The sequence below is a fragment of the Neofelis nebulosa genome, chromosome 10 (assembly GCF_028018385.1).
Source record: "Neofelis nebulosa isolate mNeoNeb1 chromosome 10, mNeoNeb1.pri, whole genome shotgun sequence".
Taxonomy (NCBI): domain Eukaryota; kingdom Metazoa; phylum Chordata; class Mammalia; order Carnivora; family Felidae; genus Neofelis; species Neofelis nebulosa.
In genome coordinates, this window is record NC_080791.1 from 64976987 (window position 1) to 65087590 (window position 110604).

General features: G+C 42.8%; 1 protein-coding gene across 6 annotated transcripts; it reads right to left on the reverse strand.

Annotated features, from left to right (window-relative positions):
- Positions 1-569: 569 nt before the first annotated feature.
- Positions 570-67916, reverse strand: RIC3 (RIC3 acetylcholine receptor chaperone). 6 transcript variants are annotated; one of them, XM_058688140.1, is made up of 7 exons: positions 67195-67916; positions 36339-36565; positions 34975-35050; positions 32871-32964; positions 20891-21039; positions 5139-5212; positions 4738-4894 (listed from the first exon to the last, which is right to left on the reverse strand). In XM_058688140.1, exons 1-7 carry the CDS (start codon positions 67316-67318, stop codon positions 4862-4864), a joined length of 777 nt encoding a protein of 258 aa, XP_058544123.1. In that variant the 5' UTR covers positions 67319-67916; the 3' UTR covers positions 4738-4861. The 6 variants fall into 6 exon arrangements, with proteins under 6 accessions (XP_058544121.1, XP_058544119.1, XP_058544120.1 ...); XM_058688139.1 differs by having other exon boundaries at positions 4738-4933; XM_058688141.1 differs by lacking the exon at positions 5139-5212 and adding an exon at positions 20149-20236 and having other exon boundaries at positions 4816-4933.
- Positions 67917-110604: the final 42688 nt, after the last annotated feature.

Genomic DNA, 110604 nt, shown 5'->3' on the forward strand with positions numbered 1-110604 from the left:
GATAAGTTTAATTTTCGGACCAAGTTGAGAGGCAAGTTGGTCTTATAGAGAGCACTATTGCACTTAGTAGCTAGGTGATTCTGAGCAAAGCACGTTTTTCTAGGTGGTTTTCTCGTCTACAGCTGAGGAGGTTGGACTGTCCAAGCCTTCAGTAAGAGGGTGAATTAAAGTTGATCCCTGCTTTCATCACTACCTTTTCTGGCTCATCACTGTGCCTTTTTTCTTTCCTAAGAAACATGTCACACCCCTTTCTTCTCTTCTGTTTTCCTGTCCCTCTCCTTTTCCCCCCATCAAGGTCCAGGCAGAGCTACAGATAAGGCCAAGATCCAGAGTTTCTGAGAGACTAATTCTGAGGGGCTTAGAAAGGGAAGCCCGACTCTGGCCTCATGAAGGCCAGAGTTACAAAGAGGACTTGGTCAGGATGGGTGGCACTTCTCTTGCTGGGAATATACATTTAGCCAGTTTTCATAATGCCTAGAATGTGTATGTCTGTTTGCACAAGATTGTCTTTTCCTATTCTGGAGTGGTCAGACATTTTTGTTCAAAATTATCTGGAGTTTTAGACAAACTTGCAAAACTGTGCTTTTATTAAGTGACTTTTTGAATAAACTCTTTGGTATTCTTGAGCAAATGTATTTATTTACTGGTATGTGCAATGACAAAGTTGGTATTTTCCCATGTTGACATTATATATGTTGTAGAACTTAGTGTTTGTCTAAGTACAGACCATATATCAACAAATTAAACTTGAACTGTTTCAACATGACTGTGCATTTTTTTCTTTGTAGAAAAGGAGAAAAAAACCTTTCTTACCTAAAGTTTTTTCCTACACCATTCATTTCCTTCTGTCCTAAGAGCCTCGGGGGTGGGTGGGAAGGCATCATGGCTTGGTTGGAAACACTATCATGTGGGTTGAAGCTGTCCTGTCTCTGGCTGTGCTCTTCAAATTTAAGGATGGTGAGAACCACACACACATACACACAGGCTGGGAAAGGCTGGAAGAATAGTTAAGGATAGAAGTTAACTTAGGTTAGCACAGTCCTCTGCAAGAATGGGCTGTTTGGTTCCTGAGTGTCACCCTGAGGGCCTGGCCCTTAGGAACAAAAACAGGGTTGGTTTATTTTTTACCCTAGATTTGGAGTTTTTATGTGGCTAAGATAATTTTGGCCTATATCTCCTTGGCTCTGCCTCTGTGGAAAACAACAGTACAGGTTCTTACTAAAAAGGGAAGAGGTTTTTGTTGTTTAGTGGTTAGGTTAAAAACAAGTCTTTTAAATACATCCAGGATGGGCCTGGTTTACACCTATTGTGTTGGCATAATTATAATTAAAGTCCCCTTTCCCCAAAGCGTCTTAGTTTGTACCATGAGTCATTGATCACCCAAGTCCTAGAAGGTACAGAGAGTGTGGTTCTAGGCCATCTCTTCTAAAGGTCAACTATGCCTCCATTCTTCAACACACCTTCCTTCCTGGGTGTAGTTTCTGGAGTGTGTATACTGCCAGTCTTAGAGCTAGCAAGGTGCTTTCTTTTGCTCTTATTGGACAGGAAAGAGCATCTCCTGGCTGGATCACCCACCTGATTTAACCAAGCATGGTCCCAGGTGACGCAGTGGCTTCCTAGGCCAACTGTCCTCCATGCTCTGCCACAGTGCTCAAAGGTCACTGAAAACTAGTACCTGGGGGCTCATCCAAGTTCACAGCCCAGACCAGTTCTGAAAAATGAAGACAATGGTGAGAGCGAGAGCAGGCATGACAATGAAAACCAGTGCTAGGATTTGGTCATCCTGAGTTGTATGTACACATAATTGTCATCCCTGAAGGATAAAATAATTCTGGAAAATCCAAAAGACTAAACAACTGGTGAATAATCAAAATTTCTAAAATATAAATATGTTAATATTTATTATTGCTGTTTAAGCCAACCAAGAGCTAGGGCAGCAAGAACCATCATGAGCTCTTAGTACTTCTGGGAGGAACTATTCCCATAAGCCAATTTCCCCCAAAGATTAACATTCAAAATTCAACAGTTGGTTAGGCAACACCTTACATACCATCCTCAAAAATACCTGAACATCCATACACTTTCACACCAGGTTTGTCTAACACTGCCCTTTCTGCCAAGAATGTTCTCTTCCTTGGCCACCTGAAGTTCTCAGCACGCCTCAAGATCCAACTCGCCCGTCAAGTGTCTTGGAAGTACTTTGGCCAAAATGATCTTTATGTTTCTATAGATTTGGGTCCATGTCTCAATTACAGCATAAAGCCTTGTACAAGAAAAGTAAATTATCTACCACTTATTGAGTGGTTATGTATGAGATAGGAGGGCTAATGCTGTTTTATATGCACTGAGGAGTTCATGTTTAATCCTCCTAACTACCCTATGAGACCTGGACTTGTACTCCCCTGCACTAGATAGGAGAAAACCAAGAAAACCAAGGGTTAAGGACCCAACAAGACTCTACGGACAGAATAGGCATGGATGGAATCATGACCGACATTTCTCTGCTTGCAGAATTCACCATCTTGAGCCCTTTTATAGTTAATAGTTTACTGAAAATAATAAATTAGACAAGGCTCCCACACCAAATTTTGTTTCTCAAAGTTAGGAATTGAGCCCCTGCTCCCACTGCCTACCCCTGGGCAGTGTCTAAATGAACACATGAATGAACAAGCTAGAAACAAACACATCTTAATAATGGAAACATATATACTAAGGCAAAAAAGAAATCAGAACCAGGGACCCAGGACTCCTCATAAATCAACCCCTCACAGTGAATAAAAGGAAATAATGGAAAACAATTTATCAAAACAGTTCAGAGCACCTACATTATTTTTTACCTTAAGCATTACATCTAGATCATTTATAGTACATTTTAAACTACATTCTTTTAAAGTGAATCAAATATTCTACACAGAGATAGATGCAATATACTTCCTACAGACTCAGTCTTCAATGACTTCTCTAACAAAAATGTTAATTTCATCAACGAGAAATGCCTAGTGGTAGCTGACATATTAATATGATCCCATACCTTTTGACAGTCTATAGGCTTAGATGTGTGATTTTAACTATTTTCCTGGCATCTTAGACAACTAGGAACAATGGAACTCCAAAAGCTCTATCTATCCTCACATAATTTAATTTTCACGTCTTCTGCATTTTGTGATTGGGAATGTTCTTGGGAATGTGTCTTTAAACTCAGGTCTTACATGTAAACTGAATTCACTCATCTTTACTAGCCAGGATACCTGGGTGCCATTTTATCTCCAGAAGACACATGGCAGATGGCACCTTAGAGATGAGGTCTTTAGTTTGGTCAAAATCCTTTCAGTCATAACCTACCTCCTACTTTCCCGACCCTTCTCAAAAGACACAGATACCTGAATAGAGAACAAATAGTCTCTTCCCCTGGCCTATATAGCTATAGGGGCTATATGTCCCTGCTATATTGGTTCTCTGCAAAAGACACACGCTGCAACTTCCCTTTTGGGCTGGCACTTTTGTCTACAAGCTCAGTCCTCATTTCTGTTTCAATTCATGTGGTTGCAGAGGGCACAATGTTTAGAAATACCTTCCAGGCAAGGACTGCTATAAGTACATGGATTCTTTCCCTATCCCTGGCTCTCTGGCCACCTGAGCATCTCATGGAGGACCAGCATTCTCACACGGCTTTCTTGTAGCCTTAACAGCCTCAAACCTTGGATCTGGAGGGCAAGGCCTAAAAAGTCTCTATTTAAACCTTCTTCTGGCCACTGAGGGCCAGAGGTATAAAGGTGCTTCTGGGTTGGCAGTTCTGTGAACACAACAGGGATAAAGGAAGCTAGAGATCCAGGCAATACTGAAGCAAAACAGTCCCCCAACAGGTCTCCGGGCTCATTCACAAATCACTGGGGTCTTCTGCTACTCTGAAGAAAAGCAGGTATCTGAGGCAGCAACAGTGCTCCTAAAAAGGCCCTTGCTGTGGCAAACGGGCATCAGCTCACACAGCAGAGTCCTACCCTGCTCTGGCCCCATCATACTCAGAAAAAATGTTCTCTTCTTGAACCCAGGAGACCACTAACCTGCTCAAGGCCCACAGAATAAGACATCTTGGACTCTGAAATCTTCACTTTTGCAACCATAAGTCCTCATCATGTGTAAACTGATGTTCGTTCACAGGTAAACCATCTGCTACTCCTAGCACGAGGAGTTAGATCCCTGTCCCTGAGTGTACACTAGATCAAACATAATTACTCAGTGGATCGACTCTCTGGTGGAAGAAAGGCATAAAGAGTGAAGCTGTATTATGTTCATACTAATTGCTACCGTGTTTTACAAGGTGACAGGTGTCTGAGCACCAGGAAGGATACATGATATCCATGGTAGTGGCCTGATTAGCTAGGATATTTAAACACAGAATGAAGTATAGGGCACAGGGCCAAGGATGAAATCGGAGAAGGGAGAGAAAGGTCACCTTGGGACTAGACTAATGGATACTTCCCCAAACCAGCTGTTTTCAACTCCAAACCCTGGGGGTTCCGCTTCCTCAATGTACCATCTGTATGTGCTTTATCAGTGCTCATGTCCAACCCTTTATCCCCGAAGTCTTGGGGCCATACTTCTTTGGTGGCTTCCTCTTGTTCAGTGTAATTGTCTGCACTGAATCCAGCATTCTCTGCCAAGACGGCAGGATCCTCCTCTTCATGAAAACAGCAGGAACATGTTTCTGGCTTTGGGTCACATGAGGTAACAGAATTATCTTCCTGGACTCTGGGGTCAGTGGGCACTCCCCACCCCAAATGGTCTGATTCTTCACCTTCTAGCAATTCCATTCTTTCAGCTATTTCTTCAGCAGACGGTTCCTTGGGGTCAGGGTAATCCACTAAGATGGTTTCTTGCCTACGCTTGATGCAATCTGAAAGGTCATAAATTGGGTAAGTTTCTTCAGGGTAACCTAGAGAAAAAAGCAGCAAAAAGTCTTACTTTGTGTTGAAGAGACATTCTTTGTATTAGGCCCAAAGAGGCTTCTTAGGCAGCAGCTATCCTGTCCCAACAAATCCATTCAAGAAATCTCTAAGAGGACTCTAACAGTTCTAAAGTTTCACTTGAGTAAATTCTTAGCAATCTGGCAGACTACCCGTGTTCTTTGAAATACAAACCAATTCAGAAGAAAAACTCTTCTTAAGTGCAGGGTGCTTAGGGCGGAGCGGAAGTCTCACACCACCAACTTCTGCTGTAGTGATGAAGATTAAACAAACATGAGCCTTCGGTTAAAAACAAACAAAAAGTACCAAACACCAGAGAGCCTAGCTCAAGGCTAATGTTTATAATTTCTATTTGGAACCATTTCCAAATCTTCCTGGGTGGGGAGAGGAGAAGAAAAGGAACACTAAGCTCTTCGAAAAAATAAACCACGAAGGCTTCCACTAATCAAAAGAACTGAAATGGCTTGCAAGTGTCAGAGAGAGAGAGAGAGAGAGAGAGCGCGCACACTCCAGCAAGACATGCCCAAGATCCCGAAGGACAGGAACTGGGTTTTCACAAGACACAATCCCCGTTGTTGGCTTCTTGGTCTTCACAAAATAGAACAAAAGAGACAACAAACCGGTAAGCAAAATAAGTAGTACTGGTACTGAATTCCAGCTATGATAATGAGAAAAGACAAAATGTTGCCAAATTAAAGAACGAAATGAAATAAATCTGTGTCAGGCAAGCTGCTCCAGAGCAGCAGATGGGCCTCGCTGGAGCTCATATGCCAGAGCTGGCAACAGCAGCCGTGCACACTACACGATGTGAAAAGCCGGAGAATTCAAAATCCATTTGCACATTATGATAATTGGCAAATTCCAACCCTAATACAAACCACTTTTTGCCTGCAAATTCTGAAAAGGGTCTTTTTTTTTTTTTTATGCAGTGTAGAGTGTGGAGAGACATATTTTAACAACATGAACTGTTTTTTTTTTCTAATCATAAATCATACAGACTCACTGTAAAAATTTTGAAAAACACAGACAAGTTTTAAAAAGAAAACACAAGTCAGCTAGAATCCCACCACTGATGATAATTTGTTGTGTTGCTTCTGGCCTTTTTATCATATACTCATTTTTTCATTCAATATTAGATCATGAGCACTTCTCCATGTCATTAGGCATTTTAAAGTCTGCAAAATATCCCATCATACAGCTACATAACTCACCTGCCTTACCATGCCTTTTCTGTAAAACGTGTAGATTCTTTCCTATGCTCCCTTATTGTAAGTAACACAGCAGCTAAGATCTCTGAATATTAATCTATGTCCACTTCCACATTTCTTTAAGATACACTTCTAGAGGGTGTCTGGGTGGCTAAGTTAAGCGTCTGACTCTTGATTCCGGCTCAGGTCATGATCCCACAGTTTGTGAAATCAAACCCCGAGTTGGGCTCTGTTTGGGAATCTCTCTCTCCTTTTCCTCTCTTTCCCTCTCTCTATGCCCCTCTCCTACATGTGGGTGCATTCTCTCTCTTTCTCTCTCTCTCATAAAGAAACTTAAAAAAAGATACACTTCTAGAAATATGAGAACTAAAGTTTAGGATTAGACGTTTTAAAAGCGTTTTTTACACCCTGCCAAATTACTTTCCATAAGAATGTATATACACTTTTATTTTTACCAGTGATGTAAAAAAACAAAACAAAACACACACACACAAAAATACAACTGTCCATCTTATACCCTCATCATCACTGATAGTAGTAGGTTAAGAATCTTGCCAATGCAATCTTAGTTCCCAAGCTTAACTTACTGTGTGTGGGTGGAATGCTAGGTAAAAGAGTTTAGCTACCCAAGGCCCTCACTGCCTCCTTGGTCAAAGGCAGGGGGTCCTGGGGAGGCTTACTTGCTAGTTAGCTCCTAGTCACTGAATGCTTAAGAGATGTCCATTTTCTGGCATGTTCCTGCCTTCTTACACCAAGAACAAAGCCTACCTTTGGAGTTCCATGGCTATCTGCTTTAGTTTAAGAGGGGGAGGCCTGCTGAAAATCAAATAGGCTCACAAATGGGCTTCTAAGGTAGCCCATTATCTGCCAACATTACTGGCTATTCAAGAACTTTGTTAAAAATATGAGCAAAACTCACTGATCCTAAAAGGAAGTCAGCAGGGGAGCCAAACTAAGCAAACTATGTAAACAGCCCTAAAAGAACAAAAACAAAAACAAAATAGTCAATGTAGGAAACAGGAGTTAATATCAACTTATAATGGATATTCCCAGTAATATTAAAAATAATACTGCATTGATAAAACCCAACCAGGGTTCAGTATAAAAAGGGGAGCAAACAGGCAATAAGAACTATTAGAGCTTGGAAAACTGTACAGCAACATGCAGAAGAATGAACCTGGACCAATTTCTTACACCATACATAAAAACTCAAAATGGATGAAAGACCTAAATGTAAGACAGGAAGCCATCAAAATCCTCGAGGAGAAAGCAGGCAAAAACCTCTTTGATCTTGGCTGCAGCAACTTCTTACTCAACACATTTCCAGAGGCAAGGGAAGCAAAAGCAAAAATGAACTACTGGGACCTCATCAAAATAAGCTTCTGCACAGCGAAGGAAACAATCAGAAAAACTAAAAGGCAACTGACGGAATGGGAGAAGATATCTGCAAATGACATATCAGATAAAGGGTTAGTATCCAAAATCTATAAAGAACTTCTCAAACTCAACACCCAAAAAACAAATAATCCAGTGAAGAAATGGGCAAAAGACATGAATAGACACTTCTGCAAAGAAGACATCCAGATGGCCAACCAACACATGAAAAAATGCTCAACATCACTCATCCTCAGGGAAATACAAATCAAAACCACAATGAGATACCACCTCACACCTGTCAGAATGGCTAACATTAACAACTCAGGCAACAACAGAGGTTGGCGAGGATGCAGAGACAGAGGATCTCTTTTGCACTGCTGGTGGGAATGCAAGCTGGTGCAGCCACTCTGGAAAACAGTATGGAGGTTCCTCAAAAAACTAAAAACAGAACTACCCTACGACCCAGCAATTGCACTACTAGGCATTTATCCAAGGGATATAGGTGTGCTGTTTCGAAGGGACACATGTACCCCCATGTTTATAGCAGCACTATCAACAATAGCCAAGTATGGAAAGAGCCCAAATGTCCACCGATGGATGAATGGATAAAGATGTATATATATACAATGGAGTATCAAAAGAATCAGCAACCAAAAAGAATGAAATCTTGCCATTTGCAACTACATGGATGGAACTGGAGGGTATTACACTAAGTGAAATTAGAGAAAGACAAAAATCACATGACTTCATTCATATGAGGACTTTCAGAGACAAAACAGAAGAGACTCATAAATATGGAGAACAAACTGAGGGTTACGGGAGGGGCTGGGAGAGGGGGGATGGGCTAAATGGGTAAGGGGCATTAAGGAATCTACTCCTGAAATCACTGTTTCACTATATGCTAATTTGGATTTAAATTTAAAAAAAATAAAAAAAAAAGAACTATTAGAAATAGAAAATATTGGGGCGCCTGGTGGCTCAGTCGGTTAAGTGTCCGACTTCGGCTCGGGTCACGATCTCACGGTCCATGGGTTCGAGCCCCGCGTCGGGCTCTGGGCTGATGGCTCAGAGCCTGGAGCCTGCTTCCAATTCTGTGTCTCCCTCTCTCTGCCCCTCCCCTGTTCATGCTCTGTCTCTGTCTCAAAAATAAATAAACATTTAAAAAAAAATAAAAAAAAAAAGAAATAGAAAATATTTCAACTTGAGAAAGGGAGAAAATAGATTGAAATGGACACAGTACGTGAGATCAAGCCCTGCACTGGGCTCTGCATGGACAGCATGGGGCCTTCTTGGGATTCTCTTTCTCCCTCTATGACCCTCCTCCACTTGCTGTTTCAAAGTAAACATTAAAAAAAAAAAACATTTTTTTGAATAAATAAACAAAATGGACATGGCTAAAAGGCAGATTAGTATATTAGAAGTCAAAGTCCAGAAATTCTTTTAAGACAAAGGTAAAAATGAAAAGGAGATAGAAACTGTGAGAAAATACACACTGCACTGAAAGCTGGCCCGGGACTACCCAATCTCCAAATCACTGGAATTCCAGAATGAGGGCAGAGTAGGTTGAATGGAAGCAAGAACCAGAAAAAAAAAAGTTACAAAAGAAAAGATCACTTAGCTGAAGACAGACTCAAGTCTTCAGATGGAAAAGACTCACTAAATGCTAGACAGAAATACTATGAAAAAATCCACATTTTCATACACACTCAGATATGCTAATGAACCTGCCCAAATTCAAATGTGTAAGGATTAAAAGATTATGAATTTTCAGACAGAAAACAAACTAGCTAACTAAAAGCAGGTTCCCTACAGAGAAGAAGAATCAGACTGTGGTAAGATTTCTCATTTTCAACATCAAAGAAAAATAAAGCAACTTTATTTGCAAGTCCTCTTGAAGCAAATCATCTTCAGATGTGTAAGGAAAAATAGCACAAAATTACCTGTATCAAAGTGAAAAATGGCATATGCAGATATCCAGGTAATCGTCAAGTACACTTGGGGGTGACAGGGTAGGGGTGGAAACACTTAGGAACTCTGATACAAAGAAAAAAACATCAAAAAATTTGAGAAAGAACATACTGCATATGAGAAAGCAGTGAACAATGAATCGGTAGAAATTATCAATGTAAAATAATTGATACTGTGGTTAGAAATTTAATGCCATTGTTCAGAAATACTTAAAACAGGCTACTATATTTAAAAGTTAATATCACTCGGACCTAAATTCTGTATAATTTCAACACCTGAGAGGTAGACAGAAAATGAACGGGATATCGGGACAAGGTTATATAAAGAGATTTGCAATCTGGAGGATAAAATGAATTCCAGTTTTTATTTCCTTGATTACTAGTGAGACTGAAATACTTTTTAATGTTTTGTTAGCAAGGTGCATTTTTTTCTTTTGTGTACTGCTTATGTAGGAGGATTTCAGTGTTTTATAAATTATAGAATTCTTTATATACTAAAAGGTATCAACTTCTTTTCAGTCATACATGTCACAAATGTATTTCCTGTTTAGTGCTGGCTTTAAGTTTTGTGGTATTCTCTAATCTACAGAAAGTAAAAGTTCTATGTATTCAGAGTACACTATCCTTTCCCTTAAATTTTTTCACTGCTTTTATTATTTTTTTAACATGAAATTTATTGTCAAATTGGTTCCCGTACAACATCCAGTGCTCATCCCAACCGGTGCCCTCCTCAATACCCATCACCCACCCTCCCCTCCCTCCCACCCCCCATGAACCCTCAGTTTATTCTGTTTTTAAGAGTCTCTTATGCTTTGGCTCTCTTCCACTCTAACCTTTTTTTTTTTTTTTCCTTACCCTCCCCCATTGGTCTTCTGGTAAGTTTCTCAGGATCCACATAAGAGTGAAAATATATGGAATCTATCTTTCTCTGTATGACTTATTTCACTTAGCATAACACTCTCCAGTTCTACCCACATTGCTACAAAAGGCCATATTTCATTCTTTCTCATTGCCAAGTAGTATTTCATTGTGCATATAAACCACAATTTCTTTATCCATTCATCAGTTGATAGACATTTAGGCTCTTTCCATACTTTGGCTATTGTTGAAAGTGCTGCTATAAACATTGGGGTACAAGTGCCCCTATGCATCAGCACTCCTGTATCCCTTGGGTAAATTCCTAGCAGTGCTATTGCTGGGTCATAGGGTAGATCTATTTTTAATTTTTTTGAGGAACCTGCACACTGTTTTCCAGAGCAGCTGCACCAGTTTGCATTCCCACCAACAGTGCAAGAGGGTTCCCATTTCTCCACATCCTCTCCAGCATCTATAGTCTTCTGATTTGTTCATTTTAGCCACTCTGACTGGCGTGAGGTGGTATCTGAGTGTGGTTTTGATTTGTATTTCCCTGATGAGGAGTGATGTTGAGCAGCTTTTCATGTGCCTGTTGGCCATCCGGATGTCTTCTTTAGAGAAGTGTCTATTCATGTTTTCTGCCCATTTCTTCACTGGATTATTTGTTTTTCGGGTGTGGAGTTTGGTGAGTTCTTTATAGATTTTGGATACTAGCCCTTTGTCCGATATGTCATTTGCAAATATCTTTTCCCATTCTGTTGGTTGCCTTTTAGTTTTGTTGATTGTTTCCTTTGCAGTGCAGAAACTTTTTATCTTCATGAGGTCTGAATAGTTCATTTTTGCTTTTAATTCCCTTGCCTTTGGAGATGTGTCAAGTAAGAAACTGCAGTGGCTGAGGTCAGAGAGGTTTTTTTCCTGCTTTTTCCTCTAGGGTTTTGATGGTTTCCGGTCTCACATTCAGGTCCTTTAACCATTTTGAGTTTATTTTTGCAAATGGTGTGAGAAAGTAGTCTAGTTTCATTCTTCTGCATGTTGCTGTCCAGTTCTCCCAGCACCATTTGTTGAAGAGAATTTTTCCATTGGATATTCTTTCCTGCTTTGTCAAAGATTAGTTAGCCATACTTTTGTGGGTCCAATTCTGGGTTCTCTATTCTATTCCATTGGTCTATGTGTCTGTTTTTGTGCCAATACCATGCTGTCTTGATGATGACAGCTTTGTAGTACAGGCTAAAGTCTGGGATTGTGATGCCTCCTGCTTTGGTCTTCTTCAATATTACTTTGGCTATTCGGTGTCTTTTGTGGTTCCATACAAATTTTAAGATTGCCTGTTCTAGCTTCGAGAAGAATGCTGGTGCAATTTTGATTGGGATTGCATTGAATGTGTAGATTGCTTTGGGTAGTATTGACATTTTAACAATATTTATTCTTCCAATCCATGAGCATGGAATGTTTTTCCATTTCTTTGTATCTTCTTCAATTTCCTTCATAAGCTTTCTATAGTTTTTAGCATACTGATCTTTTACATCTTTGGTTAGGTTTATCCCTAGGTATTTTATGATTCTTGGTGCAATTGTGAATGGGATCAGTTTGTCTTTCTGTTGTTTCATTATCAGTGTATAAGAATGCAACTGATTTCTGTACATTGATTTTGTATCCTGCAACTTTGCTGAATTCATGTATCAGTTCTCGTATATTTTTTGTTGGAGTCTATCGGGTTTTCCATGTAGATCATGTCATCTGCAAAAAGTGAAAGCTTGACTTCATCTTTGCCAATTTTGACGCCTTTGATTTCCTTTTGTTGTCTGATTGCTGATGCTAGAACTTCCAACACTATGTTAAACAACAGCGGTGAGAGTGGGCATCCCAGTTGTGTTCCTGATCTCAGGGGAAAGCTCTCAGTTTTTCCTCATTAAGGATGATATTAGCTGTGGGCTTTTCATAAATGGCTTTTATGATGTTTAAATATGTTCCTTCTATCCTGACTTTCTTGAGGGTTTTTATTAAGAAAGGATGCTGAATTTTGTCAAATGCTTTTTCTGCATTGATTGACAGGATCATATGGTTCTTTTCTTTTATTAATGTGATGTATCACATTGATTGATTTGCAAATGTTGAACCAGCCCTGCAGCCCAGGAATGAATCCCACTTCATCATGGTGAATAATTCTTTTTATATGCTGTTGATTCAATTTGCTAGTATCTTATTGAGAATTTCTGCATCCATATTCATCAGGGATATTGGCCTGTAGTTCTCTTTTTTTTACTCTGTCTGGTTTGGGAATCAAAGTAATGCTGGCTTCATAGAATGAGTCTGGAAGTTTTCCTTCCCTTTCTATTTTTTGGAACAGCTTGAGAAGGATAGGTATTATCTCTGCTTTAAACGTCTGGTAGAACTCCCCTGGGAAGCCATCTGGTCCTGGACTCTTATTTGTTGGGAGATTTTTGATGACTGATTCAATTTCTTTGCTGGTTATGGGTCTGTTCAAGTTTTCTATTTCTTCCTGTTTGAGTTTTCAAAGTGTGTAGGTGCTTAGCAATTTGTTCATTTCTTCCAGGTTGTCCAGTTTGTTGGCATATAATTTTTCATAGTATTCCTTGATAATTGCTTGTATTTCTGAGGGATTGGTTGTAATGATTCTGTTTTCATTCATGATTTTATTTGGGTCAACTCCCTTTTCTTTTTGAGAAGCCTGGCTAGAGGTTTATCAATTTTGTTTATTTTTTCAAAAAACCAACTTTTGGTTTCATTGATCTGCTCTACAGTTTTTTTTAGATTCTATATTGTTTATTTCTGCTCTGATCTTTATTATTTCTCTTCTTCTGCTAGGTTTGGGGTCTCTTTGCTGTTCTGCTTCTATTTCCTTTAGGTGTGCTGTTAGATTTTGTATTTGGGATTTTTCTTGTTTCTTGAGATAGGCCTGGATTGCAATGTATTTTCCCCCAGGACTGCCTTTGCTGCATCCCAAAGCGTTTGGATTGTTGTATTTTCATTTTCGTTTGTTTCCATATATTTTTTAATTTCTTCTCTAATTGCCTGGTTGACCCACTCATTCTTTAGTAGGGTGTTCTTTAACCTCCATGCTTTTGGAGGTTTCCCAGACTTTTTCCTGTGGTTGATTTGAAGCTTCATAGCATTGTGGTCTGAAAGTATGCATGGTATGATCTCAATTCTTGTATACTTATGAAGGGCTGTTTTGTGACCCAGTATGTGATCTATCTTGGAGAATGTTCCATGTGCACTCGAGAAGAAAGTGTATTCTGTTGCTTTGGGATGCAGAGTTCTAAATATATCTGTCAAGTCCATCTGACCCAATGTATCATTCAGGGCCCTTGTTTCTTTATTGATCCTGTGTCTAGATGATCTATCCATTGCTGTAAGTGGGGTATTAAAGTCCCCTGCAATTACCACATTTTTATCAATAAGGTTGCTTACGTTTGTGATTGTTTTATATATTGGGGGCTCCCATATTCGGCACATAGACATTTATAATTGTTAGCTCTTCCTGATGGATAGACTCTGTAATTATTATATAATGCCCTTCTTCGTCTCTTGTTGCAGCCTTTAATTTAAAATCTAGTTTGATATAAGTATGGCAACTCCAGCTTTCTTTTGACTTCCAGTAGCATGACAGTTCTCCATCCTCTCACTGCTTTTAAAAAATGTAATTGTAGATTCACATGTAGTTATAAGAAATATAGAAACCCCTGTACCCTTTACCCAGCTTCTCCCAATGATGGTATCTTGCAAAACTATCCTACAATAGGACAATCAGTATATTAATATTGATGAAATTAATATACAGAGCATTTCTATCACCACAAGGATTCCTTATATTTCCCTTTCCCTTTTATTGCCACACCTAGTCCCTCCTGCCCCATTTCCTCCTCAACCTCAGCCAACTACTACCAATCTGTTCTCCATTTCTATAATTTTGCCATTTCAAGAATGTCCTATAATCACACAGTATGGAACCTTTTGGAATTAGCCTTTTTCACTCAGTATAATTATCTGGAAATTCATCCAGGTTGATGCATATATCAATAATTTACTTTTATTGCTGAGTAGTATACCAAAGTATCAATATACCATAGTTTGTAACCATTCACCTGCTGAAGGATGTCTGGGTTGTTTGCAGTTTGGGGCTACTACTAATAAAGCTGCTGTGCATATTAATGTTCAAGTTTTATGTGAACATAAGTCTTCACTTCTGAGGTTAATGCCCAGGAGTGCAACTTTCAGGTTGCACAGTGGATCTAGTTTCTCCACATCCTTGTCAGCATTTGGTGTTGTTACTGTTTTTTCACTTTAGTCATTCTGCTAGATGTGTGGTGGTATTTATTGTGATTTTAATTTGTATTTTCTTAGTGGCTAATGATGTTTAACATCTTTTCATGTGCTCATCTGCCATCTGTGTATCTCCTCTCTGGTGCAAGTCAGTTCATATGTTTTGCCCATTTCCTAACTGGATTGTTTATTTTTCCCTGTTTTGAGAGTTCTTTATATACTCTAGATAGAAGTTCTTCGTTGGACATGTGATCTGCAAATATTTTCTTTCACTGTGTAGCATGACTTTTCATCATCTTAACGGGGTCTTTCGCAGAGCAAAAGTTCTGGATTTTGATGACATCCACTTATCAATTTTTCCTTTTATGAATTGTGTTTATGATGTCAAGCCTAAAAACTCTTTAGAAAATCCTTGGGATTTTCTAGGATGCCTAGGATTAGGCAAATTTTTTCAAAAAAGGTTTATAGTTTTACCATTTACATTTATGTTGATGACCCGTTTTTAATTAATTTTTGTGTAACATGTAGACCTTGGTTTGAGGATTATTTTTTGCTACAGATATCCAGTTGCTAGAGCACCATTTGTTAACTCCACTGAAATGGCTTTGTAACTTTGTCAAAAATCAGCTGTACATATTTATGTGGTTCTGGGTTCTCAGTTCTTTGATCTAGGTGTCTGGTCCTATACCAGTATCACACAGTTTTGAGTACTATACCTATATAATAAGTGTTGGAATCAGGTAAACTAATTCCTCCAATTTTTCCAAAATTGTTTAGCTATTCTATTTTCTCTGCTCCTCCGTATACATTTTAGAAGAATCTTGTCCAGGGGAGCCTGGGTGGCTCAGTTGGTTAACCTCCAGCTCTTGATTTCGGCTCAGATCATGATCTCACAGTTCATGAGTTCTGTGCTGACAATGCAGAGCCTGCTTGGGATTCTCTCTCTCCCCATCTCTCTGGCCTCTCACTCATGCACGCTCTCTCAAAATAAACTTTCAAAAATATATAAATAAATAAAATTGATATCAACATGTTCTTTGCTATTATGTAGAAATACAAAGATTTTTGTATTTTTATCTTGTAATCTAACACATGCTGAATGCACCCCGGCAGTTTTAGAAATGGATTCCTTGGGGTTTTCTACAAAGGCAATCACGTAATCTTCAAAGAGGAGCAGTTTTGTTTCTTCCTTTTTAATCTGTATGCCTTTTATTTCCCTTACCTGCCTTACTACACTACCTATTTTTTTGGATTATGCTGAATAAGAGTAGTCACCCTTGCCTGTTCCCAATCTCAGGGGGAAAGCATTTATCTTTGATCATTAAACATAATGCTAGCTGTAGGTTTTTGTAGATTCTCTTTATCCAGTTGATGAAATTCCCCTCTATTCCTAGTTTTCTGAAAGTTTTTATTATGAATGGGTCTTGTAATACTTTTATGCTCAAGAAATCCTTTCCTGCTAAAAAGCCAATACATATTCACAACCATTTTTTCTATTTTTTAAAGGTTCTTCTCTATCCCTAACTTAGTATATCCAGAATCACTTCACTGTTAAATGTGTAGGCTCTTCAGCTCTAGCAATGATGGAGACAAGGGGACCCTTTTCTTTAAACACCTAGAAAACCAGATGAAAAATATGACGCACTGATTTCCAAGCATTACTAAGTAGTGTAGCATGATCCCCGAGAAAAGGGAAAACGAGCCCAGTGGTCTCACGGAGCTGGGAAGATAAGACTACAATTTAGGGAGACCAGGGCAGCTAGAATTTACAGGGAAGAATACTAGAAAGAAAGAAGCTTTGCAGAGAAAGATCCCCAGGGATCTTCAGAGACAACTCTTCATGCTTTTAATGGAGTTCTGATCTGTGCATCTATGTGAAGGAACTACCCAAGGCCAGGAAAAAACTACTGAAAGGCCTCAAGATTCTTAGAGCTCATACATAGCTGGGAATAGTTCATGTTCCTACTAGCCAGAGTAGAAAGACATTGTGGAGCATCAGACAGAATCTTGAGGTTATTGCCTTACTAGTGGGGCTAAATTAGCCAGAGTAAAGGTTGCTCTGGACCCATTCTCACAAATCTTAAAAACAAGCCTGAAGGAATCTGGTAACTTAACTGTGTTAAAAGTATTTTAATGGATTTCTGGTAACTTAACTGTGTGTTAAAAGTAAGTCCAACAGCTATGTAAAGTACTAAAACAAAATACAGAATCCAACGGTGTAAAATTGGCAGTATCTATCATCCAGTCAAAATTTAGCAGGCATGCAAAAAGGGCAATGAAATAAGGGGCCATAGCAGGGAGAAAAATTATTCACTAGAAACAGACCCAGAAGATAAGATCAGCAGCCAAGGCGGTTAAAAAGCTATTACAAACATGCCTCATATTTTTAAGAAGGTAGAAGACTATATGAATATATAAGAAATGGAAAATGAAATCTATAAAAAAGATCCAAATGGAACTTCTAGAAATAATATCTGAATTAAAAATACACTAAATGAGATGGAGAGCAGATCTATACTACTGAAAAGATTAACAAACTTAAAGGCACAGTAAGAATAATTATTCAAAATTAAGCACAACATGAAAAAAAAAAAAAAAAAAAAAAGAACAGACCATACATTCATATTGACCTGTAAGGACAATATCAAAGGTCTAACAAATGTACAACTAAAGAACCAGAAGTAGGAGGGAAGGAGGGAAGGAGGGAAGGAGGGAAGGAGGGAAGGAGGGAAGGAGGGAAGGAGGGAAGGAGGGGGGGGTGGAGAGAGAGAGAGAGAGAGAGAGAGAGATCATTAATAATAGCCAAAGTGGTTGGGGCAGGGGAATCAATCAAGGATCTAGGTTTTCACCTTAAGAAACTAGAAAAAAAAAATAGTAAAGAACAGAAATCAATGAAACAGGAAACATAAAAGTAGTAAAACAACAACAAATGAAACCAAAACATAGTTTTTTGAAAAGATAAACCTGTCACCAGTCTGACCAGAAAAAATTTAAATTAGAGAAAGAACAAATTACCAGTATCAGGACAGAACAGAGAACATCGCTACAGACCTTACATACATTAAATGAATAATAAGGTAATATAAACAACTTTATACTAATAATAGATATGACAATTTGGATGAAATACGTAAATTCCTTGAAAGAAATAAACTATCAAAGCTCAGTCAAGAAGAAATAACCTGAACAGCACTGTATCTATTAAAGAAATTAAATTCATAGTTATGTAAATCTTACCAAGATAACTCTAGGCCCCAATGGTGTCATCAGAAAATTCCATACTTAAGAAAAAAATAGCAATTATGCAAAGTCTTCTAGAAAATAAAAGAAGGAACACATTGCAATGCATTTTATGAGGCCAGCATTACCATGAAATCAAAACCAAAAAGATTACAAGGAAAAACTATAGACCAATTTTCCTAAACACAGAAATAGAGTCCTTAGCAAGTTGAATCTAGCCATATAGAACATCATGACAAAGTAGAGTTTATCCCAGGAATGTAAAGTTGTTTAAACATTCAAAAATCAATGTAATTCACTGGATTAACAGATGAAAACAAAAATAATATGATCTCAGTTGACAAAAAGTGTTCACAAAAATTCCGTTATCTATTCATGATTAAAAACTCTTGGCAGAGTAACACTAGAAGGAGACTTCCTCAGTCTGAAAAAGAGCATCCGTGAAAAACCAACAAACAGCTCACATCACACTAATGGAGAATGTGTGAGTGCTTCCCCCTAATATCAGGAAAGCAAGGATGTTTGCTCTCACCACTTCTATTCAGTATTGTGCTAGAGTTTCTAACCAATGCAATAAGGCAAGAAAAATAAGAGACATACAGATTGGAAACTCAGAAGTAAAGCTGTCTTTATTCACAATTTGATTCTCTATGTAGAAAATTCTACAAAATCTAATCCTAAGAAATCTAAAGAGAAAAAAAAAGCTACTAGAACTAAGTGTGTTTAAAAAGGTTATAGGAAACAAGGTCAGAATACAAAAATAAATTGTATTTCTAGGTAGTAGCAGTAAGCCATTAGAAATTTTACACTATCACCGAAAATAGGAACTACTTAAGCACAAGTTTACAAAACATGTGCAAGACCTATACACTGAAAACTATAAATGCTGCTGTGAAATTAAAGATCAAATAAATGGTATAATATAAAATGTTCATGGATTTGAAGATTCAGTATTGCCAGGATGTTAATTCTTCCAAATTGACCTAAAGATTCAATGTGATGCCAATCAAAATCCCATTGGGCTTTTTCATAGAAATTGACATACTGATCCTAGATTTATGTGAAAATGAAGGGCTAAAATAACCAAATAATTCTGTAATAAAAGGAAAAAAACAAAGTTGAATTTACACTACTGGATTTCAAGACTTAATATAAAGACACAGTGATAAAGACATTGTGATACTGGTTTAAGTATAGACATGATTTCACACATGTGACATTTAAGAAAACAAATGGCCAAATAAAAAAGAGAAACAAAAAAAACAGACTCTTAAATTAGGGAGAACAAACTGGTGGTTGCCAGAAAGGTGGGCGGGCAATGGATGAAATAGGTGAAGGGAATTAAGAGTACACTTATCATGGTGAGCACTGAATAACATACAGAATTGTTCCATCATTATATTTTACACCTGAAACTAATCACACTGTGTATTAATTATACTTGAATAAAAGAATTCTTAAAAAGCGAATCCAGAATAGACCCACACATACGCAGTCAACTGAATATCAACATGCCAAAGTAATTAAATGTAACAAAATAAGTAGGAATAATTGGACATAAACTTGGAAAAAAATTAACCTCAGTCCTAATGCCTCACACAAGATAGAAGAACTAGCTCGAAATGGATCATAGGCCTAAACAGAAGCTAAAACTACTTTTCTAGAAGAAAAACATAGAAGGCAAACCTTCAGTTAGGCAAAGATCATAAAAGAAAAATGATCAGCTGAACATCAAAATAAAACTTCTGCTCTTTGAAAGATGCCACTAAGAAAATAAACAGCAAAACCACAGTTTAGGAGAAAATATCTGTAAAATACATAACTGATAATAAACATATCCAAAATATGTAAAGAACTCTTGCAACTCAATAAAAACAATCAATCCAATGAAAAAACTGGCCAACAATGTGAACAGACACTTCACTAATGATACAGAGATGGCAAATAAACACATTAAAAAATGTTCATCATCATCATCATCATCACTGGGGAGATGCAAATTATAATCACAAGTGGGATACCACCCTTCATTCACTAGAATGGCTAAAATTAAAAAGACTGACAATACCAAGTGTTACCAAGGATGCGGAGTAACTACAATACTCATACGTTGCTGGCCGAAGGCAAAATGGTGAAGCTATTTTGGAAAGCAGGTTGACAGTTTCTAAAAATGTTCAATACACACTTAACTTTTTAAATAAAAACCCAGAAACCTAATTCCTGGGTATATACTTAAAAGGAATAAAAACATACGTCCACAGACTTGTATGTAAAAGTTGATAGCAGCTTGATTCATAGCAGCTCAAAGCTGGAAACAACCCATATGTTCCTACAATAGTGCCTGGAGAAACAAATCACAGTATATCCGTGTAACAGAATACTACTCAGCAATTTAAAAAAGTGCTGATACACTCAATATGTGAATCTCTAAAGCATTATGCTAAATCAAAGAAGCCAGAAACAAAAGCACATGTGCAATATGATCCATTTATATAGAAAAGGTAAAACTGTAGGAACAGAAAGTGGTTAAGTTGTTGCCAGGGCAGAGTAAGGGATTAGTTGCCAAGGGGGAGGGAACTTACTGAGAAGATGTTAACGTTATCACGATTGTGGTATAATCATACCACCTGACACATTTGTCAAAACTCATCCAACTACACACTTAAAACTGGCGAATTTTATTGTATTTACATTATATGTTTTTTTAGGTTTTTATTTATTATTTATTTTCAGAGAGACAGAGTACAAGCTGGGTAGGGGCAGGGAGAGAGAGAAGGAGAGAGAGAATCCTAAGCAGGCTTCACACTGTCCACACAGAGCCCGACGCTGGGGCTCAAACCCACTTAACTATGAGATCATGACCTGAGCCGAAATCAAGAGTTGGACACTCAACTGACTGAGCCACCCAGGCACCCCTACGTTTTATTTTTTAAAAATTTGTAAGAGCTCTTTTCTGGGCTGACAGCTAACCAAGAAATGATAAGACATTGTTTACCTTCCCAGTCTTCCATGTAAGGGGCTTCCTCAGCTTCTTTCTCTGGAGTGGGTCTGTCAGTGAATTTTCCTTCTTTCATGACCCTGGTGATTTCTCGGAGCTGATGCAGCAAACGTTTTTCTTGGTCAGAAGTCACAGTCTGTGCTCTGCTTAGAAATATCAGACAACCCAGCCATTTAATGGTAAATACTGCTGGGCAATGAATATAGACAATACTATGATCTGTCTGGATCCTAGAATAGGAAGTCCAACAGCAACAGATAAGTATTCTAGGAATTGATTATGGAATTGCATAGCTGATGACTAGGTATGTTAGTTCAGTGTTCTGATTTTACAAATGCAGACACTAAGGCCTAGAAAAGATCAAGTGTTTGCTCAAGGTCTCACAATGAATTATGGTCAATACTGGGACCAGACCCAGATGTTTCAGCTTTCAGTTTCAGTTCAATCTCTAAGAAATTTCACCATTACTCTTATTACCCATTTACTACAAGCCACTTTTCTTTGAAGCAAGGTCATTAAAAGAAAATATGCTGGCCCATTAGCCTTAACTAGGGAAAAATATGCTACTAGGCCAACCCTGGAATCACCAGGATGCATCTATTTGTGCAGAAATAAAGATATGCCCTAACATTTCAGAGTTAGGTCATTCTGAATCAATCACCTAGACCAGAGAAACTGAAGCCCACAGAGGGGGAATTCCACATTTATTCTTATGTCTAGTTAATGTCAGCACTTGAACTATGACTGAAGTCCCCTGACTTTTGATAGCATTCTATACAATTTTTTTAAAAGTTTATTTAGAGAGAGAGAGAGCGCGCACACGCGCGAAAGAGAAAGGCAGAGAGGGAGGAAGAGAGAGAATCCCAAGCAGGCTCCATGCTGTCAGCAGAGAGCTTGATGCAGGGCTCAAACTCATCAACTGTGAGATCATGAGCTGAGCTGAAACCAAGAGTTGGACATCAACCAGCTGAACAAACCAGGCACCCCTCTATGCAATTCTTTTTTTTTTTTTTTTTTTTTTAAATTTTTTTTTTCAACGTTTTTTATTTATTTTTGGGACAGAGAGAGACAGAGCATGAGCGGGGGAGGGTCAGAGAGAGGGAGACACAGAATCAGAAACAGGCTCCGAGCCATCAGCCCAGAGCCCGACGCGGGGCTCGAACTCACAGACCACAAGATCGTGACCTGGCTGAAGTCGGACGCTTAACCGACTGCGCCACCCAGGCGCCCCTCCCTCTATGCAATTCTTAAAGCATAGTGCTCAAGTTCCAGTTTAGAAAACCTGGATTTGAGTCCCAATTTAACTGGACAGTTCTAGGTACATGTCTGTAAAAATAAGATGAGGCTCAAGGATAAAGGCAGGACTATTTTCTTTGAGACAGAAGCACTGCATCACACTCATAGGCAGACAAGGTTCTACTTGGAAGATGGAGAACTGGTTTGGGACCGGTTTTAAGCAGGATTTAACGGAAGCTACTTATTCTCTTCTTAAAAATCCAGAACATTCAGAGGCCATATAACACTCCTGAAGGAAAAATGACATTCAATACTGGCCTCATGGAGGTGCCATCAATTTTTCTAAACAGCTAGTCTGAAGCCTGTGTTTTTCTCCTCAGTGTAACAAACTTAAACCTTAATGACTAACAGCAAAAAAGTGTTTCTCCCTCCAGTGTTAAGATGGATCCTGAGAAACTTAACAGAAACCCATGGGGGAGGGGAAGGGAAAAAAAAAAAAAAAAAGAGGTTAGAATGGAAGAGAGCCAAAGCATAAGAGACTCTTAAAAACAGAACAAACTGAGGGTTGATGGGGGGTGGGAGGGAGGAGAGGGTGGGTGATGGGTATTGAGGAGGGCACCTTTTGGGATGAGTACTGGGTGTTGTATGGAAACCAATTTGACAATAAACTTCATATATTGAAAAAAAATTAAATAAATAAATAAATAAATAAAAAGATGGTAACTGACAGTGCAACATTTTCACAGACCTCAGTGGGAGGAAAACAAAACCACCATGAGCTCTACTTTTTCCACACTAAATGGCCTCAAAGCCATGAACTGAAGAAGCCTGTCTGTTACATATTCAGCTAAAATCTTACATTTATTGGGCCTCTTACAGCTCTATTCCTCCTATCAGTACAGGAGTCCTGACTTGTCACAACTGCTCATCAGCTCTACATAACTCCTAATTCTTACTATTAAAACAAGATGCCCCTCTCTGTTGGGGGCATCTGGGGCAGCTAGGGCACCCCTAGCTAAGAGAGCTTATGTGCTAGTATTAAAAATATATAAAGAACTTATAAAACTCAACACCCCAAAAACAACGCAGTTAAAAAATGGGCAGAAGACATGAAAAAACATTTTTCCAAAGACGACGTACAGATGGCCAACAGACACATGAAAAGATGCTCAACATCACTCATTGGAAGAAAAATACAAATCAAAACTACAATGAAATACCACCTCACACCTGTCAGAATGGCTAAAATTAGCTACACAGGAAACAAAAGATGTTGGTGAGGATGCACAAAAAGGAGAAGCCTCTTGTACTGTTGGTGGGAATGCAAACTGGTGCAGCCTCTCTGGAGGACAGTATGGAGAGTCCTCAAAAGGTTGAAAATAGAACTACCCTATGATCCAGCAACTGTACTACTAGGTATTTACCCAAAGGATACAAAAATACTGATACATGCACCCTGATGTTTATAGCAGCGCTATCAACAATAACCAAATTATGGAAAGAGCTCAAATGTCCATCAACTGATGAATAAAGAAGATGTGGTATATGTATATAATGGAATATTATTCAGCCATAAAAAGAATAAAATCTTGCCATTTACAACAACATGGATGCAGTCAGAGAGTATTATGCTAAGCAAAGTAAGTCAGAGAGACAAATACCATACGATTTCACTCACATGTGGAATTTAAGACACAGAGGAACATAGTGAGGCAAGGAGAGGCAAACCATAAAACAGATTCTTAAGTATAGAGAACTGAGAGTTGCTGGAGAGGAGATGGATGGGAGGATGGGTTGAATGGGTGATGTGTACTAAGGAGGGCACTTGTAATGAGCACTGGGTTTTCTATGTTAAGTGATGAATCACTAAGTCTTAGACCTGAAACTAATACTACACTGTATGTTAACTAACTGGAATTTAAAAAAAACTTGGAAGAAAAAAAAAAACCTATGTGTTTATCACAAAGCTCTTACTCTTGGGCTGCACATGTTACTTCTCTGGACTGTCCCCAGGGCATTTTGGTTTTTACTTAATGAAACAATCTGGACTATGTTTCCTAACTCCTAGAAAACCAGAACCCCAATTTTAAAAGGAATTGCGAGGCTAGAAGCAGAAACAGGCAAGTGAAGCATTCTCAGAATCTAAGTTAAAGCATCCTCTTTTACCTCTGAACAAATATATTCCTATTGTCCATATCATGCATTAGGCAATTAATCATGGCCCACCTTACATCTTCTGAATTTATGTAATGAATGTTTTCATAGATTCCTCTTGTCTCAATTTGGTTTGATAGTCATGGAAGGCACTGATAAGTTCAGGATGGTGTAGGCACAGTGCCATGAACATTGCAAGTGCTCAATAAATTTGTGTTAGTTTAATTGGTCCCCATTTCCTCACCATGCATTTCCTCCCATATTCTAGAAATCTGGCTTCCACTCCATCATTTTACCACAACTTGTGAAAATCATCAATGATACTTTACTCAAGTCCAAGAATCTTTTCTTCACATCTCATTCTTCTCGACTTCTCTATACTGTGAACTATCCTTTCCTTGAAATGTTCTCTTCCCTTGGCCATTGAGACATTCGTAATTCCTCCCACTTCTTTTAACCATCCCTTGGATCTCTGATCCTGGCTCACTTTCCCCCATCCACCTCCTAAACACATGGTTTTCCTGAGGGATCGATCCTTGGGCTCGCACTTCATTCTTATAGTCATGCCTTCAGGAAGCTAACCCAGTATCACAAATTAAACCACCACCTCTACATAGATGATGCCCAAACTCTACCTCTAATCTTGACTTTTCACATGAAAACCAGTATCATCTAGGCATTTCCACTTAGAGGTCTTGCCGTTAATGAAGTTAACCTTAAATTCACTCTTCCAGGTCTTAGCTGGCCCAGGATAAGGAAAAGCTGCATGAGCAGCCAGGTTTGGAGAAGTTGGGGATGGCAGATTCTAAGATGCTAGAAAAATGGAAGTTCAAGTTGGAACTTTTAAGTTTTATAAAATCAGAGGAGCCATCAAGTTCTGAATCCAAAAGTAAAGCATGGAGAGAATGAAACAGTTTCTTATAACACCATTCAGGACTAGCACAGAATTCAGACCAGCAAAAGACTGCAGGCTACTGCCACACAGTATGATGTGCCTTACGAATCTGATCTCATCTTTCCCCATGGCTCTTACTCTTACCTCCAACCAAATGACTTCCAAACTTGTGTCCTTGTTCCTGACTTCAATACCCAAGTTTCCTATTGTTGTTGTAGATCATACATAACATGTTCTGATGGCACCTCAACCAAATTCAAAGCTGAACTCATGATCTCAGTCCCAAAGTCTCATCTTCTTTCTCCTCTTCTGTGTTTTTATCTTGGTTGATATCATAACCTTCCTTATAGTTTGGGCTATAAGTCCTCCCAACTCATCTTTAGTTCTTTCTTCTCCTTCACTGCTCTTACCTAGTTTTCCTTTGGGGGAACAAATTTATTTTCTGCTCATAGCGCAAAGGTTACAGTGAGGCTATGTATCCCCTCACCTCTCCCCTTCAAGGGTGGCCACATGGCCCATAGCCAATCATCACACTCCATCCCTTGGTTGCAGTGACTGATTCAGTGATATATACAGGATCCAAGTTAGGGTAACTGTACTTTCTCCTAAGACTCGGTCTTGAATGCAGCAAAGCCAGATCTGAAAACTTTTCACATTAATCCATTCTAGCATCAGTCCTTGAAGAGACTGTCCATTTGTTCCTTCCTCTAAATCCCTAGAGCTGCTCTGGTTCCCACTCTAAAACCTGGATCTTCAGCTATTCTTTTGATATTGTGACCTACCCCATACTTTTCCAATAAATTCTGTCACCTTCTCCAAGTTTTTGCTACCCAGAGTTGGCTGTTTGCTATCAAGGAAACCCTGAAAACAGCATGTGATTTTTTTTAAAGTTTTTATTCACTCATTTATTTATGTAACCTCTATACCCAACATGGGGCTCGAACTCACAACCCTGAGATCAAGAGTCACATGCTCTTCTGACTGAGCCAGTCAGGTGCCCCCAGCCTAGGACTTTTTCCCCCCTCCATCAAGTCCCCTTAATTTGGCCCCTCATTTCCACTCTCGCTGGCCTGTTTATTACCTTTTGCTAGAACTTTTCCAGTAACCTTCTAACATGTAGTCACTCTATATATCACTAGAAGAATTACTTTTCTAAAGCACAGAAGATCATGACATTTCTCTTCAAAAGCCTTCAGAGGCATTCCACTATAAAGACAGAATTCCAAATTTCTTAGCCTACCATTCAGGGCCTTCCAGTCTGGGCCTAGTTTACTTTTCTAATTTCCTCTCCCCTTACTTACCTCCCTACCCATTTACCACAGCCCTGATGTTCTCCACTCTAGTTACCTAGGACTACCTGCTATTCCAAAACCATGTCTTGACTCTTTCACCTTGTTTGTGGCTTATGCCACCCTCTCAGTCTGAAACATTCCCACCCCCTGAACTCTGCCTGTGGAAATCCTTTCATCCTATAAAGGCTTATACAAATTATTTCTTTTCCATAGAGCTTCTGTGGTAGACAGAATGATGTTCCCTTCTCCACTCCCCAAATAAGTCCACATCCTAACCCTGGAACCTAAAATGATACTACTTTATATATCAGGAGACTTATGGTTGCAGATAGAATTCATGTTGCAAATCAGCTGGCCTTAAAATAGAGAGATTATCCTGGGTTTCCTGAGAAGGCACAATGTAATTATAAGGGGTCCTTAAAGATGGAGGACAGACGCAGAAGAGGTCAGAGTAATATGATGTAAGAAGGTCTCAACCCACTATTGCTGGCCTTGAAGATGAAAGAAAAGGTCCACTGAGCCAAGGAATGTGGTCTCTAAACGCTGAAAAAGACAAGGAAATGGATTTTCCCCCAGAGCCTCCAGAAGGAAATGCAGTCCTGCCACCTTGATTTTAGCCCAGTTTAAGACTTCTAACATAGAGAACTATGAAATAATAATTGTGTGTGGTTTTAAGGCATTGTTTGTGGTCATTTGTCACAGTGGCCATAGAAAACTAATATACATCCCTGGAGTATAGTTGCCTGAGATATAGTTCCTTATAGAGAAAATAATACCTGCCATTGACAACCACACAGGGCTGCACAGAACAAATCAAGATAGGTGCCAAAGAAGATATTCTTATTATTGCTGAAATGGCCTGCTTTATTTAAAGTACTTTCTTTATATCTACCTCATTCATTCTTCCAACATATACTGACATTGTCAGTGCACCAGCACTAGGAATAAAAATTTGAACAATAAAAATTTCCTGTCTTCAAGAAGGTTATAGGGCATTAGGGAGGACAGAAAAGTTAATGGAAGATCAGAAAGTAATAGGATGCTTAATATATTCAGCAAACCTAGGTGGCATGGGAGCACACCAGAGGGATGTCTGAGTTTGAGGTTCAGGGATGCTGAGAGAAAATGATGTTTAAGTTGAGACCTACAAGAGAGAGTTAAAAATGAGGATATATGGGATAGGGGTCAGGGAGACATTCAATAAAGGAGAAAAGTATATGCAAAGTCCTAGAAGCAAAAGCAGATGAGTATTTTAGAGGAAAAGCAAGTAGTCGTTGTGGCTGGAACACAGAGGGAGTGATGGAGAAAGCAACAAAGGTAGGTAGAGTCATGTCACCCACACCATGTAAGCCAGGTTAAAGATTCTGTACTTTAACAAGAGCAATAGGAACCCATTAAAGGGTTAAGAGAAAAAAAGATAATCCATTTGTTTGGAAGAGAAAGCGAATCAAAGAGAGGCAAAATTAGAGAAGAGGAAACCACATGAGATACCACACAGGACAGTCCTGATCTATGTCAAAAGTCAAGGCTCAGGGCAAGATCCCTGACGAGCAAAGATGCAAAAACTTCAACAAAATATTAGCAAACCAAATCCAACCATACTTTAAAAAAAGTATCATTCACTATGATCAAGTGGGATTTATTCCAGGGATGCAGGATGGTTCAATATCCACAAATCAATCAACATATACATCACATTAACAAAACAAAGGATTAAAACCACATGATCATCTCAATAGATGCAGAAAAAACATTTGACAAAATTCAACATCTATTCACGGTAAACTCTCACCAAAGTGGGCTTGGAGGGAACATACCTCAACATAATAAAGGCTATATAGGATGAACCTACACCTAACATCATACTCAATGGTGAAAAAGTGGAAGCTTTTCCTCTAAGATCAGGAACAAGACAAGGATGTTCACTCTTGCCCCTTATTTTCAACATAGTACTGGAAGTCCTAGCCTCAACAATCAGACAAAAATAAATAGAAGGCATCCAAACTGGTAAGGAAAAAGTAAAACTGTCATTATTTGCAAATGACATACTATATACAGAAAACCCTGAAGATGCCACCAAAAAACTATTACACCTAATAAATGAATTCAGTAAAGCTGCAGGACACAAAATATACAGAAATCTGTTTTATAGAAACCTGCATTTCTATATACTAATAATGAAGTAGCAGAAAGAAAAATAAAATGTACGATTGCACCAAAAAGAATAAGAGAAATAAATTTTAAAAAATATATTTATTTATTTGTTTATTTTGAGAGAGAGACAGAGACAGAGAATGAGAGCAGGGGAGGGGGCAGAGAGAGAGGCAGAAAGAATCCCACGAATCCCAACACAGGGCTCGAACCCATGAACTGTGAGATTGTGACCTGAGCCGAAACCAAGAGCCAGATGCTTAACCAACTGAGCTACCCAGGAATAAATTTATTCCACCGAGGAATACATTTAAGGAAGGAAGTGTGTCTGAACAAGACTAACACCATCTCGTACAAATCCACTATGATGACCACTCTGTGACCTGAAGCCTTCTTCAGTACAGCACTACCCTCACACACATATTCTTTTTGTTGGGACACACCCTTAAGTAGACCCTTGGTGTATAAAATCCTTGAATCTTCTCTGGAGATAGGACTGTGATTCTGAAACATTTCTTCCCAGTTCTCCCAGAAATACTGCCCAATCTCCAGGGCTATAAAAGCAGGTCTTAGGGGAAGTGGGTTGTGGAGATCTACTCAATTTGCAGCCACCCACAACACACTTCTGCTCATAGGTCCTTTTAATAAACCATTTATTGGCATCTGGATTCCTCAGCCTTCCTGTTCGATCTTATGTCACCTCAGGCCTTTGGGGATCATTTTGCATATATCTCCCTTTCATAAATAAGGTGAAAGACCTATACTCTACAGCCTATAAGACACCAATGAAAGAAACTGAAGACAATACAAACAAATGGAAAGATATACCACAGTCACCAACTGGAAGAATATTGTTAAAATGTCCATACTACCCAAAGCAACCTACAGATTCAATGCAATCTCTATCAAAACACCAATGGCGGGGCGCCTGGGTGGCTCAGTCACCCAGCGTCTGACTTCAGCTCGGGTCATGATCTCATGGTTTGGTCCTTGAGTTCAAGCCTGGAGCCTGCGTCCGGCTCTGTGCTGGCAGCCCAGAGCCTGGAGCCTGCTTCAGATTCTGTGTCTCCCTCTCTCTCTGCCCATCCCCCACTCATGCCCTGTGTCTCAAAAATACATAAATGTTAAAAAAAAAATTTTTTTTAAAGAAAACGCCAATGGCATTTTCACAGAACTAGAATATAAAAATCTGAATAGAACCACAGAACACCCCAAACAGCCAAAGCAATCTTGAAAAGGAAGAACAAAGCTCAAGGTAGCACAATCCCAGATTTCAAGATAAACTACAAAGTTGTAGTTATCCACTATGGTACAGTATGTACTGGCACAAAAATACACATATAGATAAATGGAAGAGGATAGAAATCCCAGAAAAAACCCCCACACCTATGTGGTCAATTACTCTATGATGACAAATGAGGCAAGAATATACAACGGAGAAAATATAGTCTTCAATCAATGGTGTTGGAAAAACTGGACAGCTACATGCAAAAGAATAAAGCTGGACCACTTTCTTACATCATACACAAAAATAAACTCAAAATGGATTAAAGACCTAAATGTGAAACCTGAAACCATAAACTCCTAGAACATAGGCAGTAATCACTTTGACATCAGCCTTGGTGACTTTCTTCTAGATAGATCTCCTCAGGCAAGGAAAACAACAGCAAAAATAAACTATCAGGACTACCCTAAAATAAAAAGCTTTTGCACAGCAAAGGAAATCATCAACAAAATGAAAAAGCAACCTACTGAATGGGAGAAGATATTTACAAATGATATTTCCGATGAGTTAATATCTAAAATATATAAAGAACTTTTACAACTCAACACCAAACCACCTCCCCACCACCAACAAATAATCCATTTAAAATAGGCAGAGGACCTGAACAGATATCTTCCCAAGGAAGATATACAGATGGCCAACAGACATATGAAAAGATGCTCAACATCACTAATCATCAGGGAAATACAAATCAAAACCACAATAAGGTATCACCTTACACCTGTCAGAATGGCTAGAATCAAAAAGATAATAACAAGCGTCGGGGCACCTGGGTGGCTCAGTTGGTTGAGCGTCCGACTTGGGCTCAGGTCATGATCTCACAGCTCGTGAGTTCGAGCCTTGCGTTGGGCTCTGTGCTGACAGCTCAGAGCCTGGAGCCTGCTTTGGATTCTGTGTCTCTCTCTCTCTCTCTCTCTGCCCCTAACCCACTTGCATTCTGTCTCTGTCTCTCTCAAAAATAAACATTAAAAAATTTTTTTTTAAAAAAAGAAGTAACAAGTGTTGGCAAGGATGTCGAGAAAAAGAAACCCTACTGCACTGTTGGTGGGAATGTACACCGATGCAGCCACTGTGGAAGACGGTACAGAGGTTCCTCAAAAAATTAAAAATAGATACACTATATGATCCAGTAATTCCACTACTCGGCACTTACCCAAAGAAAAGAGCACCACTAATTCAGAAAGTATGTACCCCTATGTTTACTGCAGCATTATTTACGACAGCCAAGACATGGAAGCAACCCAAGTGTCCATCAATGGGATGAATAAAGAAGATGTGGTGTGTATATATGTACACACACACACACACACACACAATGTTACTACCAAGCCATAAAAAAGAATGAGATCTTGCCACTCACAATATGGATGGACCTAGAAGGTTATTATGCTAAGTGAAATCAGTCAGAGAAAGACAAATACCATGATATCCCTTACATGTGGAATCTTAAAAAAAAAAAAAAAAAAAAAACAACCCTAACACAGAAACAGACTCAAATACCCAGAACTGATGGTTGCTGGTGGGGGGAGTAGGTGAAATAGGTAAAGGTATTAAGAGGTATAAACTTTGTTATAAAATAAATAAGTCATGTAGATGAAAAGTACACCACAGAGAATTTAGTCAATATTGTAATGATTTATGGTGACAGGTGGTAACTATACTTATTACGGTGGGCATTGTGTTTATACTGAAACTAACGGAACACTGTATGCCAACCTCAAAAAAGAAAAAAAAAGGTAAAGGCATTCATTCATTTTCATTCATTCACTCATTCTTCCCTTTCAGCTAATACTTTTTTAGGGCCTACTGTTGGCCTGTGCTAGGCTCTGGGAATAATACAGATAATCCCTGCCCTAGCAGAGCTTAGAATATTTTGCACAGAGACAGAATTATTAACTAGGAATAAATAATAAGACATGGTGATTGGCAAGACACAGAAGTGAAGGAAAAGGGAAATCAGGAACAATATCTGATTTCTGCTTTGGGCAATTAAATAGATGGTGGAGCCATTTGCTCCTATTAAAGGTGAAGTAGGGTCAGCTGGGGATAGATGAGGATTTTCATTTTGCACATTCATTCATTCATTCAAGAAACATTTATCAATTGAAGATGGGCAGTTAATCGAGGAGATGTGTTCAGTAGGACCCTAAATACAGAGGTCAGGAAGTGAAGGATCTTAGCAAAGAATGCCATGATTTACTCTTCTACCATGATAATACATGTATACAAATGCTTATATCAGAAGTATTATTTTTAACAGTAAGAATTTCCTCAGTATCTATTATGTGAACACAGTGAACAAAACAGACTAAGTCTGTCCTCAATAAGTTCATATCCCAGCAATGCATGCCATAAATCCACAGTCCCACACGCATCCTCAACATGCCTGCTACAGCTGTTTTCTGCCCAAGGCTGCACCCTCACTTCTCCTTCAGGCCATACCATGCTTCCAGGAGGTGAATGATTACAACTGGATATACTGCTTCAAGAAGGAAATTTTGCTGATCATAGGGACAGAAATAAGGACACTTCAATTCTGACTCCTGGATTCTTTCCTTAAGCTGTGTCCTTGGGATGCATACTGTGCTAAGTATGATATGTAATCGCTTTTCTCTTTTCTGTCTCAAGCAGATTAAAAAAGGGCATACTTTAAGTAAAACCAGATTATTAGACAGCTATGAAATCATCTTCAATAGAACCTGGCTACTTGGCCCTGCAGCACTGCTCCTAAACTTGCCCCTCACAATAATGTGCACACACTGAACACAGACTCTTGAAAGCTGAGACTCTGGTAAGCAGATGGAATGAAAATGGAAATGCTTAGTGAGAAATCATATGTAAATGACAAATAAGTTAACAATTATATAAAATGAAAGCAAGTCGTCCAGAAATCAAAAGCAAAATTTTGAATTGATTCTCTAAATAAATGGGAAATAGCCTGAGTCCTCTTATGTGAAAACCTACCTCTCACCATTAGGTCCCACTCTGTTGATTAATTTTTCCATGGCTTCCTCAGTCTCCTTCAGTTTTTCTTGCAGTTGAACAAGCTCAAAGTTGGCTGAAAAACAAGCATCACTCTTAAGAACCAATCATACACAATCTCCAAAGCTCTTTTCTGAAACTGGCTGGCTGGGACGCCCCACCCTACTGGGATTCCACCTGGTTGTGAAATTCAGAATAGAGGCTCCAAGTCCTTCCAGCTGGTCCCATCAGGACACAAAGGGTCTCACAAAGAGGTGAGACCTCAAGAATTCGTGTTTAGGGAGTAATGAACAAATCACTCTCTTAGACACAGAAACACAGCAGACCCAGCTAAAGAAAATACCTGGGAGTGAAAAAATACCCCTACATGGTCACCTAAGAAGAAATGAAGAAGATAAACATAGTCCTTCTAATCCAAGTGATGCTGGGGGGTTATAGTACCAAACCTGAAAGGTACTTCAGAAAAGGAGTTAAGACCCTGAAAAGAGCAATATTTCACCTGCACCCAAAGTTTGAAAACCTATCTAGAAGATAATGGTTTAAATATTATGCTTCTTCAGTAGGGGAAGTCTTGAGCTAGGGCTGAAACCTCCCTGCCCAAGGTTTCCAAACGACTCCTTTGGGGTGAAATGGTGTAACCGTGGCTCCCAATATTCTCAGTAAAGTTCAACAGAGATCACATCTATCTACCAAAATTAACATTAAGACCCTAAAAGTAAATCAGAAAAAAATAAGTCAATGAGTACACGAAATGAACTTTAAGGCATCAGGAAAATAAAATGCTGTTTATTATGCAGACAATCCAGTTTTTCTGTTTCATTCCTGAGTACCCTTCTGCTGAGATATATTTAGGAGGTCACTGTAAATTATAGTATCTCAAAGGCCTTTTAATACTTCTAAAACAAATTCTTATACATGCAGTTAACATCTGAAAAGTGTCTAGAGAACTGTGCCATGTAAATGTTCATTTTTATTTTCTGCATGATTCAAAATTGAAAAATAAAAAGTAGATATAACTGCTACATTATAAAACAGCTGCTCTTAGGAATTCATTTTATTTACTTTTGTTTTAACTGAATCATGTGACTGGATACAGAATTTGCTGCTCTTTTCAAAATTATTTTTCTGATGCATTTACCATCACTGTTGGTTAGATGTTATCACAAAAGCTTTCTTAAAGGATTCCTTGAATATTTAAGATTTCTAAAAAGGATGCAGACTGTGACTGGGGTATCTACTTCCACAGAGAATCTAGAGTAAATCTAAAAAGAAGTTACATCGGAGGGCAGAGGCTTCAGTGGCTCAGCCTTTCATTTTGCTTCTTTCTTTTAAAAACTCCTGATGAGGCTTCATTATCCACAGGATAAAGCAGTTTGGCCTCCAAACCTGCAACAATATGGCATAACCTACCTACTCTTCAGGCCTTCTTTCCTACAGCCGTCTTACATCAGGTTGGGTCTTCCTCAAGTCATCTCATCTATCAAACAGGACCCAGCTCGAGATCATTCCCTGCAAGGCTTTTGCCAAATCCATTCCAGATAGTAAACTTTTCACAAGTTATTTTTCCTAACCTCCATCCCAGACTCTGAATTATTAGAAGGGAGAGCCATGCCATATACACTTCATTTCCCCAGAGAGCACAGAATATTCTACTTGGTCAGTAAATATACGATGACCGTGTCTCATGAGTCAGAAGGGTTAAACTCTGTCCCTAGATCTCACAACTGATTTTGGCAATGGCTTGATCTCTCTTCCTTAGTTTTCCTCTCTGTGAAATAAAGATATCTGCTACCAATATTCTAAAGTCTGGAAATGAGAAGTAACCCATTCCAAATGTGCATTATTAATTTGCTAATATAAAAAAGTAAACTGACAGTTTTGTACTTTTCATAACTCTTTCTCTTAAAAGCCCAACGTCAATATGGAAACTTGAGAATTTTCAGAGCTTAGGTAAAAATGGCATCAGATTAATTTGGGGCAATTTCTGAGAAATGCTTTTAAGAAATATCCACAGACTGTTCCTCTGGCTAAATTATGGTGGTCTGACTCAATAAAACTTGTCCACCTACTGAAAAGGAGCACTTACTAATTTTCCTGTGAGTGTTTCCAGCTGTGGCAGTAGAGCATTTCCGATCCTCTGCAGGAGTTTTCCCCTTTGAAAGCTGAGAATTGAAGGAGGTACAGCACATCAACAGCAGCTGAGAAACTCAAAGTCATGGAACTCCTCATATTAAATTAAAAAAGAAAAGGTTGGGAGACAAAAACTAAGTCGGAAATCAAACGGCAATATTAGAGAAACATCTCAAAAAAACAAAAAACAAAAAAAACAACAACAACAACAGTAGAGAGAAAGAGCCAATAGAAGGTTCCCAAGTGAAAAACCATCAATGCACAAAGAAGAAAGAAAGAAAGAAAGAAAGAAAGAAAGAAAGAAAGAAAGAAAGAAAGAAAGAAAGAGAGAGAGAGAGAGAGAGAGAGAGAGAGAGAGAGAGAGAGAGAGAAAGAAAGAAAGAAAGAAAGAAAGAAAGAAAGAAAGAAAGAAAGAAAGAAAGAAAGAAAGAAAGAAAGAAAGAAAGAAAGAAAGAAAGAAAGAAAATAAATAAATAAATCTCTTTCCAGGTCATCTGCCTTGCCCACACTCATCTAAAAAGGGGACGAGTAGCCCTCGGGGATGTTCTTACAGAGGCAACTCGGGCCCCCTGCAGAGTTCCTGGGCAAGAAGGAACTCACCTTTTACTCTGGTTAGAGGGGCACAGTGAATATTTAAGATTTCCCAAAAGGATGCAGAATGTGACTTCTGCTCCACTTCACGGTCTCTAGGCCCATAACCTGCTGAGGCCTGCCTGGAGGTGGAACTTAATTGGGAATCTGTTTTTAAAGGACCCAAACCATGTCTCCCTAGAGCTAGGAAACAGCAGGCTTAGTTTCAGGATGCGGCAGTTTTGTTTCAGAATTACTGCAGAGGATGTTAAAAACAGCACCTCATACTCCTAGAAGGGGAAAGAAGGACAAAGTGGTGTTGGTACGGTCATTATTTGGCCTCACAGTGGCTGCTTGGAAATCATTGTGCTAATCCTAATGACGAAGGTCTTCTTAGAATATCTTTATGCCTTTTCAGCTTGCAAAGATACCCAATAAAAAAAAATTAGGGTGGGAGAGGGCTTTGAACTTTGTTGCTCACTGTATTAGCAACTAGAAGACCCAAGTTCAAGTCCTGATTCTGCATTTCTAGTTGTGAATTCTAGGGCATACTGTTTAAGCTCTGAGAGAAGATTTTCTCTTCTATAAAACTGGAATAACAGTTATCCTAAGTACCTCATAAAGAGGAAGCAAGGCTTAAAGATGATTTTAATAAAGGTTATGAACTGTAAAGAGTTCTAATACCAACAATGATTTTTATTATGATATTGGATTTTATTGATATAATATGATCGAGATGATTCCACTTACCTTAAATAGAATATATAGTATATATAAAAAAATCCCAAAACCATAGATTGGAATAATCTGTCCCATCAGGCCTCTTCCACTACCTCCTCCTCCAGTGCCTCCACCTGATCCTTTGGCCTTTGCAAATGCCTCTGCGAGGTGAGACCTCTGGAAACGAGCCCCAAGGGTCTGGCCATCTGAGGGTGGCTGGTGATGATGCATCATAGGTGGAAATCGACCCAACTTTCCTGAGAAAATAATCAGTATTTATGTCTTCTACTATTTTAAATATTGCTATTATGAAAATACTTCATGCACTAAGGCATAACAGAAGCCAACTCAAGTTTAAGAAAAAACAGAAACTTGATTATAGGGTTACAGAGGTATCACACAGAAAATAAACATAATGTGGCAATCTCTAGCCGCTCACCCAAACCCATTTTCCCTTCCTTTCTAGGCCCATAGCTTGGTAACATTTTTCAGCTTCCCATACAGTTAAAGGAAGCCACGTGACAGACGTCCAACCAGAGGAATGTGAGTGATATATGCTGGTTCAAGGCCTGGCCTATAAAACTTTCCATGTATTAAACTCCACATTCATTTCCCTTCTGCAGGCTTCATGCTGATACCTAGGGAGACCTCTGAAGTCATGTGATGAAAATGACAAAGCTTCCTTCCATCAATCTAGGTTCATGAATAACTGTGTGACACAGAGCCCTCCAGGGCTACCACCCCACCAACTTAGAACCATCTGGACTTGTTTACGTGAGTAAGAAATCAACTTCAATCGTGTTATGGACATTATACACTTTGGAGTCTGTCACAGCAGTTAGCCACCACCAACTACTACAGAAAAGGAAATGTGATCTGGTCTCAGAAGAGAGAAGAACCCAAACTGGAAAGCTGGAAAGCCGGAAAGCCATTAGGATCTGGGACAGCTACTCTCACATTCCACTTCAATCTCCCTTTTTATGGGGCCATGAGGCTTTTTTTTTTTTTCCCCTGTGTTTCTCTGTGCGGATCTTCTTCATTCTCCCTTCTGTGAAGACCATTTCTTTAGCTTCTTTGTGAACACAGAGGAAGATAGTCACCCCCAAGCCCCTCAATTTGCAGATCCTTCAAGAGGCCAGCACAGACTCATCACAGTCCCAAATTCCCTGGAGGAAGATTTTGAACACTCAGCTTGGGTAGGTATGCATCCCTTTCCAATCAGCTATAACTGAGCAGACAGGATTCACGTGGCACAAAAACAGGGTCACAGGGTTCCATGAGTGGAAGCACAGAGCTTGGAGAAAGGAGTGTGCATCAATGTTCTTGCATTTTTTTCCTCCATCAGGGGCAAACATTAACATCAACTGCCAAGCTCCTGAGAGCCATAGATGAGAAAGGTAAGTCCTTTCTTCAAAAGGCCATATAAACAAGCTTGTGTGGAAAAACCAACAGGAGCTAACGCTACAGAGCAGAAAACACTAGAGAACAGAAAGACTTCATAAATCAGACTGTAAAAATACAAACTATACAATACTGTTGGACTTGATTTTAACAAAATTACAGATTTCTGTTTGATAAAGACCACCACAGAGTTAAAGTAGATGACAGACAAGGAAAAGCTTATGCAACATCTACACTTGACAAGAGATTAAATATTTAAAATAGACATGGAATTTCTACAATTTGTTATTAAAAAAATCCTAAGAAACCCAATAGAAAGCGCCTACAGAAAGAGAAGCTTAAAGGATTAGCAAGTAAATAAAGAGATGATCAAATTCAAAGAAAACCCAACGAGTAAAATACAAATTAAAACAATGAGATTGCACTGTTCACACCAATCAGAAGGGCAAAAATTAGAATGGTGGATAACAGCAAAGGTTGGCAAAGGTGGGGAAGAACTCTCATGCTCTGTGTGTAACAAGGTAAACAGATCTAACCATTTTGCTAAGAGATCTTAGTGACATGAAGTACTTAGTGATATCAAGTATGTCTATGTCCTATGTGATCCAGTGATCCCACTCTGGTGGGTAAATTCCAGAGGAATTCTGGATGGTCTATATGCAAATTACAGACTTTATAGAGCTGTGTGAGAATTTGCTGGGATGATAATGTAGCAGGGAGCTTAAAGTCACTTTGATTTTGATAATTAGAAGAATGGAAAATCAAAGTGAAGTGGATACAAATATGGAATCCTACGTAGCTTTTAGAAATCACACTTCAGACATACCTACAGCAACATGAACATCTTAAAAAGCACACAACTGAGTAAAAAGTAAGCAAATACCATTATGTAAGCGGACGGCATCATAATTATACTACATATGCCCTACATATATACTACATATATTAGCAAATATGTAAGTGTAAGGACATAAAACACAGAATGGACACATATGAATGAGGAAGGGAATGGCTATATGGACTGAAGATAAAGAGTTAACAAGAAAAGAATAAGAAAGGAAACTTGCACTCCTGATATCAAAAAGCTGCTATCAACTGATGACTATCTTTAAGTCAACTGTGCTCCTGAGGTTAGAAAGAAGGTGGGTGGCCAGGTAGAGAGGTAAGACAGCTAGCCACTAGGTTTGGAAGCTGCCATCTGCCTTGTATCCTCTCTCAGCCTACTCCACTCCAATGGTCCTGCTTTCCCTCCCAATACTGACTTTGGAGGACATAAAAATTACTCCAGAAATGCTTTTTAAGAGTAGGTCAGCAACAGAAACAGAGCTTCAGACAGTAGAACGAGGCCAGGTTAACACTCCTTATTCTGAGTGCTGGTGACTATGTAGCTATTAAACTGTCAAGGATCTTAATATATTAAGTGGTGAGTAATGGCTCTAAGGCTATAATACACCTTCAAAAAATGCCTAGCCAGTATTCAAGAAGCTAACCATTCTCTTGAGAGAAGCTGATTTATCAGATGGCTAGTGTTCAATATACTAGATTTAGTAATTGTGGTAATACCTTGTTGAACTTCATTTTACTGTACTGAGAACACACACTTCAAAACTTCATATAAAGCAAAAAACATTAAAATCAGGTAATAGCACCAAAGGCATTATTTTGCATTTCTAAAATTGAAAAATGATGACAATGCTGTACACTGTACATCTCTCCCCAAAACCTTTATAGTCTGTCAGCCAGGAAGATACTGCTACTGGACAGCTATTATGTTCAGTAGGTAGGAGAGAGCCCGTACATATAATAAACAACAGTCACACATTGAACAATGCTTTTAAAAAGTAGTATATTCAAAACAAACACCACCACAAAAGGACAGGGTATCATGGACCTTATTACTAGACAAACTAAATGTCTAAGCATTAAAAGAATGCAAAAGAAAAAATAAAAAGGAGTCAAAGGGGATTAATCATTGAAGAGAATGAGACACAGAATAGCAGAGAAGCAGAACAGGAGGAAAGAAGAACACCTCCAACAATAAAGAGAGGAGAACAAAGAAGAACAAAGAATAAATAAGGCTAACTACCAAATTAGTTTGGCTCCATCTGGGGAAGTAACAAGAGACGAGAGGGAAGTGGAGGGGGAGGGTTTAAATGCTAACTTGTGGTGTATAAATTTGGTAACTGTGGGTCTAAGATCAAGGAAATGACTTAATGAGAAGTGTATCTGAGAGGGATTAAATCTAGCATCTGAGTATAGGGCCTAATGCAGGGAGAAACTAGGGTGTGAGAAATCAGCAAGAAGGCAGTAATTAAGCTCTGAGATGCAAGGGCCTAAGGTGCTGGCTACAGCTATAAAGAGGAAGGAATAGGTCCAAGGGCTCTTAGCATGAAGTGATCAGCAGCATTTAATATTGAAAAGAACACAGAGCTAATGAGGGAAGAGGTCAGAAAACTCCAAGATTAGGAGTTTAATATATGAAGAGAAGAATGAAAACCATGGGTGGGTTTATGGCAAGGGGAAGACTGGGTACACGTTTTTCACACACTAAGTTCCAGGTGTTGGTGGCACATTCAGAAGAAATTGTTATTGGACCACAGTTAGGCTTGAGAAGAAACTCTATAAACTACCTAAATGAAAAAGCTAATTAAAAGATTAAGTGAGTGAATTATTCCCATACTAAAAGTGTTGGTGGGATAGGTGTACTTAGGTGCAACAAGAGTAAGAAAAGACAATGGAGCTGTCAAAGAAGACTAGAAGCAAACCAGTTTCCTTAAAAAAAAAAAAAAAAAAAAAAAAGAAGAACTGAAAGCAACTGAGAAGTCTAGAAGAAACTGATAAAAGACTAATGGCAACCCCCATTTTTAGACACAGTGTATCCTCGGGAGAAAGGATGGCTACCGTATGAAATCTTGACTGTCCACCTATTTAGACAATAACAGAAACCAGTATACTACAAAGCATCATACAATCTGCAGAGTCAGAAGGAGTCTTAAAAATCATCTTCAGTCTTTTCAACAAATGGTATGGAGACAACTAGATATCCACCTGCAAAAGAGTAAAGTTGGACCCCTACTTCACACTATTTTTAAAAATTAACTCAAAATTGATTAAAGACCTAAATGTGAGAAAACTATACAACTCTTGGAAGAAAACATAGACCTAAATCTTTGTGACCTTGGATTAGGTTTCTTAGACAGGACACCAAAACCACAAGCAAACAAAGAAAAAATAGGCAAACTGGACTTCATCAATTTAAAACTTTTGTGCTACAAAGGATACCATCAAAAAAGTAAAGACAAAACACCGAATGGGAACAAATATTTGTAAAACACAGATCTGATAAGCTTCTAGTATCCGACATATATAAATAACTCTTACCACTCAATAAGAAATAATCCAATCAAAAATGGTCAAACGCTCTTAATAGACGTTTCTCCAAAGAAGATATAGAAATGGCCAATAAGCACACAAAAAGATGTTCACCACCACTAGTCATCAAGGAAATGCAAATTAAACCCACAATTAGATTCACTACATTACACCCATTAAGATGCTATAATCAAAAAACAGATAATAGAGGCACCTGGGTGACTCGGTTAAGCGTCCAACTTTGGCTCAGGTCATGATCTCGCCATTCACAAGTCTGAGCCCCACACTGGGCTCTGTGCTGACAGCTCAGAGCCTGAAGCCTGCTTTGGATTCTGTGTGTGTGTCTCTCTCTCTGCCCCTCCCCTGCTCACACTCTGTCTCTCTCTCAAAAATAAACATTAAAAAAACCCAGATAATAAAGTGTTGGCAAGGATGTGAGGAAAACTGAACTCTCATACTCTGCTGATGCGACTGTACAATAGTGTAGTCACTTTGAAAAACAGCCTGACAGTTCTTCAGAAGGGTAAATAAAGTTTCCATATGACCCAGCAATCCTACTCTTACATATCTACCCAAGAAAAATATGTTCACACAATAACTTGTACAAAAATGTTCATAGCAGCCTTTTTCATACTTAGCCAAAAGTCCATCAACTTACAAATGGGTAAGTAAAATGTGGTATATCCATTAAATGGAATATTATTTGGCCATAAAAAGAATGAAGTACTGACACATGTTATAATACAGATGAACTTTGCAAACATTAAGTAAAACAAAAGAAAGCCAGTCATGTAAGACCATATATTACATGATTCCAATAATATGAAATGTCCAGAATAGGCAAATCTATGAAGACAAAAGTAGATTAGTGGTTGCCTAGGGCTGAAGGGTGAGGGGGGAAAGAGAGTGACTGCTAATGGGTATGAAGTTTTTTGTGTGTATGTGGGAGGGTGATATAAATGTTCTAAAATTGATTGCGGTGATAGTTTTATAACTCTGACTATATTAAAAACCACTGACTGTACACTTTAAACAGATAAATTGCCTGGTATGTGAATTATATCCCAATAAAGCTTTTTAAAAAGTCATCTACTCTAACCACCTGTGTTCAATACCCTCCCCTTCCTTAAGTGGAGGCCCTGACTTTGCTGAATACCATTAAGCAGGAAACTCAGTATTGCCCCCAGGAAGTTCATGCCACCTCTGGACAGCTCTGTTAGAATGGTCTTCTTTATACTGAGTTAATGAGTAATGGGAATAAGAAGGAAATAAACCATAGGGTTTCAAAAAGCAACACTGAATGTGATATGGCAAAAAAGTAGGGAAACATGACTGATAGGGTTTGCAGACTGGAAAGTAGAGGAATACTTTTTTCAAAGGTAAGGAAGAGAAGGAATTGGGGAGCAATGGAACAGATAGGCTAGATAGTAAAAATAGGTTTTATATCTTGGAGAAATGCAAATACATATTTTGTATTTGGTGTAATACTTCACATATTACTAAACACTTAATGTACCACAGAGATTAAAATGATAAATAAAACAGCTCCTATCTCTAAAGAATTTACAGACAAGCAATATAGTTACAGCAAACAAGGCAACTATGCCTTAACTATCAAATCCAATAACTTTTCCCTGTCAGGTCTCACTCTAAGACTCTTCTGGTAAGGGGGCACCTGGGTGGCTCAGTGGGTTAAGCATCCAACTTCGGTTCAGATCTTGATCTCACCAGTTTGAGCCCCTCATGGGGCTCTCTGCTGTCAGCATGGAGCCCGCTTCAGATCCTGTCCCCCTTTCTGCCCCTCCCCTGCTTGCTTTCTGTCTCTCAAACATAAACATGAAAAAAAAAATACAAGAAAGTGATTATCACATACTACTCATTTAATAAGTGTGTGCTTAATCTGAATAAATTCTTATCAAACTTTCCTGCCTTAATTTCTGCCACATCACTCTCCTGAGCTCTTCTTTTCCTACTGACTAGTCTTTCAACCTATTCTTTCTCAGTCTCTTGCATAGGTTCTTCTTTAATCCTCTCCTGGAGATTTTTGTTTCAACATGTTCGTTCTTTATCCTTTTCCTTTGGCAAATTCATTCATTCTCACAGATCCATTATAATTTCCAAAATGTATAGCTCTAGTTCTGACCTTTCCTTCTCAAGTTCCTCTTATCTCTAAATCCCATTAGTATATATGTCCTTTTGTATGACTATCACGTCAAACCTAAAAATGAGACTCATTTTCACCTTCCAAAACCTGGTGTCTCCTCGTGTGTGTGTGTGTGTGTGTGTGTGTGTGTGTGTGTGTGTGTGTGTGTGTGTTTTAAAGAGAGTCATTCTCCCAGACCTTTTAGGCTTGAGACCTATAACCTCTGCTACCTGTGACCAAAGGTACTCTTGAGATGGTATGCTGGGGTCAGAATGCTCAATTTGGAAGAGATTTGTTTCTTTGTTTTTCCCATAAAATTAACTGTCCTCAACAGGGAACAACCTCATGTGTTAGATCTTGGTACCACATTTCTTGGAACTGAACCCGGGAAGTTTAAAAATTCAATGGCTATAAAACATTTGCAAATGTCTAGTTGAAATAATTAAAAAAAATTTTTTTTTAATGTTTCTGTATTTTTGAGACACAGAGAGAGACAGAGCATGAGCAGGGGAGGGTCAGAGAGAGAGGGAGACACAGAATCTGAAACAAGCTCCGGGCTCCGAGCTGTCAGCACAGCTCGTGCTGTGCTCGTGCACGAGCTCGTTTGAGCTCGTGCGGGGCTCGAACCCACAGACCGCGAGATCATGACCTGGGCTGAAGTCGGACGCTCAACCGACTGAGCCACCCAGGCGTCCCTGAAATAATTTTTTTAAAAAAGAAATTTTTAAAGGGAAATATCCAAGTGTACACAAAAGTATAAACAATAATGTCTGAGCAATTGTATACCTGCCTACCACATAAATATAAGTGGAACACCTACGTACTGTGTCCCACCCGGAGATAGCCACAGCTCTGAATTCAGTGATTAGAATGTATGCTTTATACTTTACTACATGAGTACATATCCATAAACTACACACAATATTGTTTTGAGTTTTAAAATTTTATGTTATGAATGGCAAGTACTGACAATTATATAGTAATATGAATATACTTAATGACACTGAACTGTACACCTACTGGTTAAAATGGGAAATTTTATGTTAATGTATATTTTACCACAATTTTTAAAAAACCTTTATACAATGGCATCATACTGTACTCGTTCTTCTGCAACTTCCCTTGTTTGTCTTTTTTTCTGGGTGGGGATTAGTATTTTGGCCTAGAAATGTACCGTGTTGATGTATGTAGCTCCAGTTCATTCACTCCATCTGCTATATAGCACCTCCTTGTAGGTCCATTATCACAATTTATTTACCTCCTCCCCAGCTGATGGATATTTAGGTTATTTTCTATTTTTCACTACGACAAGCATTCTACTTTATAGCTACATTACAAGGAGGATTTGTAGTTTTTAAATTTTTTTGCTTAAAAAAACAGCTGAAGAGATCAGAACATTAAAATTGCACTTTTAAATTTTTATTTTTTTAAAAAATTTTCTTATGTTTATTTATTTTTGAGAGAAAGAGAGACAGAGGCGTGAGCAGGGGAGGGGCAGAGAGAGGGAGACGCAGAATCCGAAGCAGGGTCCAGACTCTGAGCTGTCAGCACACAGCCCGATGCGGGGCTCGAACTCACAGACTGTGAGATCATGACCTGAGCTGAAGTTGGACACAACCAACTGAGCCAGTCAGGAGCCCCTAAAATTGCACTTTTTAAAACAGAAAACAGCTGTGTTCACTACCTCTCTATGCACTTAAGTAGTCTCTGAAATGGAATCTGCCTAAATTCAATTGTTTATTGAAAGCTTTCCCCATATTTAGGTTTATTTAATTATTAAAATTTCACTCAGCATATCATTTAAACTAGACTACAAACTTAATGGATTTTACAGGGTGAAGCTCTACTTTCCCTTGTTATTAACCATCCTTATTGCTAAAAACAAAAACTCTAGCACTGTTAACAAAAGAGCTTTCTGAAAGCAGAATTAAACCATCTGCAACATTTCATTCTTAAGACAAATAAATCAATACAGAACTGGATGTGTTTATGTTTGATTACCGCAGTTTAAGAAAGATCTTAATAGGCCAATTCCTTAAGATACATAAGCTTCTCACTAAATACTGAGGAAATTCTAGAGGCCAAATTTAACTCAGCATTAAAGTGGAGTCTGGGACCACAGCTGACTATTCCTGATCAGTCTCCAAGGGCCCCTCATCTTGTTACATTCTTCCTCTACTTAACTCTGCTCTGACAGCTGCTTTGATGTTTTCTGCTAGTTTAATGAGATTTTTTTCTTCATCTTCTACCAACTTCCTCACCCCCAAATCATCGTACATACTACTAAAAGAGATACTTGTGTGTCTAAGCTGCTTATTAGCACAAGGCCTAGTCCATATACCCTACACATGTTAATTATTAGTTTTGATATGAGTCATCTTCCCAAAGCACATTTTTTTTAATTTTTTTTTTTTTAACATTTATTTATTTTTGAGAGAGAGAGAGACAGAGCATGAATGGGGAAGGGGCAGAGAGAGAGGGAGACACAGAATCGGAAGCAGGTTCCAGGCTCTGAACCATCAGCCCAGAGCCTGACACGGGGCTCAAACTCACGGACCGCGAGATCGTGACCTGAGCTGAAGTCGGACGCTCAACCGACTAAGCCACCCAGGCGCCCCACCAAAGCACATTTCTAACTGGTCTTGCCATTTCTCTCATGGGTCCCACCGAGGACAAGAGACTGTTACACAGGAGGCAGCCAAGTGAGTAAGCTCAATACTATCTTTTCACTCAGGGTTATTAAGATATTGGCTGTGCCTCCAACTATTTAAATGGAGGTTAAATGAACCTTTCTTGAGCTCATTTTCATCATCTGTAAAATGGATATATAATTGGGGCTGCTACAAGGACTGTTCAGGGTTCTTACAAGGATTACGGATTAAATATCAGATACAAAGCATGTGGCATGCACAGTGGGTAGTTAAATTCTGGTTTTGGCTTCCCTACAAAACTGAATTTCTCAACAACTGAATTCCATAATCTAGTCCAAAAGTACCTCTTTACATTTCTTTCCCATTACATACTCCCGATTCAGCCTAACTAGACCTCTCACCATGCTTGGAGCCTGCCTTGTGATTTCTTACCACTAAGCCTTTGCTTTTTGCTGACTAGTGGTTTTGTTTTTCTAACTCCACGTGTTTAAATCCAGCTTATCCCTCAAGACCCAAGCCAAATACTGCCCTCACCACCAATGCTTTTTCTCTAGTTACTCCCATGCACTTAGAACATACTGCTTGAACCTCTCTAATTGTACTTATCACAACTGGCTGTATTCAAGAGTTATATTTAGGTCTTACAGCTGCTACTTGAATGGATTGAGAATCTTCCACTAAGAACCATTTCTACCCAATTTTATTCAGTGCTGACTGAAACCTATAAATCATATCAGAGAATAAGAAAATATGCCTCTGACATCCAGAAGCTGGAGTGCTACTATCAGCTAGGCCTTGGTGTTGGTATGAGCTGGCTTGGCACTCACAGTTAGGTCTTGGTGTTCTCAGGTTAAACGTCAGCAATTTGAGAATATCAACATTAGACAAGGCCATTCTGTGACCATCGTGAATCAAGACAAAAGAGTAAGACCACTTTGTAATCTGCCTGAACACAGACAACATCCATCCAAGCTAAAAAATATCAATAGCCCCCATTCCTGGATAATGAAGGACTGCTGCTTCTTCACCAATTACAGCTTTAGCTTTTCTCTGGTCTGCTCTCCCTTTAGATAAACTCTATTAAGCTATCCAGACACTGAATTTCCCCCACTTTCTGATGGCATCCAATGCAGAGCAAAGCCCCATATCCTTAAACCTTCTTCAAGATCACCTAACACACACCCACATCTTATAATAAAGCTTTTCTTTTTTTTAAAAAAAAATTTTGTTTAGTGTTTATTTTTGAGAGAGAGTGAGCACGTGCGAGCAAGTGAGCATGGGTGGGGAGGGGCAGAGAGAGAGAGGGATACACAGAATCCGAAGCAGGATCCAGGTTCTGAGCTGTCAGCACAGAGCCCAATGTGAGGCTCGAACCCACAAACCGTGAGATCATGACCTGAGCTGAAGTCGGATGCTTATCCGACTGAGCCATCCAGGCACCCCATATAATAAAGCTTTTCTTTTTTTTTTTTTTTAATGTTTATTTCTGAGAGAGAGCAAGCATGAACAGGGGAGGGGCAGAGAGAGAGGGAGACACAGAATCGGAAACAGGCTCCAGGCTCCGAGCCATCAGCCCAGAGCCTGACGCGGGGCTCGAACTCACGGACCGCGAGATCGTGACCTGGCTGAAGTCGGACGCTTAACCGACTGCGCCACCCAGGCGCCCCGTAATAAAGCTTTTCTAGCACTCTTCCTGTGATGCCCCATGCTCCCCCATGGTATGCATTCTCCCGCACTTCAACAATAAATCCAACTTATTTAACTGCAGATATTATTCATTCGTGCTCTGTAGCTGAAGGACAAACTATGAACTTCTTGAAGAAAAGCCTAGTGTTTTCTTTATGCTCAGGTCCCCTAAAGGGTAAGCTCTGGGTCTTGCATGCTGTACACTTTGTGGAATTGATCTGGATGACTTCTACTGTGCCTGCCAGTAACTTTACTGGAATCTCCAGACCCAGCACTATTACTCTCAGGGTTGAAAATAATTTTGTACTTCATTATCCTGAATGTTTTTTAGTTCTGAGACTAGAAAACGGAAATCAGGGTAACTAGTAAAGGTGCTCCACACCTACCACTGTTCTCCATACCCACTCCCCTAGAAGTTTCTGAACTTGAAAAAGTGCCCAATTTGCAGGCATTCACAGGCTCTCAAATTGTCTCCTCTCTTCTTGGGCGCTCCTTTAGAGAAGATTCTCAATGTTTCATTAGAAGAAAAGAAAAGGTAAGGGACCAAAATAATATGTTTGCCCTTAAGCTTATATACCAAAAGATAAAGAGCTAATTTGAGAATTATGTATGTATATTATACATGTATATATACACATATGTACACACAAATATACATATATGTGATATATATATACACACATAATAAAATATATGTGTATATATTTTCAATCTCAGCTCAAGCCTCAGTGGGCAGCACTCAAGGAAAATATGGTGACAGAAGAGTCAAAGTTATTTCTTAGGAACAGGGCTACTGGAAAGGGACTGGTAAGGAACCCTATTTATAAGTTCTCAAAGTGAGTCATGACTGGAAAACATGGGCAAGCAGGGTCAGGAGGAGAGATGTCAGGACATTATCATGGGAACACCACAGGATCCAGCTATGGAAGTGGTGAGGACTCTCTTGAAACCGACTCTAGCGTAGAAGCAGCACACTGTCATCTTGGAGGACTTCAACTACTCTGGCACCTGTCTGAAGTCTCAGAAAGCTAACACTGGAATAGCTGACAAGTTCCTGACCTGGCATGCTGACATTTTCATGTTACACAGGTGCATAAGGTGAGGGTAGGGGAGCTGTACTTTGGCCAAAGAAGATACTGGATAGTGAAATGAAAAGAGAACTGTAGGAGAAAGGGACTGTGCCAACTCAGTATTCATGGCAGCAAAGTAGGGGTTCTGCAGCACGGGTTCTAGGAAGGCAGAATTAAGTTCTGAAAATAGAAACAGAATTCCATGGCATGAGACAGACCCTTTCTAAGAGTAAAGTTCTTAAAATGCACTGCTGCTTGGGCATTTCAAAAATTCTCAAGCAGATAGGAAAGGCAGGGGGGGAAAAAGGCAGATGTCCACGTAGCTCTTCTAAAACAACAGAGAAAAGATGAACAGAAAGACACAGAAGTGACTAAGTGGCAAGATATAAAGAGCCCCATGAGGCAGCCAAGGTCCAAAATAAATTAAGATTTGCCAAAAGGCTAGCTAAAGCAAAAGGGGTACTTTTAGACCAAAAAAGGCAATTTACCTGATAAAATTTAATGCTGAGAAAGCAGAACTTCTGAAATTCTATTTTGCTTCCACATTCTCTATGAAAGGGAATGAATTTTGGGTTACATGAAAGAAAATTAACAATCCTAAGGACAAAAATAAAGTCCCAGATGGGTGAGGAGGATGGGTCTATCCACCAGATAATTTCTACCAAGACTGGAAAACTTGCAAAAAAGTTCCTAAACTAAAATTTTAAGAAATTACGTTGATAAAAATGGCATTTTTAAAGATGGAGTAGATGTGTACTGTCCCAGTTTGCAAAAGGTGCATGGTGGATTTTTCAACTGTAGAGAAGTGAGCATGTTGTAACTGTTGGGCTAGATTTAGATTCTAAAAAGGATGCTTCTGGAGATTGTAAGGAAGATGGCAGAGTAGGAGGATCCTGAACTTACTTCATCCCATGGACACACTGAGATAACAGCCACACTGTGCAACTAACTCTGAAAATGACCCAAAGACTGACAGAACAGCACTTTCACATTTAATTGTAGAGAAGAGGGAGGCCACATCAAAAAGGGCCAGAGGAGCAGAGAGGAGACTGGGAAGCAAACTCAGATAAGACTAACCACAAATGAGAAAGACACAACCAAGGACACAACCCATGGTGAAGCTAGAGGATCAAATCCCACATCAGGCACCCCAAGCACTGGGGACCTGCATTGGGAAGACGAGTCCCCAAAATATCTGGCGTTGAAAAATATCAGCATATCAGCAGGGCTTAAGAGAGCTTTTGAAATCAGCAGGGTTTAACTCCAGGTACTTTAAAAATCAATGGGCTTAACTCCAGGAGAGCTGAGGGGAGATAGGAAATGGGGTCCTCGCCCTCAAAGGGACAGAATAACCTGGCTTTAGACACAGCATAGAAACCATAGAAACAACAGTTTGAAAACCGCCTGAGGTGTATGTGAAGGAGATTTACTAACCTCAGAACATATACTGGAAGCGCAGGGATCTTCAGGAGACTTCAACATAAGTGCTAACATGTGCCATTTCTCTTCTCCTCTCCAAGCCTAGATAGCAAGACGCTTGGAAAAACTAACACTAACACTCTCCACCTATTTTTCTAGTTCCATGTGCATGGCCCCACCTTCCTCTGCACAGCCTCAGCAGGCAATCCTCCAAAGCAGCTCCTGCCCCACCATACCCTGCAAACAACCCCAGCAAGGACCAGCACCACTGCAAAGTGAATCCTGTGCTGGGGAGAAGGAAAGATAAGCCCCCACACCAGTGCCCCCACAGTTCCAGCAGCCAAGCCTTTTAACTAGGCAAAAATGGAGAAACCCTTGCCTTCTAGGGTGTCTGCAACTGCAGCAGAGAGACCAGGGGCAGACAGTGAGGCTGACTGCTAACCCTACCCACCCATGTTCCAAAGTATAAAGTGAACAGTACAAATTGGACAAAGTAGATGAACAGCAGTCATTTTAAAAAAGAAGCTTAGGGGTGCCTGGGTGACTCAGTTAAGCATCCAACTCTTGGTTTTGGCTCAGGTCATGATCTCATGGTTTGTGAGTTTGAGCCCCACACTGACAGTGCAGAGCCTGCTTGGGATTCTCTCTCTCCCTTTCCCTCTGCTGCCCCCTTGTTCACACTCTCTCTCTAAATAAACAAACAATAACAATAATGATAACAATAATCATAATAAAAGTTTAGGATTCTAATAAACCACAAGGTCAGCAAGTAAAATGCCAAAAATCTAAAGCAATCCTTAGGATGCATTAAGAGAAGTAGTAGGGAGCTTTTTAAAGGAGGGTGGGAGAGGCAACAGGTTGCTCTTCCATGAGCTAATGGGCTTCCATTTGCTATTATTTGCCTTCTAAGAGGGCACTGAGATGTTGAGATACCTAGAACTAGGTGACATGAGGAATGGATGATGGAGCCAGAGATGTCAACATAGGAAAAAAGACTGATGAAGGGGACATGATGCTAGCCTTCAAATTCCTGAACTATCTTTCCCTTTTAATCTACTTTTCCTCCATTCCTATTTTGGTAAAGGGCATCACCATCTGTCTAATCACCGAAGCCAATAAACTGAGACCAATCCAAGATGCCTCCTTCTCCCTCACCTTCCACTTCTACCTAAAAATGGCTCTTAAAAGAAACAACTGAAATTTCTGACAATGTTAAATAAATTACAATTATAAAGTAAAAAATAAAAGTAAAAACCAAAGAAATATAAAAAATACTAAAAATAAAAATAGCTTTTAAAATTGTTCTCCTCCCAGGGTGCCTGGGTGGCTCAGTCAGTTAAGCAGCTGACTCTTTTTTTTCAACGTTTTTTTTTTTTTTTTTTTTTTTTTATTTTTGGGACAGAGAGAGACAGAGCATGAACGGGGGAGGGGCAGAGAGAGAGGGAGACACAGAATCGGAAACAGGCTCCAGGCTCCGAGCCATCAGCCCAGAGCCTGACGCGGGGCTCGAACTCACGGACTGCGAGATCGTGACCTGGCTGAAGTCGGACGCTTAACCGACTGCGCCACCCAGGCGCCCCAAGCAGCTGACTCTTGATCTCAGTTCAAGTCTTGATCTCATGGTCCTGGGTTCAGGTCCCGCATTGGGCATAAAGCCTACTTAAAAAAAAAAAATTGTTCCCCTCCCTACCCAACGGTAACAGCCTCCCTGCTCTATTTCCTCTTTCCTCCAGTACCTCTATATCCCTTTGGGAATCACACTCAACTTCAGAGGGGTTAATCAGTATGTTCTTTCTACCCAATGCACTGCAAGTAACTTACTTCAGGCCATTAAGATGGGTGGATAGGTTAGCTGGAACTAATGGGACAGAACGAGGCGGGGGGGGATAAGAATGAGGTGGGAGTGAAGGAAGAGTTTAAAAGAAAAGACATCCTCTTTCTCTGGACAATGGAATTTGAGAGGTGATGTCTGGAACTGTTGCAACCATTGTTGCTACCCTGTGAGAGCAGTCAGGACAGAGCTGACTTGAGAAGGAACTTGGAAGTGAAAAGGGACACAGAAAATCAGGGCTGGAGACTTGATGAGAATGTCAATCTCTGGATCAAACAACACTGAAGGCCAGTTCTAACACAGAATCTCTTCATGTATACAACACAGTAAATCCCCTTTTTGTCTTCAGACAGTTCAAGCTGAATTTTCTGTCTTTTATCATGAATATCCTATCTGATGAACTCACCAACACTGACTTAATGATGCTCACACTGTCTCAACTGGACTTCTGCAACTATCTTCTCCCTAAAGAAATCCTCACAATGCAGCTCCTTTCCTGCTGCCAGGATGTGCTTTCAAAAACCAGACTGGATGTTTCTCTTCTACTTACAAACTTACAATGGCCTCTTCTACTTTAAAATTTTTTTTTTCAACGTTTTTTATTTATTTTTGGGACAGAGAGAGACAGAGCATGAACGGGGGAGGGGCAGAGAGAGAGGGAGACACAGAATCGGAAACAGGCTCCAGGCTCCGAGCCATCAGCCCAGAGCCTGACGCGGGGCTCGAACCCACGGACCGCGAGATCGTGACCTGGCTGAAGTCGGACGCTTAACCGACTGCGCCACCCAGGCGCCCCATGGCCTCTTCTACTTTTAGAATAAAATCCTAACTCCTTGAATATGGCAGAAAAAAATCTTCTCAGTGTGGCCCCTGCTAACATCTCTACTCTCATCTCTCATCAAAATGAAAAACTTTTCTTCTTAAAAAGACACCAGCAAGAAATCAAAGACAACCCAATGGGAGAAAATATTTTCAAATTATATATCTGATAACTGATTTTTATCTAAAGAACTCTTAACACTCCACAATAAAAAGTAACCCAATTTAAAAATGGGTATAAGATCTGAATAAGACATTTCTCCAAAGATGATATACAAAAAGCTAATAAACACACAAAAGGATGCTCAATGTCCTTAATCATTAGGGAAATGCAAATAAAACCACAGTGAGATATCACTTCACACCCATTAGGATGGCCATAATCAAAAAGACAGCAGGGCACCTGGGTGGCTCCATCGGTTAGGTGTCCGACTTCAGCTCAGGTCATGATCCCAGTTTGTGGGTTCAAGTCCTGCACTGGGCTCTCTGCTGTCAGCACAGAGTCTGCTTCAGATCCTCCACCTCCCTCTCTGCCTGTCCACTGCTCACGCTCTAAAATAAAATAAACATTTAAAAAAAGGCAGACAATAACAAGTGTTGGCAAGATATGGAGAAACTAGAATGCACTGCTGGAAAGAATGTTAGATGGTGCAAGTCTCTTTGGAAAATAGTCTAGCACTTCCTCAAAAGGTTGAAAATAGAGTAATTATATGACCCAAATATTTCAGAGGAGAAGTTTATATGGTGGAGAAGAAGTAGGGGTACCAGGATGTCCCTTGTCCCTCAAACACAGCCATAAAGGGTCAGAACACTTGGAACATCCAGGAAATCAATCTGTGGAGTGACAGAAAAATCTCCCCAGGTGGAGGGAACAGTTTAGCAGGACAGAGGTGCATGTATGCAAACTGGGGGAGATTAAATAGTGTAGGCATGGAGGGGAGGGAATCGCTTCTGTGGAGAGACAAAAGGGAAAAAGAAAGACAGGCTGTGGATTGCAGTTGTGTTAGAAGAGGAAAACCTCTCCAGACCACGGACTCAGGAACAAGAAACACAGTGAGTGCCAGTTTCTACTTTGCCAACAGCCTTAGGTGCTGAAGATCAGTTTTCAAAAGTGCGTGACTTTCTCTGGACTGGAGCCATCGATATGTGTGCGCACCTGGGGGACAGGGGCCAGCCCTGGGGCACTGTAGCAATCTCAAGGGCACACTGGGAGAGAACAGTCCCCTCCCTCCCTTGAGTATTGTGGGAAGAGGGTTTATTGCCCGTCCGCCCCACCCCCCACCCCCCACACACAAGGCGCCAAAGGCCCTTTATCGGCAGGGCAGAGTGGTATTACACCAGAACAGAATCCATTCAGTGCAGAGCCCCTTAAGACATCCGGTTTTGAATCCCAGCTGAATGTCTAGGAGGCACAGGAGACTGAGGAGCAGGGCAAGGTGACTGCCTGTACTACTCTGTGTGGGCTGCCTGAACAGCATGGTTTGGGACCCTGGTTGGGGGAGGTGAAATTGAGTTGTTGCCATTTTCACCAACAAGGTGGGGCTTCAGGGAACAGGACAGCGGCCCCTAGTGGAGCCGGGACCCGCTTACACCAAATCCCACCCCTCTGTGCCAGCAACTGCTTACCTACTGGAGTGAGACTGAGCCAACCAGACGGCCTCACCTCCGGACCAGCACAGCCACCAGTCCAAGGCACTAACAGATACCTATCCTGTGGTCTTGTGTGTTAGTCTGTTGCTCTTCCCCCTCCCCATTTCTTTCCTTCTCTTTTCTTGTCCTTTCTACCCTTTTTTTTTTTTTTCCTTTGCAAATCAGGCTCACAGTTTCTGATTTGACTTTTGGTCAATTTTTACTATATTTTTTTTCTTTCTTTCTTTCTTTCTTTCTTTCTTTCTTTCTCTGTTTTGTTTGCTTAATCAGGCATTACTCTATTCTTTTTACACCTTTTCTATATCTTCTTTATTTTCCTTTCTCTCTCTCTGGATTAAGCCTTATAGATTGTTTGATTCTCTGTTTGTTTGGTTTTTTTTTTGCCCCTTTCATTTTTCTCTTTGTATGGGATCAGGTTCCCTGCCCTTTCCTTTTTTCTAGGGTTACTTCAATGAACAAATCAAAGCACACCTGGTGGAAGGTCCAAATAATCCACCACTACAAGGAAGAGCATTATAGAGGACTGACCAGTGGGATAGAGGACCCAACTATACAGAGAGCGTGCCATACACTCCAAAAACACTTCCTGAAGGGCCAGGCCTTGGACAATGTATGATCCCTTTTTTAATATAATAATACTCACAGGTGGAGGACACATAACAAGCTATTAAAATACAGAGAAGACAGAATCCTATCCAAAAATGACAAAATGGAAGAATTCCCCTCAAAAGAAATTCCAGGAAGAAATGACAGCCAGAAAATTGCTCAAAACAAATATAAACAATAAATCTGAACAAGAATTTAGAATAATAGTCTTAAGACTAATAGCTGGGCTTGAAAAAAAAGCATAGAAGACACCAGAGAATCTACTGCTGCAGACATCAAGGAAGAAAGTCATGATGAATCAAGAAATGTTGTAAATGAGTTACAAAATAAGCTTGATGCAGTGACAGCAAGGATGGAAGAAGCAAAAGGAGAGAATAGATGAAAAGATAAAATTAAGGAAAATAATGAAGCTGAAAAAAAGAGGGAAAGGAAAGGATTAGACCACAAGGGGAGAATTTTAAAGACCTAAGTGATTCAATGAAACAAAATAGTACCCATTATCCTAAGAGTTCCAGAAGAAGAAGAGAGAAAGGGGCAGAAAGTTTATTTGAACAAATTATATCTGAGAACTTCCCTAACGCAGAGAAGGAAACAGACATCCAAGTCCAAGAGGCAAAATACAAAGATAAAGAGAGAATTCTGAAAGCAGCTTGGGACAAATGGACCTTAACCTACAAGGGTAGACACATAAGGGAAGTAGCAGACCTGTCCATTGAAACTTGGCAGGCTAGAAAGGAATGGCAGGAAATATTCAATGTGCTGAATAGGAAAAAATATACAGCCAAAAATCCTTATCCAGCAAGGCTGTCATTCAGAATAGAAGGAGAGATAAAGGCTTTCCCAGACAAACAAAAACTAAAGGAGTTCATGACCACTAAACCAGTCTTGCAGGAGATCCTAAGGGGGGACTCTGTGAGCGGAAAGCAGCAAAGACTACAAAGGACCAGGAACATCAAAACAAGCACGAAACCTACAGATAACACAATGACACTAAATTCGTATTTTTCAATAATCACTCTGAACATAAATGGACTAAATGCCCCAATCAAAAGACAAAGAGCTTAAGAATGGATACTCATTTTAGACCTGAGGACACCTGCAGATTCAAAGTGAGGGGATGGAGAACCATCTATAATGTTACTGGACACCAAAAGAAAACAAGAGTAGCCATACTATATTTTATTTTTTCTAAGGTTTATGTTTTTGAGAGAGTGAGAGAGACAAAGCGTGAGCGGGGGAGGGGCAAAGAGCAGGCTCCAGGCTCTGAGCTATCAGCACAGAGCCCAACACAGGGCTCAAACTCATGAACTGTGAGATCATGACCCAAGTTGAAGTCAAATGCTTAACTGACTGAGCCACCCAGGTGCCCCAGACAAACTAGATTTTAAAACAAAGACTGTAACAAGAGATGAAGAAGGGCATTATACCATAATTAGGGGGTCTATCCATCAAGAGGAGCCAACAATCGTAAATGTTTATGCCCCCAACATGAAACACCCAAATATAAATCAACTAATCACAAACATAAATACATATATAATACAGTGATTGCCACTTACAGCAATAGACCAATCATGTAGGCAGATAAATCAATAAGGAAATAACAGCTCTGAATGACACATTGGACCAGATAGACATAACAGATATATTCAGAACTTTTCAACCCAAAGCAGAATACACATTCTTCTCAAATGCACATTGAACATTCTCCAAAAGAGATCGCATACTAGGTCACAAAATAGCCCTCAACAAATATAAAAGGATTGAAATCATACCATGCATTTTTTTTTCATACCATGCATATTTTAATCACAACACTATGAATGAAACTTGAAATCAACCACAAGAAAAAGTTTGGAAAGCCCCCAAATACATGGAGGTTAAAGAACATCCTACTAAAGAATGAATGGGTTAAGCAGGAAATTAAAGAAGAAATTAAAAAATATATGGAAGCAAATGAAATGAAAATATGACAGTCCAAATCCTTTGGGATGCAGCAAAGGCAGTCCAGAGACGAAACTATATTGCAATTCAGGCCTTTCTCAAGAAGCAAGAAAGGTCCCAAATACACCACCTAACCTCACACCTAAAGGAACTACAAAGGCAGCAGCAAAGAAAGCCCAAAGCCAGCAGAAGAGAATAAAGATTAGAGTAGAAATAAACAATATAGAATCCAAAAAAAAAAAAAAAAAAAAAAAAAAAAAAAAAAAAAAAAAAAGGTAGCAAAGATCAATGAATCTAAGAGCTGGTTTTTTGAAAGAATAAACAAAACTGATAAACTCCTAGCCAGACTTCTTAAAAAGAAAAGAGAGATGACCCAAATATATAAAACCACAAAAGAAAGAGGAGAGATCACAACCAACACCACAGAAATACAAATAATTATTACAGAATACTATGAAAAATTATATACCAACAAACTGGACAATCTGGAAGAGGTGGATAAATTCCTAGACACTCACACACTACCAAAACTCAAATAGGAAGAAATAGAAAATTTGAATAGACCCATAACCAGCAAAGAAATTGAATCAGTTATCAAAAATCTCCAACAAATAAGAGTCCTGGGCCAGATGGCTTCCAAGGGGAATTCTACCAGACATTTAAAGCAGAGTTAATGCCTATCCTTCTCAAGCTGCTCCAAAAAACAGAAATGGAAGGAAAGCTTCCAGACTCCTATGAAGCCAGCATTACCTCAATTCCCAAACCAGACAGAGACCCGACTAAAAAGGAGAATTACAGGCCAATATCCCTAATGAACATGGATGCAAAAATCTCAACAAAATACTAGCAAATCGAATTCAACAGTGTATCAAACAATTATTCACCACGATCAAGTGGATTCATTCCTAGGCTGCAGGGCTGGTTCAATATTCACAAATCAATCAATGTGGTACATCACATTAATAGAAGAAAGGATAAGAACCATACGATCCTGTCAATAGATGCAGAAAAAGCATTTGACAAAATACAGCATCCTTTATTAATAAAAACCCTCAAGAAAGTCAGGATGGAAGGAACATATCTTAACATCATAAAAGCCATATATGAAAAGCCCACAGCTAATATCATCCCCATGAGGAAAAAAGTGAGAGCTTTCCCCGAGATCAGGAATAGGACAGCACCACTGCTGTTTAACACAGTGCTGTAAGTCCTAGCCTCAGCAATCAGATAATAAAATGAAATAAAAGGCATCCAAATTGGCAAAGAAGTCGTCAAAGTTTCACTCTTTGCAGATGACATGATACTCTACATGGAAAACCTGAAAGACTCCACCAAAAAACTGCTAGAGCTGATATATGAATTCAGCAAAGTTGCAGGATATAAAAATCAATGTACACAAATTGGTTGCATTTCTATACAGCAACTACACCAATAATGAAGCAACTGAAAGAGATATCAAAGAATCAATCCCATTTATAATTGCACCAAGAACCATAAAATACCTAGGAAGAAACCTAACCAAAGAGGTAAAAAAAAATCTGTATGCTGAAAGCTATAGAAAGCTTATGAAAGAAACTGAAGAAGGGGTGCCTGAGTGGCTTAGTCAGTTAAGTGTCCGATTTCAGCTCAGGTCCTGATCTCATGGTCCATGGGTTCGAACCCTGCATCAGGCTCTGTGTGGACAGCTCTGAGCCTGGATCCTGTTTTGGACTCTGTGTCCCCATCTCTCTCTGCCCCTTGCCCCCCCATCTCAAAAATAAACATTAAAAGTTTTTAATAAATTGAAGATGACACAAAGTAATGGAAAAACGTTCCATGATCATGGACTGGAAGAACAAATATTGTTAAAATGTCGATACTACCCAAAGCAATCTACACATTCAATGCAATCCCAATCAAAATAGCACCAGCGTTCTTCACAGAGCTAGAGCAAACAATCCTAAAATTTGTATGGAACCACAAAAGACCCGAATAGCCAAAGTAATGCTGAAAAAGAAAACCAAAGCTGGAGACATCACAATTCTGGACTTTCGCCTGTATTACAAAGCTGGAAGCATCAAGACAGTATGGTAATGGCACAAAAACAGGCACAGAGACCAATGGAATAGAGAACCCAGAAATGGACCCACAAACATATGGCCAACTAATCTTCAACAAAGCAGTAAAAAAGGCATTCTCTTTAGCAAATGGTGCTGGGAGAACTGGAGAGCAACATGAAGAATGAAAGTGGACCACTTTCTTACACTATACACAAAAATAAATTCAAAATGGATAAAAGACCTAAATGTGAGACAGGAAACCATCAAAATCCTACATGAGAAAACAGGCAGCAACCTCTTTGACTCTGGGTACAGCAACTTCTTACTTGACATATCTCTGAAGGCAAGAGAAATAAAAGCAAAAATGAACCACTGGGACCTCATCAAGATAAAAAGCTTCAACACAGCAAAGGAATCAACAAAACTAAAAGCCAACTGAAGGAATAGGAGAAGATATTTGCAAATGACATATGACATATTGGATAAAGCATTAGTATCCCAAATCTATAAAGAACTTACCAAACTCAACACCCGAAAAACAAATAATCCAGTGAAGAAATGGGCAAAAGACATGAATAGACATGTTTCCAAAGAAGACACCCAGATGGCCAACAGACCCATGAAAAGATGCTCAACATCGCTCATCATCTGAGAAATACAAATCAAAACCACACTGAGATACCACCTCACACCTGTCAGAATGGCTAAAATTAACAACTCAAGAAACAGCAGATGCTGGTGATGGTGTGGAGAAAAGGGAATCCTCTTGCACTGTTGGTGGGAATGCAAACTGGTGCAGCCACTCTGGAAAACAGTATGGAGGTTCCTCAAAAAATTAAAAATGGAATTACCCTATGACCCAACAACAGCACTACTAGGAATCTATCTAAAGGATACAGGAGTGCTGATTCGAAGGGACACGTGCACCCCAATATTTGTAGAAGCGCTATCAACATAGCAAAATTATGGAAACAGCCCAAATGTTCATTGACTGATAAATGGAGAAAAAAAAGATGTGGCATATACATACAATGGAATACTACTCAGCAATTAAAAAGAATGAATCTTGCCATTTGCAGCAACTGGATAGAACTGGAGGGCATTATGCTAAGTGAAATAAGTCAGTTAGAGAATGACAGATCACATGATTTCATTCACAGGTGAAATCTGAGAAACTTAACAGATGACCAGAGGGTAAGGGAAGGAAAAACAAGATTAAAAACAGAGTGAGGCAATCCATAAGAGAGACTCTTAAACACAGAGAACAAACTGAGGGTTGATGGGGTTGGGGAAAATGGGTGATGGGCACTGAGGAAGGCACTTGTTGGAATCAGCACTGGGTGTTGTATGTAAGTGATGAATCACAGGAATCTACTCCTGAAGCCAAGACTACAAGACTACCCTGTACGTTAGCTAACTTGACCAAAGGGGAAAAAAAAAATCCACTTTTAGTTCTAGCCACACTAAAATGTTCATATTTCCCAAATGTATACACCCAAGAAAAATGAAAACATGTCTACATCAAAGTTTATATTCAAATGTTAAAAGCAGCATTACGTATATAATAAAAAAAATACATAAATAACCTAAGTGTCCATCAATGGATGAATGGATAAACAAAATGCAGCATATCCACAAAATGGACTACTATTCGGTCATAAAGTCATGAAGTACTGTTACATGCTACAACAGGGATGAACCTTGAAAACATTATGCTAAGCAAATGAAGCCAATCACAAAAGATCACATATTGTATGATTCCATTTATATGAAATTTCCAGAACAGGAAAATTTATACATACAGAAAGTTGCCTAGGGCTGAAGGCAGAGTGGGGTGTGTTGGAGGGTGATGGATAGAGGATGATGGAGATGGGGGGGGGAATGACAAAGTAAATGTTCTAACACTGATTGTTGTAATGGCTGTACAACTCGGAATAGAACAAAAATCACTGAACTGTACACTTGAAGTGGACGAACTGTATGTGAACTTTATCTTAAGAAAGCCGTTAGGAAAAAAGAACATCTCTGCTCCCAATAAAACTGATCATTCTAATCATGAGTTCCCACTGGTTCCTGCAAGGTGTTTGAGTATATGCAACTGATATTGTTCTTCACTTATTTATTGTCCATTTACCTCTACTAAACTGTGCGTTCCTCAGGCAGATAATTGGCTCATTTTTCTTAGAATCCACAGTTATCTGTACACTGTGTACACACTAAGTGAAAGAGCACATCATAAATATTTACTAAAAGATGGTCTAAACAGCGGTCATGTGGAAAAGGGACTGTACTTGTTTCACATACTCCAATGGGCAGAAATGAAAGTTACAATGGCGGGTTTTAAGAATTTTCAAAAATCAGGGTTGTCTTTCTCTAAAACAAAGGTTTCTTGGTTCTGTGAATTCTCCGAATTGACACTCAAATTGTGAATGTATGTGTAAATAGTATGTGAATTTTTCTAGGGAGAAACTCTAACTTTCATCAGATTTTCAAAGGGGTATGTAACCCCAAAATAGGTAGGAATTGCTATTTTTTTTCTTTTTAAAAAATTTTAGGGGTGCCTAGTTGGCTCAGTCAGTTGAGCATCCGACTTAGGCTCAGGTCACGATCTCATGGTTTGTGGGTTCAAACCCTGCGTCAGGCTCTATGTTTACAGCTCAGATTCGAGATGCTTTGGATTCTGCTTCAGATTCTGTGTCCCCCTCTCTCTGCCCGTCCCCTGCTCACACTCTCTTTCTCAAAAATAAACATTAACAAGATTTTAATTAAAAAAATTTAATCCCAGTAAACAGTGTTATATTAGTTTCAGGTGTGCAATTTAATGATTCAACAATTCCATGTATTACTCAATGCTCATCAAAAGTGTAGTCTTGGGGTGTCTGGGTGGTTCAGTTGGTGGAGTGTGTGACTCTTGGTTTTGGTTCAGGGGATGATCTCACAGTTCATGGGATCGAGCCCTGCGTCAGCCTCCACGCTGGCAACACAGAGCCTCCTTGGGATTCTAACTCACTCCCTCTCTCTCTCTCTCTGCCTCTCCCCCACTTGTGTGCACATGCACCCACACTCTCTAAATAAATAAATAAGCATTTTTAAAAAAAGTGTAGTCTTTAATGCCCTTCATCTATTTCACCCATCCCCCAACCTACCTCCCCTCTGGTAACCATCTGTTTGTTCTCTATAGTAAGAGTCTGTTTTGTGGTTTGTCTTTTTTTCCTTTTTATTTAATTTTTATTTTGGCTTTTTATATTTTAGTTAGTTAATACACAGTGCAATATTGGATTCAGAAGTAGAATTCAGTGATTCATTACTTAGATACAACATCCAGTGCTTATCATGACAAAGAATTACTCACCATAATCAAGTGGGATTTATTCCTGGGCTGCAGGGCTGGTTCAATATTAGCAAATCAATCAACATGATACACATTAATAAAAGGATAAGAGCCATATGATCTTGTCAATAGATGCAGAAAAAGCATTTGGAAAAAAATATACCATGAATTCTTTTTTTTTTTTTTTTTAATATTTATTTTTGAGAGAGTGAGAAAGAGCATGAGCGAGGGAGGGGCACAGAGAGAGGAGACACAGAATCTGAAGCAGGCTCCAGGCTCTGCACTGTCAGCACAGAGCCCAATTCTGGGCTTGAACTCATGAACCATGAGACCATGACCTGAGCCGAACTCAGACGCTTAACCAACTGAGCCACCCAAGTGCCCCATGAATTCTTTAATGTTTAATTTTGAGAGCAAGTGCACAAGCAGAGAGGAGGGGCAGAGAGACTGGGGGACAGAGGATCCTAAGCCAGCTCCACACTGACAGCAGAAAGCTTGAGCATCCATTCTTGATAAAAACCCTCAACAAAGTAGGGATAAATACAATATACCTCAATATCATAAAGACCATATACCAAAGACCCACAGCTAATATTCTTAAAGGGGAAAAACTGAGAGCCGCTCTCCTACTATCAGGAACAAGACAAGGAAACCCATTCTCACCATTACCATTTAATATAGTACTGAATGTCTTAGCCTCAGCAAACAGACAACAAAAAGAAATAAAGGACATACAAATTGGCAAGGAAGAAGTCAAACTTTCACTCTGCAGACAATGTGATACTCTATGTAGAAAACCCAAAAGACTCCACCAAAAAATTGCTAGAATACATGAATTCAGCAAAGTCATAGGATATAACATCAACTGTACAGAAATCTGTTGCATTTCTATACACCAGTAATGAAGCAGCAGAAAAAGAAATCAAGGAATCGATCCCATTTACAACTGTGCCAAAAACAAGAAGATAGTTAGGAATAAACCTAACTAAAGACGCAAAAAAAAAAAAAAAAAAAAAAAAAAAAATCTGTACTCTGGAAGCTATAGAAAACTTGCAAAAGATACTGAAGAGGACACAAAGAAATGGAAAAACATTCCATACTCATGGATTGGAAGAACACTGTTAAAATGTCTATACTACCCAAAGCAATCTACACATTTAATGCAATCCCTATCAAAATACCTGTACCACCAGCATTCTTCACAGAGCTAGATCAAACAATCCTAAAATTTGTATGGAAGCACAGAAGACCCTGAATAGCCACAGCAATTCTGAAAAAAATAAAACTAGAAGTATCATGATTCCAGATTTCAAGCTATATTATAAAGCTGTAGTCATCAAGACAGTATGGTTCTGGCAGAAAAACAGACATATAGATCAATGGAACAGAATGGAAAACCCAGAAATGGACCCACAACCATATGGTCAACTCATCTTCAACAAAGCAGTCTCTTCAGCAAACAGTGTTGGGAAAACTGGACAGTGACATGCAGAAGACACACTGGACCACTTTCTTACACTATACACAAAAATAAACTCAAAATGGACGAAAGACCTAAACTTAAGACAGGAAACCATCAAAATCCTAGAGGAGAACAAAGCCAGCAACCCGTGATCTCGGTCAGAGCAAATTCTTACTAGACACATCACTGAAGGCAAGGAAAACAAAAGCAAACATGAACGACTGGGACTTCATCAAGATTAAAGATTCTGGGGGTACCTGGGTGGCTCAGCCAGTTGAGCATCTGACTTTGGCTAAGGTCATGATCTCACGGTTCATGAGTTCAGGTCCTACATGGGGCTCACTGCTGCCAGCGCAGAGCCCTCTTCAGATCCTCTGTTCCCCTCTCTCTCTGCCCCTCCCCTGCTCATGCTCTCTCAAAAATAAACATTTAAAAATCCACAAAGATGCAAAGCTTCTGCACAGCAAAGGAAACAATCAACAAAACTAAAAGGCAGCCTACAGAATGGGAGAAAATATTTGCAAACAGCACATCTGGTAAAAGATTAGTATCCAAAATCCATAACTTCTCAAACTCAACACCCAAAAAACAAACAAAATGGACCCAGTTAAGAAACGGCAACACACATGAATAGACACTCTTCCAAAGAGGACATCCAGCTGGCTAACAGACACATAAAAAGATGCTCAACAACACCCATCATCAGGGAAATACAAATCAAAATCATAGTGACATATCACTTCACACCTGTCAGAATGGCTAAGATTAACACAAAAAACAACAAGTATTGGTGAGGATGTGGAGAAAGGGGAACCCTCTTGCACTGCTACTGGGAATGCAAACTGGTGCAGCCACTCTGGAGGACAGTATGGAGGTTCTTCAAGAAACTAAAAATAGAACTACCCTATGACCCGGCAATTTTACTACTAGGTATTTACCCCAAGGATACAAAAATACAGATTCAGAGGGGTACATGCACTCCAATGTTAATAGCAGCATTATCAACAATAGGAATGGCTATTTTTATTTTTTTAATGTCTATTTATGTTGAGAGAGAGGTGTGCTCACACAAGCATGCAGAGAAGGGGCAAAGAGAGGAGAGAGAGAATCCCACACAAGCTCAATGCTGTCAGCACAAATCCCAACACAGGGCTCGAACCCACAAACTAGGAGACCATGACCTGAGCCAAAAATCAAGCATCAGACACTTAAGGGACTGAACCAATCAGGCACCCTGAAATCACTATTTTAAAAATGTTACATACCGGTGTGAGGATTTTAATTAATTTTTTTTTTGAAGTCTAGTTGACATACAATGTTACTATGCCATACACCTGAAACTAATGTAATTCTACAACTCTATATATTATTATGCTCACAAGTGCAGCTATCATCTATACTGCACAGCCCTGTGACACCATTGGCTATAACACCTGTGCTGTACTTTCATCCTGTGACTTATTAATTTCAAAACTGGAGGCCTGTACCTCCCACTCCTCTTCATCTGTTTTGCCCATTCCCTCCCCCACCCCTCCCATTTGGGGATCATCAGTTTGTTCTCTAGGTTTACAGGTCTGTTTCTGTTTGCTCATTTAATGTTTTAGATTCCATTTCACATATAATTGAAATTATATGGTATTTGTCTTCCTGGCTTATTTCACTTAGCATAATACCCTCTAGGTCCATAAAAGGGCAGAGGTTTTAGTTAGCAAAATTTCAGTTACTGACATAGATCATTCAAGGTAAGTTTTTGCCTAGATTATACTCTTTTAGTAACTAATGCAAAAAGAGAATTCACAATATTAGTAGCTTCATGAACTTAACTTATTCACATTATTTGACTGCCATTTTAGCTAAATGAAGTAGTTAGTGGTAGACAAGACAAAGTCCCCACCTTCATGAAGCTTACATACTCGAAAGTAGAAACAGAAAAAAAGTGAGTAAACAAATAAGAACATTTCATACCATATAGTAATTCCTTCAAAAAGGAAAATAAAACAACATGAAGGACTAGGAAGTGATTCGGGTGGAGTTGTCTTAGCTAGGGAGAGTCTCTCTGAGGAGATTACATTTGAGCTGAAACTTGAGTAAGGAGAAGGAAGGTGAGGTAAGAACATTCCAGGGAATAAGGAGAACAGAAAGTGTTCTCATCTCTAAGATGACAACACTGAATATCAGCTCTTGAGTTCTCAAGGTAAAGAGCCACATTTAATCTCTCCACAACATGTATAAGAGGATCTCCCACTCACATTCAATGGAACTTATTCAAGATAATTCAGCATAATGGAATTCAATTCAGTGAAATACCATTTTAGAAGAATCTTTACTGCTCAAGATCATCATGAATTAATCTTCAAGGCAGACAAGACAGGACCATTAGACAAAGTGAGTAAAACCTTTAGGATTTTGTAACAAGGTAGAAAGAAGAAAAAATAATGTGATAATTTTTTGGAAGTCTCTTCCAGGTAGATAGTCTTACAAGCATAAAGTTTATCAAGCAAATTCTATCAAGAGAATTCTGGGTTCAATCTGTCCTCCACCCCTAGAATTTAGTGCTTTGCATCTATAGTATTTCTAAATTATGATGTGCAAGAGAGTGGAACGATATAGTCAGTGTGCATAAATAACAGGGAAGTGGATCTCAGTTCAAAAGGAGCTGTCCAATCACCAAGGGCTGAATATTAGTGGAAGTGTCTGAAGACTATAAAACCATCCTCAAGGGTATTACAGAGATTATTTACAGGAGGAAGTTCCTAGTAGAACTTCAAGACCTCCAGAGAACTGTTCTAGTCCCTTCTCTCAACCTGGACATCCATCCCTTTACACGCATTATGGAAAAGCCCCTGAAAGCAACCAACACGGTGGGTTTGTAAACACCACAAAGATCATACCAATAAGAAAGGATTACCAAACAATTTAAGTAAGGGGAAAGTAGTAATTTGCTCATCTCAGTAACTGAAATTTGAGTTAAAAATTTCAAATTATACTTAAAAAGGCACAAAAACAGGCTCAAGCGGGGCGGTGAAAGTACACAACGACTTAAGGCTAACCACACCGATATCAATTGACTTTATGTAAAAGCACGACTGAAAGCACACGGAAACCCCTGAGAGGGGAATCCAAGTGGAAGCCCTCCTGACTCAAAGCACCTGAGCAGATGGTGACAGCTGGGTTAAGCCAGTGAGGGCAAGGGGGAAAGCTTCGAACGGGTGTGCGACGGGCCACCGAGAGGGTGCCCAGGCGCGCGCGAACGCCAGCACTCCCGGCCCTTCCTGCATCAGGAGGTCGAAGGGACCAGACAGCTGGAGGAGTCGTCCGCTGACGCCAAGGGACCCGCAGGGGCTTGGCACCTCCCAAACGCCGCCAGGTCCGCCCTCTCTAGCCCTTTCGAGGAGACCTGGAGCACCCCTCAGTGCAGCAGTGCTCTTCGCAGACTGAGGGGAAGCTAGCCCGTTTGCTCACCTTCCGGCGCCGGCGGCGGCTCCTGCCGCTTTCCGCGGGACAGGAAGGCCTTGGGCAGCAGCAGCGACACAGCCAGGACAAGCCCCGAGGCCAGGGCCACCCTCTGCACGGTGGAGTACGCCATGGCCGCCGCCCTCGCCACAGGTGCCGATGCCAGCCGGAACCGGAACCGCAGCGCCGGGGGCCTCCTCCGACCGAACCGGGGCTGCGCGGACGGCGACGCGCGAGGGACAAGTGCGCCAGGCGCCCGCACCGCGGTCGCGGCCTCCGTACTCGCACCCGCGGCCTCCCGTCTTTGCCAACTGGAAACTCCTCCCCCTCCACGTCCCACGCCCAGGGGCGCGTCCTTCGGACCCGGGGCATTGGCGGTCCCGGCCTTCTGCGCATCCCGCTCACTGCGTGGCTGCGTCCGTGCGTCTGTCCGTCGGTTCGTCCCCTTACCGCAGGCAGCTCCCGTTGCTCACAGCTGTTCTCTGTCTGCAGCCAAAGGAGCGAATGCTGAAACGCACGCCTAATGATCCCCCTCCACAGCGTAAAACCTTTCAAGAACGCCTCTTTATCCTTGGTACAGCCATCTGACTTGTTTCTATGCCCTGAAAGCTCTGAATGATTTGGTCTTAACAGTGCTGCATCCAAACTAGATCATTTGCTCTTTCCGCAGCATATTCCTTGCTTTCCGGGGGCCTTAGCTTGTCCTGTTCCCTCTGCCTGGAAGATTCCTAACGCCATCTCCACCGGGTAAATACTTCTCTGTAGAACAACTGAAAAAAAAAAAAACAAAACACTCTCTTTGTGAAACTTTTCCAGTCAGCTTCTCCTTCCTCTGCATTCCCACAGTCCTCCATTACTGTCTTTATTATTTAATGTTTATTAGCTAAATGAATATGCATTTTATGAACATTCAGTTCTTCTGATGTATCAAATCCAGAAATGGCACTCCAGAGTATAAAATGGGTTTCCTTATGGGACAGATAGGTATCTATGCAGAATATTTTCTGCATTTTTCTGGAGTAGTCAGCTCAACTGGAAGGAGAGGGTCAAGACAAGCTCCTTAAAGTACGTGAAATTCGAGTGTGTTTTTGGAAAATAAGTCACTAGACAAGTGGGAGGATTTAGAGTATTCAGGCAAAGGATGCAAAGAAGGCAAAGGCATGAAAGCCTGTGTGTGTTCCAAGAATTGCTAGTGATTCATTTTGGCTGAGCCACAGGGTTGCTGACGATATAAAGTGATAAGACTACAAATATAAGCAGGAGCTAGATTGTGAGAAGCTTGGATATAACTTCCAGTTCAACATGGCAGATGGAACACATCCATTTATCTTTGCTTCCCCCAGACACCTCACAAAAATGAAAATAAGGAGATAAAGTGTATCAACTACAAGACTAAGGAGAATGGGAGAGAATATGACAAGGGACAATAAAGGTCAACATTTTGTTAAAACACAACACTATCCAATAGAAATTGGATACTCACGTATGTAAAATTTTCTAGTAGCCACATTAAAAAAGTGAAAACTGGGTGAAGTGCATTTAGTCCATTTTGTTTAACCCAATATACCCAAAATATCTGAACAGGTGTAGCACTAGTCAGTCACATTTCAATGGCCAAATAGCCATGTGTGACTAGTGGCCACCATATAATGGCATAAAAAGTGAAATACATACAGAGGGAAAGCCCCTAAAAAGGAAACTAATTTGTCCCTCAGAACCTAGGAAGTCTTAAGAATTGGAGGCACTGAGTATTCCTTTAAAGGCAGAGATGTAGTGTGGGGCTGCATAAAGAAGGTTTGGTTGAAAGTCTGGTTAAGAAGCAGGTGCTATCCTTTAAATCTTGTTCCTCAACCTTGTTCCAGGTGGTTGCCCCTACCAGCATGCTCTGGCATCATCAATCTCGATATCATCAACATCACTAAAAGCTATTGAGTACTTACTATGTTCCACGTATTTTACATATCATAACAATTGTATGGACTAAGCAATATTATATACCCATTTTACAGATGATAAAACCAAGAAACACAAAACTTAAAAGTAACTCCCCCCAAATTACACAGAAGTCAAAACCCATTATTTGAACCCAGGCATGCTTACTCCAGGACTTGCCCTCTTAACCACCAGTTTTACTCTCTGGAACCAGGGAAGCTCTGGACTCATGGATAACAGGTGCAGTTTATGAAGGTGGTGACTGATGGGATAGGACTTCTAAGAGGTGCAGGGAAAAGTGCAATGACCCCCAAAATTATGGTTTGGATGACTGGATAGACATTGATTCCATATAACAGAATCATGAGAATGGATTAATTAGGTTTGTGAAAAAAACAGAGTTCCAATTTTGACTAGTTGAGTTTGAATTCCATGAAATACCCATGTACAGCTATCCAGTTGGATATGTGAGTCTGAAACTAAGAAGAGATGTTTGGGCCGGAAACAAATATAGAAGCGATCAGCCCATCAATAGTAAGTGAAGGCTGGGAGAAGATAACATTAGCAAGAGTGCTCATGTAAAGTGATGAGAGGCCACAGTAGGAAACTCGGATTACACCATGATATTGAAGTTCCCAAGTAGGAGAACAGAAATAGGGTGGAAAAGATAGTGACCTGGATGTTAAAATCTTGAATAAGAAGTTACTGAAACTTAGAATAAGAAAGTTAGAAGGTGACAGAAACAAAACGTATAATGAGTGGCCAGATGACATGCTCTTCTAAGGAGTGGTAGGATTTGTGTTGGTTTTGAGAGTGGTTGTAACAATGGCAGCAGGCTCTTCGAGGAATACTTTTAAGTCCTTTGCGTGCAGAAACACACTGATGATAATACAAAACTGAATAAATGCCTGCCCTTAATCATAACTGTACTTTTTATTTAATCATTGTATTTTTTATTTTCCTACATTTGAACAAACTTCTTTTCCTCCCGCCTATGGTCCCACTGCCACAGAACTTGTAAATTGCTCCCTAGAAGCTTTCTCCTGTGTTGCCGGAGTTCTTATCCTTATGCTAGTTACCTTTCCAGCATTCCTGATTTACTTTTGTTACACTAGTCTTGACATCCAATTTCAGCCCAGAGACGACTGCTCACGGATTGTGAGACCAAGGGCAGAGAACCTACCTTTCTCTGGTGTGCAGTGGGAGGCAGAGAGGGGACTCTTCCAGCCTTAAACCCCAAGGAAAGACCTCTGTTTGTCTCCTTCTCCTTAGAAGCTTCTACTCCGCCTTTTAATGACCAGCAGGTCTCCCTGAAATGAGGCGCTTGAGAGCCCACAGCTGGAGCCACTGATCTGCAGCTGCTGTCAGTGATTTCTTTCTCTCCACCCCTTTCACAGCTGACCTTGCCCTAATATAGAAGGCCCAAACAGATCTGAACCTCTTCCAGGAAGCTCTCCTGGACACTACAACACATGCTGACTCTTCTTTCATTGGACTGCTGTGGACACTATTTATCATGGGTTTGTTGGGTATTTTCACCTGGGCAGGAACCGCAGGAGGATAGGGTTATGTCTTCTCTCCTTGACATGGCCAAGCACAGAACTGGTTCACAGTAGGTAGTTATTGAAGTATGATGTTGCTGGTTTCCCACACACACTGATTTTGCCACTGCTCCGGGCAACTATACATCTTTCTAGGAATCAACAGTTTTCTTGAAGAGTCACCCCAAAAGATATTTAAACTTCCACTTACAAAATAAATAAGCCCTGGGCATGTAATGTACAGCATGGTGACTATGGTTAATAATAATGTGTTGTATATTTGAAAGTTGATAAGAGAAATCTTAAAAGTTCTCATAAGAAAAGGGGCACATGGGTGGCTCAGTCAGTTGAGTGTCCAACTTTGGGTCAGGTCATGATCTCGCGGTTCATGGGTTCAAGCCCCGCATCAGGCTCTGTGCTGACAGCTTGGAGCCTGAGGCCTGCTTCAGATTCTGCATCTGCTTCTCTCTCCGCCCCTCTCCTGCTCACGCTCTCTTTCTCTCTCAAAAATAAATAAAAAAATTTTTAAAAAGTACCTGTAAGAAAAAAAATTGTAACTGTGTGGTGATTGATGTTAACTATGCTTAGTTTGGTCAGCATTTCACAATATATGCAAATACTGAATCATGTTGTATATAAGAAACTATCATGTTCTTTTTTAAAAACTATTATGTTCCATGTCAATTTTAATATTCAATATACTTATATTTCAATTAAAAAGACATGGTCAAAAGAAGAATCAAACCAAAGAGTCTCATTTCAAAAAGTCACTGATTTTGTCCACAATAGGTTTCTCTATCCCATCCACCAAATTTGCCCCTTAGTGACCATGATGGTTCATTTTATGTGTCAACTTGGCTGGGCCACAGTGTCCAGATATGTGGTCATACTTTATTCTGGATGTTTCTGTGAGGGTGTTTTGGGTGAGAGTAACTAAAATCTGTGGAGTTTGACAGGACACCTGGGTGGCTCAGTGGGTTAAGCTCAGGTCATAATCCCATAGGTTTGAGCCCCATGTCAGGCCCCGCATTGAGAGCACAGAGCCTGCTTGGGATTCTGTCTCCCTCCCTTTCTGTCTCTCTGCCCCTTCTCCCCCTCTCAAAATAAATAAATAAACTTTAAAAATCTGTGAAATTTGATAAAGCAGATTGTCCTCCATAATGTGGGTGGGCCTCACCCAATCAGTTGAAGGCCTGAACAGAACAAAAAACTGATCTCCCCTGAGTAAGAGAGAATCCTGGCGGCACTCGTGTGGTTCAGTCAGTTGAGTCTCCAACTTCGGTTCAGGTCATGATCTCACAGCTCATGGGTTTGAGTCCCACATAGGGCCCTATGCTGACAGCTCAGAGCCTGGAGACTGCTTCAGCTTCTGTGTCTCCCTCTCTCTCTGCCTGTCTCCCACTCATGCTCTGTCTCTTTCTCTGTCAGAAAATAAATAAACATTAAAAAGAGAGAGAGAGAATTCTGCAGCAGGAGCTCTTCAGACTTGAACTGCAGCATCAACTCTTCCTGGATCTCCAGTCTGTCAGCCCACCCTGAAGATTTTGGACTTGCCTGGCTTCTATAATTACATCAGCCAACTCCTTAAAATCTCTGTCTCTCTCTCTCTTTTCCCCCTCCCTTCCCCTCCCCTCCCCACCCTCAGTCACACACACACACTTCCAATTGGCTCTTTCTCTGGAGAACTCTGATGAATATAGTGACTTTGGCCACTTCCAAAAATGAATTCCCCCTGCAATTGAGGCTTTTCCATCTCAGAGGAGATTCCAGGGATGCACCTTGGTCTCTGAAAACAGTTCTTAAAAAAGCCCAAAGAACCACAGCAGGCCATTGTGAAGAGTCACGGACCCTTAATATAGGTAGGAAATTGGGGTGGTTCACAGGGAAATGAGACCCAAGTATCCAGAACACTAAGCAGAAGGGAGCAAGGCGTGTAACTCCAAAGTCCAGAATGAAGAGGTTAAATAAGAAAGGCAGGAAGATGGGGCAGGATGCCTACAGAGGGTATACTGGACCCAGACATTGAAAGAAGGGTAGAATTTCCATCAAGGATAAAGGAAATGTGCTACATCGCCTGTCAATTGTGGATGTCCAGAATCTTTTGAATACCCTTTCTTTGATGTTACCTGCATCAAGAACCCCCCTTTCTCAATGTGGAGTCCAGCAAATGGTATTGCCCCTCGCCACTGGGGCACAGGTATATAACTGGTTCCCTAATCAGACACACCCATGCGGGACTTTGGTTTGGAAGTTATCTATGAGAGGAAACAGCAATGCCGGGCTGCCTTTTCTGATGGTCCCAGGTGGCAGCAGAGGTGGGATATTCCTGCCGTTGGTGGTGACCGCAAGCAGGTCTGGGGTCGGTGGCAACAGAAGTCCCGTGAGAGGCCAGCTCTGCGGCACAGTTCTAGGAGTTGTTTCAAGCTCCAGGGCCCCAGTTTCCTCACCTGTGAAATGGAGGTTGTGCTGTCGGAGCCTGGAAGGCAATTGGGTGTGAGATGAAACAACAGCCAGAGCTGTGGCACAAAGCAGGTCAAAAGGAAGAAAACTAGAATCAGAAAAGGGGAGGCAGTTTCAGACGAAAACCCACTGGGAGGACCCTAAAGCTTTACCTGACCAGGACTGGGTGGGTAGAGGCGAGGGGCATGAGGCCCCAGGCTTCCGGCTGGTGGTTGGTCAAAGTGTGAGAGTCCTGACCACTCTCCTACCACCTCTCTTCACTGGCCCCTGCCCCCGGCGGATGCAGCGCAGAGAGAAGTCACAGTTGGATACCTTGGGCCTTCCTGCCTCGGATGAGAAGAAATAGTCTTTGGCTCCAATTAATTAAGCAAACTGATAGAAATTCCCTGCCTAAGTCACACTTTGCATATCCATAATCTCTGCGCTACATTTTCTGTATACTTTACCCCTGGGTAAAAATTGGTGAGCATTTAAATGCTTCCTCACATAATCTTGCTAAAGCACACCCTTGCCTATAAATATTCATGCCACTGCCAAAACATTTGCAAGCTTTCCCCAAAGGTGAAATGTGTGTAATGTACTTTGTCTTCTGGGTATAAATATTATCCAATACATTTTGGTTAATATGAATACACTAATTATTCCTGTAACCCTTTTAAAAAGGGTCATCTTCATGATGTGAATTTTTAAAAAATGTAATTACAGTAATTGGACACTTAATCTAATTAAAATTTGCTTTATCTTTAATGGGAATTTTTCTAAAGAGGGAGAATGACAATGGCCTTTTTGATAACGACTTTCTTCCTGCAGGGGGATCGGGTTGGTGAAAACTGGAGAACCAGGCAGTTTGGGGTCCGTCAGTGCCCTGGTTGCTGGGCAAAGGCAATCCAGGCTTCGCCTTAGGACTCAGTACTTATAAAATGAATATCGGTTTTAGTTACTGAAGAGAGTGGAGGAAAGGACTAGGGGAACATTTTCTATTCCAACAGATAAAGCTGCCCCCTTACTAGGAAGCAGCCTTCCATTCCTCTGGACCTGTGATTGGCCCATGGTGGGAACTTGAACCTCGGCCTGCTAGATCAGGATCCTTCACAGAGCTTGCTGGAGCTGGAGCTGGAGCTGGAGGAGAAGCAGCTCCACGATGCTTCGGGGGACACAGTGCTACAAGGAGTTGTAGTGAATGTTACAGGTGCTCACTCAGATCCCAGTGGTTCACCTTTGAGGTCACCTGCAGATAGCTCCTGTATGTAGGTTGGAGTCCTGCATCTGTCTGCATAAGGCCATTCTCTAAGCTGTGGAACAAGCTAGACCCGCTGGAAGCTATCACCCCAGAGCAACTCTCAGACAACGAGGGAGGGGAGCTGGTAGATAACTACCTTAGGGTGGACAACCTGAGGGGTTCTCTGCACATTCTTTCCCGGGCATCCCAGTGGGATTAAGCTGTAACTGCTGCCACCATAACCTGCTTGTTAACATACCCGTTCTGGGGCTTCATCTCCTTCCTTATCTCGCTTTGCCACTCCCTTCTTGAGATGATCTTCCAAATAAAGTAGCGCAAAGTCTTACCTTGGAGGCTGCTTTGGGGGAGACTAAACTAAAACAGATGCAAGGTTGGGGTCTCCAGGCAGATGATCTCTCCACCATATGGAATTGGCCTGTCTGGAGGACAGAGTGAAACCAGCAGAAATAAGCAGAAATGAGGTAGATGGAGAACAAGCCTGGTGTGGAATCCAGGCTCCAGCCCCAGACCCTTCTTGCTCCCTGCTCCTCCTTTGATTCTGTGGGTTTCCTGGAAACCTCCCCGCCATAGGAGTCAATACATTCCTCCCATTCTTTTCCATATGTGCTAAGCTTGCCTGATTGGGTTGGATTTTTGTTTCTTGCAACTGAAAGTATTGTAACTTTTGCCCAATGAGTGAGTTTTGCCTAACAAGTTACAAAATAACTTTTGTAAGTAAGTGAGTTTGCATGCAAAGCACTTAGACTAAAACTTGCCTCTGATTGATTGTTACCACCATCATCACTATTATTGTTAAATGCATATTGTTATTATTCAATGTCTGACCTGCTTCCAGAAGGGCATATGGTTCCAGATCCTAGAGCCTAGAAAAGAGTCACAAAAGAAGTCAGTTTAATTCTATCTAATTTTCTCCCTTTTGTCTTTTTTTATAACTTGAAATAAATATTATTCTATTTTGCTTAAGGGTCACATTCACTTTGCTCTAATTTTGTTACCAAATCTGAGTGGCATAGACAAACTGCTGAGCATGAATGCCCCAGTCAGGTTCAAGTCATGGTGGGCTCTGACTGGCCACAGGACCACATTAGGATTGTCATGGGTCATTGGTGCTTTTGCCTTGGTGGGTCCCATCTTCCATAAAACATATTTAAAGTTACATTTTATGACTGCACTGGTACAAAAACAAATATGTTACTATTATATATCAAGGCATTTTCTGCTAAAAATTCATTTTTCCTTCTGGTTTTAAGAGAAATGGAAACATTTTAGTAACATGCCTCCTGCTTTGTGTTTCCTATAACACGTACTTTTTTTTAAATTTTAAATTTATTTATTTAAATTCAACACATAATTGTTTTTCATTGCATCAAGTACCATAGAAACAGAATATTGCCATTTTTAGAAAAGTTTCCAGGCAGATGTTTCCAGAAGACTTGATGTTGGCACAGGGAAAATGCTCCTGTGAATCTTCTGGCAAGGTCCATTGAGTCATCTATACGGAGTCGCGGTTGAGACAATGAGGACAAGGGGCTTCTAAGAATAAATTAAAGTGACGTTTTCCTTCAATGAGAGGCTGTTATGTTGTAAACTTTGGGATCTCTGGTGGCTCAGAGACAGGAATTCAACAGCAAGGAACTGGGGAAGAGAGGGCAGGGTTTGAGGGCCTGTGGTTGGTAGAAGAGAGAGTCAGCCAGGAAATAGCTCCCTATGTATGATGAGAGATGCTCGGTAGATTATGGTTTCAGTAAAGTGATATCCAGGGTTTCCTCCTGCACTGCATTCCTCTTATGGTTTCTTCGAGCCTTTAGAAAAGTCTGTGGTACACAATGGACTGTGCCATTGGTGCTGGGGAATATGGGAGAGGATTGGTCCCTGCTTGGAGCGAGGCACTCTCATCTCCTAAGACCAGGGCTGAGGGAGCAGTATCGAATCAGTAGACAATGCTAATCCCAGCAGCCAAGGTGACAAGAAACAATGTGCATGGAGGGCTGTGGGGTGACCAGGTGAAAGAAAAGAGGCAGGCTACTGCATGTTTGGTAAGAATGCACTTGAAACAAAGGCTGTTTCTCCCAAATGCACTGGAAGACAGTGATCCTGGAAGGGAAAGGTGGTAGAGAGAAGGATTGAGCCCTACTATTATGTGGCTAAGGGACCCAAAGCAGCCATTTGTAAATACAGTGTCCTTGCCTCTCTGAACACATCTCCTATGATGTCTGTGCTTCGAGCTGCAGCCATGTTAGCCTCCTTGCTCACACGCACAGGCCTGGGCAACACCACCCTGAGTCTTTGAACTCTTGCCCCAAATATCTGCATGGCTCAAACTCTCTCCTCCTTTAAGTCTTTGCTCAAACATTGCCTTTCTCAGTGAGACTTTCTGTGGTCAACTTATGTAAGGTAAACACTCCTTTATCCACCTGCACTACTTTATTTTCCTCCATGGCACTTGTCTTAGCCAGTTCAGGCTGGTATAACCAAGCACCACAGACAGGGTGACTTATCAACATAGCTTTATTTCTCATAGTTCTGGAGGCTATCATCTGAGATCAGGGCACTGGTAGATTTGGTGTCTGATGAAAGCCTGCTTCCCGGTTCATGGATAGCCATCTTCTTCTGGTGTCCATGGCAGAAGAGGCAAAGGAGCTCTCTGGGGTCTCCTTCATAAGGACACTAATCCAACTCATGAGGCTCCCCATCATCATGACGTAATCATCTCCCAAAGGCTCTACCTCCAAATACCATTACATTGGGGATTAGGTTTCAACGTATGAATTTCAGAGGGGCACAAACATATACTCTACAGGAACACTTATCACATTCTATAGGTTATTACTTTGGTTTCTCTCCTGTTTCTCCCCACTAGAGTGTAAGCTGCACGAGGGCAGGGAATGTGGTCCGTTTTGCTTACTTCTGCTTCCCAAGTGCCTAGAACAGTGCCTGGCACATGGTAGGCATCAATACATATTCTTTGAATGGTTTGATGAAGATGACAACATATAGATTTTATAGATAAAGTGCTTTGAAAAATCCCCTCAACTGGCTGGAAATAAGTTACATGCATATTATATAGCAGCTGAAAACTACAATTGGGCAAATGAAGTGGGAACAGTTTTACATTGAATGATTGATCATCCACATTCTCATGTTTGGCTTAGATGGTGTTTATCATGCTGAGTGGTTTTTAAATGCTGTTCTGTAGAAACTCAGGTGCTGCAGGGCTTTCTTCAATGTTTGTTCTTATTTTTGTCCAAATATATTCTAACTATATTTAGAATAACACGTACTCAAATGTAGTATATATTAAATTTGAATATATTGACAACTCCTGATGTGTTAACTACTACTGTCATGTTAACACGTTTTTTAAAAGGTAGAGCCTAAGCACAAAGATTCTTCTTTCATTTCTACAAATATATTTGAATTTCTTATAAATATTTCCATAAAACATAATAAGTTTGGAGTTCTCCATTTTTGACACTTTATTTAATAAGGAATGCAAGCAGTTAGGTAATTTTGGTGATTCTCTCTTGGAAACAAACACACCAATTTTCTACTATTCTCTTGCAAGCTTCTGAGGTTAATTAAAGATAATCTTGAGGATGCAAGGCGTAAAATATGTTTCCATTTGCATTACCTCAGAATGTTCTCAATACTGTGTGACCAAAACAAAAGGTAGAAATCGACTGGGCTTCAAAACTGATAAGTAGCAGAAACTCTACTCAGTAGCCTTGCTTTCAAGATTTTGTTTTGAAATAGTAATTATTTTTTAATTTGTGGTACTTTGGGCACAGTCTTCTCTATTTTTTGTTTTGTTTTGTTTGTTTTTCTTAGGCAACTAATGAACTATGTTAACAAATAAACTAGTGTCACCACAAGGGCACAGTCTTATGTCTTCATAAAGCCTTGGCAACCTGTAAGTCCAAGCATTATACTCTTTCCCCCTCTGTCTGGGTTGATACAGCTGTTTGTTCACAACAAGGTTTTGAATGTGGAAAGCTAAATGTTCACTGGGGATTTTTTTTTACGGTTTTAAATTTACAAATGTAAAATTCACTTTTTCTATGAGTTTTTACACATACTTGTATCCTTTTAACCACCACTTCACACAGGATACAGAACAATTCCAACACCCCCGAGAATTCCCATGTGCTGCACCTTTGTCTTCAGATCCTCTCCCTGTACCCACCCAGACAACCATGGATCTGTTTTCTGTTTCTATATTTTATTTTTATTTTTTAATTTTTTTTGGGGGGAGGGCAGAGGGAGAGAAAGAATCTCAAGCATGGAGCCTGATGTAGGGCTCAATTCCATGACCCTGGGACCATGACATGAGCTGAAATCAAGAGTCAGATGCCCAACTGACTGAGCCACCCAGACACCCCTGTGTCTATATTTTTGCCTGTTCCAGAATCATGGAATCATACAGTATGTAATCTTTTGAGATTGGGTTCTTTCACCTAGAAAAATGCATTTGAGATTCATTGAAGTTATTGTGTGTATTAATAATTCATTGCTTCTTATTGCTGAGTGGCATTCTATTGTACAGATATAACACAGTTTATCTATTCACCTATTGAAGGGCATTTGGATTGTTTTGAAGTCTTGGTGATTACAAAATTTTGCTATGAAATTTTTTTTGTTTATTTATTTTGAGAGAAAGAGTGTGTGTGAGCAGGGGAGGGGGAGAGAGAGAGAGAGTATCCCAAGCAGGCTCTGCACTGTCAGCATAAAGCCTGAGGTGGGGGTTGAACCCACAGACCATGAGATCATGACCTGAGACTAAACCAAGAGTCAGTTGCTTAACTGACTGAGCCACCCAGGCACCCTGCTGTGAACTTTTTTGTACATTTTTTTAATGTGAGCATAGGTTTTCATTTATCTAGGGTAAATACCAAGAAATGGAATGCAAAGGACATAGTGTTGGTAAATAGTGTTTCACTTTCCTTTTTTCAAAAATTTTTTTTCATGTTTTTTTTGAGAGAGAGGCAGAGTGTGAGTGGGGGGGAGGGGCAGAGAGAGAGAGAGAGAGACACAGAATCCAAGGCAGGCTCCAGGCTCTGTGCTGTCAGCACAGAGCCCGATGGGGGGCTCGAACTCAAGAACCATGAGATCATGACCTGAAGCAGAAGTTGGATGCTTAACCGACTGAGCCACCCAGGCACCCCAAATGTTTCACTTTTTAAAGAAACTGCCTCACTATGTTTTCCGGAGAGCTGTAATATTTTGCATTTCTACCAGGAGTGTATGAGAGTTCCAGTTGCTCCCTGTCCTTATCAGCACTTGATATTGTCAGTTTTCATTTTTTAACTTTAGCCATTCTGATGTGTACATACTGGTATGTCATTGTGGTTTTAATTTACATTTATCTGACTAATGATGTTGAGCATCTTTTCATGTGCTTATTCATTAATATACCTTCTTTTGTGAAATATCAGTTTAAACCATTGCCATTTAAACAACTAAGTTGCTTATTTATTGTTGAATTTTGAGAGTTTCTTTATATTTTCTGCATACAAGTCATGTCTGGCATATGATTTGCAAATATTTTCTCCCAACCTGTGGCTGATATTTTTTATTCTTCTAGCAGTATCCTTCACAAAGCAAAAGTTTCAGTTTTGATGAAGTCTAATTTATCAATATTTTCTTTTATGGATTGTGCTTTCAGTGTCATACCTAGGAACTCTTTGCCTAACGCAAGGTCAAGAAAACTTTCTCCTATGTTTTTCTTCTATGAGTTTTATAGTTTTACATTTAGGATGTTTATCCATTTTGAGTTAATTTTTGTATATGATTGTTTTAAATTTTTGATATTTCAGAACCATAGGTTGTTTTAATTGTTTGAATTCCTTTCTAACTATAATGATTTTGTTTTTATAAAACTAATACATGCTTACTATAAGATACAATACAGGATACAAAGAAGAAAGTTAATATTCACTCCTAAATTCTACCACCTGGAAAGAAACATCTATAATTCTTGAACACTATTTTAGAAATCTCTGAGCATATATACAGATAGATGTGGGGGGGGGGGGTGGAGAAAATGTGTGAAAGATAGGTTAAGTATTTTAATTTTCTTTGGGGACATTTTCATGTTAAGAAACACTAATTATACATAGTAGATTTCTTTAGTCTTCCTTACCTATCAACTTCTTCATAATCATGTTTTCATTTTTATTTTTATTCCATTTTATCTGGTGTGATTTCCTAAAATTCTGATCACGAGGACTTTGGCTGTATTTTCATTCATTTTTTTTTTCCTGTTATTTGTTGCTTCTAATGGGAGGTTGCTCTGTATATCTCACTGTTTCTTGCTTGCGTGCTTGCTTGCTGAAAGAGAGAGAGAGAGAGAGAGAGAGAGAGAGAGAGAGAGAGAGAGAGAGCACGAACTGGAGAGGAGCAGAGGGAGAGAGAATCTTAAGCAGCCTCTGTGCTCAACATGGAATCCCACTCTAAGCTCAATCTCATGACCTTGAGATCGACCTGAATTGAAATTAAAAGTCTTAAGCCACTTAGGGGCGCCTGGGTGGCTTGGTCGGTTGAGTGTCCGACTTCGGCTCAGGTCATGATCTCACGGTCTGTGAGTTCGAGTCCCGCGTCGGGCTCTGTGCTGACAGCTCAGAGCCTGGAGCCTGTTTCAGATTCTGTGTCTCCCTCTCTCTGTGACCCTCCCCCGTTCATGCTCTGTCTCTGTCTCAAAAATAAATAAAAACGTTTAAAAAAAAAAAGTCTTAAGCCACTGAGCCACGCAGGCACCCCTGTTTCTCTTGTTTCTATTTATTCTCTTGACTTTTGCCACCTTATTTATTATTTGCTATCCTATGAGCTCTTCACTACACCTTTGTGTCTCTTCTCTGTACTTTTCTTTAGAAAGAGAGATCATGTGATCTATAATGAAGGCTACCGAAAATTATTTGCATCTTTCCTTTGTTTGCTTAATTCCTCTTGAAATGTATGTCCTTCATCTGCTTTTTTTGTTTCTGTTCTTTTTTTTTTTTTTTATGTTCCTCACCCCCTGCCCTTTGCTAAGCCCCTGTGTGACTTCCAGCTGGTTCTATCTCATCTTACAACTGAGTGGGTTGTTGAAGAATAGTCTGGGGAGAGGAGAGAGCTAAGACAGTTAACAGCTTCCACTCAAGTGAGTAGTGGCAAACAGACTCTCAGCAATATTATTTCCCCTGCCCTAGGTGCCTGTTTTTCATCTGTTTTCAGCTTTCTAGAGGTCCAGAAGGCTCACAGTAGGGATCCTAACGTCACAGGTTCTCTTTAGTGTGATCTCATGACCCCCATTTAAGCTCTGCCTCTATACCACTTCACCTCTGGCTAGGAGTTCAGAAGTAGAGTCATAATTGTGTGTTGCATCATTTCCCCACCCAACTCATCTAACCTTCTTGCATGTCAAACTGGGTATCTCAGTCATTTCAGCTCCTGTGACCTGTCCATGTCCTGAGATCTGGTTGCTCCTATACCATAGCTTTACTTGGTAATTAATACCTTAAAATATGCTGCTAAGTCTTATTTGCTAATATTTTATTGAAGATTTTGGTTTTGTTATTCAAAATGAGATTAATCTGTAGTAGTTGTTTTGCCTTGTCCAGTTTTACTATCCGTATTTTACCAGCTTTGTAACAAATAACTTGGAGATCTCCTTTCCTTTTCATGCCCTGGACAGTTCAACTCCACAATTATTTGATCCTCAGAGATTTGAATGAATTCACTTGTGAAGCTCTGTGTGTGTTTGTGTATGTATATATACAAGAAAATCATAAAAATTTTTTTCGATATCTTCCATGATTATTAACAGTCTTTAGTCAGTTTTGGTAATAATATTTTCCTAGAAATAATTTCATATAGTTTTTAAAATACATGAAACACAGGGTTGTGAAATTATAAAATTATCATTTTAATTTTCTACATATTTGCGGTTATTTCCCTGTTTGTCTACTTGTGCTTCTTTGCTTTTTTTAAAAAAAAATCTGACTAACTAGTAATTCATCTGTGTTAGTCTTTTCATCAGTTGGGCAGTTAATAAATTGTTCTTAATGAATGGATTTCTATTTTATTATTAATTTCTTCTTACTACTGTTCTTAGGATGATTTTGTTATTTTTTTCTTTGGCTGGATGCTTAAGTCACGGATTTTAATGGTTTCTTGTTTAATGTTTAATGTTCCTGAGACAGCGCTCCCTGGATACATGTGTGATCTCCCCTTATATATCACAGGGTCTCTTGGAATTTGGCATCCGGTCTGCAACTAGTCCTAGCCAATGCATTGTGAACAGAAAGTGGTTTATATTTTGTCTGGATTGAAACAGTTATGAGCCGGTATGTCTTCTTCCTCCTTCTTCCTCCTTTCCCTTCTGCTTTACCACAATCTTGTAGGTTATGTGTTCCAGATGGTCCAGCTACAAGGCAGAAGATTCTCTATCAGCCTGCACCCCTGAGTGACTGATTGAAACAGGCATGTAGCATGAATAAGAACTAACCTTTACTGTGCTAAGTCCCTGCAACTTGGGGGTTTGCCTGTTGTGCTAGCTATTAGTTACTAACCTTGTCCAACAATGCATTTAAGTCTATGACTCTTCCTCTGAGTATAGCTTTAGACATATCCAAAGGTTTTGATATACAATTAAAACAATGATTTCCCCCCCCCACTGCACGGAGATATATGTACCACTTCCCATTTGTTCAGTCTGGCAGCTGCAGGATACATCTGCTCAGTCCAGTTCTTCCAGTCCCAGTCTGGCCAGAACTCCAGGCCCTCCCACTCACTCAGGGCAGTCTGTAAATGCAAACTGTGATTGCCCGCCAGGCCCCCTGGGTGCCTACTGCATTTGCTCCTGACCCGCTTTTGCTCCAATGCCATGCCCTAGCAGGTTACCAGCTCTTGTTTCCATCTCTCCTTCACAAATCTGCTTCTCCTCCTTTGGTCTTGGCATTTGCAATCATCTCTCTGGTGGCTTATGGCTTTCCTCCGGAGTAGCTTGGATTCGGCTTACTCCCTACAGATGGCTTCAGACAGCTGGTGCCCCAGCTCAGCCCTGCTTGGCCAGCTCAGGAAGTGAGTGTGGAGAATATGCCATCCTTAGGTTTCCCTGCAGACTCCTATCTTCTCTCATCCCTCTGCCTTCTTATGCTCCCTCTGTTGAGAGTCAGAAGTACATGCTGCACGCCATTGGTGCCTGGGGAGGTCCAGGTGGTCTCAGCCCTCACCTTGCCATAATGAGGGCTTCCCACACCCCACCGGGAGGCCTGAGGGGGAAGGAGATGGAGTGCCGCCACCGCCAGCGTTTTCACAGCTTTGCAACAATCTGTATTCTTGGGCCTTTTCCTTAAGAGGGAGTGTGGGAATACATATGATTTATAATGTAAACAATATACACTGACAGGATGTGAATGAATAAAAGATGAATAAATAAAAGTGCAGGAATAAATAAGCCTCCTACCTTGGCCTTGCTCTGAGCAGCAAAGGAAATGGTGGGAACATCACAGCGGGACAGGGCAGCCAGGGGCTGCTGCCTCAGCATTCTTCCTCACCAGAAGGCTGGCCAGCCTCCCTGCCCATCCCCTCCCCCAGAGTCCTCCTGCGTTCAGGCAGATCTTCCATTAAGGGGGAGCAGTTTGGTGCACAGAGAAAGCACAGGACAGATACTAACTAGCACTGCAATGTGTAGCAGGTTGGCATCCTTTTCTCCTGCTACCCCCCAGGCCTGGTGTCCCCATCTATAAATGCAAGGATTAGACTATATGTCCTCTGAGTCCCTTAGGAATGTGCTTTAATAGTCCCTCTTATCAGGAGGGGCAGTGTGGTGCACCATATTTCTGGGCCTCAGTTTTCTCATCCATGACGTGGGGATTCTGATGGGAGGTCTCAGAGGGTCTTCTCTCTCTGGTGGTCTGCTAGGTGGCTCTGACTCCCCTGCCTTCCTCCCAGAGATCACAAGAGGGGCAGTCTCTGTTCCCGGTGCAGTTTCAGTGCAGCTAGCTCTGGAACAGGCCTGGTTTTCTGGGCTGACGGCCCTCAGGCAGACTGGAAGCAGCATGGAGGTTACATCCATGTAAGTCATCCTATGACAAGTCAGGTCCCACGGCCGCCTCTTTCCTGCCTGGCCTGGAGGGGACAAGTAGCATCTCCTGCCTGAGAGGTCATATGCCCCAAGGTCCCTGCTCTGCGCCTGGGGGACAAAATCTGTCCTCAAGGAGCAACTCTATCAGATGGGGAGTTGGGGAAGAGGAACCCAAACCACAGAGGGATCAGTACATTTATGGGGTGTGAGAGAGGGCTTTGGAGGCCACAGAAAGCAGGCAGGGAGTCAGGGAGGGAGTCTGGGGACCATCTGGCTGGGACTAGCAGGAGAGAGGGGCTTTCCTAGGACAGGATTCTGGCTTGGCCTCAAATATGGGCAGCCTCCGGGTCATTCTTCCATCCTCCCAGCAGATGGCAGTGTATGTATGGGAACCAAAGTGACAGCTTCTGGAACACCCCATGGATGATTTTGCAGGGCTAGAGAGCACTGTCTTGTCGACACACTCAACTTCATTGACCTCTGTTTTCCCACTGTCCTTGTTAGTAAACTCCTTATCCTAATTTTCTCTGCATGCAAGGAGCTGAGTGCTACTGGGGACAGTTACCCAAACATAAAGACCAGAACCATACACACAATGGGCTCCTTTCCGCCAAGCCCTCAGCACTGCCCATCCATCCCTCTGTCGGTCCCCAGTATCTGTCTCCTGCTTTCCAGCAGAATTATTGCAGAATTGACTCTCTCTCCTCAAACCTTCCTCCACTGCACTCATGTCAGAATAAGGAATAAGGAACTTCACAGGGAAACTCCTTTGATGAGCTTCTCTATCAACTACAAATTACAACCTCTCTCTGTCAATTAGCTCTAGCTGGTTCTCAAACTCCAGCTTTTCCTTCCTCTCCTAATGAGCCACTTTGAAGATATGGCCACCCTGATTGTCTGTTCAGGTTTAGCATAGAGGGAACGCAGCCACATGGCTGACGACATGGGGGTCTGGGTACAATGCGGGAGCTCCTATCCAAGGCAAGACAGAGGCAAGCTAAATAAGACCCCATTTTTTGGAAAAATTAAAGTTCATGCACTAGAAACACTCAGAACAAACTGGAATCCTAAAAGGACAGTGGCAGGATCAAGAGTTTGGGTTATGAAGCAAGAGCACAGAGTCCTAGGAGATTGTATCACAAGGAAAAGCAGATGAGGAAGGAGAAAGGAAGAGTGGGCCTGGGTTGTTTCTCTGAGTAGCCTTGGAACATCCAGACCATCTTTCGTGGCCTTTGGGTGTCATACACTAAAGGGGCGGGTGTATAGATTGTCTTAAATGTCAGGGAGGTGTAGGGTGAGATCAGGAAATGAGGCTGTTCCTGAGAAAGGTGGTGTGTGTGGCCTTCTGCCCTCCTTCCTGGCCTATTCCTCTCAAGGATACATGCACTGAGCTGTCCATGGTACCAAAGTCTATCTTCCCTCTCTGGATTGTGACAGCCAGACTAAGGGCGGGAGAAGAGTCTGGGGATTGTAACAGGATGTCTTCCATGTCCAGGATATCCTGCAGGACAGTCTTACACACAGTAGGACCTCAGTTAATATTTGTTGAATGAATGATAAATGAATCAGGACACCCATACAGGTGTAGGCATGTCTAGAAGATGATTTGTCCATTTGTTGCTCCCTTCTATCCAGCTGAGGCTGTTTGCACACTGACTTCATGAAGACTCATGTTCTGTGTGTGAGTCCCAAAGGCCAGATGAGTTCTAACCTGTTTATACCACAGAAAATCAATCTCGGCAAAGCAGGGTTCTCTTTCCCACCACCTCATCCCAGGAGGTAGTGTGTTCTTGTGGGAGGAGTCCTGGACTCAAAATTAAACACTGGTGTTGTGGTCCCTTCATCATCACTGACTTGTTGAATGAGCTTGGAAAGGTCACCTACTCTTGGGGGGCCTCAGTTTCCCCTGGGAATAATTATCTCTGCCCTTATAGGATCAATGCAAAATTAAATGAGCAAATGAATTGAAAGAGCTTTACAGATCATAAAACATGGTGAATGGGTTTAGGACTGTGATGGTAATGATTTTGGGTGTGGCATCCAAGATAAGGTCTTGGCCAGGCAAGGTATGAAATCTCTTTGAGGATAAAACATGTGGGTGATTCTTCTCTGTTGTCCCCCAGGGCTCAATAAGGGCACTATGGAAATGCCTAGTAAGTCATTAAATGAGACTGAATTTCTTTCTTTAGAAGATCCTTAGTAGTGACCCAGATATGGAGGTTTTAGGCCCAAGGAAGGTAAGGCTTTCCAGCACCTGCCATTCCCCAGGGATTAGCTGTTCTTTCTTTGGCACCCATCTACCATCCCTCTGGGCCTGGAATCTGAATCTCCAGCTTCACCAAGTGCCTCCTGTCACCATGGACTTCTATAACCATCACTATGTGCAGTGTGGCTGCTACCCAAAGGGAGGGCAATGTGCGGCATCAGCATCTACTAATCAATCACTTTCAGAAATACTACTCAATGCAAAATTGAAAGCAACAATTATGCTAACTACATCCATTTCTTGTTATTGGAAGCTATTCAATAGGGGAGCTATAATTATTGTGCATCTATGTGTCATTTTACAGTTTTCAATTTCTTAGTTATGTTTGTCCAAAAATTGATAAATACATAAATTAAGTACAACCCATTGATTCATACCCTGCATGGAACCACAGGGTGCCCTGTGGATCTGCTGTACCAGTGCTCACATACCTTTCCTTTCCTCCACAGCTGGCCATTAATTATGCCCAACCTCAGTCTCCTGGGCACTGTCACAGGGCCATGTTAAGACAAGCTGAGGTTTAGGTGTCTGTAAGAGAGAAGATTTGACTCGAGCCCAGAGAATAGGCCTGGGTCAGAAAGAAAGGACTCTAAGTGCTCAGGAAGTGATGGATACAGCACAAGGACTCTCTGATGTTAGTGGACATTTTACAGCCTGTTTGCAGTAGTCTGGAGGGCGATCCAGGTCTAGGGAGGCTCTGCTTCTCAGCCTAATTATGGTGGCTCAAGGCATGAAGGTTCTGCTTATCCTCTTCTTTCCTCTACTTCTCCAAATGACCCCCCTGTCCTAGGTCTCTGCCTTGACAGCACTGTAGCTCCTCGTCTATCTCCCCCTGTCCACACCACCTTTCTAGCCATATCTGAACACATATTTGACTCTGGAAAAGAACCTGATGTGAGGGGTCAGACTGGGAGAAGAGAATGTGAGAATCCTTGGCCAAGTGCTCCGTGGCTAAGTAGTATCCAGCCCATTCCTATATACCATTCTGATACTGGGGCCTCGGGCACCCTGTAATCCATCCTTTTTTTCATCCATCCATTTAATAAACATTAATTGAGCACACAATATGTACCAGTTTCAGTTTAAATGTGTCCATTGATTGAAACATGTGAAATACTTTTGGGAACACTTTGGTAAGAAGTAAAATGTCAAAGCTAGATGCATATGGAGTCAAAGCTCATGGCACCTGGCCTCACTTACTTGCTCTGTTAATTTGGGTAAATTATTTAATTTCTTTGTGCTTCATTTTCCTAATGTGTAATATGGAAAGAATAATAACAATGGTAAGGTCATGGTAAGGATTAAGTGAGGTATTAGGTTGAGTTGTATGAAGTTGCCACCAGTTGGCTATTTTTGAAATACAAAAACACTAATTTCATGTAGTTTAGCCTCAACAAGTGCTTAACACAGGGTCTGGTTCAGAACAACTGCTCAGTGAGTGGTAATGTTGCTTCTTATTCTCCAGATGGCACAAGCCTAACAGAGAGTGAGTTCTCTCACCTCAACTATTAGTTTCACGCTAGCATTTGAAGATGAAGCTCTTTCTAGCAACCACCAGGAAGGTTTTGACTCAAGATTTACACACTCAATGGGCTAGTTTTACCCAAGACTGGGGGACGATCATGTTAGAGCAGGCAGTGACCACCAACAGTTCATGACTAGCCAAGGAGTGACCTAATTGTGTCTGGGAGGTGACATTTCTTTAGGTTTTATTCAAAGTGGCACACATCAGTTAAATATAAGGTTAACTATTAATGCTAATTAATACTCTCTCCATTATTTTAACAGAGAGTTATGTTTCTAGGAAGTCATAATGGAATGGGAATTGTCTATAGTTAATCACAGATAATGTGTCCATTAATCACAAATCTATTTTTTTAAGTGCCAGGAAGAGGCAGAGCAGGAGCATGTTGTCTGTGAGCTTTGGAGAGTTCAGTCTTCAGTCCTAGGGGGCAAGAAGGGGAGTGGAAGGCGGGATGCGAGTCTGCTTTCCAGAAAGCTTAACTCCAGGAGGAACGTAGAGCCTGGAAGTCAGGGCCCTGGACAAACCCTCCTTTCTCTGCATCTTTTTCTCTTGAAAGACTTATTCAGGCAGCACTGTCACTGGAAACATCAAAGGCTCTACCCTGCCAGAAACCAGCCCACCTAACCTTGTGTCCAGAGCTCCTCCCACAGCAGCACTGGTCTCTGCTCTAATGTTCAGAGGTGAAGAGATAGCCAGGATCCATAAGCTTTTCCATGAGCACCTTGTGGGCAAAGCAGGCTTCTCAGAGCTTTGCAGATTTTCTCAATGCCACTAGGGCTTTTCCTTTCATTCCCTCCAGCCAGGGCCCAGTTCCTGCTTCTCAAGGAAGTGAGGCAAGGCCGCTAGCTTTGTGGTCTCCTGGGGACTCCTGGCTTGGCAGAGCAAAAACATACCTGATACCTCTACAGCTGCAAGACTCTTCCTAGTTTTCCCTAATCTCTCTTTCCTACCATGTTTCCAGTCCTTAGAAAGAGCATGAATGGGACCCTGAATTCCCTTTGGCTCTTAACAAAGAGGCTGTCTTTTTATTTACAGACTCAACAAGATGAGAGGCAAAGAGAAAGCAAAAATACACTGTGGTTTGCCAGTCATTGCCTTAGAGCAGGAAAGCCCCACCCCACATGTTGCACTTGAGGCAGCAGAGGCTCAGAGACGGGGAGGGGCTTGCCCAAGGTCACACAGTAAGTCTCTTTTCCTTGCTCTAATAAGCTTTTCTTTCCACGATTTTGTATTAAGTGCCAAACTGTAGGCCACCCCCAGAGAAGAAGAACAAGAGAACCAATCTCAAAGTCTGCATCTCAGACATAGAACCCTCTGTGTTATGAGGCCTTAGGGAAATGCAACCCCCCAAGTTTGAAGTGAGGAGGCCCCCTCTTGAAAAATCAGTTAAAATGCCCTCCTTTATGCACATGCCAACTTTGACTTCAAAAAGACTTTATTCCCAAGGATAAACAACCCCATGTTTGTGTAATATAATTAAGTGAAGGCATCTTTAAATGTCATACTAGCTTGTGCCCATTTCAAATTGTTATGCATCAACAGAACTTAACGAGATAGCCAAGCCTTCTCCTTGCTGTGAGGCTGAGATAAGCCACAGCACTGTGGGCCCTTTAATAGATTGCCAAAATAAAGCATTTTCTATGCAAATTATTCATGCAGTGGGACAGCTAATCGCCTGCCAAGAGCCCGCCCACTGCCTCTCTGCAATTAGTCGTGAAGTTGAAGGAGCTCCAAACTCTGCAGGCGCACTCAGGGCCTCCTGCTCCTATGGCTGGTTTTCAGGTGAGCAGAAACTTTCTTTCCTTTGGTGGTGGGGCCTGGACTCCCCCACAATGGAGGCAGATGAGAGGAGTGAGTGGTGGGCAGGAGGCAGAGAAATGAAGAGAGATAGAGGGCTGTTCCTGGAGTCCCAGCCTAAAACCTGACTCCATGTATATACTGTGTACTTGGACACACCCTGAGACTCAGTTCCCTCATCTATAAAGTCATGGTGGACACTGGTCTGATGTCTGGTGTTTCAAGGACAAGGGGCTGAGGGAATTGGGAACATGCTCTGCTTTTCCTCTGCTCAAGAAAGAGCCCACTGTGGGCTTGCAGGAAACCAGAGACTCAAGATCAAAATAGGGACTTTGGGTCAGGAAAACCTCCAGTGTCCCAGCCCACCCCGGCTCCCACCACCACCTGGCATCTGTCATCATAGACATAGGAAGTCTCTGTGGCAGCCAAAGGAGAGTCCCAGATAATTTAACCAATGACTAGAGCTCCCTCTCATTCTTACACAAACCAACCAGCGCTTTTGGTGTCTCTCTCTCCCAAGTCTGTCTCTGAGTCTCTCACGGTCTCTCTCTCCCACCACCAGCTGGCTATGGGAGCCTCTCCGAGGGGGACCAGCATCCAGTGGCCTCCTGAAACATAACCTAGACAGATTCGATCTGCCAGAGGAGGATGGGGGTATCTTGCTCTTGCCACCATCTTGTGCAGGGCAGTACCCCCAACCTGGTATCACATGCTCAAAGTGGGTGGAGCCAAGACTGTAGCCTACTTTGGGCCTTCAATCCCAAGATCTGACAAGCTGAGCCAAACCCGAGTTTTTCAAAGGAATAGACTTGCTCAGTGAGGGCCCAGGAGCCCTATGAGGGCAAAAGTCATGTATGTGCACATTCGTGGGAGAAGGAAGGGACTGTTTTTGACATTCTGGGAAGCTTTAGAAGTTACTTGCTAACTTGGTAAATTAGGGTTTGGGCTAATCCATGGGTTCTCAAGTCAATGTTTTGCTTACTAAATGGAAGGTTATTTTTCTCATGAGGGTTTGTTAACATATCAGAATGGCAGTCACTTAACCTAGCAGCAGAGTGTTGGATGATGGATAACTGCCTCTGATATTATGCAACAGCCTTTTGATGCACCAAGAGTCCCCAGGGAGGGCACCAATGAAAAGATGGTTTAGTTGGGACTCTGAGCATGAGGTATGCCCGGTCCCATGCTGAGTGCTAGTGACAGCGCACACAGAGCGTGCAGCCGCTGAGCTTCCCCCAGAGGCCTGGGGGAGCTGTTAACCTTCCCACATGGAGATCAAGGCCCAAAGGGCACCTGTTTCTCAAGACAGGAATGACCCCAGAGGAGCAGCACTTTGAGCCCTTGCTGTGGAATCGCATTAAAAACAAAGGAAGTGCTTAGATTAACGAATCTCTGCCTCCTTGGCTTCTTTTCTCTCTCATCAGCCACTGAACCTACCTGTGGCCTCAGTGTGGCTCAAGAGATGTCACTCTGGTCTCACTCAGTATCACAGCTGGTCCCTGCCTCAGGCCCCAGCTAGGGTTGATCACTTCATCCTAACTTGTTCAAGGCCCCATTGGGTTACCTGTCCAGGGATGCCACCTTCCTACTTAGAGCTGCCCTCTGCTCAGACTAGCTTTGCCCCATTGTGGCTGGGGCCCTGTCACTTGCTGATGCTCAGTCCACCTTGCACCTGGCCTTGGCTCTCTGGGAAACAGAGCCCTGAACTCCTATCACCAAGCTCTGTGATCTACAAATTCCTCCCCAACTTTGTGGGGTCAGGGGCTTTAAGGCTGAGCTGGGCTACGCCTGGTGTTTGCCCCTACCCATGGCCTCCTGGTTCCTATAGCACCTGAGAGAAGAGTGCTATACACTCTCCCCACTTCCTCATCCTAGGTTGCCTCCAAGTCCACATCTGACTAAAGCCCTCTACCTCAGTGACTCAGGCTTGTTCTTTGATGTGTGGAGAGAGCCATAGCTGCTCCCTGAGTGTTTGTGACCCTGGACATGGGGGTATGGGTTGGGGGAAGGCAGGGAGAGGTGAGCTATGGAACACTGAGCCCTACCTGATGGGGCAGACCTGGGAAGGCACATGATAGAGGATGGGCCATTGGGGTGAAGAGAGAAGGTAGGGCAGGATGGGAATGCAGGACACTGAGGAACACTTGCCCACTCAGAAGTAGCCAAGGCCTGAATCTGGGGTGTGAGCCTTGGGGAGAGAATAGATAAATGCCTTCTCCATAATCTTCTTCCCTTTCTCCACTTCCTTCTCTTCCCTTCTCTGCCCATGGCACCTGCTGCTAAAGAGATGTACTGAGTTTCAGCTTTGCTATGGGTCTCACATATCTGGGGGCTAGCCTGGGGGCCCTTCCTCCCACATGGACTGTCATTGGCTCCCAATGGGTTTTCTGGAGCTCAAATCCTGTTTAGCCAGAGCTTGACTATCCTGGTGGGCGTGTGCTGCCTTGTTCTATACTGGACAGGACTCCCAACGGGCCATGATCATGGCGGCCTGTTTCACTGTTTGTTGGCCAGCCCTAGTGTTCCCAGGGTGACTTGTACACCTCAGTGCTTTCAGCGGATAAAGGAAAAGTGACTCCATACGGCAGGACCCAGGAATGTGTATATTGAGTTCTCCCCCAACCCAGGTGACTCTAAGACACAGCTAGGAATGGGAACTCTTATTTTGTCAACTGCTTCTTGAACTTTCAGTATGCATCTGAGTCATCTAAGGAGTTCGATGAAACATAGACTACTGGGCCCCATCCCCAGAAAGCCACATTCGGGAGACCTGAGGGAGGCCCAAGAATTTTGGCCATCTCCCAGCCGATAGATGCTGCAAGACCATGTACTACACTTAGAGCAGCGAGGGTCTGGCCCAACCTCTCAGCAAAGCAGGGCAGGGGATGCTGGTCCTCCACTCAAACACTCAAGGCTATGAGGGTTTGGGTTCCCACTTGAGGAGGGCAACAAACTCAAGTCAAACCCAATGGGTCATGTTGCCATGTGTCGGGCCTCCAGCCTGGCCCAGGTGGCCAGGGTATCAGGAGTGTTAGCCACTGTCATTGGCTGGTCCCTCATTGACAGGTTGTCATTGACGGCAGAAACTTGGCCAATGGCAATCAATCAGGGGGCCCGCGCTGCCTTAAATACCAGCAGAGCAAACAGCCTCAGACAAAGCTGCGCCATATATCAATTACCAAGAGGCTGTGTGTTCCTCTGGGTGGAGGGAGCCCGAGCAAGCGGCCAGGGCTGCTGCCCCAGCTGATAAGGGCCTGCATTGTTCGGGGACAGCTGGCGGCCCGATAAGGGCCTGCTCGCCCGAGATAATGGCAGTGGGCAGGCGCCTCGCGGCAGTTTAGAATTTCTTGGGTCTCCAAGAAAGGTTCTATTAAGCCCACTGACCCCAATTGAATATTAATTAGCTAATTAACGGATTTATTGTTCCACGCCATTTCTGGAGAGGCCATTTTTTTCGAGTGCCATTATTTTTGTAAATGATTTTTCGCATTGTGCATAATTGAATCTTTGCAGCTGCCAGCATCTTCTGCATGATTTGGCAAAAAAAAGGAAGCAGAAGCACTTAGGGTTTTTCACCCCCCCCCCCTCTCTGAACAAATGTTTTCAGCCCCTCCTGCTAATGCTGGAGCGAGGGGGAGGGAGGGGGGCCTGGCTCTGTTTCACAGGTTTGTTTTTTAAGCTGAACTGCAAAGTCCACACTCCGTTTCCCTTCCTTTTGTAGGCAGCTGAGGGCCTAGCGCTCCTGGCGGTCCCGCACCAGGCCTTTGTCTGGCTGTCTTCAAACTGGCCAGACTTAGCTTTTCTGAGTCCCAACTCCTTAAAGCGTTAGAGTAGGGGGTAGGTAGAGGGAACAAGGCCCGAGCTTGTCACACCCAGAGCTCACAGGGGAGGAAGACCAGCTCTGACCAGGAGGGCAGTGCCCCCTGTGGGCTGTGCCTCTGTTTCTGCCCTCAGCTACCCCAGCCCAGCCTTTTCTAGCTAGAGCCTACCTTGGGTCTGCTTGCTCTGGGGGAACAGAACCCCACCCCTGCACATCTCAGCTGCTCTTTAATGAGTCCTCGCTCCAAATTCCACGCCAGGGCTGCCTGACTCCCTGGAGCTGGCATCGGCCCATAATAAATTGACCCGGCCAGTCCCACAGGCAAATATCTGATTGAATCAAACCCATTCCTCAGCAGAGGGTCTGGAATGGGGGGGTGTGTGTGCGTGCACTGGGGTGGGGCTGGTGTGGGCGGCTCAGCAATATTGTCAGGCAGCATTTGGGAGCCCCCTTGGACCTCTCAGCCCCTTCAGCATTGTTAATGAAGCCAAGGGCAGACAGAGGCTCCAGGAATATTAGTCAGGGCCCCCGGGTGGGCGGGTCTAAGGAAGGCTTGTGCCCAGGACCTGCCCCTGGCCACCAGGGGCTGCAGAGCTTTATTGGGATTTTTTATTAAGCCACCTCTTCCTGCCCTCATCCCTGTCCCTATCCTGCTGCTTGTGCTCAGAAAGAGGAATTCTGAAGGCCTTTCTGAGCAGAGAGATCAATCAGGAAGGAGTTTTTGCATCCTCCGCTGCAGACACTGGCTGGGACCACACCACCTGCCCATTTCCTTTGCTCTGGACTGGAATAAGAGCCCAGGGGACAGACAGACAGATTGTCATGGGCATCCCTGCCAGGTGCAAAAGTGGAAGGGACCCCAAAAGTCTGGCTAAGAGCTGGGAGTGGCGCTTAGAGTTGGGGAGGGGGGTCATTCAGCTTCCGTTTGAACACTGCTAGGGGTGGGAAGCTGACAGCCACTGAGGCAGCTTTCATACCGAGAAGGGTGGTCTTTATTACAGAGTCTGCCTGCTCCTTTCTCTCTGACCCCCACCCCGAGTCTCCCACTCCCCAGAAGAGCCACTCAGCTCACAACAGTAATAACCATAATAGTATCTAATGTTAACTGAACTACTATGTGCCACACACAGTGCAAGGCACCTGTCACGCATCAACTCAATTTAGTGCTCCTACGGTCCCGTGAGGTAGATGGGTTTCTGGGGCACAGACATAGGACGTAACCTGAGCAAAGGTCACTGGTGAGGGCAGTAGCACGAGACACCAACCCCACTTTGCCAGACCTGAGCCCTCGCTTCTGACCGCTTTGCTCCACGGTCAGGAAAACCATGCCCCTGAGGCTGCTCTCCCGTAGGGTAAACCAGCTCAGCTGCAGCACAGGCTCCTTGTCCTACATGGTCTGTCTTCTCCCTCCCACCCTGAACCTCCTTCCTGAAGTCCAAAGGCCAGAAGTGGTCTGGCCAGGAGAGAGCAGAGTGAGTCTGTCATGTGCCGCATGTTAGACACCATACTCTGGTCGGCAATAAGGTTCTTGGCAAGAACCCCCTCCACAACCCCTCCCATCCACTAAGGTTCACACTCATTGTTCTGAAAGGGAGCCAAAAAGATCGCCTTCTCCAGTTCTCTGAATTTTAGAAAAATGTGGTGTGATCCTCGCCAAGTGGGTTTCCTACAGCCCCAGAATCTGCTGAGGGACCCCCTCCTCTGAGCCCTGTGAGCTGAGAATTGCATGCAGCCTTCCTCAGGGTGAGATGGAGGCCTCCAGCCTGGGGGGTGGGGGGGCAGTGGGGCTGTGCCATCCAGCTCTCCCCTTCTAGACCATTTGAGTCCTGTTCTATTAATGTGACCCTGGCAGGACCCTCGGCCCTGGCAGCATACCTTGCTGGAGGGGCCTGGGGGCTGCAAGCCACATTGGGCTGTTTTGGGAAATTTCTTCTAGTTTCTTCTTTTGTAAATAAGAGTAGGGAAGAGACCTGTCCAAGGTCACCCAGCCACACTATGGAGGCAGGACCATGTCCTGTTCTCCTCTGCCCTTCGGGAAGGGCCACTGAGTATTTGGTAATGGATCCAGGAGCCCAAGGTCATGCTTGGCTCAGAAGATTAAGGTGACCTCCTCTCGGGAGCCTGATTCTGAAGGTAGCACCCACTGGCCCACTGGTCATCTCAGTCAGGTTGCCTAGGATCCTGCCCTCATTGTCATGACCACATTCTAGGAGTCAGTATTGCTTAAACCCTAGTCCCCTGCCCCCTGTATGTCTCTAATATGATGTTATCAAGCTCTCATCAGGAATCCTTTCATCAGATGGGACAACTCAGGCTCCAGGGAGCAAATCTCTTTCCCCCTAGAGCTTCAGGGTCCTGGCAGGGGTTTCTTTTTTTCTTTTTTTTTTTTTTTTTTAACGTTTATTTATTTTTGAGACAGAGAGAGACAGAGCATGAACAGGGGAGGGCCAGAGAGAGGGAGACACAGAATCTGAAACAGGCTCCAGGCTCTGAGCTGTCAGCACAGAGCCTGATGCGGGGCTCAAACTCATGGACCGCGAGATCATGACCTGAGCCGAAGTCGGCCGCTTAACTGACTGAGCCACTCAGGCGCCCCCCTGGCAGGGGTTTCAAATCCTTGACTTATCGCTCAGGCTCAGTGGCCTTGGGCAAATCACATCCCTCCGAACATTGGTTTCTTAACTGTTCAGTGGTGGTAATAGTAAAGCTAGTCCTCATTTCCTGAAGTTTCTGGAAGACAGGCAAGAAGAGACTCTGTGCTTTTTCATCTGGAGCACCCAGTGCTATGCTGGGACTTGGGAATGCCACAGGACAAGTACAGGCTTCTGCAAACAACACTTTCGCTATGTAGAAAGGAGTTTAAAACATATATTTTGAAAAGCATATATTATGGACTGGCGGAATAGAGGTCGCCTTTCAGGGACAGTGACTGGAAGGGGCACTAGGGCTTCTTAGGGTGCTGCTGATGAACCCCTTACTCTGGGTTCTGGTGACACAGGTGTGCTTCTTTTGAAAAATCATGGGACCGAGCACTTAAGATGGGAGCACTTCTGTTTACATTTCATTAAAAAAGCGTACCTTAAAAAGACTGAATTATGAAGATGTGTGTGAACTTTCAAGACAAAACACGAGACTTAAACACAATCTTGTGCATATGGCAGACCACACCCCTCCAAGGGGACTCCCAGTGGCTTAACTAATGATGATGGTTTTAGGTTCTAGGCAGATGGGCTGGGGGATATTCTGGGGTCTGGGGGAGCCTCCCAGATGACATAGAGAGGCTTTCACTTCTTTAGGCAGAACCACTTGTGAGCACCCACGTTTCAAAGGACTCACGTCCTGGGGCGCCTGGGTGGCTCAGTCGGTTGAACGTCCGACTTCGGCTCAGGTCATGATCTCACAGTTTGTGAGTTCAAGCCTGGTGTCAGGCTCTGTGCTGACAGCTCAGAGCCTGGAGACTGCTTCGGATTCTGTGTCTCCCTCTCTCTCTGCCCCTAACCCACTCACATTCTGTCTCCGTCTCTCTGAAAAATAAATGAACATCAAAGGGCTCACGTCCTTTCTAAGAAAGGAGAGTGGGGGCTGTGCAGCCTCAGGCTTGGGCCAGCAAAGGCCCTGTGGCAACCTCTCCACTGAGCCCAACCATCTTACACAGGGTGACTCAGATTTTACTGGAGAAAAAATATCTTAGCTACATAGAGCCTGGGAAGGAGGGTGGGAGGGAGAGAGAGAGACAGAGGGAGAGAGAGTCAAAAGGAGACAGAGACTGAAAGGTAGGAAAAGAGAGAGGGAGAGACAAAGAGGACACAGGGCAAGAGTCACAGGGGAGAGACAGAGAGCATTGGCAGGGAAATGTCTTTTCAGTGGGCAAGGCTGAATATCAAAGCAACCAGCATGGGGCATCAGAATCCCTTTCATGTTTCCAAGGCAGGGGATAGGAAGGAGAACAGCTTTGAAGGTTTCCTGGTCCCAGCCAGGCCATGCCTTGGAGCTAGGGCAGGCTGACTGCACAAGCTTCCTTCTTCAGAAGCTTTCAAGAGCCCATTCTAGCTGATGCCTCAGCCTGAGGGAACAAGAGAACAACAGCTTCCAGCTTTTGCCTGCCTGCCTGCCTGCCTGCCAGTTGACCCACTGGGACACTGGCCTCGGGCTTCGGCTGGGCTTGAGGCCCAGCACATTGGATCTCCCAGTTGCTACCTGCATGTACATGGCCCTTCCCCTCAAGCAACAGGGTCAGGGAGGGGGTGAAATGCAGGGTTGGATGGGACTGAATATATTGCTGCCTAAGGAGAGAACAGCCACCCCTCACCTGCTGTTCAAGGCCCTCCTTTCTGGCCCTCAGGTGAGGCGAGTGCATAGTCTGTTGATATTCTCTTGAAAGGAAAATTGGGAAATTGGCCCTTGGACCCTCAGGCCTGGGGAGCTGTAGGGCCAGTGCCCCATCTGAGGACACAGAAGGTCCTGCCTCTACTCTGAGTGCTACTCTGCCTTGTCTTCTCCTGGTCTAATACATACTTAACTCCAGTGGACGGGGTTATAAGCTGTTCTGCTCTTGAGGGGTTTAACGAAGCACCTGAAATCATATGGGAAGCTGGAAGACAGTGGCATGAGATTTTAGGCAACCAAAAAGTTCCCTTGTACTTCACCAAGGGGGTATAAGACCCCGCCTTTGGAGCCCTTTGGAGAGTGTGTTAGTATAGATGCTTTGAGCTGCAAGTAACAGAAACTCCCGACTCAAAGGGGCTTGAAGAATAAGGGTATAGGAAATACAGTAGGCCCCAAGTACGAACTACCAGCAGCTGAATGAAGCTGTCAAGGACATGGGAGTTTCCCATTCCTCCATCCCGCCTTCCTTGGTGTCATTCTGCCTTCTTGGTTTTCCTTGTGGTCCTAAGGTGCTTCCAGTGGCGGGGAGCCTGGGTGGCTCAGTTAGTGAAGCATCCGACTTTGGCTCAGGTCATCATCTTGCAGTTCATGAGTTCGAGCCCTGCGTGGGGCTCTGTACTGACGACTCAGAGCCTGGAGCCTGCTTCCGATTCTGTGTCTCCCTCTCTCTCCACCCCTTCCCTGCTCACATTCTGTCTGTGTCTTTGTCTCTCTCTCTCTCTCTCTCTCTCTCTCTCTCAAAAATAAATAAACATCAAAAAATTTAATAATAAAAAAAGATGCTACCAGTGGCAAACAGGGCTACCTGTTTCTTTATTCACACACCAAAAGAAAGACAGAAAACCTCTCCTCCAGTCATAAATATAAGTCCTTAGTTTGACCAGGATAACTTGGATACCTACTTACCCTGGACGAATAATAAGAAAAAAGAGGTGCAGAGAGCATTCGATTTAGACTGATCATCTACAGAATGGAAGTTGGACCTTAACCAAATGTCCACCACAGAGGGTGTCTCAGGGAGATGCTCCCTTGTCTATATGAGAGAGAAGATGTCCGCGCTTTGACCCTTTCTAGTACAATCTCTCAACCAGACCTGTGTTGCTTCCTCCTGGGTAAACCTGAGAGAAATTCACCACCACAACAAGCTGGTTCTCACCAGAGGGATGCATATGCCTCCTAGTAACCTGATTTTTATTTCTCTCCAAACATTATGACCTGGAATTATTGGGTTAAGGAAGTGCTTGACCCATTTCTGCCCCTGCTTTCACAGACCCTTCGCTCACAGAATATGCCCTTATCTGAGTCATTTGGGATATTGGGACCATTCTCAGTTCATTTCTCTATGAGGCCCAGATGTCTTCCCTGCTAACGTGGGATGGAGGAGGTGGCCACAGCCCATCTCAACTCGTAAGAAATTCTTTGCCCAATGTGTACACTTTTGCTTTGGCCATTTTATTCTCTGTACTGGAAGATGCCCCAGGAGCAGATCAAGGGTGAAAGTCCTTGGAGGGTCTATGGGAGGCTGGGTTTTCTGAAAAGGGGAAAAACAGACCTTGGAGGCTGTGGCAGGGTGGAGCATTTCACCTCCGCACCCCCAGGATGCTTCTAGTATATGTTTTTGAATGGATATAAAAATAAAAAAAGCCCGGCGGGGGGTGTCATGAGGAGGGAGCCATGCAAAACTCATTTCTCACCTGGGCAAGTGAAACTGCAGGTGTCCCCACCCTTGGTGTCTGCTCCCTCTGATTCTCCCTTTATATCACCCCAGAGTGATCTTTCAAAGAGTGCAGATCTGATCATGCCTTGTTCCACTTACAAAGCTCTGACATTTCCCTGTTCCTCGAGGATAAAGGCCCATCTCCCCAGCCCAGCGGGAGACACCCCCCCCCAACCCTCCCGCCCCATGCGGCCTTGCTGCTCTCCTCCAGGGCCTCCGCATCCCTGTGCAGGCACACTGAACCTCGGGCCACCCTTCACCCAGGCCCCACTCTCTCCCACTTCTGGGCCTGTACCCACTGTCTGCTATGCTCATCCTCCCTTGTTTGATGGCTCAAGTGTCCTTTCCCCAGAACCTTCCCTGTCTCCCAGGCCAAGTTCGTTACCTCCCCTTTCTAAAGCTGTCGTGACACCGACCACACCGAGTTATGACTTTTTCACAGGCTGGCTCCTGACTCTCCTCCTCTCTGTGAGAGTTTTTTAGGGCAGGGACTTTACTTCATTTCTTTTATAACTCCCTTGCCTTACCCTACATTAGACACTCAACATACATTGGAGAGATGGAAAGGTGGGCAGAAGGAGGAACAGGAATTACATAAGGAGGGAAGGTGGGAGGGAGAGATGAATTAAACCAACGTTACTTTTTTCTGCCTAGGTCACTAGACGGCTATCAGGGATGCTTTGCGGTGTCTGGACTTTTGATAAATTCTTTCATAACTTCATCCGTGCCTGTGATGGAAAACTGTGCTTGACGCAGTGCTAGTCAGCTGTTTGGAGAACGGCCCCCAAAGATCACTAAATAATGGTAATCTGATAGGAGGTGCCTAGTGGTCAGCCCCAGGGCTCTGCTCTGGGCCATGTTATGCTCAGTGTTTAGCCAAGAAAACGGTCCTCTCTGCTTTTAATTGGCGTTATTACTCCTTGGCAGAGGTGGCATTGAAAAAATGTCACCCCACGTACTACACTCTGCCACCTGCAGAACCTTTCTGGTCTATCAGGCCTCGGAGCTCTCCCCAGTAAAGGGCACCCCTGACCTCGATCATGTGCCTGATTCCCCAGACAGAGACCATCCAGCGTCTCCAAGAACTGCACCCCTTTACTTGCTCCCTCCACCCCTACTTCTAGCAGCATCCCTGGTCACCTGTTCCACCTGGAGCTCCCCGGGTGGGGAGGAGCTCCCACCTCTAGGCACTTGCTTTGTCTCAGCCTGAAGTGTCCTTTCTCTTGTGTCTCCACCAGATGAATCTGAGGCCCAGCTCAAATAATTCTGCTTTCCTGGACCCCAACCTGACCCACCAAGAGCCTTCTTCCTTGGTACTCTTGCTTCACTGCAGGCTGTCACCCTCCTTACTAAGGTGGAGCTTTGAGGAGTAGTGGCCAGTGAGGTTTTCTACGTGCCTGCAGGAGCGGACACATTGAAAGTGGCCATGGCTTGGAAAACAGGGGCTCGTGTCCCATGTCCTGCTCAAGAACCTATAACAGCTCTTTGTGTTGCAAGTCCAGGCTTAAACTCTTCTGTTCAGCTTCCTGTTTCCTATCCCCCACCTCAACCCCAAACCCACTCCACTTCCAGCGGGACGTCCCCTCTTGCGTTTCAACCAGTCGAGATTCCAGACTTCCCCCTATACCTGTAAGGCCTCCCTCATATCTCCGGCTATTCTTTCCGCAGGAAGCAACTCAATATCAGGTTCCTCTCAGGTGTTTTGTGCCACGTGGGCCGCCCCTTCTTCAGAGTGCTGACAACATCATACTCACCCAATCATTCTTGCCACGTACTGCTTACATGGATGTGTATTCCTGAGATACCACAGAGCAGCTACCCTGTCCCCAGATGCAGAAGAGCTGACTTGAATTCTCTCCTCTGCACCACCTAGCTACATTACAATGTGCTTTATTTCCTCATCTGTAAAGGGGGGGGGGGGCATTAACCTATGCACTCCCAGGGAGACTGTGAGATACAATATAGCAAAACAGGTGATGTGTTTTTCATAAGCAGAAAGTTTTTCTGTTATGCGGAGCTGTCATTGGCCCTGTTAGGGGCAAGTTCCCAGATGGTACAGACCTATGACCTCAGGAATTTAGACTGCCCACAGGGAGCAAGGAGCCCTTGATATCCTCCCTCTTAAACCTCTTCAGTCCCAAGGGCATTATTTTGCTGCACGAAGGGGCTACTGAGGAGCAGTGGGGAGTAGGTGGAAATTTGAGCATTCCTGTAGGGAATAAAGGCAACCAGAAGTGTAATCGGGATCCGATCCTCACCCAGATGGGTCAGAAGCCCGGAGCCTAAATCTATCGTAGGACTCAAATCTGTGCCTCTTTCTCTGTATGGACTTTTTATCAATGTCTGTTTCCCTACCAAAAATAAGAAAGCAGGGCTAAAAGGGGTATAGGACTGGTAGAGTGCAGGAAGAAGGGGGACAGCAGTATGGTGCCTCATGCTTCGAGTGGTGAGGGCCATCAGAGACAAGGCCAGTGGCAGAAGGTAGAGCCTGAGTCCTGCTTGACCTGAGGAGGGCCTAGGACTTACACCGCAGAGGACTTGGGGTCCCTGAGAGGGTGGATCATGCCACTTTCCCCCCTTATATTCCCACTTTAACAGGTTCTGGTTCTGGGCTGAGCATTGGTGTGCATCCACTGCTGGAGGGGTGGGAAGACAGCCTGTAGTGACAGCCACCACCACATGTCGCTGGGGAGGGGACTCAGAATGTGTGTGTGTGTGGGGGGGGTGACCTCTAAGATTACATAGCAAAGCCCCCAGTGAACAGAGCCCCATGAAGTTTGGAGCTCAAGTTAGAGGCCCTAAGTTAAATAAAAAATGTTAGGAATCCCCCTATGTGATTTAGATAAATATAACATCTAAATTGCAGAATAGAATAAAATTATATTCTTGAAAGAAGCTTTTATATATATGCTGAAATTAAGACCACTCCTTTGTAGAGAAATCCCCCCCCCCCCACCCATTTGGTTTGGGCCAGAGGGGAAGAAGACAAGGGTCACGATGCTCACTGTTGGCATCACTTCCTGGAGTCAGAGGGGCCTGAGCAGGGGCCTCTGTCATAGAATCGAGCTGCTTTTGGAGTTGATGAACTCCTGTGTTCCAGGCATAGCCTACATCATAATACTCGGGGGTCATTTCCACCACCCCTTTCATTTTGTGCACCCAATCATGAGCCCAAGGGTTCAGGCTCAAAAACTCCAGAACCACGGAGAGTTCTAGAGAGTTCTCTGACCCTGCCCTGGTCTCCGTAGGGCATGTTCAAGCCTTAGATTTGGGCGGGGACCTTTTTCAGCACTGAGGCCCCAGAGGGGCTGGTGGCCACCACTGAGAGACGGTTTTTCTCCCTACTCGCTAACGATTTCTCGCCATCCAGCTCTCCAGCCTGAGCCTGTCCTGCCTGGTCTCCATCAGGCTCAGCTTTCCTGAACTCGGATGTGTGCCTGGACAGAGAAGAGCCTCAGATGCTTCTGCCTCCTCCCTTCCCAGCAACCCAAAAAGGCTTCTGTGAGGAGCCACTGTCTGAGGAGGACAAGGAGCAGGGTCCCTCTTCAGATGGGAAGTGCACAGTAATTAGCTTGAACAGGGAGGGAAGAGTAGCCCATTTCATTGCAGGGAAAGAGGATTTTTAAATCATTTAAAGGACGGTGTCGGCTCTAAAATGGCTTGTGGTGGAGCCTCAGAGGGGTTAGTAATTAGCTCTCATGTCTCTAATGAAAGCAGAGGGCCAGGAGGAGGGGTCACTTAATGAATACAGGGATTAGCTTCCAAATAAGCCCTAAGTAAGTAGGCAGGTGCAGGGGAAGGGGTAAAGGACAGGACTGGGTCATCAGGGCCCCAGCCGAGGGGCGGCCAGACCATGGGAACTTGGGAGAAGGGGTCCAGGGTCTCCTGAGGCCCACAGAACCAGTGCCCACCCAACCCTGCTTTGGGCAAAGTTCCCTTCACTCCTTCACTGTGAGAAGCTAGGGGTGGGTGGCAGCCTGATGTCCCCAGGCTAGAAGCAAGGGGCTCTATCGTCAGCCACATTCTGGAAATCCATAGCCCTGCATGAAAGCCCAGGGTGAAGTAGGGAAGTATCACAGGGCACACAAAACAACCCTTCTCCCAGGGGCACCTCATGGTGTGTGTTGTTGGCAGCAGACAGGGGCCCCCACACCTCCGTGCCCAGGATACAGTCATGAGAAACCCACCTGCCTCAGCTTCTCTCTCGATCCCCAGAAGCAGGAAGGCCCAATAGGGGCCCTGAGGCTGAGCCTAAGCCTGGAGTACCTCCCCCCTCAGAACAGGCCAGCAGGCTGAAGGCAGTGAGGTCTGGAGAAAGGGAAAGAAGGACTGGTCATGTCAGCCCCATTGTCCCGTGGCCCTCTGGGCATTACCAATTCCTGCTTTTACAACAAATCCTCTTTTCCCCTGGAAAACGGGTCATGCAGAGTCTGCAGAGAAACTACTTTCTTGGTGCATCCTCTGTGGAGGACAGTAACTCCAAGTGTCCAGAATAATCAGGCTAGATTCCCTAGAAACCACGATCCAGCCAACATATCCCAAGTTAGTGGCATCATGGGGCAGGGAGACTGGCGATGGCAGCCAAGAACCCAAGCCCAATTTCCTGGTATCTTAAGGAATAATGTTTCTTATTAACCCAGAAAGTAAAGGGAGAGAAACACTGAGCAGACATCAGGATTGAGCAGCTCTTCCTCTCCTCCACGCACTGTGTGCCCCAGCAGGATCCCTGCGGGAATGAAGGCCTCAGGATGCAGGAGACATGGCTCTGGGCCAGGCTGAGGGCCAGAAGGTCAAATTCCCAACCTAGGCTGGCTTCAGTGTGCCCCTGTCCATCACTCTGGGCCTCAGTTTCCCCAAAGCAAGCCCATTAGATAAGATGGTCTCTAAAGGTGGGCAAGAAAAGATCATTCTTTCCCATTCTATCTAAAGCAGGCCTCTCTCCGGCCACTCCACACTATCTTCAGCTCATTACTGACCTATTTATTTATTGCCTATCTCCCCCACTAGGCTATAAACCCCACATAAAGGACCCTGTCTGCCTTCTCCACTGGGATTTCCATTCCCCAGCACCTGCCGCCATGGCTGGCACATAGCAGGCTGGCTTCCTGACTAACTGAATGCTGGTGCACTGGGGCCTGCCTCGCCGATAAAACCCCGGCCCAGGGATTGGTGGAACTGCCCATGTCAGATCGCTGCTCCAGCCTGCACTGCCTCTGATGACATCATCTGGAACCGCTCATTCCACCCAGCATTCCGCAGAAGCCAGGCCCAGCAACAGGCTCATTTAGGATGTGCTATGAGGGACAGAAGCATCCAAGTCACTTAGTCTTCCTCCCTCGTCTCTCCCTCTCTTACCCAAGGACCACCTTCTCAGCAGGGGGATGGGCCATAGAGAGAAACAGGGGCAAAGTGGGGGGTCTAGCAGATTATTCATGGGTACCATCTGCCTGTGCGCTCCCAGGTCCTTCCCCATACAAGGGCTGTTTCTAGGTGTCAGTTTCACATGGGAATTACCTGATTGGAATCTGGAGTCAGACCAGGCCTGAGTTCAGATCCAGTCCTATTACTTACTGGAGTAATTACTTTGAGCCTCAGTTTCTTCAGCTGTAAAATGGGGATGATGATGATAATCTCACCTCCCTCACAGAGTTACTGGGCACTGTTTTTATTTATGAAAGCCTGCTTCATTTGTCTGCCTGGCTGTTTTCCCCCACCAGTCCCAGGGCGCCGTGCCCTTTCCAGGGAGCACGCACTGAAGCCCAGAAGCAGCCCATGGGGTGCGGCAAGAGGCTGCTATGGGGAGCCCAGGCCTCCTGCAAGAGGGCCCCAGGCCTCAGAAGCGGCAGGCCTGATGCGGGTTTTATCAAGTCAATGCTCTGGCAGCAGCTACATGTTCTGGCATTTACCACGAGCCAGCTGCAGTTGTGAGTAGGTGCCGTGTGACGACTCATCTAATGCTCAGGGCAGTCCTGAGGGTAGGTGCTATCTGCACCCTTCTTGGAAAGATGAAGAAACTCCTCACCTGTAAGATGAGAGTGAAGCAAGCAGCTCAAAGCCATGCAGCTGCCAGGCAGAGGAGCTATGGTCTGAACCCGCCTAATCTGGCTGCTGGGCCACATGCCACCACTGTGCCACACTGTCCTTTGCCGCCACAGCCGTCCTCACTCCACCCCTCCCCTGTAGATTCTTCCCAGACCTGTTGCCCATTCCCTCTGCTCTCCTACCTTGTCTCATCTCTTCCCATCTGTTTCTCTCTCTCTCTCAATCTCCCCTCTTTCCTTCCTTCCCCCGTCTCTTACTCTCTCCCATCTTTCCCTCTCTGTTCCTCTACCTCAGGTAACTGTGCCACCTCAGATAGGGAGGGGGGCAGAAGTAGGGGGCCCTGGGTCACTCTGAAGAGCCCTGAGACCCCCGTGGGGAGAGCCCCATATTACCCAAGTGCAGCAGGGAGACCTGTTACAACAAGAGGTGTGGCCTGGGAACTGCCTCTATCCCTTAGCACCTCCAGACTCCGAAAGATGGAACTGCACTTGCCAGAACCGTAGGAAACCACAGGTCCCAATGGGGTTCCCCACTCTCACAGAGCAGACTCAGGAGGTAAGAGTGTAAATCAAGCCCCAGGCAGGAGTCCCTGGACCAGTTCCTCTCCGGACTCTAGTTGTATCCCCAGATAAGGCAGGGGACCGAAGGAATAGAGACCCCAATCCTGTGCCACAGGCAGCCAAAGGGCTCCTGAGCCCCTCAGGGGCTCACGCTTTTCCTGCAGAGGCCACAAGGTCTGCAAAACCCAATGCCAAGGGGATAGTCTGGAGAGTGGGCTGTTGGATTGGGCTCAGAGCATGTAAGCTCAGAGAAGAGGGACCCAGGCAGCACCCACTGGAAACCTTGGGTAGGTGTGCAGCCTGGGGCTCTGGAGGGGAAGAAACTGGTGTTTGGAGGAAGCCAGCAGTACAGAAGATTTTCACCACATTTCATAAAGGGGAAGGACGGTGCCCTAGAATAAAAACCACTTTGGAGAGTCCAAAATATTTGAATCCAAGTCTGTTTCCTTCACTGGAAATAGGCTTTACAAGCTAATCTCTCTCTGAGCTGCAGGTTTCCTTTTTCCTTTAAACCTGCCCTCGACGCCACCCGCCCCCCCCCCCCCCACTCTTTCTCTTCCTGCTATGGAAGTTCCATAGTAAAGTGTCTTTTGCCTCTGCCCTGTGCCCTGATGGATGTCCTGAGCAGCAACTGCGTTCCCCTTCCCCTGGGTCTGGCCCTGCCACTGGAGAGGGAGGGTCCTCAGACAAGCCCCAGCAAGGGAGGTCCCTTGTTCCATGAAGTAAGCAGAGGTAGTGAAAAGGAGAAAGCACAGGGCGGAAGTGTGACGTGAAACTTATGTGAGCACTGGGCCCAGACCAGAGGGGAGAGGTGCTGAGTGCTGGAGACCACGGGGGCCTCAGGGAGAGCACGCAGGAGCACAGAGGTGCTAAGTTGGGGGGTAATTACTGGGTGACAAATATGGCACCGATAAGGAGGGAGCTCAAGAACAATCTACTCTGTAGGTTCCAAGAGTCTGAGAGATCTGGGATACCCTTCAACCTCATGTCTAGAGGGCAAGAGACCCCCACGCTTGTTGAGACAAGGCAGTATGAAAGTCTGCCCCAGGGGCAGGGATGAGGTTTGTTCATAAGATTCTGATTAATTAGCACTCTTTAGCTGTGTGTGTGTGTGTGTGTGTGATCTGATTGTCTTCTCATGATCAACCAGGCTTGACAAATTATTTTTCTGGACAACTGATCTTCGTATCAGCCCATCTTTAGTTGTTGAGTTTTAGGCAAAATCATAGCTGTAGAGGTAATGTAGAGTTGCAGCACAAAGCATCTTTTCTGAATCTACCCTCACTTGGTGGCAGCATCCCTAGATGGGTGGTGCTGGGAAGCACTCTGTGCCAGATGTAGTTAGTCTGGCTGTGACGATCATGGACAGCTTTAAGGGAGACAGCAATTGTCTTCACGCAGAGATGAGACTTCCTAGGTAGGAATTTCACTTGGGTTCTGCCCTGGATCCTGTGTATCTCAGGATGTGGCGCACAGTTTCTGGGACCAGGCCCAGAAGAGAGGACCCAGGTGAGATTTCATGATTGGCCGTGCAGCAGTGTCAAGATTGGAATCAAACTTCTTTCCACACGCAGACTATGTGGTCCAGCTTCAGGCCAAGGAGTAGGGGCATAAGCAAGTACCATACTCCATGGGTACCAGTCCCCTTGTTAGGGTATCTCTGACACTGGCCACCAAGAAACAGGGAGGGAAGACGGGGTCCCATGGGCTGGTTGGAGGAAGAGGGGACCACTCAGCTATAGTACCATGCCCGTCCACGTTGCCACCGCCCACATGGCCCAGGCTGAGGCTCGAGCTGCTGCAGCCTCTAACTCTTCATGTTCAGTACTTCCTGTCTCTCCCTTTCCCTAATCTTCAATAGTTCTGCAGTCCCAAGGAGAACGAGGTCAGAGCCATGCATGCCGTATACTTAACTAAGTTTCTCCTGTGCCCCTGTGGCCGGGGACTTCCTAGGTCAGGCTTTTCTCGGAAGCCTGTGTGACATTCACCAGGTACATAATCCCTGGTCCCAAGTAGTCACTATGGCCTTGCCCTGGTTGCCCTGCTACAGGGAGAGCCTGGTTTCCTCTCTGTTCCCTCTGTCCTCCTATTGGTTCGACACCTGCCACAGCCAAGGCCTGTGTGGCCTCTTTTTGGGGGCAACTGTGGACTGCTACGGGATTTCCTGGGTGAAAGTCTCTTGCTCAGCACCTCATGACATCCAGGATGATGACCCCAGCTCATGCAGGCCCAGTACTTCACGGTGTAGATCTCAGCCTCGTGGCTACCCTGGGAAATAGATCGTCCCCATTTCCCGGATGAGGACAATGACACAGCAATAAGTGGGGCCATGGTGCTGGATCTGGCATGTTCCATGGCATGTTGAACTGAGGAGTCCCCTGGTAAGGTCTGCAGTGGGCAGAGCAGGGCCGGGGGCCTCCTAGAAGGCCACCTCTGCTCTCAGGAGCTTTCAAAGGCTGGCTGCCTGATGTCGAGTCTATCTCATTGTGAGTGAATTAATTGTTGTGCAACCTAGAGCGGTGAGACGAGTTAATTACATAATTACTGCAAAACGACATGCTATTTCATGGCTGCAATATGGGGACTCTGTTGGAAACAATTGTAATTGCCCAGAAACTGCATTCGAGTGGCTCCGTTATCTCTCGATAACCATGTAATTAACTTGTGTTACAACTTCATCTGCAGTAAACTCTGAAGTTAGGAGTTGGGGCCCTTGGGGTGGGGGCACAGCCATCCTTGGTAGAAGGGCCCAGGGAGGGGCTGGTGCTGGGGTCTCTGCTAACATCCAGGAAAATGATTTGCTTTTCCAAGCTGAGTGAGAAAATCCCTCATGACAGACTCCAGCCCTCAAACTCACGCACTCAAACCCATTCACTGTCTCATACGGCCATGTACAACCACACACCTCCCCAGTCTCAGTCACACCAGACACGTCACACAAAAATTCCTACTGTAGCCAGGCTGACTGGCTCTCTGCTCCTCCCCTCTGTCATACAGCTCTGTCACAGAAGGTGGTTGTCCCAAAGTTGAGGACCCCTACCTACCCCAATATCCATGGTCCTAGCCATCCCTTCCCATGGACTGGGCCACTGGCCACAAAACCACAACGTGGAGAGGTAGCCTCTTCCAAGTGCCCAAAGGGCCCAGCCACCACCCCCAACTTCACTCAAAGTGGAGGAGCAGGCCTGGGGCAGGGTGAGGTGAGGTTCCCAGCCCAGGAGGGGGTGAGGCTTGAGGCAGTGGGCAGGCTCCCATCAGCCCCGGGCTCTCGTCTGAGGCCAGGGTGAAAACCGTCCCTGGAGAAGGAAGAGCAAATGACTGCTAGTGGGAAGAGTCTGTCCATACCACCTTCCCTGTGTCGGCTTTGGATCCAAGGAGTCCCTATTTTTAATACCGCTCAGTGACACGTTCGGAGTCTCAGGCTCTGTGCTTGGTGCTGGGGCTGCGGCCAAGAGTGAGACAGCGTCCCTGCTGCCCTGGGCAGGCCTGGTCCAGCCGGTGAATGCAAACCGCCCTGGGTGTCTGCCTGGCTGGCTGTCCCTGCCTATTTCTGCCTCCACCCCCACTGCTGGTGGGTCCGTGTCTCCTCCCTGCCAGCACACGTATCTGACTGTGGGTGTTCACTGGATGGCCTGTCTCAGACTCTCCGGAGTTTTCAGAGGTGGCCCTTGTCCGCTGATGGGAGCTGGCCTGTCCCGGGTCTCCCTGCGGTGCTCGTCCTCACTGTGATGTGCTCCATTTCTTTTCCTGGCTTTCTCCCTCCTCCTCAAGGGCAGAGACTGTGTCCGATCCATGATTCATCCGCATGTCTGGTGCTTGCAGCATGGGGCTGAGACAGAGTGGATTAAGGTTTGCTGAATGAATGAATGAAAGCCTCTAGCCTGTGTGGGCTGAATACAGGCAAGCAGGATTGTTCTCGCTCACCCAGAAGAGCAGAAAGGCGGGCCCCAGGTCAGGCCCAAGCTGCAGGGAGGAGACAGCAAACGCTGTCCATCACCCTGAAAGGGAAGAGGGCTTTAAGAATGGTATTCCCATGGTAGGGGGCTCAGGATTTGGGGTCCTGCTGTGGG

Excerpts from the sequence above, each read along its gene's own strand:
- RIC3 (XM_058688136.1), bottom strand. The coding sequence starts at position 67,318 with ATGGCGTACTCCACCGTGCAGAGGGTGGCCCTGGCCTCGGGGCTTGTC. Across the intron at positions 36,566-67,194 it reads GCCGCCGCCGGCGCCGGAAG|GAAAGTTGGGTCGATTTCCA; the intron begins GTGAGCAAACGG and ends TTATTTTCTCAG. Across the intron at positions 21,040-32,870 it reads GTGGGACCTAATGGTGAGAG|CAGAGCACAGACTGTGACTT; the intron begins GTAGGTTTTCAC and ends GATATTTCTAAG.